Below are 144,179 nucleotides of genomic sequence, written 5' to 3' on the forward strand. Positions count from 1 at the left end.
TAACCTGTTTCATGATTTGTAAGATTTCGAATCCCCGTCTGACTGCATAGACTAAAAAAAAAATATGCAAAAGAATATAATTCCAGCCCCTAGTTATAACTAATTATTTATTATTTAATATAATATATTATATTATACAATAAAATAAAATAGGCATCAATAAAATTGTTACTGGCAGCTGCCGTTCCCGCCGTATGCTTTACAGAACTACCACTGAAAAGAGGAAGTAAAAAAATTTAATAATTTAAATATAATAGTTGTCTAAAATATTTTCGATGGGTTTGGTACGTTGAGCGTTACTCGTTAGACATTTAGGTACATTTCCTATATAGGAAGGTCCAGATATAAACAATAAACATAATACAATTTAATTTATACAATACTATATAATATTATTGTCTATATTACTATATATATATGGGAGAGTATACCCACGTGTAGGTACCTACTTCTGTTTCCAAGGCTGGTTAAGTAATTTTGAAACTAGTTTGATGTTTGAATTAAATTAATTAGAAAGAAGAATAAGATTGGTTAAAAATTAATATCAAATTCTTTATATGCAAACCGAGGAGTGTATTGTTAAATAACAACGAGACTTGTTTAAAAAAAAAATATTATTTTGATCTGTCATATTGTTTTCTGGTATATAGAAGAACGAAAGAAATGCTCTAAAAGTTTCAAATTACTTAATGTATTGCGATTAAAATTAATGTTATCTAGTTGGTATTGTAAGCATAATATTTTAGATTCTGAGCGGATTTTTTTAGTTTTTTTTTCTATAGTTGTCAACAAAATTGTATTTGTTGCGTAAAAAAAACGTGAAAATTTAATATAAGGCTTCTGATATATTGTTGCTTTAGCAGTTCAAAAATAATAAAAATACATTTGCACAATTTTTTTTTTATAAGCATTGGAAGTTCAAATTTTGACAAAATTTAATAATTATTTTGTAGTTAAAAATGTATAAAATGTTTAACTTTTACAGCTAAGGATTGAAAATTTAAAACAAGGTTCCATGTAAATAGGATATATATAAATTACTTTATTTACAATAATATCATCAAATATACTTAGTAATATCATAGGCTGACTGAATGTCTTCGCTTAGAATCGTTTTTCTTATACAATGATATTGTATCATTGAATTCAAATTTAACACCATTCATCACAGTGACCCATTTGTAACCTACTGTACAGCAGAGCGACACCCACTTGCCCACCTTTTTTAGTTATATTTAGGTATTCTACCTAAATTGTATTTACCTTTTAAATAATATTTGGTATACTCTGTTTTTGGTGAACAATTTTTCTCCTAAAAAAATAGACCAAATGTTTCATCAGATACACAATCTTATCTTGTCGGACGTCGGTGGGCGCGCGGTAGCACATGACGTGCAGAAGATATTTTTTAGAGGACAATATTAAATTTTTTCATTTTTTCACATTGGTAAGTTCTGAAAATATATATGGTATCAATAGTAGCATTTACTTTTTTAACTAATTTACTAATAATAAGGATATTATAGTAGGTACCCGTTTATATTTTTATGTTTGAATTGGGAGTGGTGTTATCTATGACCTTTTATTATAACTTGTTATCTATTGTACTTATTCTCATTAGAAGGAAATTTATTTCAAAGGTAGAATATTCCTAAGGAATTTCCAAGGTTTGGGTTCAAAGGAAAATGTCCTCAGTTATAGATGGATAGATTCCTCTATGGTCATATAGATAAAATATAAACCGCCTAGTTCACATGTTTACAAGTCTATCGGTAGATGGCGCGCGCGATTGGCAAAGACGTCGGAACCAAATCGGCCGGCAGAGCAAGGAAAGAAGGAAATTAATATGTTTTAAAAAATACCTCCGTACCGCGCGAACGTGTCCACGCATCGTCATCTGGCCGCCGCCCGTTCGTCCTGTTTCGGCACTACTCGGCGTCACCACAGTCGGACCGGTACGTCCGTCGTCGTGCTTCGAACGTTGAATTTTATATTATTTTTATAGTAAATATCTAGTAATATATTGTAATTTGTAGTAATTATTATTAATTGGAACCGCCGACTGTTTTTTTTTCTTCATTGTGCCGAGCGTGTTGGGTGCCGGAATTCGCCGTTTTTGACAGTGAAAAGAAATAATAATGTGTTAAAAATTACAGTAGGTAAATATGTAATAACAATGCCATAAAATAATATGATATGCCGCGACGACGTGAGGAGGTACCCCACACCTGTGCCATGTCAATAATAATGATAACGGATTGATAAAGAAGAGAGTCTATCGGAACGTCAAATATTTTATGACCGTTTTATTGTCGTGCGGAGAGTCGTGTTGTTGCCGAGTGAAATATAATCCCCGATCGGCCGTCCCGGATCCCTGAAGCTGGACAGTCGGCCCGTCCGCACAGTCACCACGGTCATCGCTCAACGACGCTTTGCGCACCAGGTAATAATGATAATATTCACCTGCGAAATTATCTGCTGTCCGGAAACCAGCTAGGTACTAATTTATTTCGATATTTTATATCTTAATATCTACCGAACACGATACTCGCCACTGTGTAATTTATTAACGAGTGCGGAGACACGATTTCGGTGCAAAACGAGGTGTGCGACCCAACTGCTATGAATATTGTATATGGGTAGGTTGTTTTTTTTTTTTTCGCGATCCACCTAAGCGATAACGCGATTTATTATCGAAAATACCTGGCTACTAATTTATGGCTGGAAAACATAAAACAATGCAATCGGCTCGAAACTCCGAGATAGTACTGTATAATTGTTATTTTCGGTAGGCGAAAGAATACTATTTGTTGATGCTAACTAACAAAAATTATCCTATCGATAAATACCTGAGATTATATTTTTTAATCTATGCATACATTTCACATCAATCTGTTGCAAATTCATATTAAGGAATTGGCAGAGACAATTGATAAGGCATTTATAGAAACACAATAAGTAAAGTACCGCTAAAATAAAGTAAATATTTAAAAGTTAAAATAATAAATAAAATATTAGTAGTATAAAAATAAGACCAATAGTATTTTTTTTTGCCATCCTTGTCACTTTAACCTATACCTAATCTTTATGAGGTATGAACTGAAAAAATTTAGCCAAAATATTTTTCAATTTGGCGCGTTAAAGATTACTAGTTGCATAAAATCTTCATAGAACACTGAAATACAATATTATGTACTGCCCTTTTGAGAATATATTTAAGTAGGTGTAATTGTGTAAGTAATTGGATTACTCGTTTGATTATGAATACTTATATTTATTTAACCTGAAAACCTATGCACTATTTTATTTGCACTGTTGCTCCATTTTGTAAATCAACAATATTCTTTGACTTTTAAAAAGAACTATGTGTCTGGTAATTAATTTAAAAGATCAAAGGTATTTATTAGTAGATTCTATACTGTTATTCATTACCTATATGATTAGGCTCGTGATTAGGTATTTAGAAGTTTTTATTTCATTAATACTCGTTTAATACTGATTATGAATGTGCTATTATGACAGATTTATATTATCTTCACTATTTTACTTCTTAGGGCCGTTCTTACAATGTCCAACAAAGTGTCGATTAACGCTAACCGAATGATAACAAATTTTATTACCGACAGAATTCGGCCGGTTAAGTGTCGGTTAACTTTAACCAGACATTGTAAGAACGGCCCTTAGAATATGATATAATATTACTATTCAACTTGTTGTGCATTACTTAATAATAATATTAAATATTAGGACTTAACTTAGTTAAATTTATGTTAATATAAAGCAGATAGGTTATGTAAATATGTATATATTATTCTATTCTATTACTTTTACATTTTAAATTAAATCTTTTTTTGTGTGGAATATATTTGTGAGTTAGGTGGATACTTACTTCAAAATCAAATTTAACTTTAATTACATTAGAATGTATGCACAGGTGTACTATAAGCAAACAACTGAAGTATAACTAAATAGGATTGTATAAAGAAAACGATGCACTTTGTTTGTAGTATAGATAGTATAATATTTGTTTTTAATATTTAATCTTATAATTTATTGAAATACTCATTTTTATAGTATTGTACCTAGTGTGATGTATACTTTACAAACTAATTTGGAATTTTATTGGAAAAAACAACAACCTGTTTACTTGTACATTGTATTTTATTATTATTATTATGAACCTGGATTAATATTAATACGTATTAATATTAATAATATGTAATTTGTGTAAACTATTCTCTATCAAACAAAAATTATAGGTTAGGTTAGCCATTATAGGTATAGATAGGTATTTTATTAAATATTAAATAGGTAAATATAATTAATGTTGAATTTAAATAATAAAAATTATATATAATTTATTGCCCTAGTATCTATCTAGAAAATATTATATTGTTTAAACCAAACATTTTATAGGCAGCTAAAATTAATTGTACTTATATCTATGATGTATGAATCTATTAAGATTAATTTCCTGTATAATTATGATAATTAATACATTGCTTGAATATTAAATACAATTATTAAAGTATAAGCCAAATCTTAATTGATTCAATTTTAATAACTGTTACCTAGTAATTAACAAATAAATTAAATTAGGTACCTACTTTACTGTTTTATTTCTATTTTATTTAAAATTTAAATAATCACTATTATGTGTATGCTTTTTAAAACAATCAATAAGGTCAAACACTGGATTGTAAAAAAAGAAGACCTACAAAACTCTTGCCATTTGAAAAGGTATCCCATATTAACAGTTGACTTGTGTAAGAGTGTAAGACCATACTTAAAGTTCCTAGACTGATAAAAAAAATAATGTATACAACTGCCACATTAACCCTAGTTGTTTGAATTATCCATTGCTGATGACTTAGTGTCTTACTCTAAATATTATAGGTGGTCATTGAAACAAAAATGAATATTGTTATCAGTAATTAGTATCTTGGTACCTACCAATATAGTTATTAACATTAATGCAATATCATCAATAAAATTGATCTGTATTAGCACGTTTTTTTTTTATACATTGATATAAGAAGAGGCCTCTTCATACACACTAGACTGGGTGTGGCCTAGAGGGTCAAGGACCAAATATGCTGCAAGCTAATCAACATTCCTCTGAGGATCATATATGATAATATTCTTCCTAAAATACTATTGATGCTATCCAATGCCTAATAAATTAAACATTTATTTAATTAACCAGTAGTTTATATTAATTATTATTTATTACGTTTATCTAGGAAAAAACTATTTATTTATGTGTAGTTAATATTTATGATTGTTTATTATTAAGTAATCACCTAAAGTAATTATTTTAATATTAAGACACATGTGTAAATTGTTTTTAATAATTAACTAGATTTAAATTCAATAAAAATAAAAGTTCAAATTCAAAACTTCAAAAGTTCAAACTGACATTTTATGCCTAAGATTAGAATAAATATATAATATGTTAATATAAATACATAACGCCATGACTTAGGTATGAATCCATCAAATATAAGACCAAAAATATAATTAAATTTTTTAATCAATAGTTTTTAACGTTTTTGTAATTGCACTTACAAATTTCATTGTTTTCATATTTTTGATAATATGTATAACTGTTAAATGTAACAACATTGTTTGTTTGACAAAACGTTTCAATTAGGGTTATTGTAATTTATAAGGTATCTAATTATTATTTTTACTCTCGCCTATTACGAATTCAGAATTACGATTTCAATCCCCCTACTTTTATAATCATGAAAACTGAAAAGTACGCGATGTTAGTTATTACATAACATAAGATTATAATTTATTAATAATTTATATTATGTTGGAAAAAATTGTATTTTTTACATTTTTGATTCTTACAGTTGAAGACAATTATTATGTTGGTTTTACTTATCTAATTATATTATTGTCGTGATATTTTTTACTGTTTATAGATTTCCATTAACAAATGGTTTTATCTTTCGTTGAAATGTAATTTTTATTTGTAAAAATCAGAAAAAATACTTTTTAATACGCAGTATTTGCATGAATTGAACTTATTATTAATAAGTAATGTCAATTTTTATTTATAATAATTTGACTTATATTATTTTGAACTATGTTTTAATATAGGTTTTACTCTAAATTTACCTAATTATGATGTTGGCATTGGTTGTTTTTTTAGAATTTTAAAATAAGTATTTTTAATTCTGCTATTAAAGGCGAGAATTAATTATAAACTTAAAAATCTATGTTTACACTGGAAGTATAATTTATTCTATCGTACTACGTTTACATTTCCGTTATTATTTATATTTTATTATGAATTATGATTTAGGTATATATTTGTAATTTGTATAGTGCCGGATCCTTTATTACCATTTCGTATTATATTTAACAACGGTATGTTTGTTTTCTCACGGTGCATTCCATTCCATTGAGTTTCCTAAATGTCTATCTGATGAGTTAACGATGCTAACTAATTAAATTTATTCGAATTCAACGGGAAAAAATATATCGAGTTTTAATTGTGTTACGAAATGTAATGGTTTATTCTTCGAGGCTTGATTCCTATAATATATAATTTAGGTACTAATGTACTATTATAGAGTATAGATACATATATTTTCTGAATTATGATCATCGTGGAAGTCTAATTTATTGTTATATTAATTGTCTTATAGATAAGTGATAACAAACTTATACGGCATCATCGTTTATAAAATCTGTTTAAAATATTATATTGAAATGCGTTGGTCCATGATCGTCATTGTATTATTTTTATACATTGATAATAAATTGAATCCTTTTACGTATTTACATTAACCTATATTTCGGCTGTAATATAAACATACATGTATGTATAATGTATATTTGTATTACATAACATTTAATAACTCAGTTTTCGCAAGAGTTATAATATGCTTGTGTACATCCCATTAATATTTAACACTGACCTACGTAAATGAACCGGAATATAAATAATGCCTCCCTCTTAGTGGCTATGATAAATTATGGCTTACTGGGCAGTTCTCCGTATGTTAATTCATACTAGCAAATACACAAATAAAATCATTTTCAATAAACTTGTTATTCAAATATCTGTTATTGCACCTATGCGCTATAGCTATAGATACCCATTGATACTTAGCAGGAATGTAGGATGATAATGATTTTTCGACTAGAACAAAGTTATAATTTATTCACGAATTGACAATTGTGTAAAATATAGGTGCGCAAACTGTAATAATCGAATAACTGTAGAAGTATTAAGTACTAGTAGTAGGTGGCGTCACGTACAGTTTGTAAAATATACATTTAGCCCACTATTATAATGTTCTAGTGCTGCAGCATTACGAGTACGAGTACCTACCAACACATAAACAAGTATCGCATAACACGCATGTCGCATAGACAGTATCTAAATTGGCTGTAAAATTATTTTTTTTAAATTGATTATTATATTACAAGAGATGTTTTGTTGTTTGAGTTTATTTTTTTTACACTCGTGGGTACCTTAGTTGTTGGTGCTGAATGGCGAATGCTTGTACGTACTACGTACGTTATAAGTCATAATAGATACTCTTTTTGTTTATTTAAAAACCGAACCCTGGCGTTCAAATTGCAACGTGATACCTATTTTATATGTTTAAACACGCGTATGTACATAATATTTTTTATAGTATGTGCCAGTGCCGAGTATACGTGCATTACACGAAGTCATATATAGATAGGCAGGTAACCTTCCGTTTGTCCAGTCGTGAACGTTGATATCGTATCTAATAGTATTAAATATTAGGTAACAAAAAAAAAATAAAAAATAAATTAACTTAATATTCTCGCGTCGTTCAATATTATATTAAAAACGTATCAGTAATATCGTAGAGTTACAGACGTTATTATTATATTGTGTTCGTCCTACCGCAATGTCTCGGACGTCGTCGTTTTCGCGTGTGGCGGGGATGAATGAATAGAATGGGAATATACGCGATCACAATATTTTGTTGGATGGATTTCGTGCGGAGAAAAGCTACCGTACCCGTACGGCATAATAATATTAACGGTCCAATTGCCAAATGACATCATTCGTCATGATGATGATGATGATATTGTATTATGTACTTGGTACTTATGTATTACCGTTTACCATACGTCCATACACGGTAGAGGGAAATACGATTTGTTACTTTAGCCAGCCGCGCACGGCCAAGAATATTTTAACACACGTGTATCAATAATGAATAATACTGATTCATTTAAGGCTTTCGTTAAAACTAGTTATTATATTATGTTATTATGCGTGCTGTTGTTGTAAAGCGAACCTCGAAAAGCAGTTGTACCTATTGTATATTATAGAAGTTAATAGTTATCTCTTAGGTTAATATATTTCCATATTTTTTTTTTTTAATCGTTCCTAAAAGTATAGTAATAAAATTCGAGCAAAAACAATAAAAAAAATAATCTTCGACAGAAAACACAACGTATAGCACTTAATAACTGGATAAATATTTAAAATTAATAATTTCACTTTGAACACAACAGCTATAAAATATTTGCCCCACTTAGGTGTAATCATTAAAACTTTATATTTTAATTTGTAGTGTTTATAACATTTATCATTTTAAGTGGTTATTAATTGCATAATTGTTTATCCATTGTTGTATACACGTGTGAAGTATGTTCTTTGGAAAAAATTAATTTTATAATCATGTAACTATTGATGACGCCTATCAGTTTTAAGTACCCCAAATCATATGTTATTCAGATAATGCTTTAATTAAAACTATTATTGTATCTAGGTAAACATCAGTAAAAATGTCACATCACAGTGATGACAATATGTTAATAGCAAGTAGTGATTCGTTTTGGGAACCTGGCAACCATAAACGCACCACTAAACGTATCGAAGATGGCTATCGGTTATGTAATGATCTTATTACCCTCATACAAGAACGATCAGATATCGAAAAAGCATATTCCAAGAGCTTGAAAGGGTGGTCCAAGAAATGGAATGAAATTATTGAAAAAGGTCCAGAATATGGAACGACAGAAGCAGCTTGGAAGGGTGTGCTTGTTGAAGCAGATAGACTATGTGATTTACACATAAGAGTGAAAGATGACTTGTGTAATGATATAATGCAACAAGTAAAAACATGGCAAAAAGACAATTATCATAAGGTATGCACATTAGTACATTTTATAGCTTAATACTCAATATTTGGTTTTTCTACTTGATGATATTAGTAATATTGACTTGTACAAAAATAAAATGTGATTGTTCTTTTTCATGCACTTTTACTAATTAAACTAATATTGTTTGCTTTAGACTGTTTTACACATAAAAGAACGAAAAGAAATGGAAGAATCATTTAAAAAAGCTCAAAAACCTTGGTGCAAACTATTGACCAAGGTTAACAAAACAAAAAATGAGTACCATATCGCATGTAAGGCAGAGAAATCAGCATCAAATCAAGAACGAAATGCATCTGCTGACAGTTCCTTATCTATGGATCAAGTAAAATTATAACTATTGATAGCGCACTATTTTATTAGTTAATGTATTTAATTAATACTTATAACCTAACTTTATAATTGTTTAGGTAAAAAAAATGCAAGATCGTGTAGCCAAATCGAAAGAAGAAGTGCAGAAAGCCAAAGAAAAGTATGAAATGGCTCTACAAGAATTAAATGCATACAACCCAAAATATATGGAAGATATGACAGTTGTATTTGACCGATGCCAAGAAACAGAAGCTAGAAGATTACAGTTTTTTAAAGACACGCTGTTTACAATACACAAGTGCCTAAATGTTTCTCAAGACCCTGTGTAAGATATTAAAAATATATTTATTTTGAATGAAAATCTTGATAGTTTGTTTTTATTTATTAGATTGCCCCAGATTTATGAAGAGTTTTATCATACCATCAATAATGCCGATCACGAGAAAGATTTACGGTGGTGGTCAAATAATCACGGTGTTAATATGGCAATGAATTGGCCCTTATTTGAGGTTCGTAAAGTTACACAGTAATTCGTTTTATTGTTTCGTTATTTTAACTGTAGAAAGCAATTTTTTATTTATTTACTAGATGTATATATAATTTCTTTTTGGTTTTGCCTTGATTTAATTTTTAATAATAATTGTAGTTAAGTCAAAAAACTAATTTGTGTGCATGTGTGTTGTCGTGTTATTCTTCTATAGGATTATATAGAAGAGTTCCGGGATATATCCAAGGGAAAAATCAAAGAATCTATACCTGCTGGAACAATAACATTAATCAATCAACGATCAGTCGGCGAAGATTTGCATGTAAATGTTAGTGTGCATTTTTTACATTTTTAGTTAACTTATTACATGTTAGTTAGAAAGATTGTTATTAGTGTATGAGACTAATCTTATATTGTTTAAATCTTTGTTAATATTATTAACTAACTAGGTTTTTTTGTTATTATATTTGATTTATTCACATTTTTATTTATTTGTGATATTTTTAGGATTTGCATACAACTCATCCAAAGATAAATAGCAAAAAGCCAACTGTTGCGTTATCACGATCAAATGATAGTACAGACGACCATAAGCAATCAACAGACAAATCAAATGGAACAAAATCACATCCGATAACGTGAGTTACTAAAATAAAAAATATATTTCAGTTAAGCAAAACAATTATTATTCTTTATAAATGACACCTAAATGTCGTGTCATTTAGATTCCTAATGAAGGGGCCGTGCACCGGACCTTACATACCTGTGTTAATCGGTAAGATCGATTACACATGTTCCATATTTCCTTTGTATTTAGAAATTCCTTTTAATTTTTAGTATTATTAGATACATTTGAAAAACCTAATAATTCATGTAATCGATACAATTATATTTTTGTTTGATTAGATATAATTGTCCTAACTATTCTTATTTATAACTATTTATTTTATATATTTTATAGGAATGGAGCGTCCAATAGCCAAACACCAGACTCAAACCCATTTGAGGAGGAGGAATGGGATGAGGAAGAAGGAGTTGGTCCCGATGGTGCGCTTGTGGACAACGGTGAGCCCGGTGTACCTGTAAAAGCACTCTATGATTATGAGGGTGCCGAAGCAGATGAGCTCAGTTTCAAACAAGGTAAAAATAAATAATTTTAAGAACAGTTTGAATTTTGAATAGATTGTTTCATCAAAATAATCTATTATAATAAAAATCAAATTTTAATTTTAGGAGAGTTATTTGAAAAATTAGAAGATGAAGATGAACAAGGCTGGTGCAAGGGACGCAAGGATGGCCGAGTTGGATTATACCCAGCCAATTATGTAGAATCAGTATCATAAACAGATTGATTAGTTTTAAATATCAAATAGTATGTATAATATATTTAAAAAAGAAAACAATAATGACGTATATGGACTACTATGTATTGTCTGTTCCTCTGCCAAAAAAGATGTTGTGATCCAATTAATATTTTCGGAGTATGGTTGTTTTTAATTTAAATTGTTTGTTAATTTATATTTATTTAATGAAAAAAAGTTTATTGTTATATTGAGGGAACAATTATTGGTAGATAGCAACAGATATTTTTATTTTAAACAATTTTTTTTCTGAATACTCCATTAATTTAAATGATAATTTATTTACTGGCATTATCTACTCTATGAATTATAATATATTAGAGAAATGTGTAGATAGTTACATATTTACTTTAACAGCATTTAATTAAAATCAGTTATTAATTATTATTATTATTATTATTATTATTATTATTATTATTTACACAAAGGAGTGATCAACGTGTGTTGAGTATCTTAAGTATGTTCCAAATAATGATTTTTTAGATCAAATCAAAATCTGAATCAATACAATGAATAACTTGAATATGAAAAACAATTTTACTTGATTCTTTTTAGTAATGCATAAGGAACAATTGAACAATTGAAAATGTTTAATTATTTTATTATTGAGCCAGGTATAACATGTAGTTTAAAATATTAGTAAATAATTAACTTGATTTTCAATTAAATTATTTATTTCCATTTTGTTATGTCACTAATTAAAATACAATAGTATCCATTACTATAATAATGGGGTAAGCTATTGTTATTTTCTGATTGGAAATGTATTATTGGTAATAAATTGTTGTTAATTGTATTTTTTAAAGAAACATTTACTAATAATACTTATTAATTATTATTATACAAATATTAATTTGCCATTAGATTGTAAAAAAAAAAATAAAAAATACTCTGTTAACTATTTAATATTTTTTTAGTTATGTTTTGTACATAGAATATAATATAATATTATTAGCATTGATTCATGCATGATCTATTTAATTCTAATTGATTAAATGTTGTTGCATGTGTTAATGTAAAATTAATTAAATGAGATACTAAAGATGATTTAAGAAAGTCTCAAGATCAAAGACAATATGTAATAAAAATGAATCCTAAAAAAAATAACTGGCATTCTAAACTTCATACTATTAGTCAACGTTACATGAATTGGTGTTGGTGACTCCGTCCTACCAGCCGACGCTAAGCAATCAAAACTGCGTTCCTTCAGGTACTCTGCATTTTTTATTAAATAAATTTGTGGTACCAGCTGTAAGTATGTTAGTGTCACCAATCGCCAATTCCTTTGACATTGACTCTACTCGTTGTCAATGATGAATAATTATAATAAAGAACTTATAACTGATTTTTTAAATTTTTTTTTTAAATGAGTTGTTAAAGATCATTAGGATTACATTTTGTTCTGGGTTCAAAAATATTATGTACTAACATATTTCTTCAATGATTAATTTAAAAATTTACTTCCCGATTGTATAAAATAGAAATATTGTTTTTGCTATATTTTTCTTTTAATTAGAAGGTATCTTATATTTTGTAGTGCTGTTCATATTATATTTCTTAATCAATAACTATTCAAAAATTAAACAAAATTAATTTTGATTGGTTTTCTCATAGCCAACTTAAATATTGAATATTATTTGTTGATATTCAAACTTTTCTAAACTAATTATTTAGTTTTTAACATAATATGTACTAAATAATATACATTACTAATGGAGTGTTACACATACAATAACAAAATATAAATCTGAGAACTTGTAAAAAAAGATATTTTTTGCATAACAAAATGTATATATGTATATATTTATTTGAGTAAAGATGGACATAATATAATTTATCTTTCCATAATGTTTCTACATAACGTAATTCATTAAATATTTTTAATATTATGTATTACATAATGTGTTAGTGTTTTTTGGTACATTGGTTTAATTAATCTTGAACTTGTTTGATTGAATGACAACAATACTTTATTAAAAACTGTTGTTCTACCTTACATTAAGAAAAAAAAAATGAAATGTATACATTATTGGTATTTTATAATTTTTACTATGACCCATCAATTGTAGAGATGGAAAATTAAATGACTGTCAACAATTATTAAGAGGACTTCGTACCCACGTGTGGTATTTTACACACAAGTAATATAGCAATTCTACGTACTGGATTTTCATGGGCGGAATGGCAATTTTTTTTGGCCCAGGAAATATGAACCAAACTGGCCCGCGGCCGCCCTTGAACCGCAAATATATATTTTTTGCTCCCCAAAAACGATGTTTTATTGCTTTTCAACACGTCATACTATAAGATGTTTATTAATTTACAATTTCAAAATTTGTTTGGTCTCCTCCAAATTAGTAAAATATTTAATAATTTAATATCTATGATAGTCTTGGGTTAGTCAGATAATGTTAAGCTGTTCCGAACTTGAACTTGAACAAACTACATGTTACATTTTTCAATATTTACAGAAAATATCTTTATTATATTTCTTATCTTAATATATCTTTAAAGTTTATACTAAGTTATCTTTACTGTATAATAACACAATTTTATCATAAATCACAATTATTAATTGGTTATTATAATATTATATAGGCTATGATTTTTTATTATCATTTTTATATGATTTTTTTTCTACCAACACATTTGTAATGCTTATTAGGTACCTATTGAATTAATATTTATTAATTTACATGTATTCACTATTATGATCTCAAAACATTGTAATAATATTTCTATGCAATTTTTATAAAAAAAAATAACTTTTTTCTCCACCGGGGAGATTTCTTGATTGGCCTATCAATCTTTCTGACTACAGTTTATTTATAGTTAATATTAGTGCCAAATTTACATATTATCAAATATGTAGGGGAAAAATTATACTGTGCCTGAACGAAGAGTTTTATTTCATATATTTATTTCAAACAAGTTGTATGAATTTGTAAAAATACTTACAGCTTATAACTTATTTTTAAATAAATATAATGTGAAATAAAACTCTTTGCTCGGGCATAGTTGATATTCTCTTTAAGATATTCAATAAGTAAATTTGTCCTAATATTAGTAATAAGTAAACTGTTGTAAGAATCTGATATGTATATCATATTTTGCTATGCTACACTCATTTAAAGGTGGGCATTAACTTAATTAGTTGATTAATTTTTCAATTACTTACTACATAGTTTATTTATTGACTTAAATTTATTATTTGTCAACTATAAACCTCTAACTTTCGCTTAACTTGACTTAATTATCTTCATAAACTTGCCAACTTTGCAGGGCATCTACAACACCTGTGGTTACAATAATATCCTCTTAATGATAAAAAAAATAAAATTTCATGATTATCAGGAAGTAGCATGGTATATTTGCCATGTGTACATGATTATCTGCTGAATCTAAATTTGCAATTCCTGTTTTATTTTGAGGTCATAGATAACTTTATTAATGATGTTCAATCAAAATGTAAACTAACTGAACTTTTTTTTTATTTGCCCACAGTATATTTAGATTAGATAAAAATTATAATGAAAATCTCATAGCTATTATACACATGTATAAAGTTAACTCACGTAAATGATTGGTATTTTAAAATTACACCAACAATTCAGATTTCAGTTGATATGCCTAAGTTTTGAGCTGACCAATGGCGCCCAACACCTACTTAAAGTGATTAATGTTCAAGGAAATAATAAATATTAATAATTTTGTTTTTATATCCTTGTATCTTATTGATTTAAATATATACCTTCATCTCGCCAACTATTTCTTCATATTTTTAAAAATTGGTCGAAGGCTCAAATGTTTAAACATTCTTTATCCAAGCATAGATAACATGGAAACTGTTATGTCAAATGCGACTCGTTTTAAGAATTTTTATCAATTAAATAAAATGTTCTGTTTGCACAAATTTCTCTTATGATGATGCTTTATTTATTGTCCTCTATTATAATAAAAATATCATAATTTAATTAGTTCTAAATTTTAATTTCCCAGTAGGTCAGGCATATAATATTATACAAAAATAAATTTAGAGGGGTGAACATATTTCAAATAAATTAACATTATTCTTATGTACTCATGTCAACAGAAAAAATTTTTTGAAAACATTTAGTGAGATGAATGTGGAGGGATGAACCTAAACCTACTCACTATGCATGCCCAACAGATTATAAAATTGAATAACTTTGGCTTATGAACTGTCCATATTATGTTGGTCATTTAAAATCAGTGCTTGAATTAGGGAAAAATTATGATGTATAAGTTTAAAAAAAATGTGCATGCCTGAATATTTAAACGTCTTATTGATTAGGATACAAATAGGAGTACACATAAATATTCTTTTTAAAAGAAGAGCGAAACCATACTTCTCAATTCAAGCACTAATTATAATCTATATTCATATCACTCTAGTCTCTAATACCACAATGGTTGAAAATATGTAATAGTTAACAAGATATTTTTGAAATCAAAGTTCTGGTTTATATATTATACATATACACATGGTTTATGGGCGGTCAACTTATAGAACTTCATTTAATTCAAAATTCTAGTATACCTCAAATTGATCTATCTTATTATATTATTATTACCTTATAGTACTAACCCTTTATAAACTGCTTCATAATTGCAAATCATTAAATGAGATATACTTAACATACATCTTAATTCATGCTTTGAAACAATACACCTTTAGCATAACTAAAGTACAAATTGTCATATTGGAATGTTTATTTTTAACTGTCCTATTATATAATATCATATCGTAAAATTATATTGGGATTCATTTTTCTCACCTCGTTAATTAAATAAAGAATTTCAATAAATTATCTTAATTAATACATTGTTTTGTTTTTTCTAGTTCACATTTTTAAATGAGTAAAATATTATATAAGGCACTTGAACCCTGTCAATGAAAATAGTAGGTATATAATATATATAGTAAATAATTACAAAACTTAAATGAATAAATTACATCGTAATTGAGCATTTACTACAAAACATTTATATTGTAGTATATATATAAAAAAATCACCGTATACAACAACACATACCATAACAATTATACCGATAAAAAATATCATTAATTTAATAGTAACCCCCTAAACAGTGTTTTTTTTTAATTTATAAAAATGTATAAAACCGAATAACATAAATTCCCTAAATATGTGTTAGACAGACCAGAGGTAAAAATATGTTTCTTGCCATTGTTTCATGTATTCTAGGAAAGGCCGCATGAGTGGGCCAACCAACGGCACTGAGTTAACAAACCAGTGTAAGAATAAACGGATATGTTTTTCTGAATAGTTCTCGAAGAATGGTGATCTTACTATATACATTGCCAAATTTAGTGATCGTTTTGACAACACCAAACGTTGCTGAGGTGTGAGACTTTTTAAGGATTTTAATCGCTGCAGACTAAAACAAAACAAAAATAATTACAGTTGAAACATTTTACTTAATGCAAATATTTGCAATTATTGTTCAGTTTACACAATTATTACCTAATGTATTCAATTGTTATGGAAATCAACCAAGGCTTCCATGATTTCTCTCCGAACACGCACATACTGCCCAAGTGAACAATTGGTTTCATTATGTACATTGTCTGAAATAATAAATAATAAAACGTTAAAAACCTTTACAGATTCTGAGCAGACAATGTAGAGTATTTTTTTTTTAAATTTAATTTAACTTGATTTACCAGTAATAGTTCATAAAAAAAAAAAAACAATTTTGATGTTTGAAAGAAATAATTTGGTGGTTGAAAATATATTGAACAGAAAAAATTGCAGTGTATGAAAATGAGTATTATTAGGTATTCTGTACACGTGAGCTTTATCAAACTTAAAGTATGATTTAATTTGCATCGTACATATTAATTTATTTTAGTGTTACCCTTAACTAAGCTGTACTAAAAGAATTAACAAAGATGTTTGTAACCAATTTGGATATCTATTTTTGAACATATCAAAATAATATATTTTTTTTAATCAATAACATTATTTGTTTTATTTTATAGCTATTAAAAGTTTATGCTAATTGTGAATTTTTTAAGTTCAACTACAAATTTCTTGAATTATGTCTGAATGTGTGATTATTATAATTTTTTAATTTTCAATTTCGTGTATCATGTTAATAATTATTATACACAAAATTAGTTTGAATGTTAATATTATTTCAAGTTTCTTATATTATCTTGGTGTAGGATAATGGTACGTTATTATTTTATATTGAATCCAGTCAGTGGCATATTTATGGGGGTGTCAGAAGGGGCTTTAATTTGAGAAAAGCTTGAGGCCTGTTAAAAATAAAATAAAATTCTTATACATTAATTAAAATTAACTTAAGCTATGGTTTAAGTCGTCTATGAAGTATAATTATATTGTATTGTAGACAAATAGGTAGCTTATTTTTTGAGATTGACACTTGAAATTTGATAAAAAAAGGAAATATTTAAATGAGAATAATGATAAAAAAAATTATTACAAGTCACACATCATAATTTTGCAAATGGAGTTTTATAAAATTATTTTTACTTTTCTATCATTTGTTTTTTTTTAAATGCTTATTAAAGGCCCATTCAAGATGGTAAAACAGTCTCCCCCAAAGACCTAATTGCATCAAATGACTGTGGTAGATATGTTTTTTCCAAAAATTAGTTCAATATACCATATTACTTATAGAAAAATAAATTATAAAATATTCTTAGAAATAGAAGCTGACACTGACTTTCCTTAGAAATCCGTTTTGTATCTTATGCAATGATTTATGATTGAATTCAAATTCAACACGTCATTACGCTTAACTACTCAATGACAAGGTACACTCGACACCTATTATACATCACAGCGATGTCTGCAGTTTCATTTATTACACTTTTACTATTTTATTTTTAATATTTTCAATATTTTTTATCATATTATATTTTATTAAATTTTAGCATGTATGGAAATAAAATAATTTCAACAGTTATGATCTGTTCAGTGGTTCCCAAACTTTTTAACGCCCTTATTGAATTAATATTTTCTAATGGCGCCCATTATTTTTTTCATAGTATACTTGATTAATTTAAATTGTTTAAATACATTTTTAATATTGTCGCATAAGTTATTATAAGTTAACTGTACCTTTTGGGCCACAAATATAATTTTGAATGTTTTGGTCCATAATTTCCTACTTTTTAACGCATAATGAATATTTTGAATTAAATAACCAGAATTTTTTTTAGTCCATTATAATCACAGCCCTAATACTAATTTTAACAAGCCCCCCCCCTCCCCCCCCTAGAATATTGAAGTAGGTATAATTATTAAAAATTGTACAAGACTCTCTCTGAAAACCAAATCCCTAGTCCTATACCAGACTATTATAATGATCATTGACGAATGTAATATAATAATCATGTGATGTGTATCAAACCTCTGCTACAATGTGTTTGTCGCTCAGAGCTCTGCCGGGAACGCCGTTGCTGAGCTTGTCCGCCCTCGGAGGAGCTTCCCACGTGCGCCGGTTCATAGGAGGAGCTGAAAACGCAAATGTAAAATGGTTAAGTACTAAGAATATGAGAAATAATAATAATTTAATTTTATAGCGCGTATATTGTTGTATTACCATGGTCCATTTTGCGAAGGGTTCGTCCCGATGGTAACGTTATGACTCCGTCGAGAGCATCGTCACATTTGAGGCCCACAGATTTCCGATCCAAAGGCTGTATTGGGGGTGATTCGAGTATATGGAGCTTGTGCACGTGCAACAGGTACAGACGCGCCATACATCTGTAAAATTAGTTGTTGCAATACAAGCATTAGTAAAACATAGGTATACAAAAAAGTAATATTTTTATTACCTATTTAATTTTTAATTATTATTGTATTTATCATGTACAAGTGTACCCAGTGGCGTAATTGCGGGGAGGGGGGGGTATAATTTTGTATAATTTTGCCCCCCCCCCCCCCAAATAATCCACAATTAAAAAGTATTCTTAATAAGACTGTTAACATAATATTATAATATTTTTTTCCTCAAATTACTTTATAAAAGTTTATACTTATTTTAGGTTTCTCTTGTTGAATAATAATATATTCTAGAAATCGTGATTATGACTACAAGAACGAGAGGTTAATTTTATTGCCCCCCCCCCCCCTAGATTTTTATCCAGTTACGCTACTGAGTGTACCTACAACAAAAATTGCAAAGACACAATATTTTATTCCGACAGTATAGTTTAATTAGAAATTCAGGTATGAGGTATGTTGCCTAACTATTACTGTATCGTTTCAACGTTTTCATCGATATTTCACAATTAAACAATAAATAATAATGAAACGCTGGTATAGCTGTACAAATGTATAATATTACTTATTAGGTATTTGAATTTTGGGCTATCCGTTTTTTTTGTTAGTGCGCGAACTGTGAGCGGAAATGCCTAAGACGGCGCTACTTGCCTAATGAAGCACAGGCGCGTACGGAAAGTCAGAAAACTATTTCGAGCAGGATGGGGGTATTTAGAAATAATAACACAAATTGAAAGTTATAAATTTATAATATTATATATTTGTAAAACATTTTTTTTTTTGGGGGGGGGGGGGGGGAGTTTAAATACAGAAATGCTCTATAAGGACTTGCAGCTTAGTGATTTTGCTAGTACAGTTATACACTTCTATAGTGACATCAATAGCTAATGGGGATCATTATAAAAAAGGATTAGCCAATGCTGGTTATGTTTAGTTAAGCTCGATTATTCCGACAGGAGAGCGGTATGATTTAAAAATAGCAGATTACAGCTGCTGATATCCTAACAACGAACAATATACTATTATGCAGTAAGTAACATTTAACACGTATTAATCAATAACATATTATGAACTACAAGACGACAAATTATAATTATAGGTATAAAGTAGGTACCTACCTAATATCAAGTCGAATTTTAAACCATCGTCGACATTTCTATGAAAGTTAAATTAAATAGGCTAAGCGCTAAGACGTATTTTTATAACATGCAGTAAGTATGTACATAAATTGAACAATATGTTAGGAGTGAGTCTACGAGCGAATATATTATCGAGTATAGATACGAATATTCATGTTTGGTAGGTACATCGGTGATCAGTTAATATATATTATAAATATTATAATATATATTGCATACATAGTGGTTAGTGGTAGTTATGAATAACTGAGGATCTTTCAAAAATAATTTATTTTGAAACACAAATAAGACATTTTGACGAAAATAATATTATATAATAACGACCTTACCACCCCCACGTGGCCACGTCACGTGTCGATCACAATCATGACAGTGTTGTTTTGTGTTACAAACGGTAATATACCAATCTCATTCGGAACGCTCTGTACACAATACGCGCTGGCAACGTTTTAGATAAGACGATAAAATTTAATCAACCGGTTACAACCTTACAATTACCTACCAACAAGTTGCAATCAGAACAGTTTTGAATACTATTAACACCGTGAATACTGAATTATGATTAATAGGCATTAGGTAAGTTATCGAATTAAAATTGGTGGTGACCATCTGGTAACAATCTATAATACATATTCATAATTCATATATTGTTTTAATAAACTAAATCAAAAAATTGGAAAAATACAAACGTTTAACATTGATCTGCACAGGCCATTAAAATCGTAAGCAAATAGGACATAGGATCAAACTAAACATTAACGCAGTCAAAACTAACAGTAACCAGTATCGACTTGGTAGAATACAAACCATACGGACTACTAAAAACACTTAAAATGGCATCTTTTTTTAAGTGGTACAGATTTTACAGCCACACATATCCAATACGGACCAATCTCGTTCAAACAGGTATGTAACCAGTCTAGAACTGTGTATAAAAATATAATTATTATGTTCATTAAATATTTAAGGTCTATTGTTTGGTCTCGGTGATTTAATGGCTCAAAGCGCAGTAGAAAAGCGCAAACCTGATGAAATCGATTGGTTACGTACGATTCGCTATGCATCTATTGGGTGTGCGGTTGGACCTACACTAACTATGTGGTACAAAACGTTGGACAGATTAGGAACTAAAAACACAATACCAATAGTAGCGAAAAAAATATTAGTCGACCAAATGATTGCATCGCCAATTATTAATGGAGCTGTAATGATTATGAGTAGAGTGTTCAGTGGAGACAAATGGCCACAAATACAAAATAAACTAGAAGACAACTATGTAAAAGTCATGCTCACTAGTTACTTGGTAAATACGTTAAATAGAATTTGTATTTTTATATTACTTAATATGAACTACAATTTTTTTTTATAGATTTGGCCAGCTGTACAGACATTTAATTTCACTATTGTTCCACAACAATACAGGGTCTTAACAGTACAAGTAGTGTCATTAGCTTGGAACACATACCTTTCATTTATGAGTGTTGGTGGTGAAAAATCAAAATAATTATAATATTAAAAAATATATACCAATGCACCTAGGGATGTATAATATTGTTTATAAATTGAAATTACTAGGTTTATATTTTATATAATTTGTTATTTGAAATATATATTTTTAAGATGAATCTAATATTATTTTAATATGGAAAACTATGAAGTAGAAGTTGTAATCTAATTATCTATGTTATTAATAAAATTAATTGATTCTTTAATATTTTTTGTGTACAAGCTCAATTGAATTATGCATGTACAAATGTGAAATAATTGACTCTGCGCCTACAGAAAACCTTAATCATACAACTATAATTAATCGTAGACCTTACTTCATAACTTATGTCAAAAAGGTGAATAAAAAAGAAAGCTTAATAAATGAATAATTACTTTACGGTCTGCAAAAGTACAATAATAATCCATCGTCCTTTGGTGCCCCATAATTTTTTAGCAGATATTTCTACAAATACTTCAACATAATCCACCGTGGTAATGAAACGCTTGATATTTTCGGAGCTAAATATTTTTTTCTTTCCTTTATTGTTGACTGTTACAGAGTTAGGTTTGGCAGTACTTAGTATAATTTGATCATTAAATAACATCATGAAGTTGGACATGGAATATATGAGCTCAGATAGTAATGTCGAGTTGTTGATTCGACCTGCAAATACGCGCTAATCTGTAGTGAATAATTGGATTATATTATTTATAAATAAAATACCAGCTAAAAAGTATGATATCCACTTTATTGAAGCTTCTAGATCTGTAGTTCGTTCTGGATGTGCACTGACCCAGTTCACGTAATGTTTATATAGTACTCTTAACGTAGGTATAGATAAATTTTCCATTTTATTTTGTTTTAACGCAGCCGATAATACTGACGAAAAATTTAATCAGCAAAAACAAAAGAATGTAATTCACGGTACGAATTGTGTTTTGTACATTTTTTGAATATATTTGGTTGACGTTGTTGATTATATATTACGTGCGGAAGTTAGCGAAAGACCCAACAATTGATAAGAGAATTCTGATAACGCCAATGGCCGATTGGTACGATGAGTTGCCTATTGTGTGCCCCTAACTCAAATTACACACATCCATAGGAATCCCGGACCAATAATACCCAAGACAGAAATAGGTATGGTTTATAAAATAAATATTATTATTAAACATACCTATTATGAATCATGTTAAAGCTAACAATGTTACATTTTTTAGAGGTGAGTAAATAAGTACAAAAATTATGATTATTCATCTTATGAATAACGGTTTATTAGTATTTTATTCAACTTTCAAACCTAGGTACTTAATATAAATGTACCTGTGCTCAAATAAAGTTAGTTCTTTTAATTTATAAAAATATTAAATGTTATGTTTCATTGTAAGTTATAAGTGTAACTCGAATAAATATAATATGAAATTTCCATCTGTATACAATAATTTTGTATTTATCCCAGTAAGTACTTATTTTTACATTTATTCAAAAATATGAGTCCATTATTTTTTACAAATATTCTCGTAAGAAAATCAATCGATTCACGACAGACAATATTATTATAATACATAAATTCGATACTGTAAATCGTAATACACTAATACTCTGGATTTTGTATTAGGAAATGTATGACGTACCTATAACAATGTCCAAGAACGCTAGCGTTTAATTAATGTTTTATTTTTGTTGTTTATCTATAACAAAGATGGCCATATGGCACTATGATTGCTACCTATGAAACTTTCAGCAATATAATAAAGCCATTTTTCACACGCTGCCCTTCGTCAGTGAATGTAAGTATACCCATATTCCTAGCTAGAGAACCTTGATATATCAAGGCTCTATATTATATTTATTATTCAATTATGTATGACAGTGGTATGCACAGCATTTTCCAATGGGGAGGGGGGAGGATATTTTCCAAAATAATGTGAAATTGCTATCATAAAAACAAAGATCGATTTAGTCAATTTTCTATAATATTTTGGTATAGTATGATATGATCCGAGCAAGTAACAATATAGAGGTTATTTCATAAATGTATATTATCATAGAATGGTTAATTATTATTTTTTTAAATCCATGGATTCATGGATGGGAATATATTGTCTCACTCCCATCCACGTATATATTATGTATGCCCCTCCCACTGCGGACGAAGTCTGCGCACGCCCATGTGAACACTATAAAGTTTATAATATAAACAAACTCAACGAATAAACATTCACTGCCCGAACATACTTTCCCGCCCCTGACATGAAAGATCTGGACTTTCATAAATCCGTGGTGCTTAAATGATCTGACTTGAATTTATCAAGTTCAAAAACTACCTACTAAGGAAGATACATACTCACTATAAATGCACATTATAAAAATAAAAGTCGCTAAAAAATTACGAATCGATCATGAAATTGCTAAGGACAAATACTAATATAGATATTATTATTTATTAAGAATAACCAATATAATAATATATTGTATTTAATCATTTTACAACCATCAACAACCGAATATTATTCAAATATATATAAAGGCTAATGCTAAGTATTGTTAACAACCTCTGTAGGTGGAGCTAAAATTATAAAATAAAAACTAGTACTTTTTTCATTTGTCATAATATTTATGACAATAAAATGGCTGACCAGCTTATCCGGCGCAAAGTATAGTCAATTTAGCTACATTGCTGCGTAGATCAACATAATTAATAGATATGATAATAAATTATATGCATTATGCTATTATTAACCGTGTCTATAAGATTAATAGCTTCAAATTGTAACATTAAGTTAAATTTCTGAATTTCTGATTACTTCCTGAACAAATTTTCATAATATACCAGATACCTAAACATAATATGCAGTTAGTTGTGGGCTTGTGGCACACGCAAGGGCATGGAATCCATTACTTATTTTGAGATACTCATTTTTTTTTGAACCACCACCTAAACATATTAAAAAAAAAAGGTGATATTCTAAGATTTACATAAATTATTAATAATCAATATTTTACTACTGAATTTCACCTTTCTAGGCACCAAGTCACCAGATCTACTAAATCTAGAATCCCATTCCACAAAAAAAAAAAAACGCTTTCACGCTGCTATAATGCCAACACGCAGTGAGAAGGAGGGGATTGCCCTATTTCTTTAAATCAAAATGATCTTACATTTTATGTTTTTGAACCTATAAAGCCTTGTTCAAATTTTTAATATAATTTAAACATATAAATACATACATTTATATATTAATATATTAAGTACTTGTCGAATACCGTGGTCATAAAAGAGCACAGGTAACTAACTGCTTTCTTCATATTATTATTTAAATTAATTTTATTGTAGAAATACCTAAATTCTGTAACGAATTTTTTTTTGGTTTTCCGATTATTTATTGCGCAGTTTTACTGACAATTTATACTTCTGAACCAGCCTAATTCTGAAATAGAAACTCTAATTTATCACCAGATACCTACCTCAAAATTGAAGATTGAACACAATAATATTATATAATAATAAAAATACACATAACATTGTAGAATCAATTCATTAATCGCTCAGCTGACAAATGAAAATCTATAAAAAAAAATTGAGAATATAATTTTATAATAGACAAATAAATCATATAATAATGCTTTATGACCCAAACTCTGGTTACGGATATTGAGATTTTTATTAAGAAATCGTAATGTAAAACTAAATAGTACCTATATGGCTACATATTATATTATTGAATAATTCCATGTCATTCCGCTATCCAATAAAAGTATTTGAACTCTTATACGCGTATTATATAATAGTCGATCGTACTCAGATAGACGTAATATACTAATAACCCCTCATCGTTATGGTGATATTCCAAAGTTTAAACAAAAAACACACATCATTGTAAAATTGATAAATTCGTCGCTTAGCTAAAAACCTAAAAAATGGGCATCGAAAAAATTTGTATTTTAGGTCAGTATACCAATTGCTGCATATACTTTAGGTATGTTTATGTATATTAGGTAGTTATATTATAAATGTACAAACTATTATTGATCTTCATGGAATAAAAATTTAAAAATCGAATAAATCGTTTTTATTAAATCTGAAAAAAGCTATAAACTTGTATGTTATTATGAATAATTTTTAATTATACAATAATATATACTATTGTACTGTAATATAAAATAATATTTCAATAGTGATTTATTTAATTATAATTATATATTTGTGTATATTAAATTATATATTATACATTATTAATGTTCATGATCATTATATTCCAATAAAAATATTGTTTTATGTGTTATCGAATAAAATGAATATTACCCTGAAAATTACCGAGCGCAGTTGGTCTATCGACCTAGAAAATGATTGATCGCAATTGGTACTAACAAATAACTAAACGCGTATTATAATAAAAATATGATTTAAAAATAATTAAATCAACGGTATAATATGCTGTAAGTCTCGAACCCTGGTTACGGCCAGTATACTGAATAGGCTTTAGATTTTTAATAAGAAATTGCAATGTAAAGTACCTACCTACCTATCTATATGTAGAAGTTGGGTTTTTATTGAATAATTTCATGTCATTCTGCTATACGCTGGAACTATTTTAACTATATACGCCTATATAATAATAGTCGATCGTTCATAGACCGCAATAGACGTATAATAACCACTTATCGTTATGACGATATGCCAAAGTTTAAGCAAAAAAACGATTCTTTTGTGGCGTGTTGGTTTTTAATAGGCGTTTAGGTATACACAAATCTATATAATGTCTGCAGTAGGTATTTATATTAACTATCAACTAAAGCGGTATGAATATTTATTTAGGTTAAAAGGACATTTAATTATACACGAGTGTCACATTTACTATTGCTATGGCTGGGAGCAAAATTGTACTAAAGCGGGCCAATGAGCATTACTTGAGCATTATTATTAATGAGGTTTTCCGCTTTAATATATTTTAATGAAAATATTCAACGATATGATAAAAATACATATCAGTAAGAATATTCTGAACATTCGCGATATAGACGAATAGACGATATAGTAACGACAAATAGAATATTATCATAAACTACCTACATTTAAAAAAAATATCAAATTTTTTAGTAAATAACTTTATTATGACCAGGCTAAATTAATTTACTATGTCGTTATGCCTATACTCTGTCCCATGAGAGAACATGTCGCGGCCCGACCAAATCGGTTTTCCTACGCAACTCCAACAACACCCCGACATAGGGGAACCGGTTTCGACAGCAGCATGACGTGGGGTAATGTGCAGAACCATCATGTTCTCTCGTGGGAAAGAGTATAGTATCGTTTGTATTTGAAGAATCACTAATCGCTATAATTTATAATAATGGTTATTTCGATTTTATTTCTATCTTAATTATATATTCATAATTTATTATGAGTGGGAAAAATGTATACTTATAAAACATTTTTTAAATTATTTTCAAACATTTAATAGTGTAACCAAAGATACTTAATACTTATTTAAACTATAAATACATATAGGTACACATTAGTTACTATTATTATTAAGCATTTAGATATTAGGCACTTAATGCGATTTCATTAACGGGGTTAGTATCTTTAGTTATTTTTCATATTATTATATTGTTGCTTTGATACAGTAAAATGAATGCGAATCAATGAATTATAATAATAATAATAATAATAATAATAATATCATTATAATAATCAACGAAGTCTTAAATATTAGAGTCAAAAATGTTGTATTGTATAGTAATATAATATCGAATTTATACATTTCTTTTGAACTAAAACCACTGCATGGTTAACACACACGACACACATTGTCCTACACTAACCAATCCCCTATTATAAAATTTAAAAATGTAATCCCATATACTATATAGTATAATGGACAATATATATTAGATTTTGGGTGGAACGAGAAATTATTTATCATTGGATTCGAATATTGTCTTCACTCAATGACGATCGAAACTTAACACTTGGATCATACAACTATACGGCAGATAATACGTTTACTGGTTTTTTGTTTGAAAATAAATCAATACCAAAACTTTATCCATTCATGTATAGAATATTTTCAAATATAAACTGTGAACGCTGGGTATTAATTTAAGAAGAATAAAACCACTAAGTAATATCTAAAAGAAAATACTTGCTAATTTGATGTTTATTAAATCTGGACATTGAATCACCATGATTTCTTATTTAATAGTGAATAAAATACAAAAATTTAGCTTGCAGAACATATTATAATATGTAGAAATAGATTGAAACAGTAACAGCGTTATCAGGATGAGTTTTTAGACCTTTTTTTACGGGTAAACCTGAATTTTACTTACAATGTTTCTTTAGTATATTACCTATTAGTATATGACCTATTTACGCACTTGGGTCGAATAGATAAAGCTACTTTATTGTCCCAAAAATCACTATAAAGCCTTCTAAAATTTCGTTTTTTTCGTTAAACAATAAATAGGTAGGTACCTATATTGTTTTATATTATTCACCTAAAATTGTCGGGACTTTAGTCTCCCTACATGATTTATTAAGTTATAAGGTACCTACCTAATAGGTTCATTATAAAGACAAATATTATCAAGAATTATTTTATCTTGGTGTCGATTGAATAAAAACGATAAACTACTTATGTTGTTACTTAGTTATTTGCGCAACGTATAATATTGTTTTCAATAAAACGACTTTTATCACAAACATTACTTCTAAATAATACATTTTAAAATCTGTTTATTATTTTTCTCTGACTTATAAAAAATAGGCCACCGTCAACAAACGTTTGACAGGATAATGTACTTTAGAAATATTGATTTCGATTTTATTGCTTTATGTTTTCGAAAATATATACCAGTATCATAGAAAACATTTATTGAAAAGGCAGGCACGGTTGTAACATCGCGTGACTTTATGAGTATTACTTTATTGCAATAATTGTAATAGGAATGCCAAATGCTTTTAATCTAAAAAAAAGACATAAAATTGTATAGGTGGTACTTAATAACTTTGTTTATTATCTTGTATTATGATTTCTTGAACAATAAATATATTTTTATAATTTTTGACTTTCTGTTATAAATTATAGATATTCTAAGTGTGATAGGTAACAATGAAAAGACATTTTTTAAATGTTAATTTACCATATTTAGTATTTTAATAATAGGTATTACATTGCGTTAACTGAATGTTATTGTAAAAAAATCTACTTTTGAAATTTAATTGATCTAAATAAGAGAAACATAAACTTAATATATTATTATTAGAAATAACATTTATTGTACAGTATTATACCTTAGTCATTTTTTGTTTCTGACTTCTAAATCTATGAACCATTTGAGGTAGTTTATATCATAAGGAGAGATTTATTAAAATGGATATAGATTTTAGATAATTAATTTAGTGTTCTTTTACTTTTCTGTTTACATATACTATTTTAAGGGAGATTTGAATAGGCGATAAATGTGATAAAAGGGTGGGATGGTATGTCGGTATACTATAAAACCGCATGCATTTATATACCGACGCTTGTTAGTTGTATTCAAAAATGTTCAAGCTATTACTACGCTTTTGGATTCAATAACATTGTAACATAATAAAATAAATATAAATTAAAGGTATAGGTATAATCGTGTGGATAATTATTTATGAATCTAGTTATGATTAATTTAAAATGTTTATAATGAATTTAATACTTTTGCAAATTTTTTTATTCACACGAAAGCAGACAATTTAAATACGTTATCCTTATTTTGTTTGTTCACCTGTAAATTACACACATAATATTATATACTTTTGACAACACATTTGTATATAAGACATACGTTATATTATATAGTTACAATATATTAACTAACTTTTTTTTTTAGTACATCTATTGCATCATCATTAATCTCATATGATAATAATATAACCAAATATAATAACGTTCTACAATAGAGATTCGTGTAAAAAATATAACAAAAAAAAAATAATAGTTTAATAATATAATGAATAATTACTGTAGTACCTATAATGTATACTGCACTAAACGGTAAACCTTAAACATTACAATTCGACCTAATCAGACACATTGTATCAGTTATCCGAATAACGTATGATAGAGCACCCTTTTATATGACCTTTTACACATACAAAGTTTATCAACTATTAGTTTAGGTAAGTACCTACCACAAGGCTTAATAAATTTGATAGTCGGATAATGTATGCGGTACCGCGTGTTAAAACATATTCTACTATGTATACTTAATAACTACCTATATGTATCTGTTTAGCGAATACAAAATATGTAGATTCATATTCAAATACACGAAAATGTTAGCAGCGCGGCATACCACTCGTATCAACAAGAAAAGATAAGTCGACTTATCCAGTAGGTATTAAACTCAGTACCATATTGTAATTCAAATCATCGATGTAGATAATTTCGTATTAAAACTCGATAGGTAATATTGTGTGGTGTTAAATGAAATGAACGTCCATTATGAACGCAATCATTTCTCTTAAACTTTGACCGACATTACAACACGTTTTTATAAAAATTTAATCATAATTATTAATTAATTTTATTTAAATTATTATTATTATTTATATATTTATGTTTTAGTACATAGAAAATACATTTAACACTTTTAAATTTTAACCCGCATAAATCCTAAATTCACGAATGTATAATGTATAATAATATGTATTATATAATAATATTTACACAGGTACCTAATGTACATTTTTCCAACCATATTTTTTATGACAATTTAATTAATGTTATTTAAATCATTATTGTTTCTGATTGTTTTTTTGTGAAATTATAGGAATAGAAAATATTAACTAAGATTAATATTATTTTGTTTGTAAAAATAAATTATTATATCAATAGTAATTAAAAAATCCCTAACCTTAAGAAGTTGTATGATTTTCGATGGCCACTATGAATTGTGGAACTTGTCTCAACCTCTGTTTTGATAATATAGGAAGTACCTACTGTTTCACTGTCACGTTTATCAACGATAAAAATAAATTTGTCATGTCACCAACACAAACCGAATATCCACAGTCCTCATACAAATTTTTCCATAATTTTTCGTTTATAGATGTTCTTCATTTTCTTTGTCGCTATATCTGATTTTAATTCTCAATGCTGAGGTCGTTGGGGGTTCAGGAGGTAGTTGTCACCACGTACATTGCTATAAGGTTATATTAATCCAAAATTATCGTAGATCATAATAATATATTGTACCACTACCTATTATTATTATATATTTGTTTTTATAGTTTTAAGCCTATTACTATTATAAATTTTGTAATATAATACATCAAATATTTGATGCAAATTCATTAAAAACTTGTTTATATGATGATGATATAATTATACCTAGTCTGTTCGATGGCCGAGATTGCAGACAATTATTATTTACTGCGCACATAAAGTCGCTTTAAGTCTAAACCGAACACTCCGAACGAATCCATCCCGTGTCATTAATCATTAATCATGTACGTAAAATATTACTCCCGCAGCCGTCTACACTGTATAATATATATATATACATTATATTATATATTAATATTATACGTATAGGTACACAGGTTTGCTCTTGATGAATAATCGTTATTTCAATTATATTATGTGTATAAGGTGATTCGCTCAAAACCAATTGGTACGAATTTCAATTCAGATATATCGCAACATTTTCAAAAAAAAACTCAACTGCATAAGATAAACGGGTGATTTTAATTTGAAAAATAATTAGTTGATAACGCCATGAGTCACTACTTAATAAATGGTGAAAACAAATCAAAGCATTTTAAAATAATATGGTCCTCGGCTCTCGAGTAGGTATACTTAAAAATTCCAAAAAACAGAATTCGAGTTAATTCGTTATCAGCGATAATAACCGACAAATCATTATCTGTACGTGAATTTGAATTTCATTAAATGATCCACTGAACAGCGGTCGATACTAAATGGGGCAGAAATTAAATGTATACAATATAATATGTGAGGTAATGACGGCTGCAGAATCTCAAAACTGAAATAAAGTCCTAGGAAAAAAACTGACTATAGCAATTGAGTCCTCCTTATCTATAAGTGTTGACTATAACTGTTCCGATAAAATAGTAAAATAATAAAATAATAATAATAATAACAAAGAATTGCTAATAACGAAGACCGCTTATAATAGTGAATATTTTTCTAATTAAATTTAAATCAGTAGTATTTAAAGTATCAATATCAGTAGCAAGTCCAATATGTATTACAGTCGTCGTCCGATAATTCGAACCTCGATAATTTGAAAAATTCCATAAATCGAACTAAACGCGGTCCCCTGAGAAAACCTCTATAATTAGAAGAATATATTTCGGTTTCCTTGATAATTCGAAAAGTCTGACAGTGGTTTTTCGACTTTAATCGTATAATTTTACCAAAATAAACCTCTGCAATTGGTAAACAGTTGTTGAAATTGAATAAAACGTAGTCGGTCTGAATATGAGTTCCGTAAAGTGTTTGTTGCTCACCGATAAAAAAAAAGTGATTGCGGCAACCGAAGCTAGTGAAAAAAATCTTACTTCATTGACTTGTTTACTTAATACTTTAATAACATAATATTATACACAAATATATATTATTAAATATCAAACTAAATGTATAATAAATTAAATAATAAATAATAAATACAATGTATGCATATGTAATACAATTGTCATTACCGAGCACTCGGAAAATCGAAAACCTCTATAAAACGAATTTTTAGCTCGGTCCCCTGAATTTCGAATTACGAGTGACGACTGTAGTTAAGAATGTTTAGATGGTCTTTTACAAATGTTGTCTTTTGCTTTTATTTTTAATTCATTGTTCAGTATTTGTCTATTTAATAATTTAATACCGTCATTATATAAAGCAGGACACAATTAAAAAAAAATTTCAATTTTTTTTTTTTTGAGACTCATTTTGAATGTACTGATAACGACGATGGCCAAGTTACAGAGATCATATAATTATTTTATTTCAATAGGTACCGAAAAGATAGTTGAAAAGTTGAAAACATATCCCTTAAACTGGAGCCTATGCCGGAATTCGTTTTGTTTGTGTGTATATAGAATATTAGTAAAGCATGTTTATTCAACTGATTGGTATGTCTGGTAAATACTGGGTTTCGATAGGAAACTAATGAAAAAACATTAAACTATTTATGCCAATTCGTTTGCTGTTATAATAAATGCGGATTTGTTGATATTTAAACGGATCACTGCGCTTAATAAACCGCGCTAGAGGGTATATCATCGCGCTAACACCAATGTATATTAAAATGTTGATTGTTTTAACAGTAAACATTCTCTATCTCGTAAAGAATAAATGTTTTTCGAAATACGTGTCCAAGGAAACGTTACGCAGTCGACAGCATTTTTCACTTACACAAAAAAAATTTTGATCGCACAATAATTTTTCAAGTTATATTATAACGCAATTTGGTGATGAATTCGTATAGTAGAAAAATGTGTAGATTTTTCTATTGAGAAGGAATACATTTGTTTTGTGTTTTAATTGAAAAAAAAAACTATAAAAAGAGAAGCAATCACGTTTTTATTTTTTTATGTCAATTATCTCACCAAATCGTTTTTTATATAGCTAACTTGAAAAATAATTTTATTCTGTTTAAAAAATAAATTTACCAAACAGTGTGATCAAAATGTTTGTAAATGTGATAAATATTATTCGTGTCTTTTTTTTATCTAATGACCAGCTTGGAAGAATTTCTTCTAGAACCTTGTTATTAGTTTCGTAATTATTATAAAATACATTAAAATGTTTTTTTTAATGTTATTATAGTATGTACCTATACTTATATAAAATACTTTGATAGGTCTGAATTAACTTAATTGTTTTTAGTATTTTAGTTTGTAAGCAACTTTATGTGACAGCCACTAAAGTCATTCCTGTATAAATATTTACCACTGATATTTTTGGCAATTTTTCCGTTTAATATTGAGTTTATTCAAATTCTGATTTTTTAGATTTTTAAGTATATACTTAAAGACTATGTTTGAAATTACATAGATTTTTATTCCAGTTAAGGGGTGACGATAAAACTTCATTATTTATAATGAGAACCAATCATTTTTATATCTACTGTAAATCGTTAAGCAGATGATTTTTCTAAGTGTTTGAAGATATGTTCCTTATTAATTATTATATATACCTACTTGAAATTTCCCAAAGTCAAAATTTGATTATATTCATTATACCTATTAAAGGAAAAAATGGGGGCGCGCGTGCTTAGTGAATCACCCTGTATATATTATAACGTAATAGTTTTAATGACCGCTGATCTACACGGTTTTCATTTACTATTATGTTATGTGTACAGAACATACTGTCTAGCGACTAAACTATACACTACAGTCGTCCGGAAGTCTATTTCCTACATGCACATTAATTATTATTATTTGGGTGTGTTGCCCATGGATACTCTACTTCACGCATTGCACACACATGCGCACGCGCGTATACTGGTATACATGTTTCATTTTTACTATGTATAAATGGATGAAATGTCAATCAAACCGAACGTTTCCAGCAAAAAACTCAATCCTGGACAATACATAATGGAGGTTGATGGAACTGCCTGTCCAAATGCAAACAATTGTCTTGGAATGTATACATGGATATAAGGTGGTTATGTTTGGTGTGCATAATAATGTTATCTAGCTGCAATTTACAGAGTTTCGAACAAGAAGAAGGTGAGCAAATATTTTAGTAATTTATTTTGTGTGACCAATTCATCAATAACGAAACAAAGCAAATACATTCGGTATATAAATTCACTGAATTAAATAATAATATTATATACGCGACTTTTGTGTATATGTATTTATATCGCTTAAAGAAAAAGGATAAATTGGTATATAATTACTGTGTGATATATTGTATAATACTTTATTAGAGTTATAGATAATTACAGTTATTTTATATTTTATTTCAAATAAACAAAAGTGACTTGCATAGTTGCATGTAATATAACAATAACAACGATTGTCTATTTTTTTTCTATACTTTGATGCTGTTAAAAGATAAACCATAATTAATTTTCGTAGTAATATTACACTCGGTACTTACTTGTTATTTTTCAGATAATCTAATAGACTCCATGCACAACTATACAAATTTGAAAATATTTTTATGGTCCGGTTCAGGAGATGGTTCGAATGAACCAACACAAACAACCACCACTAAAAAAATGCCATCTTATTCAGTAAATTAATTGATTTATGTTTATGGTGATTATCGTAATAAAATAAAAACATAAATGAATGAAACGTAACATTATTTTAGGAAAATCCCGAGGACTGTATAGGCGGGCAAGATTGTAACATTCAACCTACGACGTCTATTACGCCACATCTCGGGGTTATTGACATTCCACAAACTGCCGAAATACCAAACAAAGAATATTGGATAGTAACAGAGTTAAATTTCGACTCGCCAGCAGATGTTCATATTTCCATACCAGTCATAAAAGAAAAATTGGCCATCCTCTACACGATTGCTTTTACTAGGTATTCTACGTCATATTTAAATTATCTAATACGCACATAGGTACTCTTTTAACATAGAACATTCTAAAATATATGAAGTTGTACGTACAGCATCCGTTTTTATACGTGTGGCCGTGTACCTATGCTGCAATAGGAATACTATGCATAATGTAGGTACCTACCTATATGTACAACAATAAATAAACGCACGTAGAATTCAAAATAGTCAAAATAATAAATTATAAGCTATAGTATAATAATGGATTATTCAAAAACTAGTTATTAACTTTGATTGAACGACCCGTTATTTATATCAAACGCAATACAATTATTATTTTTTAGTCGAGGTTGCATGAGATTGTAATACTATTGTAATACTATGTATAATCAATGGTAATACTTTTAAACCAAATTAAGTTTTTTACCCCGAAAAATAAATATATTTGATATACGTATACAATTACCTAGCCATCTTATTTGTCGAGACAATATTATTATGTTTTTATTTGTTACATATTATTTTCGACATAAATCTTTATTTGTTTATTCAATGGCGTTACAGCATGTAAGTATTCGACATAATATTCCATAATGATCGTAACTATGTATACAAAAAAATAGCTGAATACAATAATTATTATTATCTATATATATTATATAGTTTTAAAATATTATGTGATCCATAAAAATTGTATATAAAATTATATAAACAATACTAATAATAGGTACAGTGCAGTTACTATTGCCCAATACATATTTTTAAAAAAAAAAATGATTTAATTTTAAGTCATAGTGGCTGATTGCCGATTGACACCAGATATGAAATGAAGTTTCGATAATGCATTGTTACGAAGCAAACGTTTGATCAATAAAATAATATCGTATACTTCAAATACGTATATCCGAATTAGTTGTCCATAGAATCACAGGCGATTAAGTCCGATGTATACGTAATGTAGGTGCCTACTATATGAATACTATTTACTAATCATTATAATGTTGTTTATCCATCAGACAACAGGCTCGGCATCTCGGACTAAATTCGAATTGGACCGAGGATGAAGTAAGCTCAGATCGGAATCGAAGATGGGATACAAACGAAAAACCGATTAAAGTCAAAGTAGACGTTCTATCCGTACTGAACAAATTGGATTTGGTTTATTTCGTCAGCGTAAACGACCATCCTGTGTCTGCTGCAACAGCAGTACGTGACATGAGCCTTGTCACGACACGGGAAGTTGCAGATCATTTGGGATACGCTGTAAAAATAAAAGCCCGCCGTGAGTAAAACATTAGTACCTATATACATGGGTAATGTAATTTATTAGTGCTAAAAACTCGTTTTTCTCGTATATAGCTTACCTAGATGGATTACATTTTCAAAGAGTTCGTGGTGTAAGTTATGGCGAGATTTGGATTTTCATCACCGCCACATGTATAGTTATACTGGTACTCGTTACTGGCGTTGTCGTGGCGCATAAGAAAAAAAGAAGAAAAAATAGCATCAGCTCCGACAGGACTAACATGGCGTTTTGCGAAGATCAAACTCCTCACAACGATGTATTTATATATTTTTCGATGTACTGCTAAAGACTTTAAGCCGACAGCGCAGTTAAGAAATATTCACTATTTTTCAGGTAAAAACAGAGGCTACGTCTACTGAAGATATCGGTGCTCTCCACACGCCTGAACCAAAGCCGAGAAATAGAAATAAAATTTCAAATTCATTGCTTTCGATGCAAGCAGTTAATAAATTTCAAAAGTTAGTAAGTCAATTTAGTATGGAATAAAACAATGTATCTACACCGAAAAAAAAATAATAATATACTTAATGTACATAAATAAAAATAATCCAAAGAATGACATATTTTCTTGTGTACAAGTTCTATAAAAAAAAAACGAAACGAAACAAAAAAATCTTGTAGGTATAAAATGTGTGTAATTTGTATATATTATCATGAAAATGTTTATTCATTAGGAAAATCCAATAATTTAAAACTTGACGAACACCTTAAAGACGGGTTGAGCGATTTTATCTTAACGTAAAAAAATTCCTGGGGCGTTTTATTTTAGTGAGAAATAAGTAGCCATTGAGATGAAACTAACATGATAAACAAAAAACTAAACGGTTAGATAGGTTGCATGATAGATACAATCCCGGTATCCCGGGGTGAATCATCTCAGGAGTATAATATTATACTAATATGATCAACCGCTATAATATGGACGGATTACACAGTATAATAATTTAATAACAACAGATGATAATTTATTGTTTTATTTCATGAGTGGTTTTTTATTATGAATAATCATTGCCCATAGAATTATACCGCATAAAAAGAAACGTTACAATACTTACAACAAATATACGATCACACACAAATTAATAACTTCACGCAACATTATCGCACGATCATGTTCTTTTATAAAATAATTAGGAACGAATAAAAGTTTTAACTAGTTATACGTAGCTCCTATATAAAAACAAAGTCATTCAGAACTACGTTTGTTTTAGTGTAGTTAAATTAAATTATTAATAGCTTTATTTAAAAATATAAAACTTACATTTTATGTTTAAATTGCACTTATTTACTTGTTGATATGCATTTAATTAAAGAAAAAACAACTACAATTTAAATCAATAATTATAAAATAATTTTCATATAGAACAGTAGTAAGTATTATTATTACTATTATTCATATTTCTTACATTAAATTGGTTCATAAAATATATATAAATGTACCTATACTAATTATGCTAGTAAGAACTAAGGGCCTTCTACACAGCATTAATCTAAGGCTATGTATAATGTCATGGATAATTATAATAGTTATTTTATTTTGGTAAAATATGAACTCACTCAATCGTCAACAAACATATTTTTTTAAATATGGTCCCCAGGGTGTAACTAACATATATTAAAAACAGTTGTATCCATTTAAGTCTAAATTAAATAATTAATAAATATTTAATTTATTTAAGAATGTGTATGTTATGTTAATAAAATATATTATTTGGTTTTAAAATAAATAATATTGTTATGTGTTATTTTAAAAATAATTAACCATTGACGCTATATATATATATAATATGGCTTTAAAATCCCGGATATTTTATGTGATCGTATAATAATCCGATTATAATCTATATTATCCGAAAATCCGGATACCCATTCTCAGTCATTTACCAGTTTTCACACAATATTTCGAATTATAATTTATATTTGCATATTTGCATATCTGTAAGAACTAGCATCTTTAAAAAACTAAAATCTTAAAGTTAGTATCCAACTAGAAAAAGCTTGCCATTATAATTCTAAATTCACTTACTGTGTTTAACTTCAACTTGAGTTATTTATTTTTATTTAATATATTTTATAAGTTATAACGAGTAAATCCAAAATTATTACGTTATAATAGATACTAATTTTCAAGTTACGATTAAAATATGATTAGAATTACATTAGTAATATATACTATATAATTACTAATGCATTTATATTTTATACATGAAAGCATTTATTGTAGCAATTTATCAAACAATAGTGCAATACAGGTATTTCAGTTATTTGTATTAATTTAATTTTTGAATTTTTCATTAAACTGTAGTATAAAAAATACATTAAATACTAGTATTTCTTTCAACTCCGTTTAAGATATTTATAACATTATGAGTAAGAATTTAGAATATATTGCTCCTTTGTTTGGGTATTATGGAATGCCACCATTATTTATGAAGTTTTATTTCTAATAAAAATGATGCTACATTTACTTATGTTACAGTTACACTATTTCGTTTTTTTTTATCACCACAGTTCTTAAATTTGATTTATTGTAAGCCTACGTATCGCATTCATATTATACAAACGTAGATAATCATTTGTAGATAATATAATATTCTGCTAATATGATAGTCTTATTATCTGTCCAACTACGAATCCTTTGTAAGCATTGAGTCCGTCTGGTCGATTTAATTTCTTAAATTATAATTTAATGAACATCATAAATTATGCTACACAATATACGGGTATGATAATCGGTTTAAAGAGATCATATATTCACATATTAATAATTATTATATTGGACCATTACCACTGTTATTACAGTTTAGACGGGTTCTACTCACGGACGTATCATAAAAAAGTTGTAAAACTGTACAAATCATTAAAATATCAAGTACCTATTTAGTCGTGGTCTTAAAAATAAGATCATCCGCTAATAGCTAATACGTTTTCAATTAATTATTAAGTTACACACTATGACTATACCTAACCATTGATTTTATAATATATTATAAAATCAATAACTTAACCATAGTATAGGCGTCCACCGCGTCATATAGCGGAGGTGGCCAGCGATAAGAGTGTCATGAGTCGCATAATATAATAACATATTTAATAAGGGAATAATATGTAATAGCTAAGACCAAGAAAAAAGGTTCTCAATGGGATAATTTTTTTTTCTTCAAATCACAACAATTTAATAATCTAACGTTTAACAATGAACGGACGGGCGCCGGGGACACAATTTTTGTCTTCATATAATACCTATATTATTATTATGATATTAAAAATGTTTTGTGTCTTACAATAAGACGCGAGCCGCATGAGTCTACGACGCGATTCGCGATTTGAACACTCCTGGTATACTACCCCTAGGATTCAAAATCCGGATTACCACTTGGTTGAGTAACTGAAGTTCCAGTAAGCTTGTAATTTGTGTTTATATTCTATGAAATAGACAATACTACAGCAGAATTTAAGTACCTATCATAAAAAGTATTTTTATAATATTTAAATTGTTTTGATGTCCTGCGAAACTAGTGTAGATTTAATATTTTTTGTTTATTTATCATCAGAAAACGAGATGCCCCAAAAATTAACATTCCAGTTGTATTTATACATATATATCGTAAATATTATACTTAGTCACTTAGGTACTTATAATATAATGAATTTATATGTCTAATGCAGATTTAAATAAAGTTGAAACCGTGTTATACTCAGTTTTCTATATGACCCATTGAGTATTGACACTCAAAATAAAATAATTAAAAGTTATAATATAATCAATATAATCATAGATTCATAGTCGATAGACCATAGTTGTATATGTAAAACACTCGCAACAAGAAAAAAATCCTCAAACAAAAATTAATTAAATAGTTATTTGTTTGAGATATTTTAATTTCTTTTTTATATACGTAATATACGTTATATGGCATAATTGCATGATACGACTTAAGTTACACGTACGTCGTTATAATTTTGTACCAGGCAGTTGCTCAGCAACTATTTATTATTCAATTTAATTAAATAATTTAATACAATCATACGCTGAAAATAATTCATATGCAACAGCTGCGGGTATCATAAAAAGGGTTTTTGATAGCAGCAATAAAAACCATTACTTTATGTTATATTGTTTCAATAAAGTAGGTATAACTATATGTGTATACACTATACCTAAATATTAAACAATCATTAAAAAAGATCCAGACTAGGTGTATCCATCTAAATAATGTTGTTCTAATTTTTAATTACATTTGCGAAGTGTTAATATATTTCTCAATTTGTATGTATATTATATTTTGTAGAGATTCGATACCTGGACCGTTAACAGATGTACTGGATGGACTTAACGGAAGCGAAAATAAAAATGCACGTACAGTGACAAGACACGAGAGTATTAGTGGTCAAGATCCTGGAGTGGTTGGACCTATAGTTTGGGATTTACACTGTAAACAAATGAAAATAAAAAGTAGTGAGTTTCAACGAAAAACAAAATGTATCGTGCGCATACACATTTTAAAACAATAAATTGCAGACGATCAGGATGACGATTCGTGTTCGAGCTTTGACGCTTTCAACGCCATGGACACTAACGTCACAAAAATGCGACAAAAATTTCACGAATTACTTGACGATGCATTCACTTTGTTCGGTAGTCGAAACTCAAGTATGAACAGCGACGAAAGTACCCCGTCAATAAGTAACCATGAACAGAGATCAAAATCAGCTCCGTTTAGGTGAGTATATTATATTATGTAAACATACAGGGTAGGATACGCAAGGGGTGAGGTATGGAGGACTAAATACCCCTCCCCTGATGTTTGATTACATATAAATAATTATTTCTCGTTTATATTAGTAAATGTACAAAAGGGTAGTGATACACTTTATGGTCTTTAATAATGAGTACCTCTATCAACAAAAAATTTTAAAAAATTAATATTTTCAAAATAAATTAATGCTTTTTGTGATAACGAGTGTTAAAATTAATCACCCAGTTTATACCTAATAATAATATGATGCATACAAAATATAAATATATCATGATGCTTGTAAAACAGGTAAATATAATAATAGGTATGACGTAGTCACAATATACAGATAGGAATGTTATAAAATTTAAATGCAGAGTGAACACTGATAAATGATTCACCAAAAATGCTCACCATAATTGTTTCCTCTATTAATAAGGACTTATACAAATTATGATTTTTACATTTTTAATTATATACTCAACAACCATATTTTCAATTATCAACATTTTTAAACCATTTAAGTAGTGTCCTAACCTAAATTATTTTTTTCAGAAGATAAAACCAAATCGTTTCTTTCATGAAATATTGTTTTTGTACAATAGTCTAGTTGTTGCATTATAGATCCCAGCCTGCATTACCTTTGCATGATCGATGAACACAGAGGTGTGACAAAAAATAGTATGTGTAACTCGTGCAGGAAGGAAACTTCAGTCTTGGGCGAAACACGTCACCCGCAACTGAAATAGCTCACTTCTCGCCCATGCGCACACAATATACTATTAATCTAGTATTTATTATAATCGGACAACTTTTATAAATTAAAAAAATGTTGATGGATTAATCTAATTGATTATCATTTTTAAATCATTATTATAGACCCCCTATATTTAAAAAACCCATTATCGTTAGCACTCAAAGTGAAATAACTTAAAATCTACATGTCCGAATTCCGATTTAGATGCATTAACATTTTCGAAAAAGATATTTGCTTAATGACATACAGCGTTAATTTACAGTTTTCCAGGAAATATGGGAGTTTGATTCGTTAAAAAGTAATTTTATATCGCCTTATACGGGATACGCCTTAATATGGTATAAAAATAAAATCCAGGTGTTTTGGAGTTTATGGTCCTCAGTACTAGCCACTAGGTATACACTATACTTACTTATTAAATCCAAAAATCAGAATTTGAATAAATCCATCATTAAAGGTACAAAAACATGTGGTATGCAGGTGACCACGATCGGCGTGAATCACGTCGCGGTACATAATAACGTAAAAATAATACGAGTTTAATGTAGAAAATAATATAATATATGAATAGGTATGACCGAATAATGACTATGACGTTATACTGCAGGTGTTCCGCCACTTCCAGCGGCCGTCCGACCGGCCGGCCAAAGACGTCGGCGGACTCGAATGGCCGGGCCGCGGAAGACGACCAACTCGCGGCACCGGCGGCGGCCAGCCCTTGCTGGGCGCTGTCGCCGGGCGAGGCGTGGGCCGGTTCGGACCAGTCGGTGTTCGTGCCGCGGCCGTTGAGCGCGGGCCCGTTCCACCGGCCGGCCGTGCGCGCCGAGTTCATCAGCTCGGACGCCAACCTGTCCCCCCAGGACCCCGCCGTGCCGCTCATCGAGGCCATACGAAAGGAACTGGACAGATTCCCTTCGCCGCACGCCGACTCGTCCCGGTGACTCATATTATACACGCGCGTACGCGCTGCAGTGTTATACTGTGCCCATACATTATTATTATTATACATTATCATCATCGATCGTCGGGCGCGCGCGCGTACCTACTACATAATACTATTATGCTTGTTCGATGTGGATTAATCCACCTTGACTGCACCCGTTCGACGAACCCCTCGCGTCGTCGCCGCCGCCACCGCACGCAGATACGATGATTCATCGCCGCTTGATGAACGATAATAATTTATAGTACGATTATTATTATTATTATTATTATTATTACTTATGATATTTAATATTATTATAATATTATTATTTATATTATATTATATTATATTATTATTGAGTATATAAAGTGCAATGTATTATATACTCAATGATATTATTACTATACTGGCCTTGAGCCTCCTTCGCCAGTTTTACGCGTGGCACATCACGTCGTGACGGACAATATAATATTATTGTGAAATTTTTTTCACCCCCCCATCCGTGGATGATATAATATAGGCACCTCATACGGACGCCTTGTGTATTCCCTATTACCGAATTGGTTCCCGGCTATAGTTACTTAGGACTTAGGTAATACATTATTTACCGTGAATTGGTTCCGAATAACTCTCATTATAATATATAGGTTATATTAAAACTGTGCTGAAATTAAATTTATCAACTATATAGTTCTAGACTATGGTTACAGTTTGAACACTAAAAAAAAAAATCAAAGTGGGTTCCTCATTTGTAAGTTTTATATGACCAGAAATAGGGTAGATAGAGAATGAGTTAAACAGGAGAAATATTGTATATTAGGCACATACGAAATGTGTTATGTAATATTATTATTAAATGCTAATAGAATTTAGGATTTAAAAAGAAAATTTCCCGAGATCGGTTTAAAACATATATATATAGGTACTCACTAAAGTAATAATAATTATTATTATGATACTACGAACCTGTAATGTAAGAAATCCAGTTATATGTCAGGACGATTGTGAGATCAAATATAGATGAAAATCTGACCAACTTAGAAGTTTGAAATTATTAATTGTGGGAGTAAAATGTCCCACGTCAGCATAAATCACAAAATGTTTAGTTTCACGTCCGTCCACCATAATCGCGTCTCGTTTTTTTTTTAACAATTTTTTTATTCATTTCCTTATATTATCATATTATAGTTTTGTTTAATATTGCCATACAATTATGTAGCTTTCATTATTTTTATTTTATCAATACAACATTGTAGTATAATATGTCAATAAAATACTGCAGTGTGTCTACTTAACTTACATACGTCATGTGAAAATGTGTAACAATTATAATATAATACATGTAATTTATACTAATGTCACACATTCAATCACAGTGCACATATTGTGTTGTCGGATGGACGATCTCGGCATATCTACTTCCTCCCACTGTCTCAGCTTCTGTGGTTTGGTGTGAGGAGGCCAATGTCAAAATGGTCATTTTCGGAAAACAAACACCGCGGCGTTCTTCTAATAATAATATCGATACCCGCCCGCACATCAATACAAATGCGGATGAGAATTTTTAAAACGTTAGCTCGAAAATGACATTAGCCCTATTTGCACCGAGCCACGGATATATTGTATATATATATAATGTATACCTTTTTTTTTTTTTTTTCCCCATTTTGAACCGACGACGCCGCGGGAACTGCTTTCGCAATGCTTCCGCGACGCCGCCGTCGTTTATTTGAAAACAAATATATTATACATACGGGGGAGGTAGACGGGACAATACCCCGACTTACCACCCCTAAACATGACGTTTATGGTAAATTTTAGTTAATTTTAAGTCTTCGGCGCCTTACTTGTATTCTAGGGCCGACCGGAGTCCGCCGCCCTGGTCATCTCCTCGTTCGTCCTATGCAGACTTCCGGTGTGGTCCACATCCCTCCCGTGGTGTCATCGTGGGGGATGAAGAACGGTGGTCGGTGGCACCTCCGACGCATCGCTGTTGCGAAGTCAAATATGTACGCGAGCCGTTCTTCATCCTGCGGCTGACGTCAGTCGTGCAGCTGATCCTCCCGCTCGTCTGCTTCTTTTCTGTTCGTGATTGATTCCACCATATAGCTGTGAACTCACGTCTGTTCGTCATGGCCTGTTCTGCGATCCTTCCCCGGGCTGTCGGTTCTTCCGGTAGTTCGTCGGGCCGAGGGCCGCACAGGATTTCCTGCACGTCCCCGGGATCTGGTGGGCGTCGGAGAATCATATATACATTATACCTATATATATATACATTAAAATATAATATAATATGCGCTTGTGCTTATTTACTATGATATGTTTTACGCGTGAGTCGTCTTCAAATTCCAGCAAACTCCTCAAAACTCGTCGTGTGGTGCACCCACCCAACAGATATTGGACGGACAGAATGTTACGGGACAAAAATGTTGTGCGATACACGCGAAAAATATTTGTTTTTAACGTTGTAAAAAAACGCGCGCACACAAAAGGCCAAAACGTCCACGTCTATGTAATATATAAACTACGAGTCCCTTCAATATACCATATTATACTCCCATACAATGATTGTGATTGTAATGCAAATACATGATATTATGTACGAAGATATCACGCCGAGAACGGTATAAATGTTAATGTCGTTGTTTAGCGAATCGTGATTCGCGATAAAAGTATAAAACTAAAATGTTATATATTATTATAAACACGTACACACATTATACGTTTATGCATTTACACATACATAATAATATGCGTAATTATGACAGGCAGAATTCATTTATGGACAATCGTCGAGTAATTCGTATAATCAAATAATGTACGTTGGTTTGTAATCTAAATTATATTTTTGTCTAAAAATCTATGTGTTGTCTCGTGTTGTACGGATATTTTATTTTGAATATGAATAATATAATAGTTTGTAAACGTTTATATACCTACCTGTGTTGTACCTATATTATAATATAATTATTAATTTGTAAAACAATTACAATATTATGTGTTCCGTTTTACTATTTCTGTAAATATTAAATAAACCGCATTGTACGATAATGCTTATGAATTTACTGTTGGCCGTTGTAATATTATGACAATGTATCTAAAACGGAGCGATTACAAAATAAAACAATACAACGCAAAAATGATGTACCTACGACAATTGCTATCTCGCTACCCCTTGAAATAATAAACGACTTCACGTCACATGAATGATAATACAATATGGGTGGTTGTGGCATGATAATTTATATGAATATTTTACTTATTTGCTATAAATGATTTTATTTGCTCAGGAAATCATAAATTGAATACGAAATATTTTACAATAGGTATTATAGTCGTGTGTTTATTATAAGGTTAATATTGTACCAAGCCATTATTATAACAGATTTTTATTTACGATTTTTTTCCACCCACACCTCAAGAAAGAATTTTTACTTCAAAAAACAAACAATAGTGTATATCGGAAATGCTAGCGATTTCTACAATATTCGTGTTGGATGGTTGGTGGCTCCGGGAGTAAAATGACGACGAAAAAATATCAAACATATTAATATTATAATATTGTCGTAAATTAATAATCGTATGCCCCTCGTAATCTGCCGCAGTGGCGTCCCTAAATGGAACAATTTTACTTATGGAATGCTAATTCATTTTGTATACGAGAACCCTGTAAATTATAATATATTATATAATAATATTATGCTCGTCGTGACATATTATTATTACTCGGACTTTTATTTAATTTAAATATATTTCTACATGCGTGTAATAATATCGACGTATATATACTCGTAGTAGGTTATAGTTCGTTTATAATATTAGATGTTACGAATGAATATATGATTAATGTTTATAGGCTCGTCTGTACATGGATTCTATTGTAGTATGTTTATTATTGTTGTAAGACGCGAACAGTGACGTGAGTAAGCTCGATGATAATAAAAAAAAACTGTCTACGACATTTTATCTAACAAAATCTGGAGGGTACCCTCCTTTCACCCCTTTTCTCAATCGACAAGTACCCATATTCGTTATCCAGGTGCTTTATAAATGTATTTCAAATAACCAAATCTGTCGTTTAAATAATGTATACTGTGTTAACGCGAACAACAATAACTATTTACAAAAGGTAGGCACCTAACTAACCATCATATGGAATGGAATAACAATATTATAATATCAAACAAATATATACGAATAACATAATGGCGTACGACGGTTATTATGGTTTGACACAGGTATAGGCCGTAGCCCGTAGGCATATTATATTGTATGAAGTATTATTGTGCTAGCGCAATTGTGCTCGACGTTTCGTTTATATTGTATTTATATTGTACCAAACTATTCCTACGGAAACTCATTGAACGGTCAGTGGACTGTCCCGAGATACTTAGCCTGGCAATAGGGGCATGGACCAGTTGTGTCTAAAACAAAATCTGTATTAAAGGGTCAGTATACCAATTGCGCTGCTTATAATATTTTAAGTCAGTATATACCAATTGGCGATTGCGCCGTTCATAATAATTTAGGTCAATTTACCAATTTATTGTGCTGCTTATATCTTACAATTATATATTAATGCATATATTTGGTAGATTATAATTATAACTATTTTATTATTACTATGTACTAACTATTATTGACGTCCATCGTATAATAACTGAAAACAATGACGAACAAAATATTTTATTAAATCAGATAAAAAACATTTTATAAAAATATACTGTAATATTAAATATAGAATAATATTATAATAGTGATTTATTTAATTGTAATCATATATTTATGTATTATTGACATAATATATGTAATCATGTTCATTGTATTCCATTAAAAATAATGATATTATGTGATATTAAATAAAATTATTTATTATATGCTGTTATTGAGCGCAGTTGATCTATCAACCCTCAGAAAATAACATAGAGCAATATTGGTACCTATATGAAAAGGACATTTTAAGCGCAATTGGTGAACTCCCAACAATAGTTAGTTTCAAACCTCCATGCTTCCAGACTCGGTCTTTTTCTGTGTATACCTACATATTTTGTTTGACTTAAATTTGTATTTTAGTATTTGTGTACCTATTTAAAATATACGTTGTTAATTGGTATAATGTGTGTATAATATAAGTTTGTAAGAACTTGGCAGAATACTATATAGTATATATAGTCTACTTAGACCTTCAGGAGTCATCGTCATGTACAATGCACGTAGTTGTGTGTCCGGTCGCAGTAAAGGTGTTTATTCGGCAGGACGAAAACCAAGGAAGCCATGTCACTGTCGACGATTACGCGTGGTAGACGCCAAAATGTCTACATAAATGCGGTAGCAATCTGTGCGCACAGACGACGAAAAACCATACTCTCTATACCAGTCTCTCCTATACACCGGTTAAAGTAAGCCGATCACTATAATATAGTCTATAGATACTCGCAAGTATACAAAAATATGTTCGCGGACGGTAGTTGTTTTATCGTTGTTGTCCGGTCTACGAGGTATTATCTCTACTCTGTAGACATCGCAAATGTATATATTCACAATTTATTGTTTTCGGTAATTTACTGAATAACACAATTACAAACATAGTATAGTTCATTTTAGATTCTGAGCGAAACGATGAATGTATTGATTTTACAATGATGTGTGTATTTTTTTTTTTATTTTTTTGTCTGCCATCACCTTTTAGGACAGTAAAAGTGCTTGGATTTTCTTCAACAGTAACTTTTCTGATAGGAAAGAGAATCTAGTTGGTACTTTGGGGGGTCAAAAGTAAAAATTTCCCTGTAGTTTTCAAAAGCGACGTGAAAACAAAAGAAAAATTAAGGAAAAACGGGAATTTTTACGCAAAATCTGTTTTCGAGAAAATCAATTTTGGTTTTCGGTGTGACTCTAAAACAAATGACCGTAGGGACATGACATTTTGATTGAATGTTTATAATTGCATTTCCTATACACCGTAACATTTTCCAAATATTTTGACTTATTTTGAGCTGTTTACGGACATTGTCAATTTACATTATTTTTTCTATAAATATCAATTAAGTTTTACCTGTTGAGTGAAAAAGCTTGAAAATTTAATAGAAGGCTCCTAGGTTATTGTTTCAAAGGCAGATGAAAAAAATTAAAAATCCTTAGTCACAGTTTTTATTTATAAGCATTTAAAGTTCAAATTTTGACAAAATACGGAAAAATCACGAAAATTAGCAAATTATTTTGAGTTGAGAATTCATAAAAATTTTTCTTTTTAAATCTAAGATTTGAAAATGTAATATAAGATTACTCATAATTTTGTCTACCTTTATCAAAAAAAAAAATGTCTACAAGAAAGTCAAATTAAATTTTTATGAGCGTCTGAAATTTATATTTTTACAACATTTGATATTCACTCGATTTCTCATGTAACAATTTTCTTATTTTATTGTAATTAAAAAACGAATGACTGTAGATACTTGAAAATTTCACTGAATGTTTATATAAGCATTTTCTATACACGATAAAATGTTGAAAATAATTTGACTCTTTTTGAGCCGTTTACGGACATTGTCAGTTTTCAATTTTTTTTTCTATAAATATCAATAAAATTTTATTTGTTGGGGAAAAAGCGTGAAAATTTAATATAAGGCTCCTGATATACCGTTCTAATAGCAGTTGTAAAATATTAAAAATACATAGGCACAATTTTTTTTATAAGCATTTAAAGTTCAAATTTTGACAACATTTATCAAATTTATAATTTATTAATTATTTTGTAGTTAAAAATGTATAAAATGTTTAACTTTTATGGCTAAGGATTAAAAATTTAAAACAAAGTTCCACGTAAATAGGTTATATATAAATTACTTTATTCACAATAATATCATCAAATATACTTGGTAATATCATAGGCTGACTGACCGTTTTCGCTCAGAATCGTTTTTCTTATACAATGATATTATATCATTGAATTCAAATTTAACACCATCCATTACAGTGACCCACTTGTAACCTACTGTACAGCAGAGCGACATCCACTTACCCACCTTTTTTCTTTTGTATTAGACGATTGTGAAACAAATGGAGACAATCGTAATAATATAGGTAGGTACCTATTCAATAATTGAATGCACTTAATGTACTATTGCAGAGGTATTTATAAATAATAATTTAAATAGGTATAAGTTTTAACTGTTAGTTGTTGGTTTAAGCCTACTACCTAGCGTTGATATTTTCTTAAACAACGCGTAGGTGGTGATACAGTCATTTTATATGAAATGGACTGAGATAATGACATGAAATAAGTTCAATATACTATATTTGCAGGCTTTTCACAGCATTTATAAACAGGTAAGGTGAAAACAACTTTTATTAAAGTTTCTCCGTCCAATCATTAAACATCGGTTGACTATACCTAAACACACACTTTTAAATTCGAACTGTATACGTTCCATAATAATATTATATTGTGGCCTTTTACCGGTTTTTATTTTTTAAATTTTCATTTCTAATATAGGAAAATTGGATACACTAACACTGCACGAGGCTATATTATGTACATTAATAATCGCATGTTATGATGCGTAACATTCGAGTATAGTTTATGGGTTTTAAAGCATGTTTTTCTGGTGTTATATGTGGCCGTTGTATCGGCAAAGGCCCGCAAACCCTTTATGCCACAATATTAAAATACCGTTTTACAACCGTACAGAAGTCAAGAACTACCAACGCACGATACGTAAACGACACATCATCGGATGCGTGTACGACGTGCACGCGGTGTACAGACATAATATTATATAAGTCGCGCCCTAAATAGGTACGATTCGCAGCGACCGAAACGTACACCGGGCGACTCCGTATACGACCGACACGCACACCGGTATTATAGGAATAGGCACGACACACACGTGTGTGCAGCGACGTACGTACACTACGAGGGGAACTCGAGTAATATTATTATTTTTTTTGATTATAATTAATGGGACGCGACGACGAAGAGATTTATTTCGCGGCGGACGTCGTACGGTCGAGAAGACGACGATGTCACCGCAGACCGCAAAACCGGATACGCGCGCCCGGTCTATATACCTTAAACACACACACACACACACCGTGTGACTTACCGTCAACTGCTGGCGTATATGTAATACACACACAAACACACACACACACACACACGTCATCACACTCATAACGGGCGCGCGCGTACGACCGGATGCGGACGTCATGTGTTTTGTCATCTCCCCGAATGCACACGGATGGAGAAGGCGATCCATTGTAGTCGGCTATATATACTTCTTCTTCAACTTATACATTTATTATTATTATATTTTCACAAACGTGCACTGCACGTGTATTATATTATATATACACGCCGCGGCCGCACTTCCTCCTCCTCCTCCTCGTCTTTCGACGTAAGGAAAAAAATAATATAATATATAAAACACGGGCGTGAAGGTGTTTTTTCTTTTGTGTACACGCACACGTTGAGCGATGAGCCTAGATCGCCGCGTACCCGCTGCTGCCGTTTCTTCTTATTTTTCTTGCCGAGAGCCTGTACTCGCGGAAACGCATCCGACCCTCAGTCAACCACACGTACCCACGTGCATAACAACACTTTTTTTTTTTTATCTCCTCAACAAGCGCGACTCGCGAGTCCCACGGTCAGGCGACCGGAAAAAAACCGACGGCGACCAACTTTCGGCGGGAAAAACACTGTCTCTAGGGAAACGTCACCGCCGCTAGTATTGTAGCAGTGCGTATAGGTACTGTTATGATGCTATACAAATAAGACGAACAATTATTGAAAACACAAAAAAAAAGTTGTTAATATATTTTGTCGTCAAACACCAACGTATGTAATATAATAATATAAATCTCAATGACACTTTCCGCGTGTTATTTTTTTTTCTACATACTACTTTCTATGAATATATACTACTTACAATCTAAACATAATATCGGTCTAATTTTTAATAATAATTTAAATAGTTTAAATAGTCAAAATTAAAATAATAATAATAATAATAATAATAATAGTTATTGTGTCGCAAATAAATATCAGTGTTCATGTCTAATAAAAAATGTCTATTATGATTGTATATTATATTAATATATCAAGCAAATAACCATATAAAATAATAATAGGTATCTATATAAATATATTCATATTAAAATCGTGAATTCATCGATTAGAAAAAAAAAATATAATAATTAAATAATAATAATAATAATAATAATAATATTTGTAAATAAATATATAATAATCTCATTAATGTATATATATAATATACATTACTTTAATAACGCATAAATATTTTTTTTCTCACCGTAACAAATTGGACTAGCATTTATATTGCATATAATATTTCTTTAACAGCTAATATATATATATATATAGTCATATATAGCTGCAATTGAGTATCTGGTGATGAATACATTTTAAAAGAGAGGAGAGAGAAGGGAGTAAATGTGTTAAAAAAAAAATTATATAAATTAAATATATAATGTAAAATCTCAGCGTTTTTTCGTCCAGCAATGACAGTTGTACGCGAAGACGAGACAAAAAAGTACAACGCGTAATAAAATTAAATGATTTTACGATTATTATTCGATTCTACAGCTGAACCGAGTTGTTTGTTATAGTTTTATTGACCTCTTCTATCTGAGTTCGTGCAGATGCAGGGAGTGAATAATTATTACGCACGTTGTTGCACACACACACACACACACTACTCGGAACGACTGTAAAGTTGTAAAAATATTAATTTGCCGAATGTTTTCCCTCTTATTTTTTGTTCCTTAACACTCGTATTAATATAACATAACATTAATTTTACATGCGCATGCGAGCATCACAGTATTTTGTATAATAGTGTAGGCGCTAAACTCGGACAGCAATCGCACCATATAATATAGTGTAATAAAAACAATATGATGCGTACGGTTACTAATAAATTACGTTATGCACCCGTTGTAACGCGCGTCAAATTTCTAGAAGTCTAACAATATTATTGTAGGTAGTAAAATATAATAGGTACAAAGTAGTCGTTGGCAAACGCGGAACAACCGGTGCGCCACGAACACTTAGAACGGAACGAAAATGAAATAAAAAATGAATACACTTTTAATTATATAATAATAACCCGATTATATACCCAAAAACCTAAATTACGCGCGGATTTCGTGCAACAAATGAGACGATTCGTGACGTAGACAGACGTAGAAGGAAACGGACAAAATGGTCTTTTCTATCATGTTGTACGGGGTGTGGGGCTAGAGATCGTTGCGATTTAGGTACAATGTAACACTATATAATATAATATCGATCACGATTTATGATACGTCCCCCCTCCCCCGCACAATAGTCGGTAGATTTCGTAGTCAATTTCTTTCGTCGTCGGATGGTTGATTGAAACTGTTGTTCTTTTGCTGCTGCTGGTGATAGTGATGGTGTTGCTGCTGCTGTTGGAAGTAGTGGTTGCGGTTATCGGCTTTCGGATTTTTTGTATTATGTTCTGAAATCAAAAATCACACAACATTTTAGAACGCATTTTTCAATTTTAAACATTCATTTAAAGAACGAATTTTATATCGTATGTACGCGAGAAGTAAAACTGTATACGCTTTATAGTCTTGTTATAACACGATATTTTTGTTGAACTTTGTACAAAGATAGGTATGGTTTGTCTTTTTAAAATATAATTGGACCAGTGATTAAACATTTTAACGCGCGGGACCCAACAATTTTGGATTAAATACATACAGTACTTTAATACGCACGCTTTACTGTTTCGTCAATAATTTCAACCGATTAAATAAATTAGAGCAATTATTATTTACTCGACGGAGCACCGGTCGTGTAGCGAACGATTCGTCGTTATACAATTAAATAATTTACGGCGTGCCGTATACGCTTGCGCGTTCGTAGAACGTTGGTTTTCCTCAGCGTTTGTAATTTCCGGGCTGGTAAAAAAACCGTTAAATGTCAAATGTCACAGATGACAATCAATGAATCAACCGTCCGACGCAGTATTGCAATAATTATTATAAATAGGAAACGATATTTTAATGGTATTTGCGAATGATAAACACGCGCACGACACGATGACTTTTGCACTTTACTCCGTAGCACCGAGGGAGATCGCTGAAATCTGGTCGGACGAAAGCGGGACACGGTTAAATTTAATCGCCTAATAAACACGGAAGATAAATAAAAACGAATAAATAATATTATGTGCCCGTTTGCCGCGTCCAAATTTACGGTCCCGTTATATTTTTTAATAACGATAAGTATATTATACAACTACTAAACACGACAGCGGGTGACGGAGATTTGGAGTTTAAAAGTCATCGATGTTTCAGCCTATCATAGGTATATTATATTATGATATCATAGTTCATGACACACAATGAATATTATGAACTGTTAAATATAAAATAACATTCAATATTGATATTTATCAATAGGCCTTGTTGCAATGCAGATCACAATTATTATTCACGACGGTCGTAATAATAATAATAATAATAATATATCACCGCGCGGATGACACGCGATGGTTGTGACACCGACGACGACGGTTATGCAACACGCATTCGCCGGCCCTTATTATAGTTTATCGCATTATTATTATTATAATTAATCTCTCAAACAGCTTTGTTCCATTCGTCGGGTACCGTAAATTACGACGTGTAAGTAGTAAAACGCCGGCGGAATCATTGATAAACCACAAAATTGGCCGTTTCCGCGTTCGAGCACGTTGCGCTGGTTTATTGTACGCTGATTTCTTATAACGCGCGCGAGCCATCATTTTTCGACGGCTTCATCCTTGACATTACTAGATTAATTGTGGCGTAAGTGCCTTGTGGGTGTTTTAAACGTCCAAGCCAACTCTGTATTTACGATACATGTTTACGGAGATTCTCCGTTGTTCGAATATAGCGCACTTTGGACTTTGGGACGTTTTTCCATATTATATTCTACCGATAGTATAATATACAATATAATATTATATGATAACGTTTTATGTAGGGAATAATTTTATTCTCATATATGATACGTATATTATATTATTATATATGCGCGTGTGCTTATGCATATATTGGTTTATCTCCGTTCTTTTTCGATAAGAAGTTATTATAATAAATTGTACAACATAATTATAATAATGCGTATAATAATAATAGTAATAATAATAATAATAGTATGTAAAATCGTATTTACGTATATAGATAATATGGAGAGAAAAAAAAATATGCGTGATATGTTGTTACACGCGTTATTGTTATTACGATGCGCACGGCTTGTTGACGTTTTGAACGTTCTAAATTTTTTTTTTTTTTTTTTAAATACATTAAAAATAATAGACTGTATACATAATACAACGACGTCAAGTGGTATTATAGATGACATTTGGTTCGATTTTATAGTAATAATAGTAGAGAAAAAAACATAATTATTTACACGCGATTATTATTATTATATTACATTAAAAACATTTAGAAAAAGACTATCATATAAACTGTATCTATTTGCTTTCTGAGTGACAGATTCTCATAAAAAAATACGCGCTTAATATTTACGGTCGCGGTGATGATAATATATTATTGAAATTGTTTATTTTACAGCGAAACAAAACCTTTGCCTTTGATGCCTTAAGAAATTGTCAAAAAAATAAAACACATCAAAACGTTAATGTTTAAATTATTGTATAAATACGGCTAATATGGACAGACAAAAACCTTTATCGACGCCGATATAATGTGTTTGTTAAATTTTAACAGTGATACGACACTTGTATGTTATATCGGTATATAGGTGCATAGTACAGTTAAGTTAGTTATATAGAACCCGGAACATCAAGTCAACTTACATATACGAAACTATAAATTATTCTTAGGAATTGTATCATAACTATTATTTTATCTATAATTTTACAATCGTCAAAAACGACCTATAATTATAATACGTAAAAAGTACGTATAAAGTTGTAACTTAAAAGTATTATTACACAGCGGGAAACACGGTGACTTAATCACTTTTCCTTACACGTAATTTTCTAAATATTACAGTTGTCAGGTACAATAATTAATAGACGGGGACACGAGGTGATCAATTTAACGTGAGACAGAGACACTCATTATTTTAGAGAACACTAACGTTTTTTTAACGTACTTCTTTTACATAATTATGAGTCAATATAAAAAAATTATGTTTTTTAAGTTTTTTACTCTTTTGAATAACAACGTAAGTATACATACCTACATTTTTAATTTCATATTCCGAAACATAATATTATTCGGAGTACCTATATAGATTTATATAAAAACAAATTTTCGACAAGTATATATATATACAAGTATAAGGGTCAGTTGTACCGTCTACGGTTAAACTTCGATTAAGCTTAATCAGCTGATAATAGATATTTAACCGGGAAAATTCGGCGGATTAAACTCCGGTTAACTTTAATCAGAGATGGTACGACTGGCCTTTAGACAAGTAACTATATATAGTTTATTATTTATAATTTATAACTTGGGTAATATATTTCGATGAGCGGAGTAGTGGTCCATGGACCAACATTTTGTGGGGTAGATATCCCTTACACCACACTGCTCGATTACACTCGTCCAGAATTCGATTCTTTGCACCAAACTACCAAAGATCCCCAGCCTGCTGCAATAGACTTGCTATGGACTCTGGACAACCGACTACGGAACGAATTGAAAACGACCAGTTAAAAAGCAATAAACGATTGGAGATTGGAAAAGCATGGTCGTGTGAGAATTTTATTACACAAGTCCAAAGACTTAAACACTCAAACACAACTCTACAAGACGACTCGGCTGCAGTTTCAGCTGCAGGACCATCGGAAACGTATAACGTACGAACGTTCGTTGTATATCGTATAAAATGCATATTATTTACTGTATTAGATATTTAGATTTGTGTAGAAAATTATATGGTTTCGCGATATTATACGCGTATAGTCTTATATTATACGAAGCCAAACGGACCCGGGGGTTTCAAAAATATGACTAAACGGAAATACGAAAAAACTATACGCGTGTGCACTGTGCATTGTACCAGGAATCGCGGAGATGACCTAATCCTAATGGCGCGTGTTCTGCGGTGAGCACATCCGCAAACGCAGGAAACACGCTGTATATTATATATCATGGTATATATTATGTGCAGTGCACGCGTAACATACGATGGAAAAGAAACGGTGGGCGAGAAAAAAAATCTACTCGTTTTTAACGTCCTCCGCGGCAGAAGCAGCTGCTCGACTGCAAATTAACCACCTGTTGTATGGTGTATGTGTGTGTGTGTGTACGCGTTCACCATCTGCAAATTTTTTTCTCCGACTAAATCCTTGTGAGAAGGATATGGATGTTTACTTATTTATTATTATTTTTTAATCTTTTGTCCTCCGTGGCAACAGGTTATATGCGTGTGTGTGTGTGTGTGTGTGTGTGTCTTATCTAACACACACACTGCACTTGTATATAATACTGCTGCTGGTAGCAGTGTATAGGGAGCGACGGGTATTTCGCTATTGTGTTTCCGAATGAAACGCGTTATCGGGGATGGATATATAGATCTATTCGCAGACGTGGTACGTCTCTCCGGCGCAGGACAGTTAAAATAAAATAGTCTCGCTACTACCCTCCCCCTCACCACAACCCCCCCCCCCTCTCGGGAGGAATACTATCGATTTTTCTCTTAGCGATCGCATCAAGTTTTATGCACGGTCTTGTCAATAGTACATAATAATATAATATACTGATATTATGTATATTACCTATCATATTACAACCAACGGATTAGTAGGGTCTATAAACGATATGTACCTACTGAATTTGAGAGGAAACGAAGCAGTGAAGCAGTTAGGCAGCATCGGCGCAACAACAAAACGTTTATCTATGACCTAGACCTTTGTGACGGTTATAACCTTTTGTCTATTTTTTTCTTGTTTTGCCCGGCCAATAAGAGAAGACACTGCGATAACCGTTCAAATGCGTTTTGTACGCGAAGACAAAAGAAATCCATCCAAACGAATAATATTCGGCAATCTGGTCCGGCGGCCGGTTTCCTTGTATCCTACTTCTATTGTTGGATGTGCATTATATTATTATGTACTACTACAACTACAACGGGTTGCGAACGATTATCGACATTATCGATTGCGACACACGACAATAGGAATATTTATTAATTTATTATACATAATATAATAATAATACGTGTCGTTACAACGTCCATTAGATTTCAGGCCCGCGAGTCGGACAAATTGTGCGTGTAATTACGACGACGCGGTGCAATTATGTCGAGAAAAAAAAAATATGGAAATACGGTGTGCCTGAAATCGGAATGATAATATCAAATGGTTGTAGAGAAAGAGAGCGAAGCGAAAACTATATTAATATACATATTACGTACTCGTGAGTCGTGACGACGCGACGGTCGGTCGGTCGGTCGAAATTTTAATGTTTTATAAATGGTGTGCGCGGTGACAAAATATTATAATATAGGCGAGAGGACGGCGGAGCGCGGAAACGAACGTTTTCTAGAACAAGCTACAAAGACCGCGGTTTGAAACACGCCATTATGTTGTATTATTGTTTTTCAAGGTTAAACGACCAATTATTATTTGGTCTATGATAAAAAAAAAAAATGTAACAATAATACACAACACACCGATAGGTCGTCATCATCGTCCATCCGATTCCGAGAACCCAAATCTGATTGTTTATCTGGAAAACGACGACGTGTTACGACCAGAATTTTTTTCTTATCGTCGTGAAAAAAAATGTACACGATAAAGTATAACACAATCATAATAATTATTAATATTAATATAATGTATTATTATAATACATGTCAAAAGCATATATATTATATTAGACGTAATAAATAATAGTAATCAGCGGAGAACGGCCGCGGCTGCTGCAGATAAACGACGACGACGCGCAAACGGGATAATAAAAAAAATGTTATCGCGTGTGCGTTGCAACACATCGCGTCGTGTACAGAAGCGACTAGAGAAAACTGCTCGACAACAGTATCACATAATAAATAATAATAATTATAATATTATCGTACTATAATAATTAATAATATAATATACATTTTTTTTTAATTTTATGAATTTTGTAGTGGCAGTCGCGCGCAGCAATACGAGGAAATCCGCCGCGGATCGGGTGGAAATCCAACAGTTGGTTTCGTCACACCGTCACCGTCGGTCGTAATGTTTATAATAATTATTATTATTTGTATGCACACATCGGTAAGAGCGCATTTTAATGTAATAATATTTTATATTATTTTCGTTTTCCTCGAAACGTAAACCGGTCGACGACGTTTTTTCACTATATTTTATCTCGTCGAACAGAATGAAAAAAAACCGAAATTCGTAAAAAAAAAAAAAAAAAAACGATAATTCAAACATTATACGCGCGCGCGAGCGTTCCCTCTCTCTCACTACAAAGCACTCTTTCGCTCTAATCTAGATGAGATGGTGCGCGCGGGACACGGTGGGGGAGGCGTAGGTCGGCGGCAGGTAGGAAAAAAACTCGTCGACAATAATAGTAATAATAATAATACTCGTTATTACGGGTTGCGTCGATCGCGTAGAGAGGTGTACGCGACGACGACGATCATAAAACATAATAATAATAATAATAATAATAATATTCTAGCGCACGTCGCTTGTTTCCCGCCCAATTTATATTTACGAGCGCGCGCGCGCGCACACCGACGAAACGGTAGCTGCCGTGTCGCCGGCGCATTATTAAACGGCCTTGGCGGAGACATTCTCCGCGCGCGGCCGCGTGTGATATCGGCGACGCGACAGGGACACACCGCTCGGCCGATTAGTGTTTTTTGGCCGCGCGCCGTCCAAAACCCGTTTTGCATGTCATTTTTTTCTCCAGTTTTCCCCTTTCGTCGTCCGCTGGCGACGCTTTTTTATCCCACTAAACGTCGTCGTTGTTATATCATTCGAGTTCGGTTTTTTACGCGGAGCGCGTGCTACGGACACGTTTCCCGCCAATTTTTTGTCACCGCGTAAAACGTTTCTTTCGCGCATGTATGTGTGTGTATATATCACATAATAATAATATCATCATAACCATTCACCACCGCCGCCACAACCACCACCACCGACGGAGGCCTTGAATCTCACTGCGCTCGCCGTACAAGTCGTTCGGTTTTTTTGTCGAAAACCAACACACGTGCACCGCGGGGACAAGTTATTACGAGTGTGCGTGCTTTTTAATGTTATTCCGGCGACTCCGGTACGAGGAGTTTATCCGGGTGTACGATAAAAATAACGACTGCATGTATAATATTGTATGTGTACGCAGCATTAGTTTTAGGAGAGAAAAAAACTCCCGCCGTCCGTTTACGGACACGATGACACGTCGTCTCGTCGCCGTACGTTTTTTCGAAAAAAATACCGGTTTTCAAAAGTGTCACGTTCGATTTCGAGCGCGAAGAATGAAAAACGCGCGTTTATTATACCGGTCGTATATTATATCGATCGTCGTTGTACGCGCGGCGCACGTCTCGTGCATTTTAAAATTTCAACCGACCCTCGCCCCCGCCGCACCCCCCGACCGCAATATCGACGCCGACCTACCGACACACACACACACACACACACTCACAACCATTATTATACCTAACCTAAAATCATAAAAAAAAGGATTTTTTTTTTTTACTTCAATCCGGACGGAGACCATGTATCGTATACAACATGTATAATTTATAATATAATATATTATCATGTCGGATTACCGAGCCGGGCAGATGTGGCGGGCGACTACCGTAGAGGTTTTGGCGGCAAAATACGTGCGTACGCCTTACACACGCTACCACCGCTGCACGCGGACCTGCCGCGGGGCCGACGCCCGTGGTTCGTCGGACGCGCACGACCGCAATCTCCCTCCATTTTAAATACAATTTTTTTCCGACCTGTCGTTTCCATACACACGGCATAACGCGCCTTGTGTGGTGATTTATTGATAATTTTTATTATTTTGTGGTTATCGCGGTTATGATGTCGTCAAAAGTTCACCTCGGGCGCGCACACGTTCACACACATACACACACACCACACATTCGGATGTAACCCTCTTGTTTGTTGAGTAAAACTAAAATTCCTAATATTAACAATAAATATAACATTAACCTCGAACGCAGCGATACGTGTGTTTACCGCTTACGTAATACGACGACGACACCTAACCTCACGGATATACCGAGACACTGAGGCCTTTGCAGTTTGCATCACGATCACATTCACACACACATACCGTCTTAGCACGATAAAATACCACCATCGGTTTTCCGACATGGAAGACGCGAACCCAAAACTGTCTCCGAAGGGACGAATTCGATATGCAGCAACAGGTGTGTGTGGGGACCGAGAGAGCACGTGTTTGGCGCGGCCGACTGACGATAAATAATATTATTACTTGTCATAAACGCGCCGATTGTTTGTTTGTTAAAACGTTTCGTAATCCATAGCGGCCGGTAGACGATAATTACATAATAATTATTTCGTTACCGACTAAACAGTAAACACGCACCAAATCGATCAACCGGCCGGTGCGACGGGCGGATAGGCGAGTGATGAGCAATATATTATACTTAACATTTTCGATAGGCACAATGTCCGCTCATCACGAATAATATGTTCTTATTGTCGAAAGTATCAAAATAATCGTCGGCCAGTCGTCGCGATCGGGTCGGATGGGTTCCGCTTTTTTCCCGCGCGTTTGGCCGCCCGCCCGCCCGCCCGAACGATCGAAAAATAACGGCCGCCGACGCAAGCCACAATAATAATACGCCAACACCGCGATGTCTATATACCTATAGCTCCGATCGTGCGCGGCTGCCATGTTTTCGCGCCAACGATCGCAGCGCAACGCCTTACGCATAATTATTATGTCTACTCACCGTTGCCGTGATGATGGTGCGACGATGTCGGCGGCGATTTGATGAGTCCCGCGAAGAAGTCGCGGCGCTCGTTCGGCGACATGCCAACCGGCTCGTACCGGGCAGCGAACTCGATCCGCTTCCGTTCCATTTCCGCCTCGTTGCGCATGATCACCATGAGATGGGCCCGTTTCTCGGGCGGCCCGAATATGCACCGGACAGCCGACGCCCGTTGCCCGTTGCGCTGTCTCAGCCACCGTTCGGCCGCCGATTTCTTACCGTTCCCGTTGACGTCCGACAACACCATGGCTGACTGTCGATGTGCTGGTGGCTTGTTGCTTGCCCGCGCCCCGTTGGACAACGACGAAAGACAGTCGCTCGACGAAAACCGCGCGTTCACGTGTTTCGTGTGCCGGGGAATGAATCCGCGAGCAGGTCGGTGGGTGGGTGGCGGCGGTGAAAAACGACGGTTTAAAAATATTTTTTCAAAGGGTGTTAAAAAAATAATTAAACTGTTCGGTTTTCGCGCGGACGGCGACGGCGAGACGGCGGCTGCTGCTCGGCGGTCGTTGACGATTTTGAATTTGAAATTCGGTCGGTTGGATAACGGTCGCGCGCGCGCTCGACTGTGTCGTTCGTTCCCGGTGGGCGGACCGGTGGGGCGGGCGGCCGGCTCACAGTGTTACCCCGACCGGTTTTGCGCGGGAAATCGACGACCGACGCGCGCTCTGCGCACCGCCAGACACCACGGCCGCCGCGCTGTAACCGTTTCGCGGCCCGCGGTACTGCACTACAATAAATACTGCACGAAAATACTATTACTACTACTACAGTACTACTACTACTACTACTATACTACTACTACTACTACTACTATTATTATTACTATATTACTACTACTATTAGTACTATACTACTACAACTACTATTATTATTACTATACTACTACTACTATTAGTACTATACTACTACTACAACTAATATTAATACTTCTACAACAGTACAACTACTACGATGCGTTTTCGATTAATGTTTTCGCGGTCATCGTTGAGAATTACAGCGTTCACCACCGCAGCGAGATCGGTCACTGCTTATTATAATAATATTATATTCAACGGCCGCTAAAGATGTGACGCACTTCGCGACGTCGTCGGGTCGTGATATCCGTTCACCTTTTGCGGTCGTTTTCGTTTTCATCGTCATCGTCCATTATCGATATTGTTGTTGTTGTTGTTATTATTATTATTTCTTCACGACTTCACAGTTCACTGTAGGTATTTTCGTAATGCAAACAAAAAATAATAATTAAACGCTTGATCGTGTGGGTGCGGATATGAAGGGTGGTTGTGGTTATACGGTGATACCGAGCCGTGTGTAATCGATAATAATATAAGTGATTTCTATAAGATTTTTTGTCGGTACCTACCTAAATATTCAACCCACGAGTACCAACGAGTACAAGCGACGTTTAGACAGTTATTCAAAACTTTCTGGTTTTTAAATGTTACTCTGCAAACTGTTTTCGTAGTTTTTGTCCTCCCGATCGTTGCATAACAAATATACATATATTATTATCATCACGTCGTTTTTGAGCTTGATGATCTGGACATTTTTATTTTGGTTCACAAAATGTGTTGGATAATCGTTTTATTGTAGTCTAGGAGCAATACACTGCAATATATATCATAATCATGAGGTATACGTATATTATATTAAAATGTATAAATGTATACAATAATTGGTGGGGGGAGGGGGGTAGTTGGTAGGTCAACTTATCATTTTGAATGGGCCAGTAAATTGTGATTAATTTTTGCCCCCCCCCCCCCCCCCCCCCCCGTAAGTATATATGATAGTTTATGCTTGTGATACACAAATACAATTTTATAATATCTATAGGTGGGTCGAGAGTGGAATTTACAAATTTACAGTATATTCGCCATTAGAGTTTTAAGTTTTTTTGCGTATATGCTATACGTCTATAAGTTAATAAGTATATCATAACGTACCTACGTATCTACATGCCTAAATTCGGTCGAACTGTAAAAATTATATAAAAGTTCGACCAAAATTAATAAATAACGATTCGACGCGATTGTTGTTCTAAAAACGTAACAGCCGACAATATTTGTACAGGCCGTTGTTTGAGGAGTGGGGCGGAGAATCGTTGTATAGGCCGCAAGTATTTAGGGCAAACGAGGTGCGTTATTAAATAGATCAGTCATACAATGACCGCATATACCGCACTATACGATTACAAATCGGTCGTTTCGCAACAACGCATCGGTCGCATATATATATACAAATACCTTTATACTCTATGTACGATTACAATTCAAATTTACTGCACAATCGTTGTACGAGACGCGGTGCGGGTAACATAATATACTCACAACGCTACTGTACTGTATATTATTTTCATTAAAATAATTTGTGACACGTGTTTTCGTGTTCGGTCTCTATCGCGGCGTCCGTCGGTGAATCACGGTCGCGCGACGGAAACGCGACGCCGCCATAAAAATAATAATACGATTCGTCGTTACCCGCGTAATACTATCTCGTATAGTGTGTACGTAATATTATCCCTATATACATAATTGATAATATTATTATCATCATTATTATACTTATACGAGTTACGTCTGATACTCTGAGAGGGTGGCAACTGCCAACTGGCAAGACGCACCCTCACAGACCCCGTAGACAGATGAAACATATTTCAATAATATGAGATATAATTTTAACGTCTCCCCCTCCTCCAATCGTCATTTGGTAACGCCGAACGCAAACATACATAGAATTCAAATCATTTACAAAACAAACATAATATAATATGATGAAAAGAATAATTTTAAAACTATATAGATGTCGAGATTGCAGGTCGATAGTCGATACCATACTGCACTGTATTACAGACAAATTAAATGTTATTTTGTAAACACACTTTGAAAAGCACCACTATTGTTTTGTTTCTCCGGTACCTATGCGTAAATTATTCTCTTGGATTCGTTTGGTTTACGTCCATTTGCGTCATGATTCCAACCCGTTTAAAAGATTTAATCTGTAGATGCAGACGAGCGCCCCTTGTGCACTGCTGCTTGCACCTGGACCTAACCTATACGTGCGTATATATAATATTATTACGTTCGTGTATAATAATTATTAAAAATTAATCGTTCGTAGATCTCATAAATCTCATTCGGTGCAGGAAGATTATATGACTGTGGGCGTAAACAAATATATAGGTAACCGCATGCTGCTGCAGGATATAATAATCCAGGTGCAGGAACCCGCGGTCGATCGTATATCAGTTCGGTTCTCGCGACTATCACAATACCTACCTTGGCCGGTATATGTATAATGTGTATAGGTACATTATAATACATCTATTTCTGGCTATAACGCTATATGTATATTGTTTTGATGTGATAATTTTTTTTAACGGAATATAATATGTGGGTAATCATTATTTCGAAAACTATCAACGTTTTTGAAAATATTTTTTTATTCAATTTGAAAACATAACAAGACAACATTTTTATGGAAAAAAATTATAGCTTATAAGTTATAAGTAAGTACTAAGTATTTTTTATCGTTATTGTTTTTAAAACTTTTGCTTTGTTGAATGACAATAACGTAATATCCCAAAGATATCCTGAAGCAGAATAATTACCAGAGAATTTTGATAGGTATACGTTATAAAATAGAATTTTAAACGATTTTATAGTTTAAAATATGAGCGGTATCGCAGTTTACCAAATAGAAAATACCAACACTTGTAGTTTGTACTCATAAAAATACTCTGAACAATTGCTGCTTATAAAATATGAAATTAAAATGTAATATATGTTGTCGTTCAAAAAAAATAAAAACTGAAGAAATTATAACGACGAAAATTGTAAAATATCATTTTTTTTCTTCTAAAATGTTGTTTTGTAGTGACTAAAATATAAATATTTTCAAAAATGTCACTTGTTTTTTCGAAATGAGGTATAATATGTATGTTGTGTGTCTTTTATACGTTGAAATATTCACGCTGTGGTCTGAATATAATTACGTACCTACTACCTATACCTAACCTATAGCATAATATACTTACTGTTACCCATACCTACGTTAAAGATTGAAACCATCATGACGCACGATTAAATTTTATGAAAAAATTAAAAATTCAAACGGTTATTGTGCCCGTAAAATTATTTTAGAAAAACCATACAGCTAAAAATATCGAGTAATTATATGATTATGTATAGTCATATATTTTTACTTCAACGGTATATAATATGGTTTATTATAGTTTTGTATACTCATTATTTACCGCCACTCGACAACCACCGCATAATATATTGTATACAATTTATAACAATAAACATTAATTTAAAACACATTAACGTATCGTAATATATTACAATATGATGGTATATAATATAATACACTGAAGGATACCGCGGGAGTACACGTGCAGTCCATATAAGTGTAGTGTTGGGGCTTTTTAAGACTATCCGCGATGGGATGATTGAGGCAGCGGGGTAACGACTGCCGCCGCAGATGGAGTTCCGAGCAATGCCTCCTTTGGTTTAAAAAAGTTTTAACGCTGCCGGGGCACCCTATATATCCGGGTAACACGTGTTGCGGTACGAGTTATACGCGAGTTCACGTTAATTATAAGTTATAATTTATAACTTATATAAGTACGTTAATACAAACGTATATTATAGAATTCGAAATGTCTTCTCGTCAACATGGACCGTTGTCGATCATAATAATATAATACGTCCATTACGTCGCATCTTATTATTATAGCTTGATACACTGAATAAGTACTAATATGACCTGCGTCCTGCTGCAGTGTGCATTTAATGCACTATGAAATCCTATTATACGAAGCATGGAAATTATGCAAAAACAGTGCAAACTTAAATGATGATGATATAGTTTTTTTTATGCACATAAAACCTTTATACTAAAGTTAAAATATATTATAAACAAATTAAATAAGTTTTGTCAATTGTGTTAGTAAATATTATAATTATTAAAATAGAATTTTGTTATATACCTACCATAGTAGTAACGAAAAAAACTACATTATTTCTAGGTAAAATCTAACAAGACAAAAATGTAAATACAATCAATTACCCTAACTTTGTCTAATTAAAAATAGTATAACTTTGTTTTGTCGTGTAATATCGTTAGTTGTTTTTTTATAAATTACGTACAATGTACTCTGCCTATAATATATATATATATATATATTTACTATGTTCTATTTAACTACATACTGTATACCTACATGCTCAAAATATAAAAACAAATATTCTGTGCAAAAGTTGAAATAAAAATATATTGATTTTGAGTAACTTCATAATAATTATTAGTTATAAATTCGGGAAGTGCGATCACTGGAAGAATTCCCTCACCATATTCATGTTTTTTTTTTTTTTTTTTTAATTGTAGTAGTGCATTTCTTATTATGCTTTTGTGTATAGATTGTATATTATTTAATAATAAAAAAAAGTTATAAAAGAAATTATAATTTTTAACTTAAAAATTAGGTGTAAGGCTTAAACTTAAATACTAAATTATGGTTATAAATATCATATAGGTTAGGTATACTTATATAAATATAATACATAAGTTATATATTAATATATTATACATAAATTATCAATATTTATGCGTTTATTTAACGAATTCTAAAGAATTGCATCACAGTAAATTATTCTATAATAAAAAACTAATTATACTCTTTTATAATCAGAAATATGAAAAATAAAATTGTATATAAGGTACTAAAATGGTTGTTTAAATCTGATTGATATCTTATCTAAAACATTTTCCGAGTAAAATGAATCGATATGCAAAGTCATGAAATGTATCTGGTTATAGCAGTTGGCACTATAGAGCTCCTTAAAATAAATAAATGAAAAAATTGTATTATATTATTTTAAGAATAATGCCATTTTTTTATTATTATTATTATTTAACATCGTATTGTTTGCGTTTTTTTACCCTCTTCTCGTTAAATTTGACAATACTTGTTTTATGTTGACTATCTCGATTCTCGAGTTTAAAAAAAATAACTCTTGAAAGCAATTATTGTTTAGCCAAAAGCCTTTTGGTGTGTATATTGCGTCAAGTGTTTTATGTCAACGTTTTAAAAACAATTCAAGTTCACCCTACACTCTTATATTAGTTCTTGTACAATGCAATTGTTAGAAGTATTTTTAAAAAACATTTTAGACCATGGGAGTTTATTTACATATACTTTTCCTGCGCAAACACGTCTGAAAAAAAACATACTTAGTGTTACGTGAAACCTAACCCTCTGAATTCTGAGTATTATATTATTATTATATTCATATATATATTATATTATACAGGGTGCTTCACTAAGCAGGCTCACTCCCACTTTTCCTTTAATTTATTCATATTCTGATTTAAGAATTTTTAAATGCATTTAAAGACCATATTTTCAAATTATTGAGATTTTATGTACTACTTATACTTATGGAGTGTTCTGTGGTGTACTGGTGTTACAAACTTCTATTTTTCAAATGAAAACCCTTTTTTACTGTAAATTATTTAGTGAATATATATTTTTTTAATTTTAATGTATCTAATTCAAAATTTTAATGAGTAATTTCTCAGTTATTAATATGTTTATACTAAATACAATAGTCTTTAAAAAATTGTTTTACAAAAATATAAATTAGATGTAATATTGTATCTAATATTTATAATACTTGGACCATTTATACACAAACTATAAATATTGATGGATTAATATATCAGATAGATATTTCAAATCAGCATAACTCCTATATCTTTTAAATCCATTATCGCGAAACTATATTATACGTATATACTATATAGTACCTACAGAAAGTTAAATAACTCAAAAACAACTCGTTCGAATTTTGATTTAGATATACGACAGTATTTTCAGGAAAATTATCCGCTAAATAATTTAGAAAAAGATGGTTCATTTTAGAAATCGAAGGTTGTGTCATCACAGGATACTCTTTAAATATAATTAGTACCATTATAAAATATCAATAATTTGAAAATATAGTCTCTGAATAAATATTTAAACTTCCAAAAATCAGAATTTGAAGACCTGTGTTATTGAAGAAGTGTACGGTTTTGTCCAGTGTTGGGAAAGTTCCTTTTAAAAAGGAACTCGTTCCCGTTCCTCGTTCCTACTGTAAGGAAGGAACTCGTTCCCGTTCCTCTTTCCTGTCCCGAAAAAAGAACGCGTTCCCGTTCCTTTTTAAAAAGGAACGCGTTCCCGTTCCTTCATGTTCCTTTTTTTGCAATTTGAGTGGTGGTCAATGGTGTATTTTGCGAACAATTTTTAAGTCAGAAATAATCGAACCGAGAGAGTTAACCGATTATTTCTGACTTAAAAATTTTTCGCAAAAAACACCATTGACCACCACTGAAATCGGTTAACTCACTCCTTTCTAGGAGCACCGATTTTTAACAAAAATGATTTGTCTTAGATTTTTTTTGTTATAATTCAAAAGTTGTATAGCGTAGACTTGAAACTTTATATATATACATTCATATTGCATAATTGCATAATATTATACATGTATATTACTATAGTAGTATAGTATACAGTGTATAGTGTGTACTATACACGATACACCACACATAGAGATATGCTATAGGTTATAGGCTTATAGCCCATAGGAGTATAGGACATAGTATGATACAACAATCTGTTTTTTTTTTTTTAATTCAATTTATTTGAAAAAATATTTTTATACTGACATTTTGTTTTGTTTGAGAAGAACTAATTTGGCGCGCGGAACCGGAAACGACCCGGAACACGACACGTAGTCGACCGACGGCGTCGCGGCTCAGTTTTGGCGCGGAAACACACTATATGCGCTTCATAAAATATACTGTGGCACTCAACGTGTTAACATTTTTTCATTATTTGAGGAACGGAAATTTTCGTTCAAGTTCCTTCAAAATAGGAACTCGTTCCCGTTCCTCGTTCCTATATTTTAAATGGAACGCGTTCCGAGCTTCGTTCCTATAAAAGGAACGCGTTCCAGGAACGCGTTCCTCAAGGAACGCGTTCCTTCCCAACACTGGTTTTGTCCTGTATCTTATCAAAAGTGTGCGGTTTTTGGAGTCAACGAAAAATCGGGAGTGAGCACGCTTGGTGAAACATCCTGTATACTTTTTAGTTTTTACCTATATTCTCATATCAGATAACAGTCATACATAGTACCTATACTGCAGTGGCTATATACTATATAGCCCACAAAACCTCCTACACATTATACAATAAGGTTTTTGTTTAATATAATAATATGTAGGTTATACGAGATTAACTCTGCTGTCTAGTTGAAATTATTTTTAAATAGTAGCGAGTAGAATATTTCAAAGATTCGTTTTGATGATTCATCGTTCGTACATAGATGGCTTGATTAAAATTAACACTTACAGAGTTTTAAATCTTTCAACAAAAATTATTTTTTGTACAAACGACCTTCTATTAATCGAAAATTTGTAATTACAGTTTGAATTTTAATATGCAACTAGCCAGTGCCCACTATTATACTTAGCATTCTGGACTATATAATATAATATATTATACTCGTTTGTCGGTATATATTATAACTGTATGTTTGTACCTATGTAATTTCCCGTTTCCATTCCGTTTTATAGCTATACTTACTCCTATATTTAGTACACAATTTTGTTTTATGTACACTCTCTGAAATTGGGTTTCTTAAATAAAAAATTGTAATCCTTCTTGCACCGTTTTACATTATATTATATTATTTAAATTTTAAATATTACTTTACATAGTTGTTTGCCGATCACCACGCTAGAGGCTTTAAAAAACACGTCATTACACATTAATATAATTAATAATGTATATAACTAAACCTATAAAATAAATTGTTAAATTAACAATTTTGTAAATCAATAATAATTAATAATTCAGCAATCATAATAGAAATATTGTATATAATAATGTAGTTGGTTGTGGTGGATTGAAAACGAAAAGTCGATCGCGGAAACGCGGACTATTAGATAATTGATATGTACCCAATATAAACACAAACATATTGTGTCGCCAGTTAGGACAAGGTCGTGAAATTGTTTACATTTTGTCTCCTATTTTTCGTAAAACGGAATGTCGCTATTTTGGTGTAGCGTGGTGTAAACTCGGCATGAAGCATGGTATAATAAACCATATTGTGACCCATGTCCTTAGCTATTTAACAAGCAATAGGTATAATACAGTAAAAATACAAACATGAACACTTCATGCACGCAAAATATTAATATTTTGTATAGGAGGGCTCTTATATATTTATTTATACTTGATAAAAATCTATAACCGACTTTATATAATATAAATATAATGGCGGTTAAAATTGTATAAAGGCATATCGCTTATGCCTATATTGTGCTGCAAGGATTTGTATTAAACACAAAAACCAAACGAATTTTTTAAGAGTACCTATAACATCGATTGTTTACCCACCTACGTGAACGAATAATAAAAATATAATAGCCGTGATCCCGTTTCCGCTTGATCCGCCCCGATGTGGCTACCAAATTTCTTTTTCGAACCGATTGTAGTGCCTATATATATATTGTATATGGCTCGTAGGTATACGATAACTACTGAAACCGAAAGGGTTCTGTTTAAAAACCAAAATCACGGACTTGTATACGATTAAAATTACCTTTTTTTACCACTTTAACGCGCTCTTACGGTTAAAAAAAACGAGCCAAGGTGTAATTTACCGGAAACCGCAAAACAATATCGTTGTGTACCTATATGGTTATAAATAATAAACGTGGTGCTACTATAATATGTTATACATACGTGCACTTTCAAACAATAGAGTTTATATATTATTATTATATATATAATACACATATTATACATTTCAAACATCAATACTACTATTATTAAATTGTTTTGTCCAAAACGAGATTGGTGATGTGTGTGTGTAGACCGCAAAGTCCAGCTGCAGGTTTCGATAGTCTCGACTTATTGGGCGTACACTTCCGACGTGACCGCAAAAAAAAAACGTATAAAACGAAAATCATATAATATCATACGGGTAAAACATATTATACGTTTAGAAAAACAATAATTAATAATTGACCAGATAGCGCAGTGTAGGCATATAACTCTTTTGTGCCAACCCTCGGAAATAAAAAGGGTAGGTGCGTACATTATATATATTATTATATTTTTTTATATACACATACATCGTCGTGTTATTAACTTCCACCACGTGCCCGGGCCGAACAATAAAACGCTTTGTTATAATAATATATATATAGGAGGCACCCATGTATAGGACTCGTAGAATAATAAAAAATAATTATCGGTATTATCGAAATTGTGATTGACAGCTGATGATAATCACCGCCGAGTTATTATTATTATAACTATTCACGGACAGTATACTATATTTAATATTTATACGTACCTAAGTATATAGGTACGCACGAGCGTATATGGAAAACCAAACACCTGGGCCGACGCCCGACGATTACATAGGTAATTTTGAAAATTATTATTTCGTGGACCAATCAAGCGTCGCGTCTGGCGCGCGCACATAGACTTCAATGATTTTTTTTTTTTTTTTGGGGGGGGGGGGGCTCGCAAGTCTATTATACTCGCTTCGTAGTCTATAATACACATTGCACACCATAAAGAAAAAGTAATTGTGAATCTGCCGATATTTTTAATTTATACGTACCTACATCATGGTTTGTGTAGCAAACTTGCAGCTCATTACTCTTTTAGTATACACATATAATATGCCGTTGGTATATACCTATCGGCTATCCACATAATAACACAATGTGTATATTGATCCAACACTTACGACTTACGTGGTATGTAGGTATACGCCTTACGAATAAATAAATAAACTCACTGTATGTGTACTGTGCAAGTACAACTTGTTTTGTGGTAGATTTTTATATTTATTATTTTATCTATTTAAATTTCGAATTTTTGTTGATATTTGAATCGTGCCAAATGTCGTAACGCACCAACTGCCAATACCCGATCCGTGTATTATATATTATGTTCGTATCAGAGAATGCGTATATAATATGCTCATTAATGTAAAGATTAAAAAGTTTCACAATATAGAATAACGGTTGGATCTTGGTTAACGCGTAGAATTGAATAACAATATGGCATATTAAATCAACGAGGTCAAGTTCATTGCGTTCTGTGATGTCTCTGCGGCAGTAGAAGAAAACAAAATGTCTTCAAAAAATCGAAACCATCCGACTGTCAAATCACTTGGTAACAAATTTTTTAAAATATATTGTCGATTAAATTCTTCGTGCCATTTTTTCTAAAAAAATTCTAAATTCATCAAATTTTTAATTCGACTTAATATTGACAATTATTAATTGTTTTGTATAATATACCTTTTTTGTGTAATAATTTAGAGTAAATATTGACTTTGCACATGCATCAAAATTAATTCAATAAAAAAAAAAGTGGGAATATGAGTGTTATGTATAGAAAATGCTAATATAAACATTCTCTATTAATAGTCTAATAGTTTTCATTTGCTTTAGAGTTACACTAAAAACCAAAATCGATTTTGTCAAAAACCGAATTTGCGTAAAAATTACCGGTTTTTCTGAATTTTTATTTTGTTTTTCCCTGCGCTTTTGAAAACTAATGACAATTTTAAATTTCACTTTCCCATCAAATAAGATACTTTTGAAAAAAATCAAAGCAGTATTACTGCCCCCAAATGGTGATGACGGATATAAAAAAAACACACACACATCATTGTAAGATCAATACATTTATCGCGCCGCTCAGAATTTAAAACGGAATAAAAAATTTTAAATTCAATGTGGTACATAGCTGTTTACATGACTTATTGTAAAGTTGGTATTTTTATATATATCCGGCGTTTTCACTCACTCTTTGCACTCGCTCAGTTAATTAAAATCGAAAACATCCCTCAACTTGTTATATAAAACCACCATGGGAGGGTGTTAGAATTATTTTTGAGCCATAATTTTTAAAAAGATGATTTACCCTGGTTTCAAAAAAAAAATTGAAAATTCTTTATAAGCGTGGTAAACTATAAGCGTTGTACGTGTGCGTAAAACATCGAAAATCGTGAACTTCATAAGGCTATAACATAAAAACTATTGATTTCAGGCAATTCATTTTTTTACACTTTCGTTTTAACTGATTGTAATATGTATACATTATGTATAGATGTTATAGATAAAAAAAAATTGAAAAATTCGTATGGGCGCAAAACTAGATTTATAACTCTAAATTTAATTAATATTTTGTTTGAAAAAAAAATGTTAAGCTAACCTCCGTCCTCCACCCTCAATTCAAAATTTCTGAGCACGCCTCTAATAGAATAAATATAGTTATAAATGTTTTTTTGAAATAATTCAAAACCTTAACTGAAATTGTCTGCCAATCTATAGACTCACTTGGTTGTTATTATATATAAACAAAAACAGAATACCATACATTAAAAATAACATATGAAACAGTGGAGTATATAAGAGGGCGTTTGATCCTTTGAGGGGATACGACACCCTACTTTTGCACATGTTATGTTTAAATAATTTTTGTAACTAAGTATAAAAATATTAATACCATTAGGACATTTTGTGTTTTAGAGAATTTGAATAACGAGTGCCTATGCGAGAAACCTGTGTAAAATTAAGTACATAATATATAACTAATAATTATTAACTACGAAACATGAGAAAACAACATATTAATATACCTTGTTATATAATAACAGGTATGACTGTTTTTCATTTTTATTAGCAGGTAAGGGCCCCAGTCTAGAAATGTTTACATGGGCCCTTTATTATCAAGTTGCGCCACTGGAAAGGCCCACCGCCGTTCGCCACTGATACATAATATTATAATACACGGTACTTACATAATAATACCAACTACCAAGTATGTATATGTACACGAGTCAACGAGTGGCACTTTCGCAGCATCGATTCTATCGAGTATAGCAAATAAAATATTATTAACTCACGAGTGGTCACGACTCACGACTATGCGAAATAAACGTCATAATTATTATGCGTGCGTATACATTACATAAAAACATTTTCGACGAAACAAACGCGCGTTTAATATGATATTCGTATGATATAAAAAATTGCAATGATGTTACAATCATTGAAAATAGGTATGTATATATATGAAAACGAAAGGTATATCGAGTAATATTCATGACGGTGCACGTTAAACACCGGTTTCTGTTTCTGTGTATGTAAACGGAACTCGTGTAAATAATATTATAATCAGAAAGGGGATCCTTTACGAGGCGCACGCGTGCCAAAAACGTGTCTGCTGTTCGCCCCGTGCCCGAAAGACACTTTGTGTTATATTTATATATATATATAATATTGTAATTTATAATCTATCTTGCATAATTATCATCAAACCAGCCGTTTGGACGATATTTTTTGGAAATTGTACGCGCTGCTGTTTACATTATATTTTCCGGTCCGTTTTACTGCAGTAATTTAATGAAACGAACTACCGTGTAATTTTATACATCACGGGCCATCATATATCGATATGAGCACAAGATAGTATACAGTTGAACAAATAATTAATGACAAACCATTCGGTCTTGCATAACACCCATATGGTCCGGGCTGTCTATATAATATATATATATTACATATAGAAAGAGAGAATGCTGCGGTCGACATGAGGCGTGTATATTTTATATATAGAGATAAAAAAAAATAGCCATCAGTAACGCCTTAACGAGCGACGGTATAATATTAGAGTGTGCCAAATTCGAACGAGACCACCGTGATGTTATAATATGTGTTCAGTATAAGTCTATTTATAAATGTGTAGTAATATCAGCTGTACAATATGTACAATATAATATTATCAGCTATCCATTGAAAAATTATCAGTACGATAATTTATCAAACGTCGTTTAGATCTCTTCTGTAAATAAGATTATTAAAAATATTAACAAACGTATCGCGATTGCCATTTAAACTGTATGACATAATATGATAATATATTATATCGATAGAGTCTGTATGAAAAATAAACCTAAAACCTTTTCAGAAAATACATACTCAATAATAATATCTCTTAAGATTCTCAAAACGCGACACAAGTACATTTTCTAAAACAAACTACTTAGTTTGAATTCAAAAAATGCACTGAACTTTTACGCTCTCCATTTCTGCGTCACCAAAGATACAGTGCCAAACACGATGTTATACACGATAATCTTTGCTTGGTCTCGAAAGGATCAAAAACATTTATTATTAATCGCTGCTTATAACAACACATATTATGTGTATAACAAAGTACCTACAAAGAATTACAAAATAAAAAACCTATCCAAAAATGTTTAAAACTTAACGTGATAATTTTTATAGTTTCAAACTTTTTATACTAATATAGTAACATAAGTACCTAATTATTTTTTATGCACGCGTGTTACTTCCGGATCAGAATAAATATATTTTGATTTATTGAAAGAAAAAAATGTATATTTTATCGTCAACACCATAATGGGTATTAGCGTCAAATACTCAAATGAAATAGGCACACATGGGTCATGGATAACCAATTATAATATTTATAATTTATACAATAAGCAAGTTAAGAAAGCTCACTCTGCGCGCGTGTTAAATTGTTGGTTTCTAAACGTATTTTAATACAAATTAACAAACTACAGTCTATATTGCCATATACAATTTATGTACGTCAGTTATTACGAACAATACATAGACTACAGATATCACAATAAAAACAGTCGTAACTGCATGTACTGGTAACGAACGACGGACACAGCTGAGATATAAGGTGTTCTAAACTTATGTTTAGAAACCTAAAGTCGGTGTGGTCTTATACATTATTACTTTCACGTACATATTCCGTCTTCAATTAGTAACGCCACCCTCGTATATTTATAGGCGTTATACGTAACGGTATACCTGCATGCAGGAAGCTGTAGTCTACCATCTTGCCCAATGCTCCGCCACCACACTGCAATAGTCCCGTAATTTTTCAAATCATCAACGTTTTATTATTTTTTTTTTTACAATGGTGCGGTAATGAATCAAACTATTATTTTCGCAAACAGTGTTTTTCATTATACATTGAATTATTGTCTGTTTCTTGTTTGCATACAAATATATACTACAATAGCCATTAGCCACCTGTTTGGCCGCGTAGGATGTGGTTGCTGGATTTTTGGGTAATTGGATACATATATTGTATATAGTATATTGCATATAATATGTTGTTTTTTTTTTTATTTAACAAAAATTTATATTTACAATCTGTATTTACATGTAGTACAATAAGTAAATGGGATGTGGGTTGATTAGCGGGAGGGGGAAGTCACTCAATGGTGGCACCTCGACATATAATATGTTACGAAGATTTTACAATTTTCTTCACCGGATATAGGACTATAGGAGGTTCCGGTTCGGTGAGATTAGACTTTTTTCATAAAAAAAAACATATTTTGAATAATTGTATTCATAACGTGATATTTATATTTATATAACGTGATATTTGCGTTAGCAATAATAACCTGTGTACAATATACACCGATTTTTATTGTGAGGAAACTATTTTTCACACTTAGATATTTTGAATGAATTCTGTTTTCTACAAAACCTAAAAAACGATAAGCTGAATATATTGAGTGCTCGAGGCTCACCTTGATATTATCAATAGTTGGCCGTCCGATTATCCAGGCCTAACAAGTAACAATTTCCCATTGAAACAACACTATAAAATAATAGGAAGTAGGTATACAGTGTCTGCATATAACTTATTTTTGCGTTATTAAGTATAGTCTAGTACTCGGATTTCGATGCATTTGCATTTTTTTCTGCAATATTTGAAACGATGTCTTCCAAGATATACAGATGTATTTTTAATATACACACTATATGTGCTAACAACGAATTTTTTTTGGTTAATTTGAAGATTTTGGTGTTCATAAGGCCATATAAGGGTATTTTTAAACTTTTTAGGGCTTTATTTATTAAAATTTAGGTAGTTTTTAACCTAATTCTAGTAATATAACGAAAAAAGAAATATATAAATACACATATTGAACTAAATAACATTAGGTAATCTGGTTTTTAAATAAAACGATTCACAAAATATGTATCTTATATCTAAAATATGTCACATATGCCAATCAGCTGATGAGTCATCAGCGATGACTAATAATTTAGTTTATCGATCTTTTACTTGTCATCTTATCTTACGATAACATTATTTCAGTGATGCACGTATTTTTGAAAGGTAATTTTTATATTTTTTATAGGATTGAATGGGCATTGTTCGATATTTTCCGGGAATTTAAATCCAAGCCCTAAATGTATGTACTACAATATGATATTATATGTCATAAAATAAATGTTTTATTCTTACAAAATTTTTTTGAATTTTAGGGGCGTTCTAAACGTTATTTAGGTATTATTTATAATTATAATTATAGTCCATTTTTAATCTATTTATAGTAATATTACAAAAACAATTTTAAAAATTATATAAATTCACATATTGTACTAAAACAACATAAAGTAATAAAGTAGCTGGTATTTAAATAAAACGATTCACAGATTTATCTTAATGGCACACAAGCCAATTAGCTAATAATTTAGTTTGTCGATTATTTATATGTTTTCTATCGTACGATAACATTGTTTCGGAGGTGCGCGAATTTTTTGAAAGGTCAATTTTTAGAGTATTTATAGGTCATAAATTATTTTTTTTAAAAGTCATTTTTTAATGTTGTTTGTTACTTAAATCCTAGCTTTAAAATTTAAATGTACCTATGTATTATATATGTCATAAAATAAATGTTTTATTCTCTTGACGGGAAGAATATTCTCATAATATCAGAGGAGTGGGTTATAAAAACAATCATCTCCGATGACACCGGGACTAAAAGCTTATATTAAATGAATATATTTTATATTTTATACAGTATAAGTAGTATAACAAAATATAACAATATACGTATATCTTATTTTATTTTTAATATATTATAAATCTATATTAATTCACTGTGCCCCCAATCAGCACTGGCCACTACCCCTGGTGTAGGCGTAACATGCTTATAAATCAGCATTAATTGTATTTATCTTAAAATAAAATCAAGTAAATAAGTATTTTTATGGTAATTACATACAAAAAAAATTTCACAATAATTTTCAATGGTATACACATATTTGCCCAAAAAAATCGGAGTGTTTCCAAAAAATTATGGCAGGTTCAGCCCACCTTGCTAAGCATATATGACCCTAGGATCTGTTACAACAAAACTATTTGCAATATGTCCACCACACTTACAGAATATTTAGCACTATACTCATTATTCACTACTCACTTGGCATTTTATATTATTATATTATAATAGGTTTGGCGCCTCTGAAAGGTACATAAGTAAATAACATCTGCCTACCAAGGCTTACTGGCCATAAAGAAAAATTTTTTTTGTTGGTGAGAGGGGGGTAGTTGAAGACCCTATATCAATTGCATGGCTATACTAAAATACCTATGTATAGGGAAGACATCTCCTCCTTCACACCTCCCTCATCCTGACGTAGTGCAGACATCCTCCATACAAATATCATTAAAACTTAAAGCTCTATATAATTAGGACAAAGTTTTTATACAATTAATTTTCTTATAGCATTTACCATTAGAATAGGTATATTTCACTAATGATTTTTATTATGACGAAACTATTTTTCACTCATAGTTATTTTGAACGAAATCCGTTTCTACAAAACCTAAAAACGATGAGCTGATGAATACCTATGTGTGCGCGAGGCCCACCTTGATATTTTCGATAGTTTGCCGTTCGATTGGATAATTCAGGCCTAGAAAATAACAATTTTACATTGAAATAACACTATAGAATAATATGTAGTATACAGTGTCTGCTCATATCTCTGTTTTGTTTTATAAATCTAGAGCTCGGATTTCGATGCATTTGCATTTTTTTCGGAAATATTTTATGCGATGTTTTCCAAGATACAAATTTGTTTCAAGTACATCCTGTATGTTAAGGTTAACAACGAACTTTTTTCGAAGTTTTGGATGTTTATAGTGGCATTTTTAACCTATTTCTAGTAATTCAACGAAAAAAAAATATATAATAATACACATATTGTACTAAACATTATTAAGTAATCTGGTTTTTAAATAAAACAATTCACAAAATATGTATCTTATACCTAAATTTCAAATATGCCAATCAGCTGATGAATCATCAGAGATGAACTGATGACTAATAATTTAGTTTGTCGATCTTTTATATGATTTCTTATCGTACGATAACATTATTTCAGTAGTGCACGTATTTTTGAAAGGGCATACTTTTTAGAGTTTTCAAGTCATAACTGCTAAAATGCATGTTTTGAAAAGGCATTTTTCGATATATTAGGATATTTGAACCGAGCTTATAACATTCTAAGACATTTCACATTGTGATGAGTACCTATCATGCTTTTCTATATTAGTAAGTTGGACATCATTCTTTCCACGTGGACATCAATACCACGTATTATTGTATAAACAGAATTTTTTTATTCCAAGTTCTCGACATGACTAACAATTTTTAATATGCTTATATATGCGTCTTCGTTATCGATTATACAGTTACAATTTGTTTACTGTTTGTTTTTTCGTTTGAACAAGTACGGTATAACACTATAGCATAGCAGGTAAATGATAAATTACACAGTGCTATTGTATACTCTCGAGTATTTATCGGCGTCGTCATCGCGACAGGCGATATTCAGAAGGGAAATTATAACTATTCTACATTATTATAATATCATAATATATAATATATGTAATTGTATTACGCGCGTTTTTTTGTCAGATGATGCGAGATACGCTTTAGTCTATAATAATATATGTATATAAACAGTTTCGTGAAGACGCTGCGTGTATGCGCCTTTTATATGACCATCACACGGTAAGTCATGATTTATCGTCGATAAAAATATATACATATATACTAGCGAGTGTGACGTACCAGTACGGTATATTATAATTTTTATTATAATATAATATACTTACCTACCTCTATACGAGACGCGATTGTCCGAAATTTGTCTGTTTTCTTTTCCTCCCGTGTACACCCCATGTCTCCCATTCGAATGTAAATGCGACAACAACAATAATAATCATAATAATATAAACGTTAACGAGAAGAAGAAGAAGAAGCAGAAGAATAAGAATAAGAATAACCCTATCTATATCGTCGCCGGTCCCAGTCCTGCGTCTATAGTCCCGTATAAATAGTTGCGTATCGATCAGCAGAGATTGGCGGGTCAAAAGAACTGTTGTATAGACGTATATTATAACAGACGTATATTATAGTCACCTACCCGTGAGGTAGGTTAGGTAGGTTCCTTATACCGTACCTTCACAATATAATATCTACGTTCGATATCGTCTGGGCCCATCTTTGGCGAGCGAGTCAGAGGGAAAACGTATTATTATTATTGTCGTCGCCGTCATTCCCGAGGAATATCATATTATTGTTGTACGATATATTATTATTATTATTATCATTATTGTCTGTCAAAATAATAATACTGTCGCGTCGTCGACGGGTGTTTTATTCGATTTTAATATGGACGTCGGCTGCAGTCCTTTCACGTCTATAAAATAATATATTATAATATTGTATGATGTATGCTGTATATAGTATAATATATACATTTATTATAAGAGAGTCGTACACTCGTACCATATAACCGTCTCATCGGTTGTGCGACGACACGTTCGAATGTGATATTGTATACTATGGGTATATCGTATGTATAGTATGTTCCAATAGTCTCATATCGATCTACAATATATTTTCAAGATCAGTTTTTTGAAACTGATCCTGCTATAAAATATATATATAATATGGATTTGAATTTCTCGTTCGATGAAATAATCAATAAAAAACTGACAATATAATTCATATTAAATCTCTTACACGAGTTGTTTTTAATGACATCTGATTTTTTTAAAATTAAATTGACTATAATATTAAAAAATGATTGAATCAGGGCAGCTAAGGTTAGAGAAATATAACATTTTGACATTTTGATATATCTAATTGAAAATAATAAAATGTATAATGTAATTGAGAACAAAAAGAGATCACATTTTATGAACTTGAACTTGTTTTAAATGTAAATTTATTTATAATAATAATCCAGATAAAAAATAATATGTTTGTACTTCGTCATATTTTAAAGTTTAAATATTCAACTTAAACGTTAAACATAATTTAATCTTTGATATCTTGCATCAATCGCATTTGCCATCTATCAGAATTCCAATATAGTTTGTTTTATTATGATATAACAATAATTGATAGCATGTTAAAAATATTTAAATTTATTAGATAACTCAATATTTCAAAGCTATTATAATAAGTTAAAATATTTAAATTTCAAATCATACATAAGTACTTACTTTTAAAGTTTATTCAAAAAATTTGAGTTAAGAAAAACGCGACTGGACATTAACAAATGTTATGTATTAAAATATAAAATATACAAAACATAAATTTACAATATACTTAATAATATATTATACATTGATATTTTAAATATTTCCTATTGTTTAATATTTGCCATTTGTTAAACTTTTGCTACATTTTTTTGTTTCGATTAATCGTAAAAATCAGATGAACAAAATAGATATTTTAAAAATATTGAATAAATATTGGTTCAAGTCTCGGTACAAATGATAAAAGTGGTAAAAGGTAAGAGCTTTCGCGAAAGTAACCTACATAACCTACATAACATAATATAATTGAAGTATATATTATAGCTACCGGAAATTTCACCTAACCTAACCCGCACCGCTGAAAACCCGCGCGTTATCGAAAACCTTCACTCGCGGCACATATAAATAATTATTATGACATCGTGCGATGCCGGACTCTTACGGAACACCCTGTCAATATTATAATATAGAAATATGTGCCTACGGGTCGTACTGCACATAGTATTATTATAATATTATATTATACGATTTAAGATATAACACGTCGATCGAACGCCGCCGCCACCGGTCCGGGGACGGATCGCGTCATGGGTTATCGGGGCGACCGATCTGTGGGGCGCATTATGCAAACGCGCGACACACGACGTTAGTGGACGACAGGGACCGGTCCTGCGCCGCCTTTGAATCGTATTTTATTTGATCACGAATATTATTATATTATATTATATTATAAATTATAATATTATGCGTATACTCGTATATACAAATGCGCTCGTTATCTTATCGCATCGCATCTGTTACGCGCGCGCGAGTGTATGTACGCGGAGAGGAAAACGAGGGACAGAAAGCAGAGAGTGAGCGAGCGAGACGAAAAAACCTACCCGAAGAGAATGTATAATAATATTATATTATAGAGATACGCCCGCGCCACACACACATAATATGTACACTTATTATAGAGATATTAAAATATACGGGAGGTCTGCATCTGTCGTTTTCGACGGATGTCCCCGGAGATCGGTCGGCTGTATCGTTTTACACGGATCGCTGGTCTTTTCGGTTTTCGAGACTATATTATACGGGCCGGCATTAGGTTTTCGCCGTCGTATAATATAATATTATATACTATATATTATAGTTGCGGGTCCCTAGAGCGATAGCGTGCGTAATGCAATATAGGGCCTAACCAGAGAGCTTAAGTGACTAGACCCGCTCCCCCCGAAAAAAAAACCACCCCAGAAGGTTTTTTACATCGATTTACTACGACTTGTCGATATTTGGTAACACATCATGATGGATATAATATGTGTAAACGTAACTTTAAACTTCGTAGTATTCAATATTGAGAGAGATATGACGTTCTTGATAACAGAATTAGTTGAAAAACATTTACAAAAAATTATTTCTAAATATATCTCTTCTAATGGCATAGATGCTAGAACCTATGAGTAAATCAATTTTATTAAAACTGGGTCCTAAATCATATTTATTTTACAATTAATTTTTAATGATAATTGCACCACGAGTGAGGTGTATATAGGAGATGTCTTTCCTAAACATAGATTGTAAATATATTGTTTTATTAACAAGAAAAAAATTTTGTTTTTTATAGCTAGTAGCACCTTGGTAACTACACTCAGATGTTAATATATACCTTTCAGAGGTGCCCCGCCTATTATACTCCAACAATATAAAATGTTATAGATGGGTGATGCCGAGTGAGTAGTGTGGTGACAAAATCTGTAAGTTGGTTTCAAATTGCAAATATAGTTTGTTGTAACAGATCCTGATTCCTGGATCATATGTGTAGAACACCTTGCCACGCATACCCACCTGACTGAACTTGCCAGAACTGTTTGAAGCCCACTCAGATTTTTTTGGGTAAATGTGTGTACCATACAATTGTTATTATTTTTTTTTTTTTTACAAATTATAAAAATACCTTATAATTACTATATTTAATTTAAACCAACACAAAAAATATTAACTTATAAACCTAGTTACGCCTACACTTGAGATATAGTAGCTAGTGGAGGGGGGGATTGGGGGTATAAAATATATTAATAGGGATTTACAATATATTCAAATAAAATAAGACCTAAGTAGGTATGTCTTTTATTATACGGTATGGAAAAATTAATATATTCAAGAGATGATTGTACAAGCTTGTAGTTTCAATGTCATCAATAAAACATTTATTAAACATATATAATACATAAATTTAAAGCTAAGATTTAAATGCCATACAATATCAAAAAATGCCCTTTCAAAAAATTAATTTATGACCTAAACACTCTAAAAAAATGACCTTTCAAAAAATTCGCCCACCACCGAAACAATGTTATCGTATGATAAGAAAACATAAAGATGATCGACAAACTAAATAATTAGTCATCGGATAATTGGCATGTGCGACAGTGTGACATTAAGATACATTTGTTAATCATTTTATTTAATTACCAGCGAATTACCTAATGTTGTTTACAATGTGTGTATTTATATATATATTTTTCGTAATATTATTAGAAATAGATTAAAATAATATGACCTATAATTATAAATAATAAAAATGCCCTTAAACGTCAAAAAAAGTCGTTGTTTGCATAGCATGTATACTTGAGACACATTTGTATCTTGGAAAGCATTGTGTTAAACATTTCAGTAAAAAAATGCAAATTACATCGAAATCCGAGCCCTACATAATATATCAATTATAGTAGCGTTTTATTGTTATGTACCTACTGATTACCACACGCACATGGAAATAGCTGATATTGATTATCGACTCACGTGTCAGCAATAATTAAAATATTGTAAAAAAATTTTTACAGCTACATCTGATTCGACTGAATTTTACGATCAATATTATTGTCTTAAGCTGCTTCCCGTTGCAAACAAATGATTATATATTGACTAATTATTCATTCTTCACACTCGACGCATTAGAAGTTGCAGTAAATTTTCATGAAACTCCATATATTAATTTTCTATCATATGTACAAATTCTGACTATTATATATATATTATATGTTAAATAATTGGTGTAAGAATCATATTATATAACTCTAAATTTCTATAAATTAAACTTCTTGTTTGTTTAGGTATATATTTAGCATATTATTATTCCAAACACTACTAATATATCTATTATATGGCCTAGGTAAACACTTAGGTGTACACTTAAGTTGTACCAATTTACATAAAATTCAAAAATATTATTTTATTCGTCTCAAATTATTAAAATATATTCTGATATTCATAATAAAATCAACCATTGTTTTGAGTTTTAGATTCTGGGCAGGTTAAATAAAAACAGACAATATAATATAGTTTTATGAACAATATTTATTTAAACGGATTCAAATACAGTGAAATACATACTACATAATTTATACATATATTTACATATCATCGAAATGCGTCTTCGTGTTCGATACTAAATAATAATATAAAAATAAGTAGTATTATATTGTCATTTTTTTATATACGGTGCTGACAAGTAGCCGTGTAAAAACGTGTAAAAACGTAGGTATATGGTTAGGAATTAGGATGTACTAATTTTCCGTGGAAGAGCTCGGGGGGGGGGGGGGGGGGCATATTCTTGATCTATCGATGCGATGATGCATCCATACACGATCGAGAACGGCTAACGGACATCGAATACGTTAAGCTTTATATATATATACGCGTTTCGGAATACACGCGACTGCCGTTCCCGTTCGTATAATGACGTCTTGCCATCAAGAACAAGGGCATAGCTAGAAATTTAATCAAGAGGTGGGGGGGCAGGCAACGAAGTATGTTATTTTAATTTTTACAAAATTAAGTTAAACATTAATAATATATATTTGTTAGTTAAGGGCGAGTGGGATCGAAAATGTCCCCCTCCCTCTTTGGCTACATCATTGATCAAGTACATGACAATGTAAGCCCTACCTGGTATACCTACCTACCCAAGTATTACCGAGGTTTTCATAAATTTACCAATATTACCACGCGCGTTATAAGGACAATACATTACCACAGTTTATAATATTAGTATTGATCACTACCATCGAATTTTGTACATCGAGTGAATGAGTGATTAACTTTGAATATTTCCAATTCGCGAGTTTATTATCCTTATAGTTTTGGCTCTCAGAATTTATTTTGTCGGACACACCGTCACTGTCTCCAATAATCCTCGCCCACGTAACCACAACGTTGACGAGACGTAGTTCTTGTGATAGATCATTAGTAGACTGGAAAATATTTATCGTTCCAATTTTAGTACCTATATGTATATGTACTGCCTAAGCAAATACAACGAGATTTTCGTTAATTTTGTGGACGACACTTCTCCATAACAGATCGCGTCCAGATTTATCTGATCCATATTTTAACGCTGTAATATAATTTATTTATTACGCAGGTTATGATAAGAATAATGGATACTACTTATTATGAATGTTCTAAAATTTAAAAAAACTGCTTACGAATATAATTAATGTGACGATTTACTGTATTGCGATACAATTATACAACGTGATATATAACTCTGCAGTAAAATTATTTAATATGACACCAGGTTCAGACCACGGACTAATACAAAATAATATGCACCTACTCAACAACTTTGTTACGGACCTTTAATAGGTAAGGACGATATTTAAACATGAATACAAGATATAATAGGTATACAAGAAACTTAAATATTATAAAAATGTAGTATACATATTTATTTCGGCTAGGATACATTATTATATTTAATTTCATACTAGGGTGACGATATTTATATACATTCAAAGTGGGATAAATAATTTTGGTTTGAATCTAAAAAAAAAGATCACTAACCGTATATACCCATTTTAACAACAATTTATAGTCAATAAATTGTATAACGTCAACTTATTTATCAACCTATTTTGTATGAAATAAAAGTTAACAATTAAGTGGGATCTCGGGGTCTTATGAATTATTAAAATAATACCTATATTTTATGTAAAAGAATTTGGAATTTTATCAGTCTTACAATTTTACAGTGTATACTAATACAACTTCTTACTGTCTTGATATTTGAATACCATTTCCTGCTGAATTATAAATACTAATATTTTTTTACTTTATAAACAGTAAGCTCTCTGTAATCCCGGCTTATCAACCAAGGCACCATATTTTGTATCCTTTTTATACTTTCAATTATGTAAATACTAAGTACTAAATATGAAAACACATTACAGAATTTTCTAAAATGTATTTTACAATAGTTATTAATTATTTATTGGTTTTAAGCTAATCTTTTATAGATATAGGTGTACTTATATAATACTATACTTATATTTGTACTACTATTATTTATTTTAAAAGATAAAACTACAAGTCCTTTATCTCGACGCAGCTGGTCGTTGTTGATTTTATGGTAGGTATATATACAATATATGTTTTAAAATTAGAAAAGCAAAAGAACGCAAACACACAGATGTTTCGCTCGAGTCAAAAATAAAGCAGATCTCCACAGGAGATTACCGTATTATGATTACCGCCATAAAACCGTATTGGTTAATAATAATTGATTTGTACATGAAAACACATAAACACTAGAGTGGAAGGCCTTTGCATTCACACTCGAAATGGTTTTAATGGGTCGACATAATATACAAACACAATCAATATATGACTATATATGAGCCGATGATATACGGTTCATTGACTCGGATGATAATTTCCCCTTTTTGTCTATAATACGTGCACAGACAATGAACTGCAAGTATCGGACTTCCGTGTTTATCGGAAGTGCACATTAGAAAATAACTAGAAATTAACTAGACGTATATTATAGACGTATAATATTACATTATTACATGGCGATAAAAACGGCATCCAGAACCACGTCGTCGTCATTCGAAATACGAGTATACCATAAAAATGACGTATATATTGCCAGATATTGACAGGTACACGTTTACGTAAATATGATGACAAGAGTGTATGAATGATAAAATTAACTCTACAGTTTGCAAATTGCGATTTTATTATTTTAATGTGTACAATGTACATAGCAGGCAGGCAGACATACAAATTGTAATCGCGAAAACCCATTCATCATATTATTATTATTTTACTATAGAGTATATAGACATTGGTAGGTATGGTTTTTTTTTTTTTAAAAGAACTGTTGTCAGGCAACAATTGGATATTATTACAACTCATTGACAATATTTTAATATAAAAAAAATACATTTTATATTAGCCTTATACTTTATATAATTGTACCGTATAATATTTTATTGTTCAACAATCAACAATGTTTTATTATTTTTTCATTTTCAATCTTTTTCTTATACCAACCTGGCAACCTATTACTTCATGATGTCGTCTACCTTTTGTAATAACAATAATACTGTTGGACATTAATAATAAGTACCTACTGTCATACATTTTTTATTATAAAAACATTGTTTTTTTTTTAATTTGTTAAAAGCAAGTCTATGTAGGTACTAGTGTATTTTTAAAATTATGAAGAACATCGGAATCTTTTATTACTATTATTGTTATTAGGTATATCATATACGCAGGGGTTAAAGTGGGGGTAGGGGGGGGGGGGTGAAGAGGACTCAGTTGATACATGTATAGTCAGTACATTACATTAAATTAGAGCACTTTATTCAGGGTAAAAAGTGGGATGAGTATGCTTAAACAACCACTGTTTATACATTACATATATATTGTACATAAAAATATGATATATGAAATGCTTAAAATTATAATATGGAGTCATTAGTCCCCTTAGAATTGTTTACCACTTTAAACCCTGCATGGCTGCATAATGCATATACGTACGTATTTTATAGGACGGATTTTATTGAACATTTAACTATAATTTATATGAATATTGCGGATAACAATTATTTTACAATTATTAATGTGATCTCACCACGTTCGTATAATAACGAGTTTACAAAAGAATATTATGTACCTACGCTGCACTTATACGTACGCTTCACCCCCTGCTTTGTACAATTGTACTGCATTATTAAAATATTATAGCACACGTAGTACCTATGTAGCTGATCGTAATAACGACAACATTGATTCAAATGGCACATGCCATGGACGCATTGTTATAATATATGCTTGTAACACTACACTCTCTATAGAATCGTATAAACTGACGCCTTATGTAATTTTTAAAATCCATGTGTAGTTTTCGAGATAAAAACATATCATATTATGCGCGCATATTTTATAGCCGCGATAAGCGTTCTATAGTGCTTAAGGTCCTTTCTTTCGTATACCTATACGCACATTGGCACGCTGCACACTGCATGTCTCCTAAAAGTATGCGTACTTTGTACGTTTCTGTGTCTAAATTTAAATCCCGTGAAACGATTAAAGGGTACCTGTTATACTTAAGGGCTAAGGCTACATAATATATCAATACATTACCCCATGTATACATGAGAGTGAGTGCCGTAGCCAGGATTTTTTTCGGTGGGGGGAGGGGGGGGCTTAATTTTTTATGGCCAATTATGACAGCAAATTAAGTTTACACTGTATTTCTGATAAATAATTCATATAATAAATATATAATTAATACATAAAAAAAAGACAAAAATAAAAGTAGATTACATGCTTAGAACATAAAGTCTAAGCTCCTTTATTTTTTTGAGGCGAACATATAAATTATTGTTTCAGGGTCAATAATTATTTCCCGGTGAATATTCATGAGTGCTAGACCATTTAGCCTCGTCTAACTTGTTGAGTTTCTTAAATAGGTTTTTATCCTTTTTAATGTGGAGAAACTTCTTTCAACTCATGCTATTGAGACTGGTAAAATGGCTAGTATTTTCAGCTATATTTAGAAATAGTTCATCTGGACATTTTGATAGAGCATCTAAAGGGCTTTTTGAAACCATTTTTGGTTCCACTTTGGACCATTTTAGTTACCACAATTCAAATTAATTTTCTATTAATACAGTAGGTATAAAAATTAACATTAGTGTTGTGAGTTTCTAAATCTTCTTTGTAAAAATCAATTGCTGGCTTTAAATTATTAAATGAAGAAGATTTTAGATTATTTGGCAATAAACAAGATAATGAAATTATAATATCTGAGTTAAATTTAAATCTTTCATGAAATGATGCCAGAATATCATCTAAATATGGGAAAAAAATTGATTGCCTAAAATAAGAAATGCAATCATTATTATGTATTTCATAGTTCGAGTACCCACTACTCTTGGGGTAGTCGGAAATACGCCTACATTTTCTCCAATTTTACTTGCTCGATGGAAAATCTCAGTGAATATTTCTTCATTTCTAATACTTTGTAGTTTTTGCACTTAATTCGATTGATTCCATAGCTGTTATAATATCTAAATTTTCCTTTTGAAGAAATCTAGAGATAGAGTATGTTATTCCAAGAACCTTATCCATTATATATACAGTTATTATAAAAGAAAAATTACACAATGATTTTTGTAAGGAATGAGCAGCTTTGTCCTTTATTTCCATAAATTCTTTTAATGCACTAAAAGTTTCGTAAAAACCTTCAACAAATATCAAAATCGACTCATGACGTACCACCCACTTCGTTTCACAAAATTTTTTTAAGCCAGAAAATGATTTTGATTTTGATTCTAATTTTTCTTTTAATACATTACTTCGTTTAGCTTTCACCACCACAAACGGTTAACGGTTAACGGTTAATTTTTTTAAAAATTCTACGTATTCGGGGCAGCGGGTATCACGGATTCACGCATATTGCATTTACAATTGTATTTTCAATTAAATTAATAAAATTATTGTCATCTGACATTTCGGGGGGGGGGGGGGGGGGGGGCTACTTGCAGACTACTCAAATAAATGTCGATGTAGTATACCGAGAACCCCAGAACTTAAGATTTCGGAATCCCTTTTGTATAAATGTCACAAATATATAATATATAGAAGAATCTCAAATTTTTATTTGGTAAAGTATTAGGTGTTCCAAATTTTCGATAATCACCCATTACGGGCTACGGCATTACCTAACGAAAACCACAAAAACATCAATGCTGTCAACTTAGGTAGTATAAAATCATTTTATACAAGCACGTGACCGTACTTCATTTTCATAAGATATACAATTATTGAAAGTAAAAGTCGACACCATATTACACCGTCTGAGCTCTATAATACCTTAGATTACCTTGAGAAGGGTTAATCTTTTTAAATTATTGCACATCCTGAACAAGAAGGCTATACCGCCTATGGCCATCAATAAAAAAAGGCCATGGGAGGATCAGACTCCCGCATCCCCCACTTGTACACAAAATTGTCCCTGCTGAATCTCAAGACCAAAACTTTGGATATAATAAGATTACAATATCTACGTTATGGTGACATTGAAAATTTAGTTTTTCAATATAAAACTAAATATCATACTATTTAATATATATTATAAAAGTCAACAGAATAAAGTATGCACTAAACGTATATACCTATGCAGTAATATTTAATTGAAAGGCGAGGGACTACACTAAATAATATAATTTGACGAAGATAGCCCTTGAGTTAGCCCTTTCCTATTGTTTTAAGAACGGGCTACCTATTTATATATTAGGTATAATATTAATTATTAATTGTTAGTTCAGTCCATTAACTCTGTTCAATAGGTACGTGCTGCAGCTATTCAATTTATTTGTTAGATTTTAAACAATGACATAATGACCCACACTATACAAATTATAATAATATACCGACGACTATTTGCACGTTTTTCGTTTCATTTTTTATACGTAGGTACATAATACACGCATACGTAATGTACACTATATGCGTATGCGTATAATAATAACACAATAGCAAACCCTTGGCTTAATTAAAATTAACTGTTGGCCCTTTAACGATATATATATATATATATATTATATATACACGCGCAAACACCTTTCGTCGATATACCACCAGTTTTTCACGACTGGGCTATTATTAACCGACCCTCATGACTGGGTGTTTTTTGGTCTTATATTTTTAAAAACCGCCACATGTTCATTCTCCGGTCTCTGGCGCGTACACCGGCCACTTGAGACGCACGTCAAAATCTTGAACCACATTTTGCTGTTGGAGGGGAAAAAGTATAAAGCCGCGTTTAATTAGACGACCCACGCGTGCAGTGTGCATTCACACACACACACACACACACACACACACACACACACACACACACACACACACACACACACACACACACACACACACACCCACACACAGATTTTACGTCTATATTATTATGTTGTACACGACAACTGTATATATAGACATATAGTGTGAATTTCTGTATGTATATGCAAGATATATAACTGGGTAATACCTATATCTGCTTAATAATATATAAATATGTAATAATAATAGTAGGTATACTGTGTAGGTACCTATACTCGCAGTGGCATACATTTACGGGGGAAGGGGGCATTTTTTAAGAAAGATTTTGTGTATGTGTGGGGCGAGAGGGTATCAATACATATTATAGTATATACTATATATAGGTACATATAGACAGTGCTTGAGTACAATTTATATTTTATTGTTAGAATTTTAAACATAAGAATAATTTTTGAAGTTTATTTGAAATTCTTTATTACTTTTCAATACTATAGGTACATATAGTATATACATCTCATCTCGCTCGAGGAACTCAGAGAAATGTATTAGCGGTTATAACAGAAGCAAAACTGCCAAAGAGGATTTATACAAGGCGTTACAAGCAATTTAAGGGTTACATTATAGTATTTGTGTAGCCTGTAGCCTCTTCATTGTATCCATTTTAAAACGCATAACAAATAGATTAATAAAGTTAGGTATATATTTGTTACAAATTGTAGGCACTGAAAGTGGAATTCTGAAACAGATGTACACGAGATCGAAAATAAGAGAGGCATCTACTAAAGTTATTATTTCAGGGGCAGGATATACCCGAAACCCGAACCTGATATCAAACGAAATGCTAGAAAAAATATAGGAGTGTCTGCAAAATAATGGTATCCAGAATTTGTAATTTTCTAAATGTTACAAAAGTTTGCCAAGCGTAAATAAAAATGAATAATACTACCTAATTTGTTTTTAACTTGATAATACTATGTTTAATTGTATAAGCATTATATTTTATCATTAAATACCTAGTGATAATTAAAATAATTATAATAAATTAATATCTTATCCCCAATCATAACCAAAATAATAATGATAATTTCCTACTACCGTTAGGAATTGATAACAAGTACTAGAGTCAATGATATAATTTCCTTCCCGCTGTAAGATTTGTCATCGTTTCCTAGGAAATTGGATTCGTCATTATTTCATAATTGTCAACATTTCCGGTAACATTATCAACAATTTATAATTTTTTTTATATACATTTGATGTGTACATTATGTATGAAGGATGATAGATAAATTATTTATCGCGTCTCTTTGTGGGATGGTAGGCCCGGGTGTAATGTTTTTGAGTTTTTGACCATCGTAATTCGTATTTTGTAATTGTATCAGTCAGTGTTGACTGTTGATTGTTGGCGACAAAACTATTGTTTTGCATCAAAGTAAAACCGTTTATATCTTGTTGGCTTGTTTTCATTATTTCAGTTGTTGTTATCTTTTTTGGTTACCTTTTTTAGATACCTTAAATCCCTGATGTGTCCAATGTCCATCTGTCCGTAGTTACTGGCTCATATATAGTTACGTTTGTTGATTTAGTTATAACAAGGAGATAGATTTGGAACATAATTATTATTAAAATATTTTTATACTAAAATTGAATGAATAAATAATAGTTTTATTACAGTTCTGTTAAAAGTAAATAAATACTAGCCAGTATTGAAAAATATCAAAATATGAATAGGTATATAAATTATTACTGGAAATATTAAAAAAAAAAAAACTAAAATCTAAGTATGTACTTTAAAAAAAATGTATAAAATGGTCCATCTTTTATTAACAAATTAAGATATTTAATTAATTTAGGTTTCTACACATTACATCATATTATATATTAAGTTACCAAATTCTTTTAAAATCGTATAATACAGAGTTATAATTGTTTGTTCAAAATACGTTTGGAAACACGAATTTAGCACACTCGTAGAGTGGGATTTCTTAAATTTTGATTAAATAAATTATTTCACACTCGACAGAATTTATAACTTACATAAGTAGGTATTCGAAGATTATTTCATATGTACTTTTAAAAAGTAAATAATATTTAATGATTATATATTTAAAAAGTATTATTTACAAGTTTACAACACTGTCCGCTTAGAGTTTTTCTTGTAGGTACCTACATGCTGCATACAAATAATATTATAATATTAATATACATATACACTATTACAACCGTAGGTATAATGTATACAACGTCTTTGTGAACATATATTTTATATATACGTTTCAGCTGACGTTTTATTTAAAAAAAAAAAAATTTTTACTGTACTCCTTTCACTGCACCCCATTAATACTAATCTGCCCCTTTTAAGAATATGCAGACACGCAGCGTGTATAGGAAAAAAAACCAAGAGTACGTGCGTTTACATATATCGAGTGCGGTAAAATATAGCACTGACCCTCCGAAGTCCAGTGCAGTATATTTTGTTATTATTAATATGTGTATAGTTCATTAATACCGATTCACGATTTTTCGTTACCCTAAAAAAGCGTATATTATACAGAAATTTTCGACGGTTATTAGACACGGTCTCCCAACCCTTTATGTCGAATAGTACCTAAAAAATATAATTCCCCCGTGTACCTCTATGCGTCTCGAATCATATTGTCCCCCGTTGCAAACGCTGGCCACGCTCGGACATCGGGCTCGCGTCCTACGACGAACAATAAAATAATAATAACCAGATAGCTGGTAGTTGGTAGTAGGTAGGTCGGTAGGTACCCTACCTACCTATATACGCGTTGCACGTACATCCAATAAACGCCGTGGACACCATTAATAATACAATAATAAAATATTAAAATGCATATTATAATAAAGTTGCAGTGAATAACTCAATTAAGAGGTATGTGTATACGGTGCATAATGATGTACGTAGGTACATACGCGATGCATATTATAATAATTTCAATGTACAGCACAATAAAATATAATGTCCACGTGTTCGGTGTTCAGAGTAGGTATAGGTACAATAATAATATTATTATAAAGGCGGCGTGCTCGGTGCAGCAGCAGCTGATGCAATTTGCGTTTGTCCATTACCTTAGTACTATAATAGTATTATTGTTGTAATATTATTATGTATATTGTATATTATAATATAGCACGTTTGTTTTTTACAATATTATAATATCTTCTTGCCAGCAGTGGCACGTTTTATTTATAAATAATACGCACAGCACGCTTTGTTATATAAATAAACTTATATATTTTATACACAATATAATAAGTAATAACATAATATGATATTCGCATCGTACCTATATAATAAATATTATATTATATTTTATTATCGTTGTTTATGTTGTAAGAATATATATAATATTATAATATTATATTTGTACTGCGTTTCGCGTGGTTATCGTATGACCGTTAATAAAACACAACAAAATTTACATTTGTCCCATTTACGAAACATTGATTTTATTTATCATATATATTTTACGTTAGCTATACATGAATAATTTTTCAGCTCATTTACATTATTTTATCCGCAATGAAAATTATATAATATTCATATTTTGTTTGTTAAAGACCAGCTATACGAGTGCAAACGATAAATATTTTAAACCCACGGACCAGACAACTTGTGCACTTTATTTTTTTACACCGCTCTAAAAATAAATAAATTAAAATAATAGATTTATATACGTATATTAATTTAAAACAGTTAAAATAAAGCGTAAATATTATAAATGGTAAAAATCAAATATATTGAAAAATTAAAAAGTATTTCGAAATCATGAATATTTATTAACAAAACACAATATATATATATATTATATTATGATATACCATATGTTTCAATAGAATAAAAATCTAGCTAGAATAAATGAGGGTAAATAAGGAGTACCCTATTTGGTATCCCCCCCCCCCCCCAATAAAAATATTGAAGCTCTTCCAAAAAAAAAAAATAGAACAAAATTAAAATAGAAAAACTGTAAGTATTTTGGTTAACCTACATAATTATTAAGATAACATGTAATTGATTTAGTTTAATGACAATAAGACTATTAAATTTATTCCAAACATAGGAAGGAACATTTTTTTTAAATCCTAAGGAAAACAAATTTGCTACTTCTATGAAACTGCGTTGAACACAAGCCCCTCCAAATTTGAAACGTTATTTTCGACTATGCTCGCTGGGTACTACTTAAGCATAGGTTTACCGTTTTGTATTTACATGATATTATACACCTGATAGTATTGATACACACTGATCACGTCTGTGGAACACCCGAACACGCCTCCGCGGTGTTTTGTATAATTAATGTTTTAAATAAGTGTCTATTTTTACACTTTTCTGGTTTTGGCAAACACATATGTCTATTAATTATGAATGCACTATGCGCGAAAACAAAATAAAAAAAAAGTTGAACAATTATTATATTAGCAACATTGCAGTATTAATAATAGTAATATTATAGTATGCAGTATACATTAATAGGCAATAATATAGTATATTATTAATATAATGTATTGTACCAATAATGAAACCGTTCTTGTTCGTTTATAATAAGCCATTTAACTTGTCGGATATCACGACTTGTTGGGCTCATTATGTCACACACTGGCACACTGCACAGGAATTATTTCACGCTCAGATGTAATATTATTATATTATTATATACCAGTCACCAAGTACTCCCCGCTGCCACGAATAAAAGATACGCGTTGTGTATACTTGACAATGCGACACTTAAAAAATAATAACCGTCGTGGGAATGTAGAACACTTATCATTTATTTATTATAGTTTCAGCTGTTCAAGTTCATGTGCATCATGTTGATACTGGTGGAAATAACGGAATGCTATAAATAGACGTAGGTACCTAAAAAGTAAAATATGAAAGTGTTAAAAAAATAGTGATTTAGTCCTTCGTATAAATATATACACATGTATAACATATACCAGATACCTACTTATATATTGTATATCTGTTTGTGTGTGTATATAATATATATGTAAAAAGTTTTCCCACGTAAAAGATGTCCTTCGACTTCCTATCCGAGAAGGAGGTGCGCCCAATCACTGCACAGCAGTCGTGCTGTATTATTAGAAACTTCAACGCCCAATTATTAGAAGTGGAACCGACAACTGAAGTCAGCTAAAGTGTCGACGGTGGCAGGGGCATTGATCTATTACATTATATATACTCTGAGGAAATCCTTATAGTCTTGTGAATATCTTATAGAGATAACTATCTTTTCGGTCTGCTGTGCTCGTTTATTACAAAAACGTGAATATTATGTATATATATATATTTTAATAATACATATTTTCACAATGTAAAAAATTATATGATCGCGTAAATAGTAAATAGCCAAATAGGTATACCTACTGCTATAGTATTAGTGTATGTATTATATTATACTATCCCCAATCATTATCGTATTTGTATGAACCTTATCAGTAATTAGTAATTAATATACGACTACCAAATATCAAGCAGGTACGTTCAAAGTGTAAAGAAAGTATAACGTTCGATTCATAAATTATAATATAATATATTATACAAATGATAGGATCTAGATTTCAAGTATATAGGTACATAATTTATTTATATATAAATATCACGTAGGTTTGAGAACTGAATTGATTGTATTTTATTTTAACATCAATAATAATACAATAAATAACGTGTGGACCTGCTGCAGGAATAATCAGGATCACCCAACATTTGAGTTACAAAACCTGGACGATCCTGTATAAATTAAATAATTATTATAATGTATACATAATAAATTAGTTTTCGTGTATATCCGCCTATATAATATATTGGTCATATTGTGCTCGTCAACCTCCGTTGTTCTGCTTCGGCGTGTGTCCGGCGAAGCGCTAGAAAGGTAGGTACATATTATATTATGTATACAGCCAAAAACTGCACACCGGATATCCTGTCCAACAAAAACTGAAAAATATTTATTTTTTTCGGGCACGTATGCATAAGCACATACAGTTCAAATTATGAATCCGATACAACATAAGCGTTGGATAATGATCCAATATACTTGTATACATTATAGGTATATAAAGCACAGGTATCTATAGTAGAATAAAACCTGTTGATTACTATATACACGTTATATAGCATTATAGGTGTGTTTTCATTGTCATGGGACTAAAAAAATAAAAATCACAAAACGATTCAGTCTCTGGGAAAATAAATAGGAAATGTCGACTACGTTTGTCGGACCATGACTTATGTTTTTATGCATGAGAGAAAATTACGTTATGAGTGTTGGGAAAAAACTTTTTTTTTTTTTTTAATTGTCGTTACTAGCTAGGTGATGTAGATTTTTAATGTTTCCTGTCCAATAAATCCGTTCATACACACTTTTACAGTTTAACCCTGATGGATAATGTCTAATATAGGTACTTTTAAATTATCAAGTACCTATGTCCTATAGTTACATATATGTACCTATGAGTGATTGTACCACTATAGTATATAGTATATTACCTTGAAAGAACGTTAATCCTCCATGTGCTGTCTCCATATTACTAACTTATAACAATATGGCAAATATAACTTTTAGAAGAATCCGTTATGCAATTTTAAAATGATCATAATTTGGTTCAAAAATTCCTAATGCAAGACAATATAATATTCTTAATTTTAAATTGTATAATAAATGCATTTGTTAATTCACACTAATATTAAAAATAACAGAGTAAAACAAATTCTTCTGAACGTAAAATGTACTACCTGTAGGTTACGCGTTAGTAAGACGGAGACAACATACACGGGTTTAACGTCCTCTTAATTCATATAGTTGTTAATATAAATATATAATAATATGGTTGTTTAAATATAGTACTATGTATCTGCCTACTAAAACAGAGGTAGTGGGAAAATAACCATCATCTTGACGTCGTTACTAATTCACCTTATACAAATCAAAGTACAAGACGTGTGCGAATTAAAATTGGTTCGACTGTTTATTACACTTAATCGCTATACAGTTAAACCAAGCTGTATTATTATATGCCCCAAGGTTATTTAGGTACAATAACTGATAAAATTTGCTACCTAGCATTATTATAAACGTTTTACTTGGATTGAGTCAGGATTTTTTACGCAAAAACATAGAGGTGTACACTAAACACTTAATATAAATATTGAGAATTTAGTTTACTCACGTGATAATAATATTATTATCGTTATGGTATAGGTATACACAGGCCCGGACAGGCCCCGTGAGTTACCAAGTTCAACTCGGTGGGCACTGTGCCGCTTAAAATTTGGACAGGCTTAGCGTAATATATGACCAAAAAATATTTGTATACCCCAAACTCTGAACAATGAATAATAATAAATATTATATTTTATTGACAATTGGGTCATTAGCTTTTTTAGGGATGGTTAAAATCCTAAAGTTCGGTTGGCCGATACCTTGCTTATCCTGCGCTGTATGTACAGAACCCTTCTATAATGATACAACTAATGTCAGTTAAAATAATTTCCCCGCATGGAAATTCATAGGTATAATATATTGTAGTATCAATACGTCAAACTGTACTCAAATATTGTGATGTTAAAATAATCCCATATATTGAATCCCCAGACGGCCAGACCCCTGCAATAAAGCATACATAAGATAAGCATGGTCGCTTATATTATACGACAAATTAATAGTGTTGTTTATCTTTACATTTTGTTTCAAAAAGTTTTACTAAGTGCCTTTTAAACGTATAGTTTCTTATACAGGATTGCTAATTATGAATATCATATTATTCATTATTTTATTATTATACAGTGAACATTTTATAATATTTGCGCCGACCAATGACCATACACGCAGCAAAATGATTAGGTAAATGAATAATAATATGGTAAATAGCAATAATTACACGCAATCGATAGTGTTATTGCCTATCGCGGTGTAGTTCATTAGTTATTGTTTATTAGTTATTAGTTATATTATTATTACTATTATAATATATTTCACTGTAATCAATACCGACCTAATCTTCAAATAATAAAAACATGTTGTGTAAACATCAATTTAGTACGTTCACCATAGATTATTGTACAATGTACCTACATAGGTATGATATATTATATTTCCTCATGCAATCGCAATAATTATAATAATAATATACGCCGTGTATTCCATGTAAAAGTAAGACTAGGTATGTACAGTACAGATTTGAATGTAGAATTTTATAATCATAATAAATTACAATATTTAACAATAGTAAATTTATCATCAAACTTGTGGTCGACATTCGTCGTCGTTATCGACGCCTATACAACGATTATTTCCCATTGCCAATTATTATTGGAAAGCCCTTCATCCACCGGTGTGCCGTTGACAAAATCGAAACTCCATTGGTCCCGTTTTTGTGCCAGCAGCTCTCGTTCGATTTCCATCGCCACTTCCAAATTGTCGTTGGGGTTTACAGGTTGTTGACGATCGTCCGGGAAGAGACACCTCCTGCCAGCTGCGGTGACCGGTGGCGGTCGGTGGTCGTTCAACATCACGGAATTTTAATTTTCGATAAAAAGCCCCTCTACAAACACAACAACAGGCACATAAATAAGATTGTGAAGAAAAAAGATTCCGAATTTTTTTTCAGGAAAATCACATTATATTTCGTATTTCTTTGTAAATTGAGTTTTGAGTGCGTTTTGTCGCGAAAAAATATGCATCTAAACAACAGTGTTATATGTTATTATACTAATATTAACTGCACTAATATAAGCCGACTTATCACGTACCTACGTCGAGATTTTTGTTCCACGGTCAAATGCGTATGATTCTATCGCGGAATATAAACGTTTTATCGAATCGCCCACAGTGTCTGGTCGTAAATGGTATACAACGTATGAGAACCGCATGAACCTTTTACGAATTTACCAAATTAGGAAAACTTAAAAAAAAAAGAAACCGTCAGTAGGCGGAAAATTATATGGTGTATAACATGAGTGGTGTTGTGTAGGTAGTTATAACCTTCATTTATTTAATATTAAAAAGTAAATCTTTCCATACCGTTTTAACAACAACAAAAAAAACATTAAAAATCTTCTATTCGTCTATATTCTGCTAAATACGTTTTATATATCTGTCAAGTTATCGTAAACCTATAATAATATAATAGTGCACTGTTAACGTTGTGTATATAATTAAATATTATACTATTTAATAGCCTTAAAAATACATATATAATAGTATATTATGTTGGATCGACAGCAGCATGTTATATTGTAGTATAGACGGAAATTTATAAAATTATTTTCCACCACAACAATTGAGACAATACGCATTAATTTGTCTTCTGCAAATTTAGAAACCAATAACATATTAACGAAATACAAACAAAGCTGCATTTTTCAAACAAGTTCAAAAATCGAATTCTTATCGGTTCCATAATATATAATAATGTTGCTTGCACGACTTAATATAAACACTTTGACGCGTCATGAACGAACCACACGATCCTTCTATCTAATATATATAATATATATATAAACACACACATATATATATATATATATATAGAAATAATATTTGGTACATATACGTATGTATATATGTATTCGAAAAGTAAATACTTTACATGTGAAAAACGCTATGCATGTATCAGCTATTACAATTATAACGACCCACTGACGTCGTACTATAATACATGTTCGTATATACGTATATTATTATGTAGACTGTTCGCCATCCCTCATCACTTATCAATGATATCAATCACCATATTATAAGCATTGTATACGCGTGCTTTACAGGACAAAAATACCACTTAAGATTATAGCCAATAAACATACACACACTCACGCACATAACCATAATACATAGACCCTGGAATATGTCACGAACGGAGAAAAATGACGCCACTCGGTATTTTCGACCCAGACTGCTACAGCAGACCGACCCTATTCCGGGTCTATCGTGAAAAATATCGTGTTCGGCGCTGCGATCTCCGATGGTATCGATTATATTATAAATGTTTTACAATACACATATATTTTAAAAGTAAAACGACCCAAAAGATAGAATGACTTTATAGGTATCTTTGTACAATATTTATAAATCACGGTATAATGCCGCGTGTCTCGAATATTATTATTCGTCGTAGTAATAATTTATAACAACCTAATGCGTCGCACTATAATCTACAAGAATATAAGATAATATTTAGATAAAATAATATTATAGTATAGTGTTGCAATGGGGGTGCGCATTGTTATTTGTTACGTTGAATTTGTGTTTTGTATTTCTCGGGGAGATCCGTTCGAAGGATGAGGATTTAACGCGCTTTAAACAGTGTACGTGACATTAATGATGGTTTCGGTGCGGCGACGATGGCCGGATTACGTCGAAAATGACCGTTTAATTGAAATTCCTGCGGACCTAGGTTTATTCCCATAAAGTCCTGCGCTGATGACAAAAAACACCCTTCTATAATAATACAATATAATAAATATTATATATTATATTATCATCATACATATATATATAGTACATACATACATACACAAACCGTGACTTCTAACAGATTTATTTAAACGCCGCGATTATAGTGTGTGTCGTGGTATACATAGGAGAGTAATTACGTTTTTTCGTTCGCCTTCCTCGTACACGGCGGACAGCACGCCGGCCAGTCATCCGTAGAAATCCTTGGGTACTTCCTTTTGGTAACCATCCACACAGAACGAAACCTTACAAGGTAATGCACCAGCGCAGAGCTCTTCCTCTCCGTCGCCGCCGTCTCTCGTTTTCCCTTTACAATATACTGCAGTATACGAAATGTGTATACCTAGGTAGCGGTTACCCACCAACACACGCCACCACTTTCAGACAACCCTCTCCTGCGGCGGGTTGAACGCCGAAGGCGTTACTACAGTAAGTTGCTGTGTGTATACTGCGATATTATATTAACATCCGAATAAATTACACGCGCACGAGCACACGCGTATAATAATATACTAATCACGGGAACACGATGGATACGTTCGGATTAAATATAATTTATATACTTTGCATACATCATCATATTGTGTGTTGTTGATTGTAGGTAGGTACTATTATTATATAGGTACTCTGTTATAAAATAACGCCATACCGATTTTTATTTCATTCTTTCTTTAACCTTTGATTCGTTTCAGGTTTGGTTGGCTATAAACTGACTATAATACATACGTAACGATCGCAATAAATTATGTTCGGTGCCAAACACACTATTGTTATCATAACAATTATTACTGCAATATTATGTACCTACATACATATTACGTGCATATTAGTTATATACACACGCTACTGTATAGGAAATATGTGAATGGGATCATTATCTTAATGTCGGTGGTCGTGCTATTTGTCGATTACAAATTATTATTACTGTCGATATAGTAGATGAGCATTATTATAATTTTATTATATAGTATTCCAGTACCTATTATAGGTACAACATTACAATGTACATTGTACATCATAATATCAATCGACATAATATTTATTTATTTATTACGCGTTAGCGAATAGCGGTTTATTTTAAAAACGTTCACTTGCACATAAATATACGATTTTTTAATTACTTCATTAATTATCAATATTATTTGTCGTTCCCAATATCGAAATAATCCATGTATCAATAAATATTCAAACAGCTATAAAACGAATACGTAGTAGTATGCATTTCCTAATTAGTAAATGGTGCTACTAGTAATAATTTTTTTTATAAAAATTCTTTGGGTAGAAATCGAGTGTGTTGACTTTCAAGTTGGAACTAATTATTTTTTCTATTCTTTATTTTTTTTGGTATTTTTTTGCGTCTAATAAACTATTTTTTTATTATTGATTTAATTATTGACGGTGAAAAACGATTGAAGTTTTTTAATTATTTAAATATTATAGATACATTTTTATAATTATGAAAAGTTTCCTTTAATGATTTAGTTGCTCATTAGTTTTGGTTAACGAGATGAGCCTATATTAATAGCAATGATAATAGTATTACTAATGAAACAAAACGTTAAATATTCTACTAATTAACTATATGCACACGCGTAATGTATTCTGAGGTAACAATCTAAATTAAATTGTGTCACAGGTAATCTGTGGAATATGTTTCAAGGTGACCATAACAAGTTTGTTTGAAATTTCAAATGAATGATACGTGTTTATAATCGTTGTATAGGTGACTGTACATAAAATGTTAATATAATATTACCATACGATTAATTATAACGAAATTAAGATGAGAGTGCTCGAGTATAATAATATAATACTATATACGTACATTTGTGTAGAGCATCTGGTGATACACGACATCATGTTATATTATATATTATTTTTGTATATCAGTCGTGTTGAGAAAAGGGTTCAACCGATGCGGTTATACGTGAGGTACTTACACCGTACACGACGACCGGACTTGTACGATCACTCGGTCGGAGCTCACGAATTGGACATAAAAAAAAACACGTGGTAGGTAATTGCTGCGCGTGAGAAAATTACGTTTGATTGTGGTTACCGGCGAATCCGAGATTCAGAGAGATTGTAGAAAGAAATACACCGTATTATTATGTTGTCGCACGTCAACGACGATACCATGCAACCGTAATAATATTATGAGCATGATGGTACGTAAGCAATAGCCGTGTTCGGTTTGCGAAAATATTCGCTGCATTTGTGACGCGGAGAAGGGTTTCGGTGATTTATATTATTATTATTATATTTTTATGAAAAAGGTCGAGTCCGATATTATAACAATATATTACATTATGGCGATCGTGAAACCCCGTTCGGCAACCGCGGTGGTATTGAGTTATCGGCACAATATTATATTATTTATACGGTTTTCGGTTTTCGGTCACAAATATTTAGACGACGTCGACCACCGGACACTGGCCGTTCCGTGTCCGAGCGCGTAATCCGTGACGAGGGGATTTAACACTAAACCAAGAAATCGGCACGACGTCGTGAATCTCATTGTATACACACACAAACGTCACACACATATACACAAACACTCGCGTTATATCTATTATATTATTATAAAGACACTGTGTATGTGTGTGTGTGTGTGTGTGTGACGGGCAATAATAATATTATCGTCGTCGTGCCGCGACGCGTCGGGACTCGCCGTCTGTACATAATAATAATAATATTATACACATTACATACACGCCGGCGGCCGAGCACATGGCTAGGGTTTTATTATTATTATTATTATTACTATTTCTTTTTCTTTCGTTTTTATTTTTTCCTCTCGTCTCGCGATGATGATGATTATTATTATTATTACTAGCGTGTGTTTCGTAGGTACGACGCCGACGACGACAACGGCGGCGGTGCGCGGGTTATAGTAAAAACTCGCGCACGCGCAATCGTGTAGTCGTACCGTGGCCGACGGGAAAAAAAATGAGCGCGCAACGGCGCACCGTCATCGGCGTCGCTACGAACCGGTGAGCGCGCGGGGGCAACGAAGGCGACGACGACAACGACAACAACAACAACGGTCGACGAGCGCTGCGCCGGTGGCGGTGCGTTCGCGCACTACACCGCCGCCGCCGTTGTGAGCGCGCGCGGCGGGGATAGGCCGAAGCTGGTGCGCGTGCGCGCGCGCGCCCGTGGATGACGTGACCGCCGCCCCTCCCCGCCGCCAGCCGTACACCGTATAGTATACGTGACCTCGGCGGCAGTGACGCTCTTACCCGACTTACCTACCGGACCCAAAATCATTCTCTCGCCGCTCGCTGTACACGCCACACTCGCGCCGTTTCGTTACGCGCTCGTCGTCCATTTTTTTATATCTGTACGTTTTTGTGATTGTGTGTGTGTGCCGCTTTCGGTGCGACTCGATATTATCGCCGTTTACGACATCGTCGACCAACGGTAACCGGTGTGATTTTTTGATAATCGTTCGTTTGTTTATTTGAAAAAATTATTTTTTTTCGTCTCGCGTCCGTTGTTCGCTCCGTGCGCCGACATCAACCCGTTTTGAAACGCAACTCTCGCGAACTCCACCGCCGTCTGTACAGCAGCAGAGCTGCAGTGTGACGGATTAAAGTGCGCGAAAGCTACGGACCCGACCGGTGACGGACAAGAGGAGATACGTCGGATCTGTACGAGAGGGAGCATTATAACTGTCGTTCGACGTTATACATTTTACGGTTCGTTGTCTACATTTGTTTGATTTAAACCCGTCGATCACCATGACCGTTACGTATGGCGTGACGGGGACGAACACCGACGGAGGAGGATCCGTAAACAATGGTAGGAGAGTGCTCATGGCGAAAACCGATTCCCTGAGCAATGTCAACAATAACAACAACAGCACAAGCGTCAACAACAACAACGGATCGGCGTCAATCACGGGCAAGGCGTCCGTGTTGAGCGTTAGGCGCGTGCTGTTCGGGCCGCCGGCCGATCCGGCGGAGACGCGGGCGTGGCTTGATAGACAATTGTGTGCGGCCACCGCGGCCGATTCGCGGTCGTGGAACTTTGATTTCGTTAACGAACGTCCGCTGCGTGACAGCCCGGCCGACCGTTACGCGTGGGAACGCGTCTGTCCACCGAAGCGTCGTGAGGAGTCGGCCGCAGCGGACTCGACGACCACTGCGACAGCATTACAACAGCAACAGCATCAAGATTGCAGCCGAACGGCCGTCAAGCAGCAGCGACAGTCTAAAGTCACAGGTAATAATGATAAATTATGATAAAAATAATAATTCGGTAGGTAGTGTTATCCATTCTTTCTCTCCCGAGCGAGGACGGGGTCCATGCGTTGAGACGGTTTTTTTTTTCGCAACGGTGGTGGTTTTTGGTTCGGATACTTTCTCTACCGCGTAACGCAACGTAACGACCGTTGTCTTTCTCCTTTCCCGTGGGCGTAAATACGGGATTATTAGTTTTTAACCGGCATTTGTGTGTGTGTGTGAAGTTCGAGCTCCCCCATCCGAAAACACAATGGTTGGCACCTGCGTGGAGCGTTAGGGGTGCAGTGAACCCTCGTTCGGGCGAAGGGTGCCACGCCACTGTGGGAAAAATGTAATAAAAGTCGTCGTCGGGATGATGTTCTGCGGGGAGGAGAGACTTCTTTTGACATCCGTTTTCGGAATACCCAGTTGTGCTATTTTTTTGCCCGACGTTTTTATCATTAGGTACCTATTATTATTATTATTAGTATTAGTACTGTTGTCGTCTGTGAACCCTTTCCCGAGAAATTCGTGTCGCGTTACGAGCGGACCCGCAGAAAATCGGCGAAATTTATGTGCCGCCCTTGTCCATCAGTACGCCCACCGTTGTTTTCGGTCGATAAAATTTTTGATTACCATCCCTGTTGTTCGGCTCGTCGAAGGGGTGGTGTGGGGTCCTCGACTGTTTTGAAAAACGGTACCGAATTGAAAAAAAAAATATGTTTGAAACGCACCACGGACGGAACGTGTGTATGGCGCGCGCGCGCGCGAAATAAATAATTATTATTATTATTACGGCGACGGCGGTGGCCGCGGCATAGGTAGTAATAGATATAGGTAGGTAGGTAGGTACCGATGTACGATTGTGAAATGGCGCGAAAACGATTTCAGCGTCGAAAGACCTTGAATTTTTTTTTTCGTCGGAACCGCGCATATTTTTTTTTTTTTTAGGTTATGTAAATTCATTATTATTAATATTGTGTTTGTGTTCGATTGTATACGACGACGTATACGTGCGCGTACGAGGACATAATATTATTATTATTATTTTTTTTTTTATTTCGACCCGAGAGAGGAGTGTCACTATATACACTGTATATCATATACGTATATACACATACTACAAGGATCTGCCCATAGTAATATTAATAATAATAAGCTCGCGTTGCATATGTGCACACGTGTTCGGGAGACCGGTTTTTTTTTCGTCCCACACACTCGTACAAACACACAAACGCACACACACACGCCAACGCGCACATAAACATATTATATTATTATTATACATTTATACGCATATCTCTCTCTCTCTCTCTCTCTCTCTCTCTCTCTCTCTCTCTCTCTCTCCGTCTGTATGTGCGTATTATTATTGTTGTTGTTGTGGTGGTGCTTTGGGTGGGGAGAAGAACACGCGTATAATATTATTATAACGACGGCTTTCGGACGCGATGTGTAAATTGATGATTGAAAAAAAAGTATAAAATAAATGGCTATTGCTATAATATTATTATCATCATAATCATCATCATCACCGTATAGGTGTATCCCCTCCCCTCCGCGTACAAACGTATCTGAGTGCACTGCGCCAAATGGGCGTGGTCCAGAGAGCTGTGCTCGGTAATAATAATATTATATAGTATCGTTATTATCATTAACGGCCGAGTGTTGTTATCTGTTTTTTATTTTTTGTATATTGTATTTTTTTCGTCCCTCTCCCCTCGACTCCCCTCGCGACCGGCGTTGAGGTCGCTGCCCTCGGCCCGCTACGACGCTAGAGTAAAATTAGATCACCCCCTCTCCTCACCACCCACCCGAACGCGCGCGGCCCTACCGTCGTCGTCGTCGTCGCATGACATGCGCGATCCTATATAGTTCGTGTTTGTGGTGTACCTATTATTATTAAATTTATCGTACCGGTAATATTATTGTAATGCGTTGACTGACCTTTGTTTTTCTTTCTGTTTGTTCCGTTTAGATTTCATGAGCAAGACCAAGAAACGACCGTTGAGCGCTTCCGGCAGGACTCTGCGCTCGAACAACAAAGTCTTGGACGAATCCGAATCGGCGAACAAGCGGAGTCGCCGATCCGTCGCGACGACGACGACAACGACGACGATGATGGCTATCTAATTCGAAATTGGGGGAAAAAAGGCAGTACGCTGAGTAAATAATAAAATATAACATAAGAATTTTAAAAAAAATAATAATAATTTGATGCCCAAAAGTTTTTCATATTTTCGACGCAAAATTTCGAGATCTCCCAAGTATAGATAGTCTTAACTATAATAATATAATAATGATAATTTATATTTATATATTATATAATCTTCTCCAGGAATTTTCCTGATAAACACGTTCTTATATGACATTATTTTATGTGTATAATTTTTTTTTTTTTTAACAAACCCCCCCCCCCCCCATCGTTATTGTACAGATGTTTTTAAATTTTAAAAATTTTAAAAATTATGTATTTTTTTTTTTTTAAACAATTAATATTTATACTGTTTTGTTTTTTGATCTCCTTCACGAATATTGTTCGGTTTTTATCCACCGCCTATGCGCAGACTAATTTTGTTGTTTTATTTGTCTACGTTATAATATTACAAATAATGAAAAATCTATTATCCACCATAATATAATATTATGTTAAGCATATTATAGCTTAATGTCTGTACGTTTAGTATTAGCTCTAGATTTTAATGTTAACGTGCAATTATACATTTAACCTTTTAATTTTAGCTTGTTGAAAAAATCATAAAAAGAGTGGTAAGAAAAAACATCACCAAAGTGAAGGAAAATGAAAAAATTTTTCGTCAGACAATTTTTTTTTTATTCGTTTTTTTTTTTTTTTTATATATATGACGATCTTTTTCCATGATTTAATGTATTTCAATTTTCGAGAAGATCTCAATTTTAATGATAAAAATCCAAAGATTCAGTGGTCTCTTTATATCTAATTTTACAATGTCCAAAGAAATATATCTTTCAAAATCCAATTCGCGAATCAAAATTTAACCAAAGGTGATGTATTACTATCGGATCTTATACGCAGGTATGATACAGACGATATTATTATTTATTATGTGACTCGTCTTACAGGCGGGGATGATCTGCAGGAGGAGGGTATATCTGTGTAGATCGTTCGCAGTTTACATACGTCATCTTCTTTTATATTATTATAAACAACGTTTAATCCGAGCTCTTCAAGAATTTATTTCAAGCTTATGCGCATCACAAAACGATAATAATAAAAACGAAAATATAATTTCTAAACAGAATTTTTTTTCCAATATGGGACTGAAACGATCTCATTGTTTTAACTATTTTTTTACACAAGGTTATTTTGAACAAAAATTTTCTCTTCTTTGTTGTGAAAATATCTTGTATAGACTAATTGTTTTTCTTGTTAGTAAAAAAAAAAAAGAAAAAAATTAAAAATAATAGCTCTAAAAATTGTCCCGCTCTGGCTAGTTTGGACGGTTTTTGTTCTAAATTGTTAAAGTCTTTTCTCATGCCTAGTTCAAACCTATGATGTATTATTTGTCTGATCTCATGAGGATGGATGGAAAAATCGATATTTTTCATAGGTGTGAATGAATTCATTTTATATGATGTATATTATTATTATTATTATTATTATATAATATGATGTGTTGTAAGAGAATTTTTTTTTTCAATTTAGATCGAATAACAATTTTTTTTTATTTTATATACATATATATATATTATATTATATCTAATATATAATCGGTCGTTTTAATAAAAAAATTTATATTTTATAAAAAAAGTTGTATATACAGTTTATATATATAGGACCGTGTTGTTTTTTTTTTTTAATCGACAGTTTTTTTTTCATTAGATTTAGATAGACATTAGACGATACTTTAAACGTAGAAACTATTTGTCTTAAGTTTTAGAATTGACATAATTATATTATATTATTATTTATTATATATGTAAAAAATATAATATAATATTTTATATTATATATTTATGTAAAAAAATATATACATATATAGTAAGAATTGAAATACTTATTTTAGTTTAAAAAAAATATAACAATATTTAAATATTTAATTTTTCGTGTTGATTCAATTTTTCCTGACCAACAATCACCCACTTCCGAACCAATGGACGGTGGGAAATGCACTTTATCCGATCCTGTCATCATAATCCCGAACAGTCGTTCTTATATACTTTATTCCAATGCATCTATAATTAGTATGGCTCTATATTTATATGCTGCTATGTTAATAATATAGTGTAACATCGCAATTCGATTGTGCCATGTCCTCCACAGACTAAGCAGGAGCACGCCTTTTACTTTCTGCGTGTCTCCAAGTAGATAAAACGAAAATCTCTTTAGTCGTGAACAAAGACGATATTATTAAAGCAAAATACTTAATACTTATATTAGAAGTATGTTGATAATGTGTTCTTGGACCACCGCCGCTGACCTGTATAGCAGCACTGCACAAAACCGCGGTATAGATGATACACGAATTCGCCCGCTCGGTTCTTCGGGGTTTTAGCGATCTACAACGAAAAACTGTCAACCATAACTACGGCGGAAACGTCGAAAACACCGTTTTATGATAACCTAACCAAGTGGTACGATTACAGGTGGTTAGTTGTCCTATCCCACGCCTCGCATCGACGACGACTACTAACTGCAGCGTACAGAAGAAAAAGCTAATTATAAAACGCGAATGGTTTGTATATTTATTTTGTATCGACTTGGGAATCTACCTGAGAGCGACGGAGCCTCGCCTTGCCGTCACGGTATTATATTAATATGTTATACGGAATTTACTTTTTAAGAGGGGTGCAAAACTTTTTGTTGCAAACGATTTGTTTGTTGTTTCCTGTTTTAATGAATATACTAGGATGTAGATATTTTAAAAATATTAAAAAAATACTTAAATTCAGTTATAAATAGCCCTGTATTACTTATATAATTATCAAAAATTCTCTCAATAAAAAACATCAATAACAAAATCTCTCGATAACAGAATAATATTATTATATTATTTTAAATTTATGCCACGGATTAAGAAAATAAGGTGAGATTAAAAAAAAAAATGAATTAGGTATTATACAAAATGTATAGGTGCCTAATTTGTTGGTTTTTGGTGTTTCTTTGTTATCGTTTTACTTAATTTTATTTCGCTTTCGTTTGATAATGTTATATAAAATTGTTTTCAATCCCTGATATTTTGGGAAGTATTAGGATATAAAATTACAACGACTTTCGAAAATTTTTCCGGTTTTGGTATAGACGATATATTTTTCTTCACGTTTTTAATCCATTAAAATATACCACCATACCCGTAACAAAATAGTTCTTAAAAGAGAAGCTTTTCGAAACCTGCAATAGTAATATAATATATACTTAAATACTTAATATTAAAATCCAAAAATGTGTAATAGGTATCGTGGATCAGGAAAATGTCCAGAACAACAACAGTCAACGGTCCTGTATGATTAATTAAAATTGTTAAGTATAGGTGTGAAAAGGTCAAACAGTCAAACGTGTTGATTTTAAAAGTGTGCCTCAACTAAGTTGAAATGTTAACAAAATAAGAATTTTGAGATAAGTGATTTATAAATATATATATAGGAAGGTATTTATGTTGTAGGAAAGGATTAGTGTTTTTATGTTTAACAATTGGCTTTCGTGGGTTTATTTTAAAAGGTATCGGTTCACGATTGTCTCGCTGAAGTGATCAAATATATCTCAAACCACGCATGTGATAATTTTTCGATGGAAAATATTATTATACACCTATCGGTTATCGTATATACGATTTTCCGATAAACTCTGAAATTCTGTTATTACAACCACTGAAGATCAACAATGCGTCATATATTATTTCACCGCACAATGTTTTTTAGTTCTGCAAAACTAAACATTTTAAATAGGCCTGACCAACAACAAATTCATTGTAAAGCATTGATGCTGTTGTACGGGTGCTTGTTTCAGTCAACAAACCAGCTTGAATCCCAAGTACCAAGCTTTTATTTTTTTTACATGATTTTTATTACATTTCCAAAAATCAGTAGATAAAATTCCATCATGGTTAACTATAGTTCGATAAAAATTGTCGTTGGTCGCGAAACCATTCTACCCGCTATATTATATTGTATTTTCATAATACATAAATATATAAAACAATGAATGTTTCTTTATTTTTTATGTTATACCTTACTCAAAAACTAGTGAACCGTTTTCAATAAAAGCTGTGTCAATATATTCATTGAGTCTCTGAAGTCTGAGGGTGTTCTAGCTATTTTTAAAACACCTCTATAATAGCCTATATAGAGTGTAACACACGCATTTAGTTTCGGCTCAAGAAAATCGAATTTTTTTTTTGTTTTTTTAAATTTTCGCCATTTGTCACATATTATATTATTAGGTACTATTATAACTAGTAGATTTATGGCATATCGCATATCCACAATTTTTAACAAAATAAAAAAACATCATAAAAGCAAATACTATTATGAACGCAATTAGAATGATTACTTTTATGATTTGCTTTCTCAATGTTGGACATATTTTTTATGTAAACTAAGTAAACACATACAGACGATTACCAATCTCAACGATATCGGATTTACTTCGGCATTAAAGCATTCGTTAATCACTTGAATCTGTCTTCAGTTTTTTGTGCTTACACCAAAAATATGTCCAGAATAAATTAAGAAGTGGAAAATCTCAAAATTAATCGTTGTAATTGTGTTTATATTATGATCATACATTTCAACTGAAGCAAAACGGAAAACGATAGAAACATAGATAAGTTGGGCGAAGTCGGTTATAGTACTGTGGTTTCATTATAATTTAAATTTTAAACTGACAATTATATATATTTTGATTTTGTGATAACGTGGAGGATCTTGATGGGGTAATCCTCTCCCCCACAAGACTACCTCAATTTCTTACCCGTGTCTCGTTATGATATTATAACTATATCAGTTGGTCTGTCCGAATGTATCGGCCGATACTACGATTGAGCTCGCGGCTGCCAAATATATTTTTGTAATACCATTTATTAGAACAATATATAGAAAATTGTCGTCGGCTCGTTTCCGCTCGTCGTATACGAATTCTATTCAACTCGTTACAATCGTCGTCATTGATCGACGATCGGCGTACATTAATAATATAGTCAATTTATCATTAATAAAAGTACGTGGGCGTTGATTATAATATTATAATATACATATTGTAATTCTCGTCGTCGTCGTCGTCGTCTATATAGCTATAATTATAATAACATTATTGTGCGATTGGTTTTTTAACTTTCAATTATTCTCCTCTCTAATGTAATAATAATGGTCACAATATAACCCACGACTGTCGAACCCGCTCGACCACGAAAACAATCGCCACTGCATTCAGAAGGATATTATTTAATATTATGTATTTAGTGCATGTCTCGCCCTGTTATAAGTGTCTCCGTGGCAAATATTTAAACGCGGGTTTCTCTTGTCTCAACCTAAACTATCTACAAGAGAACCGCGTTGTGTTTTAATTGTTGAAAAAAAAATGCATTACATTAAGTGACAGAGCCGACGGACGATGTCCAGTTTTCGTGAGATTTATGTGATAAAATATAGTCGTGCCGGTGAGAAAATCTGACGGATCGTATATAGAACCAACTATACACGGAAAACATTGAACAAGTTAATTTTATGGAAGATCTATACAATTAAGTGTAGGTACATCTATTCTTACGGATTATCATATAAAAGATCCAAATCTCACCAACGTATGCCTATAATATTGTAATATGATATTTTATTTTATTCTATTCGTAAAAATCTAAAACTGTGCGACATTATTATTTATTATTGGTCAATATTTTTTTACTCGATTTTAATAAAAAAATTTAAATGCTGTTATACTTATGCCGTTAAATATTGGAATTAAACTAGGAATATTCTGATAATATAATAATATTTGAATGATTTTTAACGAAAATATACTAATAACGGTGATACGGGACTTTTGAGACAATGCATTACACGCATTATATACGCATCAGTGGCGCCGATCCCTGTCGCGGATGCAACACATTATAATATAAAGGTGTAATGGGGTGAGATGGGTGCGCGGATAATTTGTCGAAAGGATCCAGAAGTTATGATTAATTATGATATGTTTATAGCAGTATTTCTCAACTGTGGGGGTGACGCGCGTTTGGACTTATTGGGGAGGCGCAACCGCGTTATGACACTTAACACACAGAATGAAAGAAACCACCGACCGGCTAAACGATACTCTGATTTGATTTAGTAGTTTAACGATTAATAATCAATAGTTATTCATATTTATTAATCATTCTACATGATTCCCCGGGATACCTAATAAAAAATGTCGTTCGTACCTATTATATAAGTACGTATAGCATGTTACTAGATATTTTTCCTCTGCAAGGAAATTGAGGAATCACTGCAGATATGTTTTTGGGTACAGTGCAGTGGAAAAGTATCTAGTAGTACATTTTGTTAGGAATTTAATAATATTTTTTTGAACATATACATAAATTTTTTTGGGCTGGATACACGGCTGGATATACGGTAAAATGTTTCTGACCGATTTTTCTTAAAGTTTTCGGTGTTGCGGTTCCTTTTTAACAAAAACATATTTATGATTCATAGATATTCCTTAAGAGGAAAAATATCGAGTAGCGTGCAATGTTGATTTGCATTTCTATGGTAATAAACAAAACTTTACAAAAATCGGCTTCGCGAAAATCGGTTACAAAAGTTTTACCCAGCACAAAAACATAATATATATATTTTTTAAAAAAGGTCATCAATATTTAAATAATTGATGGGGGGGGGATGAGATTTTTGGAAACGTACTCGGGGTCGAGAGTGGAATAATAAATGTTGGGAAACACTGATTCATAGTATCATTTATTACCTAGTTCAAAAATCAACGTTTTAGGACTTGGGAGATATTTTTACAGCTAATAATGTGTATAAAAGCCCTGATTATAAAGGTACATTATTGATATATACCAAACGTTTATTAATGGATCCATTTTAACTCACAAACTTCAACTCAGTGAGTACACTTCAAAAAATGTTTAAATAACTACTATTTCACGGTTGTGTATAATAAAATAAAAAATAATATCAGCAAAATAATTGAGAATACCGCACTGGTTATACTTAGTTCGTTTTCTTATAGTTTTTTATGTATATAGTAAATGGGAATACTTAGATATTATTTATTCTATTACTATTATCAATTTTTCTGGACTCTAATGTAAGGACATGTTAAAGGTTATGGCATTTTCGTTTGATTTCGAGTTGAAAACGACGCGATTAAAACAATCTTAATCGCTATGGACATTATATTGTATACATCGTTTTTCTCTACTTAAAACTCTTTCCATGGACTGGCGACAACGACGACGACGAGTTATGTCTATTATCTATATTATTGTTGTGATGGAAATAATTATTCTTCTCGGACATCGGGACATGAATGATAATATATACAATGATAATTATGCTCAACGCTTTAATTTTCTTCGAGACTTTCAAAGACTACGTGTCCCATTCTTGCGATGGTGATTTTACCAGACGAAAAGTAGCATAAGTAAGTAGGCAGGTAGCATAAAAACCATTTAAAAAAGTGATTACATCAGGCAACTACTTTAACATTGTCCTATACTCCTATAGTATAGATATACATTACACTCCTACATGTTTTGTACCCGTATAATTATTATGCGCTTGTTTATTTTTTTTTGTTCTAAAAATATTTTACTCCAACGGTTTTCTAAAAAAAACTTCTTCTCCTGACCTATTCCACGACGAAACGTCGTCTAATTTATTGCAGGCAACAAAAGGTGTCGATGATTTGAACAGTTTTTGAATAGTAAATATTGTCGTCGGTATATACCCACACACGTGCGGCGTGTATAAATAACACATATTATGTATACACATAAATATAGTATTAGGTATATACCTAGAACGTGGTATTTCTTTGACTCGAATTAACGCAATACCTATATCATGGGTATGCGAGTTTTAAAAAAAATTCTTATTACATACAATGTACGGAGTGTATGACTTACGTCTTTATGAATATTATATAGGTATATAGAAAACAATATAATATTATCATACATTTTTGTCGGATTTGAAAAAGTACAATAATATTATGAGTAAAATACTCACGCGGTGCTTGATGAACTTATTTGTAGGAGCTGCAGAAGCCTTGACAATAAATTCGAATATGCTTTGTTATTCAACGAATAAAATAAGGGGTGGTTGTAAATTGTGCCCATGCACGGTGAACAGTAGGTAGATAGTGTAACAAATTTTTGTAGGGTAATCGCCTCCTCGTGGTGTCCTCTGAGTAATGCTCAATAGCTATCATAAATATAAAATTACTTTAAAATAGTCTCTGTAGGGCACAATGTAGATACAACATAGAAACGTATCCATGAAATGTTTTGTGCTAAATTTATAATTTTCTTCCGTCGTTGGTCGCAATAAATGTATGTTTTTCCTAAAATATAAATTGTATTAAAGAGAATATAGAAACAACTGATGGCTCAAATATTCTCCATGAACTTTATGAAAAATTATATAACTATAATATAAACGTACATGAAGTTGCCACCCCCCCCACATTATGCAATTTTTTTCGAACAAAGTGAATAATATTCAAAAGAAGTACCTATACAATGCGAGATGGTGGGAGCCGGTAGGGCTAATTTTATATTAAAATAGCTAGCCCCCTAGCTCCACTTATGGTAACATATTGTATGAGCATATTAGGTATGAATATGTTTATTACTAAACACCATTAAGTATATATTGTAGTAATATATTATCTAATAACATTTTTTTAAATTTGTCTTGAGATCGATTTTAACACATTGTCATTTTTATATTATTTGTTTAAAAAAGTGTCTATTCGGTGAACCTACGCATATTTTATTGTAATATCAATGACAAAAATTATAATTCTTAAGAACAAACTTAAACGGTGCGGTATAATACGTCTAAGGATTTAGATAATATATAGTTAAACCTCTGTTTATGAACACCCCTTATAATATAGGGGACAACATTTTGGTTTTTCTAAGGTATCCGTTATAGAGAGGTTTCACTGTATTATACTTTTTTATATACTGTAAGTACAGGTGGCCACCGTTTCTGTTCATTTTCTAATTTTAATTTAACTAACACGAGTAAACGGAAAATCACCGTGGTTGTGCAGCCTGTAATCTGTATATAGTTGATCAACTTAGAAATTGGGATGTACTTAGAAATGTTCAAACTTCAAATCCTTTATAATATATTTCTCGGAAATCTTAATCATCAAATATGATTTAGTCAATAAATTGTCGGTGATGATCGACACTTATTTACTAGTTACTCGGGTACCTAGTTGGGTTATTACTTATTACTTACTAGTTATTAGTTAACGGTTATCAGTAACTACTTATTTCGTCGCGGTCCATCTTATTAGGTACCATTATATAAGTTGATTAATTGCCATTATGATTGAAATAATTAATATTAGATATTTAGACGAGTTTGTGCGAACTTAGGTATTAATGCTGTAATAAATACAAAATGCTGATATCAAAAATTCGGGAAAAAAACGAATTTATAATATATATTTTACACCTATAAGTAATATAGATTATAGTTAATTCGTGTGATTACCACGATTCTAGCCATATCACATTTATATTATATATAAATGTGAAATTGATTTGATTTGGAATACGGCTATCTTCGAAACTATACTGGACCGATTTCAATAAAATTCTTATAAATTAATTCATCGGGGCTTGGAGTGTTTTCGGCTTCATTTTATCCAGTAATTCAATCCAAATCAGAGTAGATATTTTCGTATAACATTTTGTCGTATGTTAAATATAATAAAATGTCAAAACTTTATGACTATAGGGATAGGGATTTCAAATTCTAAAAAACATGTGAATAACCTCTAAAAAAACAACCAAATGTGCCCTAAAAATATTTATTTATTTTATCTTTTAACTGTATATAATGTATTATAATTTAAGCAATATTGAGTAGATAATAGTTCAATTTTTTTATTGTTTTGAGAAGTTCTGCTGTTGTACTTGCTGATGGAGTTCGACGCTTGCATTTTGGCATTTAAATGAATACAAAACAGAACGATGAGTTACAATAAATTATGATTTCGCTCATTTTTAACTTAGGAAATTATTTTGCCCGATGACTTTGACGAGACGTTTGCAAAAGTGAGTCTATAACAGTATGTCGGATATTCGACAGTAAGTTCTTATATTATAATTTTTTTAATTAAATTTTTTATTTCATCATTTAAATTGCAAAGTACAATTATTAATTTCAATATTTTTAATTAATTAACCTCTAAGCAAAACTTGTGATTAGATAAATGAGTTGCAACATGTAGTTTGTTATACATTGTGTATTATACATTGAATTGCTTCGTTTCTCATGAATGTATTTAATTATTTAAAGTATACGAAGCCGTCATTTGTGTCATATCTTCAGGCAATCCATCCATGTCTATAGCTAATAAATTATGTATACCTACGCATTAATGAATAATAATTATGAAGCTGGAAATAAAAACGTTCGTTTATTAAACTTCGCCTTCAAAGTCTTGTCATGACAGTGTGCCACGCAGTGTAGATGAGGGCGTCACCAAAAAGCGTCCCGTGAACGGACCTTAACTGGCCCCACGTACAATAAATGTATCTATATTAACGTATTTATTTATTTTTAATAAGATTTTCATTGTATTGTTTGATTTTGCCATTTCATTTCTTTAGAAAACATCTAAATTCAATTTCGACGTCCTCCCCCGAAAACTATGTAAATTCCTAACCACGCCACCAAAATATTAATTTGTGATCTCTGGTGTATACACTCGCGGATATAGACTCATATTATGCATGGATGAAAACCACGAGAAACTTTAACGAACGGCCACTATACATAATATGCTATTATATAGATGCGACTCTCACCCTTGTGCAACGTATGTCATAGGTGGACGCCGGGGTGTGGGGGGACGTAATTGTATTTACCTACCATCCGTGGTCCGTGGACCATGTCAATATATAATATATATATATATATACTAATACTATATAGTAATCGTGGTCCCCAACAAAACTTAACCAAATGTTCACGTATACGAACAGCCCCTATTTTTATTTGGATATATTGCATCATACAGTATGGATTTCAAAGTCGTGTTGCCAAAAAGGCGTTTTTATCACCCCCTGCACCAGGCATACAAGCACCACGACGCCGACTATGATATTATACAGGAAAGTGTGGAGCAGTACGATTTAAAAAAAAATAGGGGCTGGTGTACACATTACGCATATTATAATATAAGATGACGGTGCAGACTGCGAGACCGAATTACGAATATCGTGTTTCAACGTCGTTCTATATTTATAACATTATATTATTACATCCACACGCTTTATATATATATATAGATTTTTAGTGTACATGTTATGTGACGCGTGATGTGTGGGTGGTGGGTGTGTGGGTGTGTGTGTGTCTATGTGTGTAACCGTGTCGCATATTATATTAGTATGACATTGTGCAGTATATATGCATACTCGTAGCCGCTCTCCGGGCGTTTTGAAATCGTACCTAATCGGCCGCTGCCTTAAATATATTATATTCGACCCACATGTTTCGAAAGGGTGTTTCGCGGTGCGGCGTGTTGCGCATATAATATAATATATCATTATCATTATTTACGCTGCTGCCACGTACTTACACACACACACAGACACACCGCACACACGTGTGTGTAATATACGCGCATAAGGGGGTGTGCGACCCGTGACAAGAAAACGCGAGAGGTGTTCGGTCGTGTCTCGGGGGCGCAAATATATATTAAACATCACGTGCAGTGTGTAATGGCGTATACATACGCGATATGTCGTATAATATTATAATAATATTATATATATATATATATATACATAGGTATAACAGCCGGCGCGAAAGAAGAAAACACGGCCTAAAGAGACCTTTCCCCTAAACGGTATATAGGTATACCTATAATATTACCTATAAAAGGACATCCGCTACCGCCGTCGTTAAAAGGGTTAGTCGCGGAGCGGGCGGCCGCGGCATATTAAAATAATAATAATATTATAATATGTCGTCCTACTGCATAGTATATGTATTATTGCGTGTACGACGACTTTGTGTTTTGTGCTTACGTGTATTATGTTTATATGTGCCTGTACATAATATATAATATATATATATATATATATATATTATACACATCGACGTCGTTATAATATTTTAATATTATGTAATGTTTTATGAACGCGCATTGTGCCCCGCGCGACCGTTCGGGTTTGTTATAAGGGTCCCTTTTTTTTTATTTTACTACCGCGCGATATGTCGTGTGTACATATAATATAATATCATTATACCCACGACATCGTCGGTCCGGGGTTTATGGTTCTATATATTATTATGTGCAGGCTCCGTGCAGCGATCTACAAAGTCTTGGATCAGGTAGGTACTTGTACAAATGTAAAGGGGCAATTTTTTTTAGAAATAAACGTTCACCCTTTCCCCCCCTCGCTGAAATACATAAAAGAAAACGCATTTAAGTGTACACAACGAGTATTTATATATTATTTTGTTTGACTTGTTTTTCTAGATTGCGATTGCATATCAACATATATAATATGTAACATCGTCGCGTGTAAAAACGTTTTAGTCATTGGACTCTCGACTTATAGTCAACTGTATACCTATATATAATGTGAGTATTATAGTGATCGTTTAAGCTGTAGCTGTCCAACCTATATGTGGCGCAGCGGTGTTAAACATGATCTGAAATACTTAAAATAATATATTTACCTATTTGACTGTTCACTCTTACGGCGGTATATGTACAAGTTGAATTATTATTATATAATTTAAAAATTCATGAACACGCAAAAGATAATTGAGTTGACGATTGTGAAATTTGCCATACTTACTTATATTATTAGGTATATAGATATTAAGTTTTAATCTAATTTTTATTATTTAGGTTTTAAGATTTTAAACATTGTAAACATTTTCTAATTGACATGTTATTAATTATAACTAAAAATTAATATAGATAATATATGGCGTTATTTCTCCAACCGTTAATGATCAGTACATTTTGATATGCTACGTAAAAAGCCGTAATCAGAATTGCGGCATTTTCGCCAAGTAAAAAATTCTCAATAATTAATAGTTTACTTAGTATAAATATCAAAACAATGATTTCTTGGTGAAAGAAAAATTGAAAAGTTCCATTGTATTCATCAGGTATATTTCCATAAGAAATGATGTATTTTACTTTGAAAAATATTATATTTATGAAAATAAAACTACCAAAAACTACTAAACGTAAAATGTCATTTTTATCAAAATGGCATGAAGGGAAATTATACGGCGTTTTTTCTTAGGACTGCAGAATAGGTACGTATTTTAGTTTGGAAATATTATCGAGGACGTTTATATTTCATTTTTATCGATATCGAGTATACTCAAGATGATAATAAATATTAGAAATAGAACTAGAACTAGAACTCTGTGAGTAAAATATTTTTTTAAATTTAATTTTGCTACGGTTTGTTGATACAAAGTTACGAAAATAAGAAAACAGTACGCGATGTACATATATGAATACACGACGATAATATTATAAAATAATCATTTATTTTTATCATGTGCTGTTCGTAACAGGTACTTTTGAATAAAAACAAAAAGTATTTTTCACAAAATATAAACGTCGTTTGAATTTGAGGTCTTTGAAATTTGAATACATCGGCACCAAGTTATGCTAAAGTATATAATATTATAATAGTCACTATTGTTACTGCAGGCTGACTCAATCAGTTTCAATAGAATCAAGTCATATGACTACATGAGACAGCTGCATGATGATTTAAATAATTAATTAATATTTTTATATTAAACAGTAGACATGTTTATTTAACGTTCAATTTAATATTTTTATTTAATGAGTAGGTTATATTATGATTGCTGACTCCGGAGTATTAAACGTTTGCCACTGATGTTTCATTCTGACTTCCTCGCGTAATTTATAGGTGCACATCGATCCTTGCCTGTGTTCTTTTACGGTTGTCTGTGCCTAGATAATTTGCATGATTATCATATTGACAGTACACCTCGATCAAATCACGGAATTCCCCCGGCATGTGTCCCTGATGTTTTTTCTACATAAAATATGACAATTATTGAACTATATAATATTATTCTATGTATCTGTCGAGTGTCATACAAATGTATATAGAAGTTGTTTGGTATATAAGTCCAGCGTATTATGGAGTACATGTATGCTGACCAGTCACCGCAGTCGAAACTATATAGATATAACCATTTTTCACTACAGGTCTACAAGTCAAAATATATCATAATAACAGTCCTCTAACTACAAAAATAATTTTTTCTTTCGATTTGTCTGTTTTGTGTGAAGATTGTATAGTATTCCGAGAATATCGATGGAAAATTGTGTTAGTATTTATTTGTTGTCCCTCTTCTATATGTATTGTGTATATTTTCAGCCATTAAGTCAGGCCATATGGTGTTATTGCAGACCTGACCCGTAGTTCATCCATATAATATGGTAAAATTTCTGCTTAAATCGATGCTTGGCTGTATTATTTATGTATATATTATTACGCCTTTGAGTATATTATATACAACGCGTGTAATCGCCGCTGTGAGACGTTGAAATCCGAAAGCGGGGGAAAAAAACAAAAACAGGGTTGCGGTGGGAAAAACAGGGTGGCTGCTGCGGGGTCGGGGTCTTAAACGCGTTTCGATCCAGCGACCAAAAACGGGGTGAAAGAAAAAAAACTCTGATAAAATTGGACACGGCGCACACTGCTGCAGAACACGTGCACGGCACGGTTTTAAGCTCGTTCGAGTGCTGCTGCGTTTGCGACACACGTGTGCACCCTATAATATATACTTAATTCTTAAATATTATTATACAATATAGTATACAGTACGGTCCGGCGACAGTGGCGACAGTGGCGTCGAGTCGTCGTGCACTCGCATATTGAATATAATAATGTAAAATTGTAAAATATGTACACGCCGCATCACATAATATGCGCGTGACGGGGTGGGCGCGGCACTCACTCGCCCTGCAGCACAGGAAGCCGTCGTCGTCGATAATAACTTACTAATAATTCACGATTATAAATTGTCGTGCGTACATATATATTATAATATGCTATTGGGTATGATTATCTCGGTCGCCATAAAAAAAAAAAAAATATTACTTAATGTCACTGGCAATATTATATTGTATACATCGATCGGCGACGGAACCATACGGTCGCTAATAGGAACCACTCCGATCTGGAGATAATGCGCACATTGCAAACATAACACATATTATGATAGTATAGTGTATGTTTATTATCTAGATAGTATAATAATATTATCTAGATCGACCGTCGCCGCCACGGTCGACTTCCCGCTGCGATAGAGCCGCCAATATCGCTAACAAGTCGGCTAAACGCGCGTTTGTCTACCGAGGAGGGCGTTGTATAGTAGTTTTTTTTTTCAAAATCCCATCACTATATGTAATACATATATAATCGTTATCCTTGCGTTGTAATAATACACAGACGGACAGGGCCGGGACGACTATTAGCACGCTGCACCAGAGTGACCTCTTTGCGACGGGGGTGGCAATGTGCGCGGGGTAGTTTTCGACCGTATTATATTTACGACGTACATTATTATTTGGAGATAACGAAAAAAATATAAAAATAATACATCGAAAACGTTTAACCGTCCGCCGGACACGTGTGCGACCCGCCCGAGTGTAGAGGCCCCGGCGATAATATAATATAATCCCTAATATAATAAATTATGGTATATTATGTACATACACATGCAATGTGTGCGCGATCGACGATCTCTATGTCGATGGCGGTTTTACGTGCCGTCGTCGCGGGGACAAGGGACGAGCCGGTATTGGTCTACCACAGTCGGACGATTTTGGCGCCTTTTCGGAGTCTCAGACGATGTCGCGACGACCACCGTAGCCGTAGCCGCCGCCACTATATACCTACACGCGACCACCTATTACAATATTTTATATTATATTAAATTATAAACACCAAAGTGTCCTATTTCACGGACCCGACCCGTAAACGCTTCAGCAAGTGACGCCGATCAGAAACCGTTTTACGAGACCAATATGCGCCTCTTATACCCCCCCCCCCCCCCAACCCGTGCACTGCGAGAACTTATCGGCATGTCGCGCCGTGTCGACTCGCGTGGGTGGTGGGTGTCCGCAACACGTGTGCGTGAAATGATATATCATAATATATTCGCGTCCGTGTGTATATAATAATAATAAATTATAATAATAATAATATATACAGAAATATACATATTGTGCGTGCGTGATGTAAACCACCACCACCACCGCCGCCGTCGCGAAGCCACCTAGGTCGACGAGTGCCCGTCGTCGATGGGTGTATAATATTATATGGTTGCAGGTTATGAGTACCATATGCCACGTCTTGTTGTGTCCAATATTAATTTGGGTAGTATGTATTATATTCTTGTATACGCGACGCTGGTTAATGATGATGGCTGGGTGTGTATACACAAAGCGGTGTTTGCAGAGTTCGAATTTAAACCTAAATGTATCTCAGGATAAGTCCTTCCCAATGCATTCAGACTTATATTGCTGCAGGATTGACGCGACCATTAAGATGTGTGGTTTTGGTGTGGTTAAAACAATTATGTCTGTAGTTGTGTGCTCGATCATGACGTTTAAAATTACATAAAATAATAGATAACGCGCATTTCCTGCACTTTCGTTAAAAAATTATACTTTTACGATTTGTACCTACGTATTTGAATTCCTTACTAACATTTTTTTAGAGAGGTCTTTTAACATTATCATCATCAGCCCTTGGATATATTATTTACCATAATATGCGAAAGTTTAACTTTACACAGTTTAATTATTTGTTTTGTTTAACCATGCAGTTGCTAAAGTCATATTGTATATACATCAATGTACTGATGTACCAACAACTAACACGTTCCGATATTGTACAATATAAATTATGTTATGCAATTATGCAATTATGCAATGCAATTATGCAATTATGTTATGCAATTATGCAACTATGCAATTTTATATAATATTAATATTTAATAGAAAATAACATATTTGAATACTATTTTTGATAGTGGTCACTGTCTGGTCACTGTCTAGCCTTCTTAATGCTGTCAATTTTATAACAAAAATCCATGAACCCTATAGATGATAAATTGATAGAATATTTATTTTTATCATACAAATCAAACAAAACAAATTAATATTTTTGAATTTTCATGAATAAGAGACAAAATCAGACATTTTTAAAGCCCCCCCCCCTAATATGTTCATACCGATGAGAATAAATCGGAAATTCACTTAATACAACCGTCCACTATAATTGCCTCGTTTACGGGACGTCGTTGTGGTCACCATTTTTCCATATACGAGTATAGTATAACACTGATTTTCTACATTTCTCGTAAAATGAGACTTTCGTAATAAAATTAATATAAATTAAGAGGACAACGAAAATAATGATATTATTATTATCAACAGTCACATTCGTAATCGTATACACATGTTATTAGTTAATTAGGTACACATAATAATATTATTAATATTTATTTTACAGTTTGCATTGACCCGACGATATAAATTATATAAATGGACAGCTCTGGAAATTAGCGAAGACCTCGCGTTAATACGTTTTTAATTGACGACCGATTAAACGATGTCGTCCGTACGACGTTTTCCGAGAAGCTAGCCCCAAGTTCGGAGAGTTTTCTGGGAAGACACGCACGCGCGCATTTCGTTATAAATATAGAAAACTTGTAAGTATAATATTAACCGAACGATGTTGCGCTCAGTGCTCGCTCTTTGTGTCTCTGTGCTCGAATATTGAGAGTGACTGAGTCTAATGTTAGTATACCTATATTACATAATAAGACATAATAATTATTTTAAATCTTTAGGTACGCACATTTTTTTTTAAAAAACTTTTGATTATAATTATTGTTTCCAATTCAATCATGTGTAGCTTTGCATTGGAGCTAATTAAGTCAATATTGGTCGTATGAAATTTGTCGTCGTATACATTATAGGTTGTTGACCTGAGGTAGACCTTTCTTCACAATAATTGGTTTAAGATCGGCATTTACAATAATCATTATTATATAGGTTCTATAATAGTTTTGAACTGAAAGCTAATTAAAAATATATAGTATAGGTACAATATATAATAATATACATAATTACTATATATATTACGGTATCATTTAATACACGAAAGTTCTATGAATACTTATCAGGGATAACTAATTTGTTATAAAGAAGGATGACAAATTCATCTAACGGTAGGTTTTTTTTCATAATTTATACCTAAACATTTTATTGTTATAATTATTTTAAATAATTTGTAATCATTGTAAGACATGTAGGTACCATTGCACTATAATCATTGACATTCATTCATTCAAAACATAAAACATTCATTTGAATATGTAAATTACTAAATTGTATAATTTTTGTATTTTTTTAATTTCACAACCAATCGCAGGAGACCGATTTATTTGACAACAAATTTACTAAATGACCAGATTTACCACTGCCAATTTCATACGACCAATTGACTGTATAAACCTGGTCGTCTGGAAGATAATGCGGCAGTCAGTGAAAAAATGCAAAATACAAATTTCGTAGTTGCACAACAATATTAGTTGAATAGAATACTAAAACAATTAAATTATACTTTCGTTCTGGACCTATTATTATATTAGATTACATAGTAATGTAATGATAATGAATAATGGTGTTGAAAATTAAAAGACGGTTGAGCTAGATTACAAGAAAAATGTGACAATCAACCCACACACCAAGCGCACCATATTATATAGAATTTATATAATATAATGGTGTCCATACCATAATTAATGCTACGTATATTCTCGGTAAAATGAGACGATTGGACGTCAGATTCCAATAGATCTCTATTGGTTTGCTAACGCGCGCGGATTGCGTGTCGAACGTTTAGACGTGTTGATTTATTTTTGTTATTATATGATGCTATAATTTTATTTTATCGTAATTTAGTGCTTTTTTTTGGTCCGATCGAGAAATTATTCAGTTGTTATAGTTTATAAGATTAGTGTGTTACTATATTATGTGTGATGAATTGCGTAACTTTCTTGCAATATTTGTTGGAAAACGAATTAAAAACTCCAAAGCCCAGTCAAATAGGGAAGTTTGAGCGTGTATTTACGTACAATCTGCTTAATAATAATAATATTATTACACCCGAAAAAGTTGAGGGATTACCGGTAACGATAGTGATCCTGATAAGTGATTCGGTTTTACTGATCGGTTATTGGTAATCTCTACCGATATATTTTGCTTTTTCTGATACAGCGAACTCTTCATTTTGTTATTCGAAGATTCGACTTCGCAGAATTTGTACAGAGACTGAGAGTTTTTCACTATTCGAACATCAAACGAGAAATTAAAACGATAAAAAGCTATACAAATTATGAAACTAAATATTATGAAACCACCATAAATTTAACTTTAAGTATAGGTCCGATGGTACTTAAGTTTTAATGTCGACTTTATTTATAAAAAAACAGTGCCCCGGGAACCAATACAATTTATTTTATGCCCAGCGGAACCTAGGGACTGCACCCGTCGCCCCCTGATCATGGATATCGTATATTGTTTGTTTTTTACAACACTGTCACGTACGTGGTTCGTCGTCGTCGTCGTGTTTCACAATACTCACAAGTGCCACGGCGGAAAGTAAAAATAAAAAAAATCATAAAACGGCGGCGCCGTTGCAGCTGAACTGTTATTATTTTCCTCGTTTACACAATATACACGTAGACCGCAAGACCTATACAATATAATATTATTACATGATTCTTATACATTATTATACACGCGCGTACGGAGGTATACGCACACACGTCATCCTCATATGGCAATATTATTATAATATAATATTATTATATGTATTGATATTTAAAAAGAAAAAGAAACCAGTTTTATGGTTGCCGGTGGACCGGATCTCGTACAGGGCCCCCTTTCGATTTTAATACTTTGTCATAAATATAGGTACGTACGTATTAATCGTATTATACACGGCAGATAATAATAATAATATAATATCACATAATACACACACACACACACACACAAATAATATATATTACGCGCACGACGATAATATTACAAACAGGGGCGGTGCAGATGATGGTGCTGGTACCTACCTCTCTGAAGCAATATCTAATATTTATTTCTTGCAACCCCCGACCAACAGGGCTTTTAAATGTTATTTTTCTAAAAAAAATCTGATTAATAATCGTAATAAAGACTTTTCCCCCATTTTGTATTTTCAGAGGTAGAGATAGTTTTGAGTTAAATTCTTATTACTTACCTTAAAATTATGTATGTTGACATTATCACACATTTACCTAATTGGGAATTCAATGATATCAAACAAAATGTGAGATGTGATTAAAAATGTGAATTTTATAATACCACAATGATTTGTATTTTGTATATCATAAACTCATAACATATATAGTAGATATTGATATATTATACATAGGTAATGTACATTATTATTACGCTATTATTATGATACTGCACAGTGCTGATTAATCATTTTTGTCTTATAATAATCCGGTATCAAATATTATTATATAAATACTTATGTTTTTCAAACTGAAATCGTAAATAACATAACAATAAATAATTGTATACTTACAACATAATATTATAATATGTTGTTATTATATTTTATAATTACTAATTCAACAAAGAAATATTATGTTACCGATTAAAAAAAAAAAGGTTTCCGAACAAAAAAAATATAAATTCAGGTTAATATATTTGTATTTCTTCAAAACATAACGACTATTTAAAAAATATGCAGTTTACAACTTGTTAGAAATATAAGTTAAAACAAAAGTCGCGGAATATTCTTAGTATATTAGTGTACTTATAACACAGTAAAAACGAAAGTGACCGATGTCGACAAATATGTCAAGGCTCATAAATAGGACGTCCAAGACCCTAAAGAACGACTAAAAAATTATGCTTCCGGGAGTAAAAGGCGATCGTCCGGCTCTTTTTGCCGGGCCTATATTATGTCATAATATACCGACGTCCCCGACGGAGAAGGACGTCCCTAATTTGGTTTTTGAAATATTTAAGTTTTTCCAGATACATTGTGATTTGTAATTATAGTGTTTTTTTGTGACGAAAGCGCGGTGACTTCTCAAATATCTACTCTGAGGTTGCAGAAAATCGAATACAAAATAATATTATGTCACCCTAATACTAGGTGTACCCGCGAACAAAGGCTTTCAATCGCAGGTCGTGAAAAGGGCACGACCTTTATCGGGCTTTATTACGACTTAAATTATAACTACCGTCGACGACAATGTTGCAGCAGCGGACTCGATCGCGATGATAAGCTCGTCACGATTTTTCCCGAGTTTTTTTTCTCCCCGCATGCAGTTATAATCATATTATGATGCACATCGTGGCCGCGCAGGCACGATAATATATATTTAATATTATTATTATTTTGTACCGTTTCTTGCCCGCGTCCTACTCCTCCTCGTCATCGTCGTCGTCGCCGTCACTTGTCGACCGCACGCGCACGCACATCACACGCACACACACTCGTGTTATCATTGTACACAAGCACACACGACCGTACAATGGGGTCGGTTGATCTCGGCGGGTCGTGTTGGCTACCGGTTTTTATAAGTTTCCTGTCCGGAGATTTATGACGAGGGGACCGGCAACGATATTATACTTATACATAGGTATGTATATATAATATCTATACATATAAATATTATAATATATATATAAATTATTGTTCGTGTACGTACTTATTATTATTACTATATTTATTTAGGCGTGCGCATGTATATCATATATTATAATATAATGCATTATATTATATAGGTATAGTGCTCGCCGAGACACCGCCGATCGCTCGAGTCTCGGAGATTTCAACCGTTCCGAGACGTCAGCGCGGTGGTTTAAAAGAGGATGTTGGCGCACCATATGAATTATGAATATAATATTATTATGTTTGTTTTCATTCTCCAACCCACTGCAGCGATGTGTATTGTGAGCGTTTTTAAATTGTAGGCAGGTACTCATAACTCGCATAATAGGTATAAACGAATTGAAGTATTGTAAATAAAAGCCAACGTGAATAATGTATTCTCGACATTAGTTTCATAATAGGTCAATATTCGCTCCGACATTAAATTAAACGACACAACAACTATACACAATTACAATGATTCTGCTGGACGTAAATTCGCCATGTCGTGTCGGAAAGAGAAATAAAAAATTGTGCGTCTATATATTCTACATTCCTATCAAATATATAATAGGTAGGTACCATCAATACGGCTCAAGTTTAGAGTTAGTTAATATTAAAATGTTTTAGGTGTTAACTCGGGTTCGAACTATCACCGTCACGTAAAAGCGATGTTTTATTGTAGAGCTTTGAAGACGCTGTGTGATGCGCATGTCCCAAAGAATACAAGTTATCTGCCTCGCTTGAGGCCATTTACGATTCTATTTTTGAATACGCGTCTGCCGTCTGTTCTATGGGACCCTTTCACAGCTGTTGACTCTTCCCATGTATAAAGGGTGTAAGAAGGCGATTTCTGAATTCCTCGTCTTTCATTCTAAAATGTACCTGCACAATCCTCACGACTCCTGCCCAGTCATGCATAAGCTCGATATCCGCCCCTTTAGTGGATGCTAACTTATAGTATTCCTGCTTGGGCTGATGGACGGATGTATACATGCCTTTTCTTTGCTCCCCAAATTAAATTTTCTTCCCGTTTCACACGATCACAAATTACTTTTATTGTACCCCTTCATTCAACTAATTACGGTTGCAACCATTTTTAGCTGCATACAGAATGATGCGCCGGGTATAAGGTCGAATTGCACTTATTTTTGACAAATTGCACTAGGGACAGAAAAAGGTAATGTTTGAATTGCCCTCGTTCCAATCATTACACAAAACCTACATATTAACGAATACCAATCGACGTTTAGAAAAATAATTTGTATTTTTATATCTTTATATCACTTTATATCTTATATTTTTATGGCTACAATTTAAAAATAATAACATGAAAATATGTATGTACGTTTGTTTCTAAATTAATTATTTACGTCATTATAATACTAAATCGTTCAAAAAGTACCTACATACAATTTTCAATTAAAATAATTATTTACAACTTTGAACTTCTACGAGCGAATAAGAGTGCAATTCGAATAACAAATTAGGTCTTTTCTTGAACCCGAGTTCAATTATTCAAACTTTTTTGATTAGGTAAGGACTAATAAGGAGTGAAATTCGACATTTCCGATGCGCCTATAGGCAATGAGCACCTATTATGTTTATTTTTCTATTAAAGCTAACTATGCTATTTTGTTTTTGAATTTATAATCACACTTGCCTAGGTTAATGATAATTCTGTAATTTATTATTGATGTAACTCCCATAAATTTACTACATTAATTTCTTTTATATAATTTTATCAATACTGTAATTGATATGGTATCGTACTACATCACGCCCATGCCTATAGCCCATTTAAATAAATACCTTATAAGTTATAACTATTGGGACCCGGATGCCCTAAAAAACCAAAAAATAAACAAAAAATTGTTAATGAACTAAATACTCATTAGACGCCCATAAAACTATTAAATTTAATACAATTAGTTATTGATTTAAATTTAAGAATTACAATTTATTAACATAAGTACGTACATATATAATAATTTAAAAACTGGTTTTACTCTAGAAAACAATGTTGTTCAAAGTATTTTTCGTAATAGGTAGGTAAAATTAAATTATTCGATTGGTGGAAAATATAAAAATATTATAATGTTGAGGGATGACTATAAATAAATTGTAACTTATAAATTATAAATTAAATCGTAATTTTCACTTAATTTATTATTAAAAAAAGTTAAATCATCGTCTACAAATTCCAAAATTCATCAACATCCGGACCCTAAAAATAATAATATGTCGTGGCGTAAAGCAGGTCGCGCGCGTTTGCCCGTACATAGAGTACCTACTTTAAAATAAATATATCATTATAGTTGTCGTACTATAATATAACAGTATAATACTACCAGTTACATATTATAATGTTATGTGCCTATGTCCTATATCGTATAAATGGTATTATGTGTAGTTGCCCGCATGACAATAATATTATATATTTTATGTGTACCCGCGTCATTATGACGCGTATCAGTGTAATAATGATAATAATATGTATAAATAATGAACCATTCAGTTGTTGTGTAAATAGTGATAAAACGGTTTTGATTTCTTTCCGCGTCGCGGCAGATACGCACATCGGATATCGGATTTACACCAAGCCGACAAAAAAATATCATTGTGTGTATAAAATATAATAATATACCTTAAAAGTTTCAAGTACCCACGGATAATATTTTTAAATTTTAACAAAATATGAATTACTAACTACAAAATAATACTTGCACATTTTCACATTTTTTTACGAATTTGTCGAAATTTTAACTGCATATGCTCATAAAAAATTACTGTGGATTTACGATAATCTCTTTTTTAATTTCCAGTAACAACAACATATTATGAAGAACCTATTGAATTAAATTTTCAAGTATTTTGGCAGAACAAAATAAATATATCGACAATAATTTTAAAAAAAGTTAAAAAAAATCAACAATTTTTCATGGCTATAAACAGTTAAAAAAAAGTCAAATTATCTAATTTCATCTGAATTTCACGGTCAACAAGCTAAAAATTGAACATTTATATATATTATTTTTAATTACAAAACAATTTGCAAATGTTCATGATTTTGACGATTGTTGTCAAATTTTGAATTTCAAATGCTAATAAAAAATTGTATGCTTTTATATTTTAAATATTTTTAAATTGATAAAATAACAAATTATGAGGAATCTTGTACTAAATTTTCAAATTTGTCGACCGAGCCAAAATTTTATTATCGACATAATTAAAGAAAAAAATCAAAGCACTTTTATTGCTCCAAAAAATGATGACAGATACACATAACTACATAACTGTACAATCAATACCAACAATCTGCATTAATCGCTCCCCTCAGAATCTAAAATTAATTTTAAATTGAACAAATGAAATATTTAAATTGTTGAATTTTCGTCGCAAAAATATGATCGCTGTATACGTATTAGTGATCGAACAGATAACTGATGAGTCCAGATAAAAAGTACACCATAAACTATTCTAATTAGCTAGAATTTGGGATAAAACTAAAATAATGATATATTATTATGTCTAATATGTAATATTAATATCAACCATTTTTATAACTAAAATTATTTTTAGAATACAATCGGCAGCGTTATTGCCTCTCGAGTTCCCGACTATATTATATATGAGTATGGTTATACGAGCCCCCCCCCCCCGTATCCTAAAATGTTCATCGTAAACGAAAGAGCATAGTGACATGGGCCAAAAGTTCCACGCTACGCCACTGCAAATAGAGGTCACAATAGGATCAACAAGATCAACGTTCAGTGTAAGTGTACTGCCATACTGGTGAGTGCAGGTGGACGTACAGAGCGTGGATTTATTTTATTTTTATCTATTTATTTGTAAACCGCAGGCCACAGCGAAAATTGAATGGATCCAAGAACTGGTACCCATCACACACAAACAATCAAATCACTGTGGAGGTTAGGGTGAAATAGCCAGTGGTGGTTTTTAGAGGGTCGGTGGGGACTTATTGGGACTTGGGTTCACTCATTTTGTTATGTGAATAGTATGGCAATATTATAATTAGGAAGGTTTTATAATATAACGAGAATAAAACGTAAAATACGTACGCTTAGAAAGTCCTTAGCAAGAGGATATGAAAACAATTTTCGTACCAACATATCTTAAAGAGAATCTCCTTGCATATAATATAGGTATGAGAAATCTCCCATAAAAAAAATCCCGGACACGCCACTGGCGCGTATCATTATGTCACACACCACGCATAATTTTTTAACGGACGGCCTTCGACGGTCGTCACTTGATTGAAAATAATAACAATAATAATAATAGTCAGGTCTGATGAACAATAAAAATCACACTGTGCAGCCCGCGAGGTTTGGCGGCGCGCCGCACCGGAGTCGAGCTGCACCGGAGCGGCTCTCGTTGCGACACGTGTTGCACCGTACAACACCTACACGACAAAAACAATAACATTATTAATAACAAAAACAATAATAATATAATAGTAATAATAGTAATAATGATTGTTATTAGGTTCCTTGTTCTAGTATAGACCACGAGCTACAGCCGTCTATCTACGTCGCGTGCGTAGGTTTTATAATAATCAATATATTTTATGCATGACATTATAATGATTATATTATTATTATATATTAACATTATTAGATTACCTTTTTATGGTTATTGTATCGCACACCGAAAGACCTTATTGCCACTGACCTCGATCGTCCTGTTGTCGGATGCACTGCGTGTGCACATAAGATACAAATGTATAATATAATAAAATATAATGTATATAATATACACCCTGCACACGTGCACGGTGCATAATATTATTACTATTATATTATTTACCTTATAATAATACTGCACGTGTATCGTCGTCGAAAGGCAAGGCCGTCGTCACGTCTTACCGAACCACGGCGGGGTAGAAGGATATATTTTATTCAATATTTATTCTATTTATATTTTATAATTTAGGTCAACAGAAAATTGTATTAAATGCCTACTGACGAATCCCAAAGAAAAGCAGATATCTATAAATTAGCGATTAGCCATAAGACATATCATTATACCAATGGTATGGTTCATTAACTAAATTAATGGTTGCCACTTGTCATTAATGGTTACAACTTACATATTATATTACCATATAATTAGTAGAAGTATAGCATATAGGTACAATTTTTAACAAAAACATTTTTAAAAAAGGAAACAAATCTTAAAATCAAATATAGGTACTTATGAACACAACCACCAATGATTACTTTTATGATTTTCATTCTTAGTTCTGGACATATTTTTTATGTAAACACATACATATGAATACGATATTGGATTAACGTCGAATTAAAAAAATTCTTTGAATCTGTATTCAGTTTTTTGTGTTTACATTAAAAATATGTCCAGAATTGGAATGGAAAATAACAAAATTTATCACTGTACCTAATTGTGTTTATATTATTATATTTTCCAACAGAATCAAAACGGAAAAAGATAGAAAGATAGATTAATTAAAACCCGGGCTAAGTCGGGGAATACAGCTATAGAATAATTTATTTAGTGCATAATTATAATATGTAAGTAACTGTGTAAATTCGTAATTTTATACTTAATTAATAAATAATATGTGGAAAAACATTACTTTTTGGCCAGCTAAATTTCACTATACCTATTCCACGGCAGTTTGCAGAGGACTTATTAAATTATTACTAGATATAAGTTGAATAGGATACCTATACTAAACTCTTTTTGTTCTCTATTTTTCCGACCCATTGCACGCTCAATATAGTGCAGCTGCTCGCTACATACACTATATTTTGACAAAATTATTATTCACGAGTACCAAATTTAACGACGTGACCCGACATTAATTTATCCCTATACGACGGTTTATAATATTGTTAACGCATTACTATTATTATTATTATTATTATTATTATTGTAATAATTGCAATTATTGTCGTATTTATTAGCATTGTTATTGTTATTAAATCATTTCAGAAACTCAAACTGTATATATCTATATATCATATAATATTATGACCGACCGCCGCAGGCCGTAAAAACCAATTGGCCGGGGCGATAATGATCGTACACATTTGAATATTTTTACCGGGGCAGGCGAATGATATATGATGCATTTGATCGCCTGTACCCATAATATAACCACCACTGCATCCCAAAAATAAAGCAGTGATTATTTTTAATTTTTATTGATCATTAAAACCGAAAACAACATAAAAAGGGCTATTCAGATTCTTTTTTATTGCGTGGGCATTTGCATATACCTACCATTTAAAATATATAATTATAATATAAATCCTTCGAAACGTTGCGTCCTGCATTTAATATATTATTGTAATTATTTCGGGTGCTTATATCCATCCTTAAACCGCCTTAAATACGGTCTTTAAACCATCCTTAAATACGATCGGATGAGGATGATTGAAATCATGACGTGACCCTTATATCTTAAGGTTTGGCACGTTTCGTACGGACGAGTCCGTACACCGTATAAGCGACATATTATTATGTATAATAGGATAACGAAAATGAATATTTCGTGAACATTACCATGTGCAAAGGATTAACTGTAATAGAATTATTGTACGGACGAACGACTCGTAAATTTGTACGCAGTATTATGACTTGCGTTTTATGTTTAACGGCCATCGCACAAATACATATACATATAGTATTATACATATTATGCGTATATGTTTCAGGTAATGATGATCGTAATATTATATTTTCTTCCAAAAAGTAACGTTCAGAAGAAATTTTTTTTTGTTTTTTCTAACAAAATTAAACACATTCCTGCATGATCAAAATTATGTTTGGACTCGACGAAGCCCCATAATTAGGGTTTGGCCGAAGACCAGAAATGATGACCGCACGAGCCCATTACAAATGACTGACATTATTGTGTGGGGGTGGCTGCTGAAACCGTCAGTTAAACATTTATACCGAAACTGGTTATTGTGTATAACGTAGGTATATATATACGAAACTTTGATTACTTCAAGTCAACGGCGACGATATTGATTTCGAATATACTGCAGTACTATAGAAGATACCTATATTGGTATTTACGTATTTAAATATATGTTTTAAATACGTGAACCGTTTTTTTTCATTTTTTCAAATACTCTTGCTGACCAATTAAATATTAGATATACAATATGAAAGTAAAAAACACAAACATTGATACATGTTTTTAACCATTAAAATATCGGTTTTAAACACGCCTGAATCATAATACTGCTCATATAAACCAAAAAACCTTGTTGTGTCTATATCTATTGAATACACTAGTTAGTATAGTTCAACTTACAATATTGTGATCGAGAAACACATTGCGATTAAAATGCGATACACGCTATATTATAATTTTTTTTTCGAAGAACACTCATTATTTCAAAAACTAATAACGTTTTTCAAAATATATAGACTATTTAGATAATATATAAAAATCAATTTTTGGACGACTAAATATAGTTAATTAGTTACAACTTTAAATACTTAGGTAGTTAGGTATAAATGCATAATTCAAAAACCAAACATCAAAGTCCTCTGAGAAATATTCTGCTTTGGAATAAGAAATTTAAAATATATTGTGTCATTCAAAAATAGTCAAAAATGGGCAATGGGTCCGTGCAGCACTGCAACCTTGTATATTGATCTTAATTTAAGTTACCAAATGTACATTATTTACTGTTGCAGTGTATTGATTGTAAATTGTCTTTGTTTAATTTTTTAAGGTAGTTGTGCGTTAGAATTTAGGAATGTCCGAATGTCCTCTACGTCTTATTTGTAGGAGGTTCTTTATTATAGTTCAATCTTTCCTTTTTATGCCTGACCACCTGGGTCGTATCATTTTTGTTTAATTTGATTCGGTATGTTTGTTTTTTCTATTTTTATTTCGATTTTTAGTTGTGTTTATATTGTAAATATTTTTGTATGCCTGCATACCTTCGTGCTTTGTGTTTATATGTAAGAGTGGCGAATCTTCCGTAGAGGAGACCGTACATTATTCATTTATACGGATTCTTCATTTCTCTTCATAAACCACGTGTTCCAGGTTAGGGTACGAGCCTATATGAAAAGGTGGATAATATGAATGGATGGTGTTAAATATGAATTCAATGATACAATATCATTGTATACGAAAAACGATTCTGATCGGAGACTGTCTGTCAGCCAGTCAGCCTATATTATATCTAACAATATTTTTAAATTACAACGAAAAAACTAAGATCGTAAATATTTAATTTCATTCAAATTTGAACTTAGAATAGCCAAAAAAATCATTTCGTTAAATTCTCGCGGGACACCCTGGATATATTTTTAATTTTTTTGTGACTGCAGTATAAACTAATTATAAGATACCTTGTTTTAAATTTTCAAACCTTAGCTATAATATTTGAAATAATTAATGAACTACAAAATAATTTGCATATTTTTAAGATATTTTGACGAATTTTATCAAATTTTACACTTTGAATGCTTATAAAAAAAATCGTCTATGTATCTTTAATATTTTTTAACTGTTATTATAATAACTTTATGAGAAACGTTGTATTACATTTTCAAGTATTTTTACATAGCGAAAAATTTCATACTAATTACTAGCCTATAACATCGTCTACGACTGTTTAGACGATTTACATAATTCCTTAGCAATAATAGTGGTGTAGCTTGCAGTATTTTGTTGAGAAGGAGGCAGATTAAGGGATTCTTATCATAATTTTGGTGTATGTATACAACGTGTGATGTATATAACAGTTTAGGCAATTTTCATATAATTACAACAATTCCTTATAGACGATGACAATGTTGTAATAAACGATACAATTAGTTACTGTAATTTTGGCTAACTCCAACTCAAGGCATTTCTGGCATTCACTATGAAATGTAGTTATTTTCTGGATTATTATCATCATCGTTGCCATTTGCCGGTGAGTGGTGATGACATAATAATATGAAGTATACACAAAAAATACTATTTTACAGTGAGATCCTATACCGCGCAGAAACTTCAACAATGCATGTTTTACTGCTGTTATACAAATCCGATCAGACCTTGGACGAAATCCAAAACGCAGCATTGTGGCTTCAGAATCTCGGTTTCGTATTATATATTATTATGTGGGGATGTGATTCACGTCGCGGGTATAGTAATAATATTCGAGAAACACCGCTCGCACAACAGTAGTTATATTTTATACACATAGGTACCTATACTAATGATCCAAGACATTTATTGCGGGACCTAAGGCCATTCGTGTTCCGAGTAATTTGATCTACAGCTACCGCACGGCCGCTATTATATATTATACTGTATAACCGCGGTATAGGTGTTCGTTTGAAGTGCGCGCGAGAACATCAATTCTTCGTGGTTCACGTAGTTTGGAGGAGCCCTGCTGCAGATGACGCCATTGTAGTATAGGTTATACGAACTATACGAACTATACGTCTGACGTGATGGGACTCGCGGTGGTTGGCGGCGGCGCGTTTAAAATTATATAATAATAAAATGATATTATTCCGAGGCTCCAGGCTCACGACTATCAATTATATAATAATATATATATTATTACTACCATCCTGTAACCTATAAACGTTACCTATTCACAGCACGGTTTTAACCTAAATATGGGTCGTGGTATACTGCAGAACGCGCATGCAGCTGCAACCACCTGCATTATGCACAATAAAGATTACCGCCCTGCAGTAGCATGCGAGATAAAATACACACTGAAATCGACCTTTTCACGAAAAGTCGACTATTTCTATCTAAAATGAATATCGTTTTGTTTACACTTTGTAAAAAAAATTCATATGTGGTGGACACTTTTTTCATTAAATCAACTTTTAAACTGGACACCATGATCCACGTGCAACATTTTTCGCTATTTGACTATTCATATATTCATGTTATTGTAAATGCAAATTAATATGTTTATTTATTGTTGATATTTCGTTTTGGAAATCCTGATTAAGCAATATAGCTCTGAAAATTTTTACAATTTTACGTGTTGATTTATATTAATACATTTAAAATAAGTGTATACTTGTATTACTTATTTTGTTACGGTGTATACCTGTATACGTGTAAAATGTATCTATAGGTGGGATAAAAAATTAATATCAGATATAATATTCATATTTTGACTACGGATTTTGATGATGATAAATTAAAAAAAATAGTTTTATAAAAAAAGGCTCAAAGTTTATTGTTCTAAAAATATTGGTAAAAATGCCATATTTACAATAAGTCGTTAATGATAGATAAATAATATATTAACAAAATATGGGATTGTCTTAATATAAATGTTATATCAATTGAATATAATTAATAAATGTTGTAATTTGTAAAGATAATTTGTATAAAAAATAATTGTATGGTAGTAAAATGATAATGTCTTAAATCTTATTAGTTGCAGAGTGCAGACTAATAAACATTAAACACATTGAAATTACCATACAGGATTTCCTACAAAACTACTCTCGTAAGATAATAATATTATGTCAACAACACGGTAAAAAAACAAATAATAATTAATTGTCTTACGCACGACGCGGATGGCCTTCGGCCAAATCGTGAAAAAAGTACACGCCGTCAAAGTTGAGCGTTCATTTCACGAAAAAGTGTCAACTCGATGAACTCTTTTTCAATATTTCACTAAAAACGGGGTTTCCATGCCTCGAAACTATACGTGCGACTTTTTGTGAAAGGGTCGATTTCTCGGGCAAGTGGAATAATAATTATATATTATATTGTATAAATCCGTAAATCTCGTCAAGACATCCGATTTTCAAAATTAGACGCACGCACGTATACCGCTACATAATACTATACCTATACATGCATATATGGCATATGGTATACACTGTACATATTATACGCTCGTTGGTCGGAACGAGTAAAAGAAAAATAATGTAATATAATGATACGTATACGCGTTTCTATTGTCGTATACCTATATACCTCTATATATATAATATGTATTCCTACGGCGGCGTGCGCATCTTTTCCGCACAATTCTCGCTCCTAATCCCTATTTTCGGGCCGCCCGCGCGCGTGTGAGCCGAAAGCCGAAAGCCATGTAATTTACGCTACTAAATCACTACTTATATATTTGGTATATAGTTATATGGGTAGGTACACATCATCCTTAGCGGTCGGTCACGAAACTGACCTCTGCCGCGCTCGTCGCGTTTCCATATTAGAATTATTATTAAGAGTCGGAATGTACACGACTGCTGCAGTACTGGCTGCAATTGTCTCACGGACCTTTCGTCCCGAGACGGACAAAGCCGCGCCACCGCACCATATAATATATAATATTATTATGCCGCCGCCGCCGCGTAGATATACGTAGGTACACTTCTGGGTGGTACTTAATAACGCATTACACGATAGAGAATATTCTCGACATTTCGTTATGCGTTATTCAATCTTGAGTATAATAATAATATTGTACACATATTATACGGGTGGAAATTAAAACCGAAAGAAGAAAAATAGAATCGTGTATCCCCGTCGGGGTGTGTGCGAGGGGGGACGACGGTCGCGGTGGTTCGTAATGTTCTAATGTGTCTTATAGGCACAGAAAGTATGTTATACAGTATACTTCAATACTTGTGACTTTCAATCGAGTTCTTGTACAGTTGTACACAAACGACGCGTTTCGAAAAATCTTTTAAGAGTATACCTCTCTGACTTTCTACACTGCGAGGTGATTCTTTTTAAGGTAATTGCAGATAAACTAGAATGTAGGTTCTCGAAGTATATCGAATTTCGAGAGAGTACTTACCTAGTTTATTATTACAGTTGTCAGTTAAAATTTCATCCAACATGTTGCAGTTTACTCTCTATGACACTCGTTTAAACTTTAAATTTTAAATATGTATGTATCATCACTATAATTAAAAATTATACACTCGTTCTAAACATTAATAAATATGTTATTAAATTATAACAAAACATTCTGCTTGGGATTATTGAGTTAAAAATGTACGCTGTCGTTCAAATATTGCAAACAAAAAAAAAACGATAATGTCTTAAACTAGTAAATAAATATTATATTGTTATTGAAGATTTAAAATTGTATTAAAAAAAATATATATTTATATATCACCAACAACGTTAATACTCTGAGATAAAATTTATGTTTGTTATTAAAAGGATCACTTTTTATACGTTATAATAATATTATATGCTGTATAGAGTATAAAAGATCATAATAATATTATATATCGTATAGAAAGGATAATATATACCTATACCACGAAGCTGTTAAAAATCAAAAAGTAATAGACATTTCTGCTGCTGCTGCAGCTAGGAGACAGGAAAAATATTAGAAAATTAATCGACGTCAAGTAGAAAGTGTGAAAAAAACGTAGTATATATATTATAGGCGTGCGTGGTGTAGAATATCAGTACAAAAAGAACTCGAAAATGGTAGATCCTACTGCAGCTGAAGGATATAGAACAGCTGTGCTGCAGTGGACGTCTGCTGCAGCGAAGGTTGTGTAGAACCATATGATTTCGTATATTATACCATATATACTACAGGTACGCTAGTAGGTAGGTATAACAATATTATGGTAAACGCATATGTTGATTTCATATGCATTTATGGTAATTACGATTTTTGTTTACAAACATTTACGGAGTAAATAAAAACACGTTAAGGAAGGCGGCATTATACCTCAGAATTGTATGATAGTATATATTATGTACACTGTACAGTGAAACGTCTAAATACTGAACACTCTCGGTCGCTGATATCTTGTCTACTATACTCGGATATGTCCGCTATTCAGAGGGTTAGGTTTGTTGGAGGTTTGTGTAGTTTCTTTCAAAACAAAAAACGTCTCTTATTTGGGAGTGTACGCTATTTT

General features: G+C 31.9%; 6 protein-coding genes and 2 pseudogenes across 10 annotated transcripts; 4 read left to right on the forward strand and 4 right to left on the reverse strand.

Annotated features, from left to right (window-relative positions):
• The first annotated feature begins 1,854 nt into the window (after positions 1-1,854).
• Positions 1,855-12,226, forward strand: LOC132946215 (protein kinase C and casein kinase substrate in neurons protein 1). 2 transcript variants are annotated; one of them, XM_061016092.1, is made up of 9 exons: positions 1,857-2,443; positions 8,778-9,156; positions 9,305-9,493; positions 9,579-9,805; positions 9,869-9,989; positions 10,182-10,295; positions 10,475-10,605; positions 10,929-11,107; positions 11,201-12,226. In XM_061016092.1, the coding sequence occupies exons 2-9, from the start codon at positions 8,794-8,796 to the stop codon at positions 11,308-11,310; spliced, it is 1,434 nt and encodes a 477-aa protein (XP_060872075.1). In that variant the 5' UTR covers positions 1,857-2,443; positions 8,778-8,793; the 3' UTR covers positions 11,311-12,226. The 2 variants fall into 2 exon arrangements, with proteins under 2 accessions (XP_060872076.1, XP_060872075.1); XM_061016093.1 differs by lacking the exon at positions 10,182-10,295 and having other exon boundaries at positions 1,855-2,443.
• Positions 12,227-16,244: 4,018 nt separating this feature from the next.
• Positions 16,245-22,754, reverse strand: LOC132946216 (peroxisomal membrane protein PEX16). Its single transcript, XM_061016094.1, has 6 exons — positions 22,479-22,754; positions 22,148-22,418; positions 18,946-19,109; positions 18,754-18,857; positions 16,836-16,939; positions 16,245-16,749 (listed from the first exon to the last, which is right to left on the reverse strand). The coding sequence occupies exons 1-6, from the start codon at positions 22,603-22,605 to the stop codon at positions 16,503-16,505; spliced, it is 1,017 nt and encodes a 338-aa protein (XP_060872077.1). The 5' UTR covers positions 22,606-22,754; the 3' UTR covers positions 16,245-16,502.
• On the forward strand, positions 20,669-21,980 carry LOC132946217 (mpv17-like protein 2). Of its 2 annotated transcripts, XM_061016095.1 has the most exons (4): positions 20,669-20,842; positions 20,977-21,172; positions 21,235-21,569; positions 21,636-21,980. In XM_061016095.1, exons 2-4 carry the CDS (start codon positions 21,100-21,102, stop codon positions 21,768-21,770), a joined length of 543 nt encoding a protein of 180 aa, XP_060872078.1. In that variant the 5' UTR covers positions 20,669-20,842; positions 20,977-21,099; the 3' UTR covers positions 21,771-21,980. The 2 variants fall into 2 exon arrangements, with proteins under 2 accessions (XP_060872078.1, XP_060872080.1); XM_061016097.1 differs by lacking the exon at positions 20,669-20,842 and having other exon boundaries at positions 20,851-21,172.
• Positions 22,755-29,974: 7,220 nt separating the features above from the next.
• Positions 29,975-46,145, forward strand: LOC132947126 (uncharacterized). Of its 3 annotated transcripts, none has more exons than XM_061017322.1 (10): positions 29,975-30,133; positions 34,335-34,497; positions 34,888-35,009; positions 35,090-35,313; positions 36,307-36,572; positions 36,650-36,852; positions 36,930-37,054; positions 40,889-41,055; positions 41,119-41,320; positions 42,700-46,145. In XM_061017322.1, exons 2-10 carry the CDS (start codon positions 34,419-34,421, stop codon positions 43,031-43,033), a joined length of 1,722 nt encoding a protein of 573 aa, XP_060873305.1. In that variant the 5' UTR covers positions 29,975-30,133; positions 34,335-34,418; the 3' UTR covers positions 43,034-46,145. The 3 variants fall into 3 exon arrangements, 2 of the variants coding, with proteins under 2 accessions (XP_060873305.1, XP_060873306.1); XR_009664834.1 differs by lacking the exon at positions 29,975-30,133 and having other exon boundaries at positions 34,153-34,497; positions 42,700-43,279; positions 44,876-46,145; XM_061017323.1 differs by lacking the exon at positions 34,335-34,497.
• A 6,218-nt stretch (positions 46,146-52,363) lies between these two features.
• On the reverse strand, positions 52,364-62,755 carry LOC132946901 (uncharacterized). The gene is made up of 2 exons (XM_061017016.1): positions 61,964-62,755; positions 52,364-53,513 (listed from the first exon to the last, which is right to left on the reverse strand). The coding sequence occupies exons 1-2, from the start codon at positions 62,247-62,249 to the stop codon at positions 53,380-53,382; spliced, it is 420 nt and encodes a 139-aa protein (XP_060872999.1). The 5' UTR covers positions 62,250-62,755; the 3' UTR covers positions 52,364-53,379.
• A 27,350-nt stretch (positions 62,756-90,105) lies between these two features.
• LOC132946652 (52 kDa repressor of the inhibitor of the protein kinase-like) lies at positions 90,106-90,986 on the reverse strand (annotated as a pseudogene).
• Positions 90,987-100,810: 9,824 nt separating this feature from the next.
• Positions 100,811-103,545, reverse strand: LOC132946167 (uncharacterized; annotated as a pseudogene).
• A 2,775-nt stretch (positions 103,546-106,320) lies between these two features.
• On the forward strand, positions 106,321-110,766 carry LOC132946165 (uncharacterized). The gene is made up of 2 exons (XM_061016026.1): positions 106,321-107,323; positions 109,298-110,766. Exons 1-2 carry the CDS (start codon positions 106,840-106,842, stop codon positions 109,450-109,452), a joined length of 639 nt encoding a protein of 212 aa, XP_060872009.1. The 5' UTR covers positions 106,321-106,839; the 3' UTR covers positions 109,453-110,766.
• The last annotated feature ends 33,413 nt before the right edge of the window (positions 110,767-144,179 follow it).

This window comes from Metopolophium dirhodum, chromosome 6 (genome assembly GCF_019925205.1).
Source record: "Metopolophium dirhodum isolate CAU chromosome 6, ASM1992520v1, whole genome shotgun sequence".
Classification (NCBI taxonomy): domain Eukaryota; kingdom Metazoa; phylum Arthropoda; class Insecta; order Hemiptera; family Aphididae; genus Metopolophium; species Metopolophium dirhodum.

What these genes read in the sequence shown, in the direction of transcription:
- LOC132946216 (XM_061016094.1), bottom strand. Translation starts at nt 22,605, where the DNA reads ATGGAAAATTTATCTATACCTACGTTAAGAGTACTATATAAACATTAC. An exon ending in GATATCATACTTTTTAGCTG is followed by an intron (nt 22,419 to 22,478) that starts GTATTTTATTTA and finishes GCGTATTTGCAG; the next exon opens with GTCGAATCAACAACTCGACA. An exon ending in ATAACAATTGAATACATTAG is followed by an intron (nt 16,750 to 16,835) that starts GTAATAATTGTG and finishes GTTTTGTTTTAG; the next exon opens with TCTGCAGCGATTAAAATCCT.
- LOC132946165 (XM_061016026.1), top strand. Translation starts at nt 106,840, where the DNA reads ATGACCGTTACGTATGGCGTGACGGGGACGAACACCGACGGAGGAGGA. An exon ending in GCGACAGTCTAAAGTCACAG is followed by an intron (nt 107,324 to 109,297) that starts GTAATAATGATA and finishes TGTTCCGTTTAG; the next exon opens with ATTTCATGAGCAAGACCAAG.
- LOC132946217 (XM_061016095.1), top strand. Translation starts at nt 21,100, where the DNA reads ATGGCATCTTTTTTTAAGTGGTACAGATTTTACAGCCACACATATCCA. An exon ending in GACCAATCTCGTTCAAACAG is followed by an intron (nt 21,173 to 21,234) that starts GTATGTAACCAG and finishes TAAATATTTAAG; the next exon opens with GTCTATTGTTTGGTCTCGGT. An exon ending in TCATGCTCACTAGTTACTTG is followed by an intron (nt 21,570 to 21,635) that starts GTAAATACGTTA and finishes TTTTTTTTATAG; the next exon opens with ATTTGGCCAGCTGTACAGAC.
- LOC132946215 (XM_061016092.1), top strand. Translation starts at nt 8,794, where the DNA reads ATGTCACATCACAGTGATGACAATATGTTAATAGCAAGTAGTGATTCG. An exon ending in GTTCCTTATCTATGGATCAA is followed by an intron (nt 9,494 to 9,578) that starts GTAAAATTATAA and finishes ATAATTGTTTAG; the next exon opens with GTAAAAAAAATGCAAGATCG. An exon ending in TGAATTGGCCCTTATTTGAG is followed by an intron (nt 9,990 to 10,181) that starts GTTCGTAAAGTT and finishes ATTCTTCTATAG; the next exon opens with GATTATATAGAAGAGTTCCG.
- LOC132946901 (XM_061017016.1), bottom strand. Translation starts at nt 62,249, where the DNA reads ATGGTGTTGTCGGACGTCAACGGGAACGGTAAGAAATCGGCGGCCGAA. An exon ending in GCACCATCATCACGGCAACG is followed by an intron (nt 53,514 to 61,963) that starts GTGAGTAGACAT and finishes TTTTGATTTCAG; the next exon opens with AACATAATACAAAAAATCCG.
- LOC132947126 (XM_061017322.1), top strand. Translation starts at nt 34,419, where the DNA reads ATGGATATAAGGTGGTTATGTTTGGTGTGCATAATAATGTTATCTAGC. An exon ending in AAAAAATGCCATCTTATTCA is followed by an intron (nt 35,010 to 35,089) that starts GTAAATTAATTG and finishes ACATTATTTTAG; the next exon opens with GAAAATCCCGAGGACTGTAT. An exon ending in TACACGATTGCTTTTACTAG is followed by an intron (nt 35,314 to 36,306) that starts GTATTCTACGTC and finishes TTTATCCATCAG; the next exon opens with ACAACAGGCTCGGCATCTCG.